This window comes from Trichoplusia ni, chromosome 26 (genome assembly GCF_003590095.1).
Source record: "Trichoplusia ni isolate ovarian cell line Hi5 chromosome 26, tn1, whole genome shotgun sequence".
In the NCBI taxonomy this organism is placed as follows: domain Eukaryota; kingdom Metazoa; phylum Arthropoda; class Insecta; order Lepidoptera; family Noctuidae; genus Trichoplusia; species Trichoplusia ni.
In genome coordinates this window covers 2,977,092-3,103,952 of record NC_039503.1, presented here as the reverse complement: position 1 = coordinate 3,103,952, position 126,861 = coordinate 2,977,092, and the positions used below count along the sequence as shown (strand labels likewise).

The following is a 126,861-nucleotide window of genomic DNA, read 5'->3' as shown; positions in this document are numbered from 1 at the left end:
GAATATGGTAATTGAGATATTACAAAAAATTCGCTCCATAATATCCTGTCGTTTCCGACGCACAAATATTTGAGGTCGGTACAAATAATATTATTAAATTTTAAAAAGAATAATGAACACTTAATTTTTTCCATTTATGAAAACGCAAAATATCACAATTGTCAAAGGCGTTTTTTTTTTGTAAAATAAATAAAATCAACTCCGGGCTTTTTTATTCAAAATAACGTACTACGACACTGTATCACAAGCAGTCGCTCTAATGTACAAATACCTTTACATAAGATCAGTGTCAGCACTCGATAATAAAAGGGCCGATGCACACGACGCGAGAAATTATGTACAAATTTTGGTTTCTTAGGTTTACGCTAAAGTTAGACATTGAAAAGAAACTACTTTTACGTATTTTATAGCGGTAGGTCGGAACGAGTTTCGTGAATTTTTAGGACTCGTAACTTAACGATAAAATCCGTAAAAGTAGTTTCATTTCAATCCTACAAATTGTTATACATTGCTGGCAATTATACATCACTTTAAGTACTCGACCTGCACCACTACACAATGTATTGCAACTTCGTGGTATTCCTCGCATCGTCTAAATGTGCCCTTAGCGGCCATCTTCTTTCTATTCTCAGTAATGTCAAAACTAGTTTGAATCGTAAGCGTGTTAACCTGTTTTTCCTTAAGGAAAAATTGAACACCAAGACAACTATATAGTTTTGAGTCAAAAGTTTCGTGACTGTTAAAACCTTTTCAATCCGGCTTTGAGATATTTAAACTGCGCAATCCTGTAGAAAATGTATCAAACGTTAAAAAAAATACCATACATACAATGGATGCTGCTCTTAATCTGCATCGGACCACCTCCCTGGAAGAGGAAAGGGTTGAATTCTAAAGAAACTGCAGGGATAGGCAGTGGTTGGTCACCACGCCAAAGCCACTGTCGGGTTCGACAAGCAATTGTGTGATCCACGAATGTTTGTCCTGAGTCTGAGTGTCTTTGTGCATGTGACTTGTATGTTTATAAACCCCCCGCGACACAAGGATTAAATTCTAATACAAAAGTTTGGTTCTACGAATATTTCTAGACTAAAATTCATATTTGACAGTAGTTAAGGGTAGTGAAAAGCGAAAGAGTATGACAAACAGACTTACTAAGGGGAGTCTTACCCAGGAGGTCAGATAGGCAGTCGATATGTGCATCCGGTTAGACTGGAAACTGATACTAACATAGTTTGAAAACGGAGACACAGATCATATTGTAAGCTGCCACAGACCTTCAGAATACATGATAAACACACTTAATAAATAAAAAACACCCATTTCATAATTTATTGTTTTATTATTAAAAACACACATTCTATAAACTTGTTAAATACAAATATTTATAAACGCGTAGAATGGAAGAATTTGAACATTCAGTCAATGACCCCGTGAGCTTAGCAAGTAAAGTTAGTCTACATACTATTTGTTTTTTTAGCTCTATTTTTTATTATTTAGCTATCAGACTTACATTTTACATTTAAGGCCGATTTTTCAATCGCCAGATAACTTTTATTCCTCAGATAAAAGTTATCTGACGATTGAAAAATCGGGCCTTAAACTTACAAAATAATTTGAGTATAATTAGATCCTAGATTCTAGTTTATTTTATTTATTTATTTATTAAAAAATAGAAAATAGAAAATTACATAAAAAATCGCCAAACTGCAAAGCAGTTTGTTGGCGATAATAGCGCTCTTCATTATACATTTTTCTTTATTGTGTTTTTATAGTTTACAATGAGTGTAGATGCATTTATTATTCTTATATATAAACAATAATCACATACAAATAATATTATAAACGCGAAAGTTTGAGTGTATGGATGTTTGCCCCTCTTTCACGCAAAAAAACATGTAACGGTTTTAAACGAAACTTGGTACATAGATAGTTTATAACCAGAATTAACACAGATAATAGTTTTTATCTTGATTTTCTGTTTACTTGGAATAATTCATGATTTGTAGCGGGCGAACCCGCGGGCGAACCCGCGGGCAACACCTAGTACACTTATGCATCTACGATTTTATTTCATCTTCTAAATATTATAAGCTACTAAAATAATGCTATTAGTCCGTCAGGTAAATGTATTAAAGATTCGGTAAAACATATAATTTTATTTAATTTCAATCAATAAAAATTACGAGGATAAAAGTTCAGAAATGATGAAAGCTTTAGAGAGGAACCAAAACGTTACTTGTCAGTAAAAATTGTACTGATAAGTGACGTCCCAAAAGATTTCAACATACTGTTTAAGATTACTTCTTTTTTTGTTGTCGGTATAAAATAAAAGAATTGCACACGATATTATTTGGGTTTCTATCCGACAGCCTCATTAGATTTATTTAGTGAAACAAACAATCTAAAATAAGTCTAGCCTATTCTAAATTAAGTCCTAGTTAGGCCAGACAATGCTTTCGATCCAGGGCGTATAGTTAGCCACTCTGGTGTAGATCCCCGGCTCCCCGACGAAGCCACACGCTCTGCCGAATGACGTCACGCCGACGATAGTGTACATACAATGGATCTTTTTGCTCTTAATCAGGATTGGACCGCCACTGTCACCCTGGAATAGAAAATATAATATGAGTTAACCAACAACTACACCATCATCATTTCTCTGCCCTTATCCCAATTATTATTTGGGGTCGGCGCAACATGTCTTCTCCTTCCATACCTTTCTATCTGACGTCATCTCACAAGAAACACTCTTTGCAGCCATATCGTCTTTGAAATGAAACTACTTTTACGGATTTTATCGCGGTTTAATTTAAGATTTTTTTCCCGACCTGCAAAGGTTTCGAAACGTCGGGAAAGTAGTTTCATTTCAATGTCTAACATTCGCGTAAACCTAAGATACCACTAGCCATATCGTCTTTCACACAATCCATCCATCGTTTCCTTGGTCGTCCTCTTCCCCTATATCCATCTACATCCATGCTTAACGCCTTCCTCACCACATGACTCTCATTCCTCCACATAACATGGCCATACCATGACAGCCGGTTATAAGTAACCTACAACTACAGTGTAAGCGAAATTAATCTTTGTGGCAGAGAGATAGTTATAACACTTCTTCAGCTTCAACAACCATCGGGTGGCCAGCTCGTTCAGCAGAGTGAGTTTGATACGTGGAGGCTCATTGATTATTGTAAACAAAAATCTTAAATTTAAAGAACGCAAAGACATTGTAGGCCTATCTGTTGAGCGAGTTGCAGAGATGGCATGTATTGAGCTTGAGCAGTTCCTCATATTGAGTGTGTACAGGCCCCCATGTGCTTTATATGACACATTTGAAAAAATACTTGAAGAAGCGTTGTTAAAAATTTCCAGTGTTAATAAAACGGTTGTTGTCTGTGGAGACTTTAACATTAACCTATTAGAAAACAATTCTATTGTGAATAATTTTTTAACTTTATTTAGATCTTATAATTTACATAGGACATTCCTTGAGCCAACGAGAATAACTGCCAGTAGTGCAACTTGTATAGATAACATTTTTACAAATTTTAAACCATCTTTTAAATCAATTATTAATGCACTCGAGTCTGATCACTGCGGCCAGTTAGTCTCATATCCTACAAAGATTGTTGAAATTCAGCGCAAAACTATAAAATATATTCCAGTGTCTAAATATCGTTTAGAATGTTTTAATATGAATTTAATTGAAAAATTGTCTGGTTTGCCCTTCCACGATAACCCAGATCAAGCTTACTCTATTCTTTTTAACTTAGTAAATTCAGAATTTAGGAAGGTTTTTACCTCAAGATCGCTTTCGGTATGTGATCGGTTTACATTCAGTGATTGGGCAACACCAGGGATTTTTAAAAGCAGACTTAGATTATATGAATTGTATGAGGAAAAAAAACACAACCATAGTGAAAATTTTAAGAAATATGTAAAAACTATTCAAAGACTTTTAAAAAAGCTTGCGTCTTCGCAAAATCCTTGTACATTAAAAATAAAATTTCGTCTTCTGGAAATAAAATAAAAACTACTTGGAATATAATAAACTCAGAAACCGGGAGAACTTCTGTGAAACAAACAGACTTTCACCTTAAAATTAATGATGTTGATATAAGGGCGGATATGGAGGTGGCAACAGAGTTTGAAAATTTCTTTACAAATATTCCAATTGCAACAACTAGGACCTTGTTGTCGTCTCCAACCGCCGCATTATCGATACTCAAGGAATGTGTAGAGGAATGTGGCACGGGATTTGAATTTACAACTGTTAGTAGCAAAGATGTTTTTGAGTCATTTCGACAAATAGAAGTAAAAAAGACTGCTGATCTCTGGGGAATGTCTGTACATATTGTGTCTTCAATAATTAAATCCATCTCCCCTCATCTGGCAGTAGTGTTCAACTCTTGTGTCACTTCCGGTGTTTTTCCAAATTTAATGAAGTTGAGTAAGGTGGTTCCACTCTTTAAATCAGGTAGTACAACCGATCCCACAAACTTTCGGCCTATCTCAATTTTGCCCACTCTGAGCAAAATTTTTGAGAAGTTAATTTTAAATCAAATGTTAGTTCATTTTAATAAACACCGCTTGTTTCATACGAAACAATTTGGTTTTACTAAGGGTCGGTCTACTACAGATGCAGGTGTGGAATTACTAAAAAATATATTCGAGGCTTGGGAGAATTCACAGGATGCTCTGGGCGTGTTTTGTGACTTGTCCAAAGCCTTTGATTGTGTATGTCATGAAACGCTTATTAACAAATTGCACCATTATGGTATTAAAAAAAATGCTCTTAGTCTTTTAAGATCTTATTTAGAAAATAGAATTCAGAGAGTGGATGTGAACGGTAAAAGATCTGAAGGTGCTGTGGTTACAATGGGTGTTCCGCAGGGTTCAATTCTAGGACCATTTTTATTTCTTATTTACATAAACGATTTACCTTTTCATGTAAGGGAAAATCACAAAATTTTGTTATTTGCAGATGACACCTCACTTGTGTTTAAAATTAAACGTCAACTTCTAAATTTCGATGAAGTGAACAATGCACTTTCGAAGGTTGTCCATTGGTTTAATGTAAATAATCTACTTTTGAGTTCGGCTAAAACCAAATTGATAAAATTTTCAACGCCTAATGTGAGGCAACTAGATACCAATGTTCAACTAAACGGAGTAGAGTTGGACCCTGTTGAGTCAACTGTTTTTCTTGGCATAACTGTTGATGCCAAATTGCAGTGGGGCCCACATATTGAAAAGTTGTCTGGAAGATTAAGTTCAGCCGCATATGCTGTGAAAAAAATCCGACAGATAACTTATGTGGATACAGCCAGAATAGTTTATTTTAGTTACTTTCATAGCTTAATGACGTACGGCATTCTCCTCTGGGGCAGCTGTACCGATATTAATTCAATATTCGTCTTGCAAAAAAGAGCCATTCGCGCGATTTACGGCTTAGGGCCAAGAGTTTCTCTCCGAGAGAAATTCAAGGAAATAAACATTCTGACTGTAACATCACAGTATATACTTGAAAATTTAATGTATGTTCACAAAAACGAGCCTGAATTTGTAAAAATGTCTGATGTACATTGCTTGAACACTAGAAACAAACATAATTTGGCTGTTCACTCCACTCGTCTCCACAGAATTAGCAACTCGTTCATGGGTCAATGTATACGCTTTTACAATAAACTTCCCATTGACGTTCGTAAATTACCTATTAAGAAGTTTAAAGTATATGTCAAAGCTAAGTTATCCAAAAAAGGATATTACAAGATATCTGACTATCTTACTGATAAAAACGCATGGGATTGAGCTGATCGCTAATAGAGCTGTCTATTGCTGCCCGGTTATCTTCTGCATGCTGACATGTGTTTTGCATTTTGCATATGATACGTTTTAATTAATTGATGACATGTTTTGTGCTTTTGCATATACATTTATACAATTTTTGACATATTTTGTGCTTTTGCATATAATGTTTACCGAATTATTAATTTTATTTTTTTATTTTTCAATCTTTTTTGCTTTTATTTTATTTTATTGTAAGTATAAACTTTATGCAGGTATATGTTAATTGTAGTTTCTCAAACTGGCGATTTGAGTGAGATTATTTGTTTTTTTCCCTTGCTCAGATCGATCTGGTACTTTCTTCAAAAGGCCAGTCCAAAAAATACCGTGCATTGGTTTATACATATCTATTCGCATTGAAATTGTCTGGACTTTAAAAGAGACTGTGACCCCTTGAGTTTGTTTCGACATTTCTTCTCAGGGTAGTCAGATAGGAAATGTCGACTCCAGCGTTCTCAAAAAAAAAATAAGAAGACATGTAAAAGTGATGATATATCCTACTTACAGAATAAATGATTTCATTTCATTTCATTTCACTCAACATACAATCAATCAAGTCACTCACACAAAGACACTTACACTTTTTTTGTAAACTCCTCCCTCATTTAAGAACTTAATCCTTGCGTCGGAGGGAGGAGGGTACTTTCACAAAAACTGAAGTCACATGCTCAAAGAATTTTTGGATCACATTAATGCTTTCCCGATGATCGAACTCAAATCAGTTCGCTCACACTCGAAACTTACTTTGCTATACTGATGCTGCCAATAGATTCTAAAAGGAAGTATTTTACAAAAATACTACTTTTTTTTACCCGTGTGTAATTTATATATTAGATGTGATAAAAATGTAATGGAAAATTTTGAACTCTCGGTCACTGACCCCTACAATTGTAGCTTTACAAACTGGTAGGGTACTTTTAAACTCGAGTCTCATTCAAATTTCTCCTATACACTATTCCTATTGAATTACCTGACAAGTGTCCTTAGAAACCTGCATGTCACCATAACACAGTTGGGATGACTCATCAAAACCTCTTTTCATGAGACGCATCGGTGGATACTTTTGAGAACATTGCTCCGTCGTGAACTTGTTCAAAGTGACCTGGAAGTAAAAAATCGATTTTTATAAAATTTACATTACTGAATTTTTTCATCATTTTACTATTTTGCGCTGTCCTTGCTTAAAACATAATATTGTATAATATGTACTGTATATACATATATTTTAAAAAAGAGTAACTTATGGAGTTTCTCCACAAGAATGACACTTTGGAACCACGCAACTTGAGTCGATATTCAATACGTTATTGCTTCCATGATTTAGTTACAGGTGGTAATTTTAGGTACAATGAACAATTATGGACCCCGTCGGGCACAGCATTATGGTAGGACAGAGGAAGAGCTCTGTTTTATACTTTATTAATTATGTCGCTTATCATTGTAACGTTTTGAAAGTGCTTGGAAAAGCAGTATTCTATGTAAACTCCTTAAACTGACCTTTTGCAGAACTTCTGAGGTGCTTCCTCGGTATTGCGTGAGTCCCCAGCCGCTAGTGACTATCTTATCATCCTTGACAGCGTCTCCCACGTGAAGACAAGCCGGTACCACGAACTGGTCTAATTGGATGCTTAGGAATAGAATAAGGAATCATTACATCTTCTAAAATTTTCTAAATATCCGGTGTCGTAATATTTTGTTTTTTTTTTGTTTTTTTAAGGTAGTCAAATTAAAGTGGCAGTGGGCTAGTCGAACTGAAGACTGGCCGATGGGTAAAAGCCCCCTTTTGCCCTCAGGTGGAGTGATAATCTAGTCAAATATGCAGGGCGGAAATCGCGAAAGATAGAGAAATTATTTACTTGTTTAAAATTTATTCAAAAGATATTTGCCTACTTTTTGTCTGTCTCCATTAGAGCGATGTCATTGTATCTGATGGGCGCCTTGTACTGCGGGTGCGGGATGATGCGCTTTATCTTGTATGTCTTGCTCCTGTCGGCAGCATCCGATCTTCTATAGGCACCTATAAGCGCGTACGTTGCTGGTCCACTGAAAGTCAAAATAAGTGGAACATTCATATAAATAATCGGTCAAGTGGGACTCGATCTCAAAGTATAGAGATTTTCGTATAAATACGCTAAATATAACAAATTAGTTGAGTGAAAAATTAATTTCAAATTTTAACTGTTTTAGCTAACACGGTTCTTGAGATACAGTCAGGAAACGAACAGCGGAGCCTCAAGCAGTTTACTCAACGTTACGAAGATATCCAGTAAAAAAACTGTACTTAGGGGTTTATTCTTGTGTCAGGAGATTAAGATACAGATCTTCAAGTTACATGCACAAATTAAAAACGCAAATGGTTCAATCCTACGCGGGGATCGAACCCGCGAGACGTCGCACACATTTAGTATGTCGTGTCCATGCAGGAACAACTACTAGTATTAAAAGTATCTATACTAATTTTGTAAATAATGGCATCTCAGAAAGTATAGGTATATTTCTATTCTAAATCACCATCATCATCATTTATATCTATCCACTGCTGGACATAGGCCTCTCCATTCGCTCTCCAGCGCGACCGGTTGCCACCTGCATCCAACGAGACCCAACGGCTTTCACCAGGTCCATCTGGCAGGTGGCTGAGTATTTCACAATAGTTCTTACAGATCTCTGGAGGCAGTACAGTGTCCTGCTGTGAGGATGAATCTCTCGCTGATGACGGCGCCTCCACATTGCCATTGGACTGATTCTAAAGTGTCGTATCCGATCATAACCTGAAAATATCATATGTTTTAAGAATATAAACATTCGAATGTCGGAAAACTAAAAGCTAATAAGCTTAAGGACAAAATAATTAACAAAATCGGTTCATCCAGCCCGAAGTTGTGAGGTCACAAATTCATATAATATAAAGAACTTTCAAATTGAGAACATCCTCCTTAGAGAAGTCGGTTAAAGACAGGTTGTGTATTACATCTTTGAATAAGAACACACTGAATTACTTCATCTGATCTCAGGGGTGGGAGAATCATCATGTCTCACCATATGAGGGAACTCATGCTGTGCAGCATCAGTGCCGCCCACGATGAGGTCATCAGCGCTGTGGTGACACTTGCTGCTCCTGCTGAGGCCTCCCAGCAGGTCCACTCCTCGCTCACAAGGGTAGACGTACTTCTCCTGGTATTCGATGCATTCTGGAGACAAATCAAGGTAAAATTAAAATAGAACTCGGTGATAGCTCACATGACAAATCGTCTTTAGTAGAATAGCTAAGTATGAGATGTTGATAATTGATAATCTCCTATTTTCCCATCACCATTTATCTCGTCAAACAAAGGAAAGTCGACGAAGTCAAGTGAAAAGTGGGCGATATGGGGAGCTGTCTATGTAAAATTGACGTTCTAAAAGTGCTGCTATCTAGTAGTATCCTATCTTGAAAAAATGGATTTTGATTTTGAAAAGAACTGTTTACTAACATAAAAATGGCAAATAGTGGTTGCTAAAAAAGGGTAAAGGAAAACCTCGGTACAGGAACCTGAAATCGCCAACCGTATCCATATAGGCTGAGGAAGAGAGAGGCACACCTTCGAATCTTTCAGTGTCTATAAAGCTACATTAGAGAGCCTTACATCAACCATACGAAAAAGGGAACGTATTCTAAACAAAAAGCTGTTCCGCCATTTTTATAGTTTTAAATTGCATTGTCATCGGGTTTGAAGCTACCTAAATTTCAGCCTGCTAGCTTATCGGGAAGTGCCTCAAAATTGGTAAATTTGACTCACTATCGAAAGCCTTCTGTCCAGTCTTCTTGGCAGTAAACTCTAGAGGTAAACCCTCACACGTGCTGTCAGAATCTGAGGACACGTAGTCGTAGACTGGGGGCACGTAATCATCATCAGATGGTTTCGATGCTGGCCTGAAAAATGATAAACTTATGAGTAAAATTTATAGATTTAAGATATCTCGTTCTACCCACGTTTTTAAATGTCACTCCATTCAAATTTTATCAAAATCGGTCTAGCACTTTTATAATTGTAATTGCATAATTATTGGGTTTGTACTTGAAGCTACTCTGAAAATTTTAGCCTGCTATCTTATCGGGAAGTGTCTCAAAATTGACTTACAAAAATCCAACCGGAACGACAAACAAACAATAAAAGTGAGTGTATAAAAACGTGGGAATAATTTACATCTTACTTTTTCGTGGTGGTGGCGACGGGTTTGGGTGGTGGAGTGGATCCCACCACGTTGTCCAGACAACACACTATAGGGTCAGCATTGCTGAACGAACATATCTGTCAAGAATAAAATTAAAAGTTAAGAATCTACTGATGAAACAAAAATGTTTTGTAGACGATCCTTTGCTAATCGTCATTACATCTTAGCCGATTTATTTGTAAAAAATAACCTGCCTATCTCCTTAAAGGACTCAAGCATTAAGGACTTTAATCCTTGTATCACGGGGGGTAACAAAAACAATCAAGTCACATGCACAAAGACACCCAGACTCAGGACAAGCATTCGTGGATCACACAAATCTTTGTCCTACGCGGGGATCGAACCAACACGTCGCGCAGTGGGTTTGGCGTGGTGACCTCAACCACTCTGCTATCCATGCTGTGCTAAATCACGATCAGTGCTATATCACGGTTCTAAGATACAAGATGGTGATAGACAGACTTAGAGACAGCGGTGATTAAGTAATAGGGTTCAAACCTTTTGTTATAGAACCCTAATAAACATGTAATCATTTCCTGTTGTATAATTATTCTAAATGCATAAACCTCGCTGACAATTCCTTAACAAAATATTATTATCTCTAATATATAAAATTCCCGTGTCACGATGTTAGTTACCGTACTCCTCCGAAACGGCTTAACCGATTTTTACCAAATTTTATATGCGTATTCAGTAGACCTACTGGTCTGAGAATAGAACAACATATATTTTTTATACCCCTAAGTGTTAAGGGTTGCTCACACTAAAAATAAATATTTTTTTTTTGACGAAATTTTTTGTTTTTATTCTTTTATAATGTGGCATTAAAAATACATACAACTAGAAATAATTTATTAGGCATAACAACGTTTGCTGGGTCAGCTAGTATAGGTATAGATGACTATATTTATCGCTACTAAACAAAAATGATCCCACGAAACATAAAATCGGGATAAAAACTATCCTATATCTTAATCCTTGTTATAAACTACCTCTGTACCAAGTTTCATCTAAATCCGTTAAGTGGTTTTTGCGTGAAAGAGGAACAAACATCCATACGTAAGTTACGCGTTTATAATATTAAGCAGGAATTCTAGAATACATTGTTATCGGTTCAGTACACAGACCTGTGGGTTTTTCCTGTTTTTAATATCTTGTATTGCAGTCCGACATCGGTTTATGTTCGTACATGTCCCAGTTTTGCCATCTTTGACGCATAATTCACCTGTAAAAAAGATAAAATTAAATAAGCCTTCAATAGTAAAATCTTTCAACCAGCACAACTTTTGAACAACTGGACCGATTCTTATTAAACTAATTAAGAACACTCTAACATAATCCACCTTTAATACAAAATAAACTGAATTGAAATCTGTCAATCCGTTAGGGAGCTATGATGCCACAGACAGACAGGTGAAACTTATAAAACAATATTTAGGGGTTAAGAAAGAGATTACGATAGAAGGCGATTTACATATTCGTCAACCTAACTTGAAAAAAGAGTTGTAAGGCCTTCAAAGTTTAAATGAAACTTTATTTGGGATGGACTGCGGCTTCAAATTTGGCTAAAATATTATTCATTTTAAACAATGAAATATGAGCACTGCGGATTTCTCGGTCTTTTGAGTTTAAAGGGGGGGTCAAGGGGTAAAGATTTAAATGATAAATCTTTAAAACTAGAAAAATAGTAATGTACCTATAATTTTTAAATTTTAATTTTATCTTATGTTAATACTAATGTCTGTATCCTTAAAATAAGTTAAATTAATTATATTTCTTAAATGATAAGTCCTCTCCACTCACATTTATAATTTTTATCTTTGCTTTGCCCGACAGGGTCCACGATTGTTACCTATCAAAAAATGTTTACCACCTAAGCCTACATTGTGGAATGCAATAAAGAATTGAATTGAGGGTAAGAAGCTACATTTTATCCCGGCATTCCCACGGAAACGGGGACCGCCACGCTTTATAAACTGAAATCCACACGGACGGAGTCGCGGGCAACAGCTAGTATTATTTAATAAAATGTACGATTATATATGTAACTTATGAACTAAGGCATTAATACATACTACGAATTAAAACCAATAGTTTAATTGAAACCATTAATATTTGAACAAACGTGATTAATGCTTACTAATTGTTTGTCTCATTAGCAACACCTATTAGTCAGTTATTTAACTTAACGTTCAAGTGTACCATACAAAAAGGTTTGAAAGAAAAATCAGTTGCGCGACAAGCAATTTTGAGACTTGAGGCCTTTTACTTTAGGATTTTTTTACACTAGCCCGCCACACATGCCCGTCATTGCAACTCCTGTAAGCCAGAATCTACAATGAAACCAACGAAAACCACCGAAACACTTAAGTTCGGTGTGTCCCAGGGGGGAACAATTAACTGCCTTGGAACCCGCAACGAAATTAATCAGAAATAGTAAAAAGGAGGAGTTAGAAAAAACCGTGTTCAACCTACAACTCTTTTATTTTACTATTTCAATATTTATTTAAAACTAGCTGTGCCCCGCAGTTTCACCCGCGTGAATACGTTTGAAGACCTCCGTGGTCGAGTGGCGTACGCACCGGTTTCAAGGAGTCGCTAGCTCTGAGGTCCCGGGTTAGATCCCCGGTCGGGTCAATGTAAAAATTCACATTTCTACATTGTCTCGGGTCTGGGTGTTTGTGGTACCTTCGTTGTATCTGAATTCCATAACACAAGTGCTTTAGCAACTTACTTTGGGTTCAGAACAATGTATGTGATGTTGTCCGCATTTATTATTATTATTATAAATACGTAGTAGCCTTTAGGTACTTTATTGAAAGTGTAATGTACCAATATCGATTTAACTCGATTTATTTTATCATTTATCATGAAATTCGGGAGATAGCAATCATCATCATCATCAGCCTATCGCAGTCCACTGCTGGACATAGGCCTCTCCAAGAGCACGCCACTGAGATCGATTTTCGGCTTCTCGCTTCTCGCAGATAGCAATAGAGTTTTTTTAACTAAATCTTATAACGTAAATCTATTTAGTTTGTCAGACAGATTTAAAAATAAAAATGAATACGTATTTTAATTTTATTACATCCTTAAGAAGTAAGGAAAATGACAAGAAATTCATTCTGGTAGTGGGGCTAAAAACAGCGTACTGGTAAGTGACGTCACATAAGATTTAAATCACTGTATCCCCTTCTTTGTTTGTTTACGAGACAAAAGAAAAAAACATATCCAATATTGTTTGGAAATTTATCTGACGAGCTAACTAAACAGTACTTTTTGTCAAATTATACTGATTCTTGGGATCTAGATTATCATTATTTTGAAAAAAAAAACCTTAAGTTATGACGTCATAGTTTATATTAAAATCGATGTACAATTTTTCAAAAACCACGCACTACGATCCTAAGATGACCCATTGATCGAAAGATCAAATAGAAATAAATAAAAAAGTCCTTATCATTCTAGTTTATAACGGGTTATCGTTAAAATAATATTGATGTAATAACAAAAGCAAACGACTTTAAATAAAAAATCTATTGAGCCAAATTTTCTGAAATGATGGTCCAAATGACAGGTATTTTATTTCTATAGTTCATAAATTTCTATACGTAACCTCAAAAACCGAAATCAGATCAGTTAAAAAGTTTTTGAACAACTTTCTTTATCAACAAACATTAATAAAGTTCTACAACAAGATAAAAAAAAACAAAAAAATATTAATATTTGTTACGAACAAACAAACGGAAACAATGTTTTTCTACTACCTTATAGTGTAAAATAAATATCTATAGGTACTAATATATGTATAAAGCTGAAGAGTTTGTTTGTTTGTTTGAACGCGTTAATCTCAGGAACTACTGGTCCAAATTGAAAAAATATTTTTGTGTTGAATAGACCATTCATCGAGGAAGGCTTAAGGAGCGAAGAGACAATGGAAAATGTGAAAAAAACAGGGCTGGTATAAATCATAACTTATATCTTCTACCCACGGGGACGAAGTCGCGGGCAACAGCTAGTATGTAATATAAATATTATAATTCCTTCTTTTGCTGTGCCCTAACAAGGTCCATAATATTGTACCTAGCTTTAAGCCTCTTTAACATCTATTGAAACATTGTGGAATGCAAATAAATATTATGAATAAAACAAAATTATTTAATTAAAAACTTTTTCAAAATACCTTCATAAGCAGCATCACTCAACACGAAAAACAAACAAACACACAATATTAACAACTTAAACATTATTATAATTTAACAAAACATTTATAATTAAACTAATTTGTTGTCACGACCTATCGTTTTGGCAGACGCCACACGACTGGAGACAATTAACCGGTATACGTGAGAAACAAGACCAGTTATAAATTTACGTCCTTTACGGCAAGATGGCGTCAAATGACTCATGTACATTTGCATGTTTATTTGTAAAGCGATTGTGTATCAACAAGTAGTTTTTGGGCTTTTTTAGCATAGCTAAGTCGTCAAACTATTATACAGGGTGGAAGTCAAACGCGAAAAAAAAATGCAATTTTCATGAAAAGACCGATCAAAAATTTTGCTAGGTCTAGAATCTTGTCCAGAACCCCTGGACCACGGGATCGGTATGACGTCCCTTCCACCCTGTATTTCAGAATTAAAAAGTAGTATAATAATAGATTCGGGCGAATAGTCCTTCACAACATTTCGCTGTACCGGATTCGCCCGCTGTTAAATTTGTCTCGGGCGAATCCGTCCCTAAAAAACATGCAAAATTAAAATTATATTAAATAATTATATATTGGGTTAGTAGTCGATTCGGGCGAATCGACTACTAACCCAGGTAGTTGGCAGTTTGGGATTAACGGAGCAATGATTTAACTATCGACGACTTTTATATGCCAATATTTTTTAAACGACTCACTGGCTACTGGTTAAATTGTCATTTAAGCCAAATTTCATTCATTCATCGGCCATTGTAAATAGCAGAATTGGGGCTCTGATGCTCTTTCACGCAAAAATCACTGAATGGATTAAGACGAAACTTGGTACACAGATAGTTTATAACCAGGATTAACACATAGGATAGTTTTTATTCCGATTTTATGTTCCCGTGGGATCATTTTCGATTTGTAACGGGCGGGCCCGGGGGCAACAGCTAGAAATACCGTAAAAAGGTTCACCATTATTAAATTCATAATTTATTAAAGGCCACGGCTGTTCACCGGTTCATTACATCGACATGGGATGCACGAGGTTATAGGTTCAACCAAGGTTAAAGATTTCTTGCAATTTTAAAGTTGTCAGCATTGTTTTTTTTCGTCATATGGTTGACGACTGTTTTCTTTTTTAATGTCCTTAACGACCTCCGTGGTCGATTGGCGTACGCACCGGTTTCAAGGTGTCGCTATTTCTGAGGTCCCGGGTTCGATCCCCGGTCGGATCAATGTAAATAGCACATTTCTACATTTTCTCGGGTCTGGGTGTTTGTGGTACCTTCGTTGTATCTGAATTCCATAACACAAGTGCTTCAGCAACTTACTTTGGGTTCAGAACAATGTAAGTGATGTTGTCCGCATTTATTTATTTATTTAATATCCTTAAAGTAGTTTAATGTATTTAATTAGTATTTTTAGGTTTCCGTACCCAAAGGAATAACGGAACTATATTACTAGGGCTCCGATGTCTGTCCGTTTGTCTTCAAGCTGTATCTCATGAACTGTGATAGCTAGCCAGTTAGAACTTTTGCAGTTGGTGTATTTCGATATGGTATATTATAAAACGCAAACGCCCTGTAATTGATTAGTATAATTAACACTAAGGAAAATTCATTATTTGTTATAAGGATAAATATAATAAGTTTATTTTATTTTATAATTATGTTGTATTTAGTCATACAGGCCAGTCGTGTAATAAACTACACGACAGGCCTGTTGGTCTAGTGGTTAATGACCCTGACTGCTATACCGGAGGTCGTGGGTTCGATTCCCACCCATGTCAGTGCGATGAGCACGATCATTTGTTCTGTGTCTGTGTATTTAGAAACTAGCTGTTGCCCGCGACTTCGTCCGCGTGGGTAGAAGATATAAGTTATGATTTATACCTGCATTATTTTTTTCACATTTTTTATTGTATCTTCGCTCCTATTAGTCGCAGCGTGATGGTTTATAGCCTAAAGCCTTCCTCGATGAATGGTCTATTCAACACAAAAAGAATTTTTCAATTTGGACCAGTAGTTCCTGAGATTAGCGCGTTCAAACAAACAAACAAACAAACTCTTCAGCTTTATATATTAGTATAGTATAGATATAGATATATAAGTATGTTTATCAGTTGTCTAGTACTCATAACATAGTTTGAGACAAGATGACGTTGTGTAAGACTACCTAACCTGCCTAAAGTTCACGAGCTACAGACAATCAAACGAGAGGTATTTAATCAAAAGTGGGAAATTTACAGTTCAGTATTATTATTCTTAATTACAAATATTACTAACTAAAGATAGGTGTTGGAGAAACCCAGACACTCATAAAAGTTGCTAGTGACACACTAAACATTTTCCTCAAATGGATTATCACAAATTTCAGAACAAGTCATCTTTGCTCGCATTTATGTACGCCACTCGACCTCCGTGGTCGAGTTGCGTACGCACCGATTTCAAGCTGTCGCTAGCTCTGAGGTCCCGGGTTCGATCCCCGGTCGTGTCAATGTATTGACATTCCTACATTGTCTCGGGTCTGGGTGTTTGTGGTACCTTCGTTGTGTCTGAACTCCATAACACAAGTGCTTTAGCAACTTACTTTGGGTTCAGAAAAATGTATGTGATGTTGTCCGAATTTATTTATTTCCATGTGTGGGTAACCCTTGTGAATACACAGTGACGTTATGTACTAACACGGCTTTCATTTGTGTTTCACTGTCACACTAATTAAAGCTTCCATAATCCATACTTCTATATCTAAACTAATATATAAAGCTGAAGAGTTTGTTTGTTTGTACGCACTAATCTCAGGAACTACTGGTTCAAATTTGATAAATTATTTTTGTGTTGAATAGACCATTCATCGAGAAAGGTTATAAGGCTATATACCATCACGCTGCGACTAATAGGAGCAAAGATACAATGGAAAATGTGGACAAAAAACAGGGCAGGTATAAATCATAACTTATATCTCTGACCACGCGGACGAAGTCGCGGGCGACAGCTATTAAACAATATTTGTGAATCGCACGCACACATAGCGCCGCGCGTACATATTAAGTTGTGTTGTTTATAACAATTGTGACGACATTTTTAATTGGTATTCTTAGTAAGTTTTAATGGTTATTCCTTATGTTTTACGCATAAGATACCATCTGTTGTCTTTGTGGAGGCGAACTAGGTACTGCATGAATAGTGCGTCGTATAAAATAAATAAATAAATGCGGACAACATCACATACATTGCTCTGAACCCAAAGTAAGTTGCTAAAGCACTTGTGTTATGGAATTCAGATACAACGAAGGTACCACACCCAGACCCGAGACAATGTAGAAATGTGAATTTTTACATTGACCCGGCCGGGGATCGAACCCGGGACCTCAGAGCTAGCGACACCTTGAAACCGGTGCGTACGCCACTCGACCACGGAGGTCGTCAACATAAGTCAATAGGAATTGTTATTTTATTGAAAAATATGTACTTCAAATAGTTAAAAAACGGTTAAGTGCAAGTTTGACTTTTCGTACAGAGACTCTTGTGCAAATGCATCGATAAGAAATTTCATTCGGGGGATTTCACAAACATTTAAGTCACATGCACAAACACACCCAGACTCAGAACAAGCATTCGTGGATCACACAAATGTTTGTCCTATGTGGGGATCGAAACTAGGACACATCGCGAACTGTGGGTTTGGCGTGACGGGCCCGTGGACCCCAACCGTCCTAAATTATAAGTTAACGCGGTTAGGTCGTGATTAAGGACTACGATTGTATCCGAAACTGGCCGGGCGATCCCGATTCACACTCGTGAGTAAAGCGTTGATTTGTTTAATGAATTCTTTACTTATTTTATTTGTATACCTTCAAAATAAATATTATGATTATGTCTTGATTAATTACACAAACATCAATTTACAGTTTCAATAAACAATAATAAAAATACAATATACACAAACATTCCACAACAATTTGAATCATTTAAGAGTGTCATTTTAATGCACCTGTCTTCATCTTCCCTATTCCCTTGCTATGTTGTACCCAGCTCCCAGCCTCCCCGACAGCTGAGCCCCAGTATTCCAGCGCGACTGTCTCTCTGACCTCCACAGTTACTGTGGCACAGTATCACATAGTGAGACTGCGCGACACAACTGTAAAGACATAACGACTGACAAATACCAACGTATGATAGTCGGGCGTAAAGGGCGGCGTGACTGGTAATGATCACCCATCTATGAATCAACCGCAGCAAGAGCCTCATCCTTACAATAATTCTAGACAGGAAAAGTATAAGAATTGATTTTTAGATTTTACAAGCCGTGATTCTAATAATAAGACCCCGCTTTTTATCTGTCTATCTCAAACCTGTATCTCATAAACCTTGAAAAATGGACCGATAGATTTTTCACAGGTGATGTCTGTTGCAGCTAAAACAACAAATAATGAAATTGGAAGTTAAGCATCGTTTGTTAGGGTTATAAATTGGATGTGTGGTCAATTTTGTTCTTTTTTGCAATTTTATTGTTCGTTAACCAATTCCTCATCTTTTTTCCTTGTAGATTTTTTTTTTACAATTATTTAAGTTTGTGTAAAACCCGTTACGTATATTCACGATTAGCTGTTGCCCGCGGCTTCGTCCCCGTGGGTAGAAGATATAAGTTATGATTTAGGTATACCTGCCCGGTTTTTTTCACATTTTCCATTGTATCTTAGCTCCTATTAGTCGCATCGTGATGGTTTATAGTCTAAAGCCTTCCTTGATGACTGGTCTCTTCAACACAAAAAGAATTTTTCAATTTGGACCAGTAGTTCCTGAGATTAGCGCGTTCAAAAAAACAAACAAACAAACAAACTCTTCAGCTTAATATATTAGTATATAGATAACTGACGTTTTTGTTTTTAATTTTCTTATCCATCAAAAATACGTTTTTTTTTATTATTTTAGTGACATTTTATATTCAGTGCATATCAATAAATTATTCGGTAAAACCCGGGTAAGTTATAGTTGTGTTTATGCTTACACAACGCGGGGATCAAACCCGCGACACGTCGCGCTCAGTGGGTTTAACTTGATAACCTCAACCACTATTAACAATCTTAACATTTTTCTATTTGATACTTGTTTTGCTAATTTACGCTGTTTTTGTAGACATTAATTATAATGTAAAATTATACTATAATATTTTATTTTGAAAAGAGTAACTTATGGAGTTTCTTGCCGGTTCTTCTCCATAAGAATGACACTTTGGAACCGTGCAACTAGAGTCAGTAATGTAACGTTTTAAAAGTGCCTGAGATACGGCCTATTTGAAATAAAAACTTTTGATTTTGATTTTGACTAAGCTACCCGTGCAGTCAATTTTGAAACCATGACTAATCAATCCTTGTCTATATGCGGAGAGGTTTTACCCAACTGCCATTACCAGGCTGTTTACCCCGGCTATATAACAAACCAGCATCTCAGTCATAAGGGCCTATAGTCCCACTTATAATGACCCTGAAGATCTTGTCATTAGTAGTCCGTCTGCTAAGACGGGAGGTTGTGCAATAACATTTTAGTAATAGTATTTTAATTAACACAATGTTTAAATTAGTTTTATTGTGTATCGTGATGGTGTTAAGTGACGCTGCACATGAAGGTAGACTTTTTTGTAATTCCCACGTTTTTATACACTCACTTTCTTGTTTGTTTGTCGTTCCGGTTGGATGTTTGTAACTCAATTTTGAGGCACTTCCCGATAAGCTAGCAGGCTGAAATTTTCAGGGTAGCTTCAAACTCGATGACAATTCAATTTATGACTATACTAGCTGTTGCCCGCGACTTCGTCCCCGTGGGTAGAAGAGTTATGATTTAGATATACCTGCCCGGTTTTTTTCACATTTTCCATTGTATCTTAGCTCCTATTAGTCGCAGCGTGACGGTTTATAGCCTAAAGCCTTCCTCGATGAATGGTCTATTCAACACAAAAATATTTTTTCAATTTGGACCAGTAGTTCCTGAGATTAGCGCGTTCAAACAAACAAACACACTCTTCAGCTTTATATATTAGTATAGATTAGTATAGATAAATGGCTGGAACGATTTTGATGAAATTTGATTGAAGTGACAATTAAAACCGTGGGTATTTAGATTTTTTAAATCTATTATTTATGTACGATGAAAATGAGTCGCGTGAACACTAGAGCTGTGCTGACTGAAGCTAGTTAAATGAAGCGATTCTATTGGTTCTTTACATACACATCCCTCGCTAAGCATTCTCCCACATCTCTAGTAGAATTATTCCTTGTAGCGCGGGGGGTTTTCACAAACATTCAATTCACATACACAAAGACATCCAGACTCATGACAAATTAATTTAAAGAATAGGATTTAACATAAGCATTTTTTCGAGAAAAACGAAATTAATGCAAGCGAAAACATGTGCAAAAACGAGTTTATATTAAAATTTCCTTTTATTTTTATTTGTAGGCACAAAGTCATGCCTTAAAACCCGTTTTTTAAAAACTCGTTGTTTTACTTCCGATGCGGTTTTTCAAAACAAGTGTATTCAAACAGGTTTTTAATATTATTGTTTTGTGATTGCAAGATATTGCTATGTTTTTCCTTATATCGTCAGATTGTGATAAAATTAAGTTTATTTATGAGACGTGACTACATGAGCCTGTGGCAGCAAAATTCTGGACAGTTTTTGACATACGTATTTGTCAAAATTGCGGTAAAATAGAACCCTATGATCAAGACCAGTCAACAAGATTTATCTGATGTACTCTAATAGCAAGCTTTTTCTTTAGACTATTAGTCCTTTATTTGTCCTTTAGTCTGCAGGAAAAGCTCTTTTTAAACGTCTTTTGCTTTATGGCATTGAATCCTTGTGCCATTCAAGTCACGTGCACAAAGACACCCGGACTCAGGACAAGCTTTCGTGGATCACACAAATGCTTGTCCTACGCGGGGATCAAACACGTCACGTACAATGTGTTTGGCGTGGTGACCTGAACCACTCGGCTATCCGTCCGGTCTATTTGTCACAAGTAGAATTCACACTTGTCCAGCTTTTTATTATTTGTTTTTTCCCATAGGTGAACTTTGCACGAAAGACGGCAAGGTTGGGAAGTGCACAATACTGCAGTCATGTCGTACGGCGATAGATGATATTAAAAATAGAAAACATCCACAGGTAAGATTGGTTACCATTAGGTATGTGACTTTTTTATCGCCTTAGTAAATATAAATTACTAGCTGTTGCCCGCGACTTCGTCCCCGTGGGTAGAAAATATAAGTGACGATTTATACCTGCCCTGTTTTTTTTTCACATTTTCCATTGTATCTTCTCTCCTATTAGTCGCAGCGTGATGGTTTATAGCCTAAAGCCTTCATCGATGAATGGTCTATTCAACACAAAAAGAATTTTTCAATTTGGTCCAGTAGTTCCTGAGATTAGCGCGTTCAAAAACAAACAAACAAACAAACTCTTCAGCTTTATATATTAGTATAGATTCGCCCTCTACAAACAGTTAGTTACCAACCACTAAAAGAACAGGCTGGCATCCATATTTTATCATCATCAGTCCATCCCAATCCACTCCTGGACATAGGCCTCTTACATCGCTCTCTCATAGACATAGCTCCCTTCTCCAAGACCTACTCTCCGAATATCGACATTCGTTTTTAAATCCATTTTAAACTGCCTTTTATATAAAAGCTTACGATTTCTTTTACAGATATGTTCTTTCGATCTTGCGAATCCAATAGTGTGTTGTATTGATGACGTGGTGGCATCACTGCCTACCCCCCACGCAACTACCCCTGAAAGGTAAGCTACAGTCACTACCCAAGTCTGTTTCTTTTTCTCGTATGGTAGATGTACAACCAGGTATCAGATTTTATGGAATCCTTAGGCTAATGCTATTTGAATGTACTGGATAGCCGAATGGTACAGGTCATCTCGCCAAACCCTGACACTCGATCAGCCAGCAGGCCAAGAAGGAGACGGGCGCGTCGTCCTGCGCACCCGTTTTTATGAGGAGTGAGGGGTGGGCTTTTTACACCCATCCCTTGAGAAGGAGTCCAAAGGACTAGAGCCAGCCAGAGTCGCGCAGAGTATGGGCGAGCGATCCCGTGACTCTGGCTAAAGCAGTAGAAGGGGCCCGGGGTGTTTTTAGTCGGTGGAAGTCCGACATATCCCCACGCCGTGCCCTCGACGTGGGTTGAAGACATTAGCGTTTCACCCCGGAAAAAAAAAAAAAAAAGGTCATCTCGCCAAACCTAATTTGCGCGGTGTGTGTCGGGTTCGATTCGTCTGGATGTCTTGTGTATGTGACTTGAATGTTTGTTAAACCCCATACGATACATAAAAGGTTTTTCATGCAAGGATGAAACTCCTTAATATCCTGAAATAAGATGTTTTTATTTATCGAAATTAAAAAAAGACTACGTTCTACAGCAATTAACGACAACCACTCGGGCTATTATCTATCTTTGCGCCAAATATCATTCAAATCCGTTTACTAGTTTTTGCTGTAAAGAGTAACACAAATCCATACATAGTGACAAACTACTATTTTAATATTAGTATGATTACCTTACATTGCGTAACCTTGATATATTTTCATAAGTTGCAATCATTTTTATTTCTTTCACAGTCCAGCGTCACAACCTGCTTCTGACCCTAAGCCTGAGCATGAGATCGGAGACTCTAAGGTAAAAGCACCTATTACGGAGGTATTTCGCAGCATTTGAAAGTAAGAAACAAAAATAAGCATTTGTAGGTATTTCTAAAGGTGGAAAAAAATTCTAACGTTAAAAGTGGAATTTATATTTTGTATTGCCGTTGAGACTATGATTCTGTTGATGATATTTATTATTTAAAAAAAATATTTAAATCGTCTGGTCGATTTTCCCTAATACGGAGGTACAATTTTGCTCTGATCCTATTACTGCGGTAGACGGCTCCTAATACGGAGGGTCAGAACTTACATTCATTAAAGTTCCGTACAAATAATATTTATTTAATAATATTAATGTGTTAGTAAAAGATTTTCCTTTATTGAAAATTGATTTTATTAAATTGCGTAATCAAATTAATGGTGAATGAATTATTTCCATTATGAGTAACTCTGACAATGACATCTAATATGTATGGGACCCAAATACGGCTAGGCCTATAATAATTAAGGACATCCCTCTATAGAGCTACTGTTGTTGAGATCGCGTTCTGTAGTAAGTATATTTTCATAGTAATTTTGACCTTGATAAGTAGCAGTAAATTACTAACAGTCAGTACAACAACGAAAATCTTGCAAAAATAAAAAAGCGATCGTGACAATGCGACAGAAAGTTAATTGAGAGCTTCAGCATACACAACATTGTTAGTGAGCTCGTCCGGAATATGAACATGAAGATATCTTGGAATGCTCACACGGGAAAGAGCTACGTAAAGTTGCCCGTCTAAAAACAAGATCTACGCCAGCAACTCCTAGGGCCTACCTTGGGCCTTATTAGAAACTGTATTCCCTTAAATTCAAATGGAAAATTGTTAAGAATCAATAGTATTCGAGGGATTAAATCACTTTCCCCGGCACCCACAGTTCTACGGAACAACGTCTATGGATAAAACTGAAAAATAAGGTATAATTATACCAAGTTTCATCGAAATCGAACAATTATTTTTCTCGTGATGCCTGAACATACTGACAGACAAAATAAATTTTAATCACATATTTGGGTTTGGTCACTCGCTGCTGTTTATTTTTTCAATATTTTCAGTGTACAGAATTGACCCTTCTACAGATTTATTAAATTTATAGATAAATGAAAAGAACCGTAATAGGAGATCTTAGAACCCTACACGGAGTTACCTGGAAATAATTACCGCCGTAATAGGAAAACTACTCATGTTTTCGATAATCCTAATTCTGACCCATAAATATTTCGATAAAAAAAGAGTAAAAATGCCTAATCAAACATTAACAGTTTGTTGGCTCAGATTTGTAAAACTCAAGTCAAAATTTATACAAAATAAATGTTTTGTGATAAATCAAAATACACCTTCCCATTTTTGCCTCTTCTAAGAAACTAACATTTTTTACTCGACAGTTTTCATATTTAACTAGATTTCCAATTAAGAACAGATACCACAGAATATGGTTTTTAAGTTATGTGATTAATAATTATTTCAACTAAATTTGAAACTAATTGAATAAGCAAATCAATTGAAAGTTATAAACAATTAAAAATGACCAGTACTTTTCCTATTTCGGAGTCATACCACCGTATTAGGATTAATTATCAAAATTTGTATCGTATTACGGTGGTATTTTATTTTTAAATTTTTTGGTAAAAAATGACTTACAAATATAAAATAAGCTATTTAAATAGTGAGTGTAATAATAAGAAAATGCTATAAATAACAAAAGAACAAACTCGAACGACATCTTAATACGAAAAACTTAGTTTCTAAATATTTGTGTACTTACTTTTGTTGTTCCGCGTTTGTATGGAAACACCTCTCACGTCGATTACATTACAGAGACTGATTGATTTTGTTGTGTTGTCTATGTGCTATAATTGCAAATGTCAGTTAAGTCATTAAGTAAAAGATTTAGAATAAATAGTTCCGGTTTTGGTCCATCTACACTGAATAAAACGGGAATAAAACGCGAAAATAGAAATACCACCGTAATAGGAAGCGATTTTGACTACCGCCGTATTAGGAGCGTTTACCTTAATGGAGGGTGTGAGCCAATCCCTCATTATTTGACCACTAATAAGACTGGCCAGAAGGCATTTGACAGTAAGTGTGTATTACATTTTCTTAAAACGACTACCGTATTTATGAATTTGATCCTTGGGTGTTTTAGAAAATTCTAGTCACATGCACAAAGACACCCAGACTCAGGACAAGCATACGTGAATCACACAAATGCTTTTCTAATGTAGGGATCGACTATGCGACACGTCGTCCTCAGTGGTTCGCGAGGTGACCTCAACCACTCTGCTATCCGTGGCGTCATTGACACATTGACTGGACTGTTGGTCTGCTGGTCAGTGTCCATTTCTTCTTTGGACTATCGTCTAACCATGAAATCTGGGGATCATGAAAAATGATGAAAACCAATTCGTTTTCTGGTAAATTTGTTTTAGAGCCTCCTATTTGTACGGAACCCCTTGTATCGCGAGTCTTACTAGCACTCAACTGGTTTCTCACATCACTCTTCCTGATATAACTTCCAGAATGCATCGAATACCAGGAGAAGTACGTGTTCCCATGTGATCGAGGAGTGGACCTGCTGGGAGGCCTCAGCAGGAGAATTTACTGTCATCATAGCGCTGAAGAACTCATCGTGAGAGGTACTGAGGCCTTTCAGCACCAGTTTCCGCATATGGTAAGCTACTTGTCACATAAAAACGATAATAGTTCCTGTATTAAAGAAATTCAATCCTTATGTCGTGGGATTTATTTATTGAATAGAATAGAACGGTAAAAACCAATTACACTGCTCATATACACATAAAACATAACTTATCAACATCAGTAACTTATATCTAATCGGTACAACATACGAAATTTTAATATCAATTGAAGATACAAGGAAATACAAGAAAAAAATAAAATAATATCATTGAAATGAAACGACTTTTACGGATTTTATCGCGGTTTAATTTTAGATTTTAGTTCCCGACGTTTCGACACCTTTGCAGGTATCATGGTCACGGGCAGACTGAGATGGTGTTCGTCTTGACAGAAGATGTTGCTCGTTCTACCTTCATATTTTTAATTAATTATTTATGGTCCGACCTACGCAGTATGAGCTCACTGCGTCTTGATGTCTTGCAGCGCTGCTCTTGGGTTTAGCCTTGAGTTTTTGTATTATTGGGTCCTAAGTAGGTGATATCTTCCAGCCATCTTCTCTATTGAAATTAGGGTGTTTTTTAATCTCAATAGCCTCACGAAACATCCTTGGTAGGAATTTGGATTCTTTAGCGAGGATCTATGGTTGATCAAATCTAATATAATGGCTGGAGCCTTCAGCATGTTCGGCGACTGCAGACTTCGTTGAGCGGCGGTGTTTGACGTCAGCTATGTGTTCTTTTACGCGGGTCCCTATGCTTCGTTTTAATTAAACCGCGATAAAATCCGTAAAAGTCGTTTCATTTCAATATCTAACATTCGCGTAAACCTTAGAAAAATAATATCAGATAACACAAATTTACAAAAAAAAAAAAAAAAACAATAATAATGAGAATTATAGTACACAGCACTCATACATCCCGCGCACAGAACCTCAAGCATTCTGACAAAAACAATCCTCGGCCACTCGCAAACACGTCACACTTTGGTTTGGAATGAAGGGATGTTGCTCAAACATTCAAGTCAAATGCACAACGATACTCAGACTCAGAACAAACATTCGTTGATCAAGCTAATTTTTGTTCTATGCGAGGATCAAACCTGTGACACGTTGCGCACAGTAGCTTTTACTCGTTAACCTTATACCACTCAGCTGTTAAGAAAAGGAACAAATCAAATTGAATTTTAACTAATCTCATCCTCCATCTTTATTTTTAGTATTTGTTATTATTGTAGGAACAGAAATAACTGTGAAATTTCAATATTTCAACTATCTACCTATTTATTATCTTTGCGTGGGGATGGACATCTGACTCACGGATAGGCTGCCTGCGGTGCTTCAACAATAGGCTTTTAATTTAATCCTTTGGAAATACCGAAAATTTTTCCGAAGACCGTCATTTACTTACCCCATTCAGAAATCCGTAGAACATTACACACTTGTAATTTACCAAATCCATTTGCCTTCCAGGTTCTAATCGGATTCGGTCCCATAGATAATATCCAGTGGCTGTGTGGTGGAGCTATCATCAGTGAACAATATATCCTCACAGCAGCTCATTGTACTTTGGCCAGAGACCTGTAAGCAATTAACTATCATCATTATTTTTATAGTAACTATCGTGAGACTGATTCATTATTAAATGATGTAACGGTTTACTCACGCGTATGTATCGGGGTAGCCCGACTAGTTTCGGACCCAACCGGAGTCCTTAATCATGAGCTGCCGTCTGCTCAGTTAAAAATATCATAAATTTTAGCCAGAAAAATTATAACTATAAAAGCATCAACGCTGAAAACTAAGTACGGTATTGTCATTTTTGGAAAAGTTCAATTTTGAGAGATCAAATCAGAGTAAGCGCTTATGTTTGCGTTTTTTGATCATCAAAATTATTTCGCAATAATCCAACCCGAAAGTTTTTGGTGTCAAAATATTTGTGAAAAATGAAAATCTCCCGCACTAAGGAATTTAATCCTTGTATCGTTGAGGATTTCGCCAACGCTTACTAATCCACCGGCAAAATAGCATTTTTTTTAAATAAACCTTCCATCCATTCAAGTCACATGCGCAAAGACAGACTCAGGACAAGCTATCATGGATCACATGAATGTCTATCCCACGCGAGATGAAACCCAACACACGTCGCGCCCTTAGGAGACCCTAGGCGTGATAACATTATCCACTCTCCTATCTGTGCAAGCAAGAGGCTGAAAGATACAAGACTTATATTATATCAATCTCTCACCACCTGAATTCCCTGATAAGTTTTGTTATTTTCAGGGGACCAGCATCATATGTGCTTGTAGGTGCTCATAGAAAATCGGATGCTGTTGACAGGAGCAAGGTTTACAAGATCAAGCAATTTATACGACACCCGGAGTACAACCCGCCGAGGAAGTATAACGACATCGCTCTGTTGGAGACGGAAAAGACGTAACAAAACTACTCCTAAGTTCACAACTGTTTAAACCAGTTTTCATTTTGTTTTACAACTTTCACACAACGCTATCTAGTCTCAAACTAAGCAAAACTTGTATGATGGTTACTAGACAACATCCTTGGCTTTTTTCCAACTATGTTGGGGTCGGCTTCTAGTCTAACTGGATGAAATTGAGTACCAGTAGTGTGTAGAATACAAGGAGCGACTGCCTATCTGACTTCCTCAACGTGGGCAACACGATATCCCTTAGTTAGACTAGTTGTCAGACTTTCTAGCTTCTATCTACCCGTAAACTATCTAAGATGCATAAATAACAGCGTGGGCCCACAATTTAACGTGCCTCTTGAAACACGCAGTAACTCCTTATAACATAAATGGTTACCCATCCACAGACAAACATATGATCGATCAACTCTTGCGGTTATAACTTAGCCACGAGCTTCTCCGTCAATCAATCCTTAATTTCATGTCATTACTTTCTCTCAGCATCAATCTGGACCAGTTTGTGGTGCCGGCGTGTCTCCACTTGGGTGAGGATATCAATGATGACACAGTCATCGCGACAGGCTGGGGACTCAGGGAGCCGGATAGCACGGACAACTTGCAGAAGGTAGAAAATAGGGTTCTGTATAAATGGGCTGAAAAATAAATAATTTGTTTAGGTTACAAATAAGTTTGTAATACGCACAAATGCATGACCTTACTTTCCTTGTTTGTTTTGTTTCTTTGTCGTTTGGGTTGGATTTTTGTAACAAAATTTTGAGTCTGAAAATTTCAGGGTAACTTCCAACCCGATGACAATGCAATGTACAAGTATAAAAAAGGCTGGAATGATTTTTATAATTTGAATGGAGTGACAATTAAAAGCGTTGGTATTCAGATTTTTTAAAACTATTTTAGTACTTCTTTCAATTACTGCAGCAGAAATTATGTGTGAAATTTCAACTGTCGAGCTATTACAGTTCATAAGGTACCGCCGGGTCACGGACTTAACGACAGGCAGAAGGACGGCCAGCGGAGCCTCAATGGAGGTTTTGTTTTCAAATTTTAGCTTTGGAACCCTTACACTTAACTGCAGCGTTAAGTTTAACATGTATTTTGGAAAACACGTTGACATTTCAACACTCAAAATTTAATTATTTCCTATCTGCTTATCCGGAAAAGAAATGACTAAACAAACGGGGATCGCGGACTCTTTTGAAGGCCAGACAATTACGGGTTAACCACATTTTTTTAAGCATCATCATGATCATAAGCCCACATGCGTCCACTTCTGGACATTATCTAGGACTTTGGAACCGCGCAACTGGTCATTATTGTAAGGTTTTGAAAGTGCCTGGAAAACAGTCGACTAGAAAGAAAAACATTTGATTTTTTGCTTTAGGCCTCCCAAATTACTCGAAATAGAAGTCTATCCTTGACTGCAACATTGCATTTTCTCAAAGCTTTAACCATATTATTAACTGTTTCTTTCAGACATATCTTAAGAAATTCACTGCAGAGCAATGTAATGACACCTATACACCTTGGCGCCTTCTGCCCAAATACTTTGACCCGAGGACACAGCTGTGTTATGCAGACAAAACCTCGAAAAATAATACTTGTATGGTATGTAGCTTATTAATAACTTCACTAGCTGTTGCTCCCCTTAAAATTCTTTTTACTTGTTAAAAAGTAGACTATGTCCTTCCTCAGGTATTTGACCATTTGTGACTTCAATTTCATTACAATCGGACAGATTGACAGACGGAGATACTTTTGCATTTATAAAATTAGTATGGATAGTGTGATTAACACGACTATCTGCACGCATAGAAAAGTGGTTGAGGATACCACGCCAGATCAACTGTGCACGACGTGTCGTGGGTTCGATCCTGCATGTGAATTTCATGTTTTTGAAATACATCAAAGCATTGGAGTTTTACAAGGAGCGACTGCCTATCTGACCTCCTCAACCCAGTTACCTGAGCAATACGATACCTCTTAGTTAGACTGGTTGTCAGGCTGCCAAAGAGGTGCTAATGACAGCTGGGACACACAATACCATGCCTTTCGATACACGGAGGAAGTCCTTATGAGAAAGACGGTCAACAACAGACCGTTTCAAGCTTAGCTTAACCTATAACCAAACAACTTGTGCAGTTGTAGTTTAGCCAAAAGCTCCTCTTAAAGAATCAAAAACACCTCATATCTCAATGAGAAAGCATCTCAGATGCACCCACTAAGTATATTAATTTCCATTATTTGACTGCACGGATAGCCGAGTGGTTGAGGTCAACACGCCAAAACCACTGTACGCGTCGTGTCGCGGGTTCGATCCTCGCGTAGGACAAGTAAGTGTGATCGACAAATGCTTGTACTGAGTCTGGGTGTCTTTGTGCATGTGATTTGTATGTTTGTAAAACCCCCCGCGACACAACGATTAAATTCATTTGTGCGGGAGTCGTTTTCAAAAAAAAAATGTTTTTTCCCAGGGTGACAGCGGAGGCCCGATCCAGATTAAGAACAAAAACGTCCATTGTATGTACACCATCATCGGAGTGTCATCATTCGGGAAACCCTGTAGATTTGTCGAGGAGCCTGCCGTCTACACCAGAGTGTCTGCATATGTATCCTGGATCGAAAATATCGTTTGGCCTAACTAAAGTCACATTTAAATAATAAATACTAGCTTTTGATAGTAACTGTCATAAAATGAGAATATTAAATGATGTAAAAGTTTTCACGCGTCTGCTCATGATTAAGGACTCCGGTTGGGTCCGAAACTAGTGGGGCAATCCCGATAAATACGCGTGAGTAAACCGTTACATCTTTTAATAATAAATACTAGCTGTACAGAGCTATTAAACGGGAAACCTACATGAAATATATTTTTTTAGAAAGACACCGCCTTCAAAAAACAAACTGAAAAGAATAAAATGATCTTTATTGTGCACCTCTATTTCAATTTTGAATTAGCAAAATCATGTATTAACAAATCTATACTAATATCTATACTAATATATAAAGCTGAAGAGTTTCTTTGTTTGTTTGAACGCGCTAATCTCAGGAACTACTGGTAAAAATTGAAAAATTCTTTTTGTGTTGAATAGACCATTCATCGAGGAAGGCTTTAGGCTATAAACCATCACGCTGCGACTAATAGGAGAGAAGATACAATGGAAAATGTGAAAAAAACAGGGCATGTATAAATCATAACTTATATCTTCTACCTACCAGGACGAAGTCGCGGGCAACAGCTAGTAAGAATATAAAATAATATTTTTTTACGTGTACGTATTACTTGTCTTATACTCAATGAAGTCGTTGCTAAACCAATTTTCATGAACAGCAGAACGCTGGTTTATAATATTATACTAGCAGACAAGGCAAACGGTTTGCCGAGTTGTAAAACTAGCAAAAAAAATAGTAACTTAGTATTTTTAATGCCACATTATAAAAAAAAATAAAAACAAACAATTTCGTCTAAAAAATATTTGTTTTATTTTATCAACCCTTATCACTTAGGGATCACTTAGTCGATTCTAAAACCTACTGAATACGCATATAAAATTTGGTAAAAATCGGTTAAGCCGTTTCGGAGGAGTACGGTAACTAACATCGTGACAACGGGAATTTTATATATTGTTTTATATATTGACTAGCTGTTGTCGTCGAATTCGTCCACGTAGTTAGAAGATCTTGAACCATTTTCGCAGAGCCTTCAAAGATTAATGATTTTCCCGGTTTTTTACACATTTTCCATTATATCTTCACTCCTATTAGTCGCAACGTGATGTTATATAATCTATAATATAACATCACGTTATACGTTACACTATAAGCCTTTCTTGATAAATGGTCTATTCAACACAAAAATAATTTTTCAATTTGAACCAGTAGTTCCTGAGATTAGCGCGTTCAAAACAAACAAACAAACTCTTCAGCTTTATATATTAATATAGACATAGAGTATAGATGAGTCACTGTTTGTCACAAAACAGGAAAAATATTTAGGCAAAAATATTAAGGCAAAATATTAATAAGTTAAATTAATTATTACTCATATTGTTTTTGAGAATATTGTATGCTTAATTTAAATAATAGATGCAAAATATAAATACGGTAAGAATATTTTTTGTGTGTTTTTTTGTCCTGGTAAATACGACCATAGGAATTTGAATAAAATTCATGGATTTCGCCGGTACCCAATAAAGACATACCTTTACACGACTGCTTAAGAAGGGGAGTCATGTTTTTGAAACTACATATAACCGAAATTATAGCGGTAGAGGTCACAATGCCAAACTCTATGCTAAGTTTCGCGGGTTCGATCCCCGAGTAAGACAAGCGATAATGTTATCCACGAATGCATGTCCTGAGTTTGGGTGTCTTTGTGCATGTGACTTGAATGTTTGTGAAACCAACTGCGTTTCTTCATCCTTGCTTTTAACCAACTATGTTGGGATCAACTTCCTTTCTAACCGGATTCAGCTAAGTACCAGTGTTTTACAAGGAGCGACTGCCTATCTGACCTCCTCAACCCAATTACCTGGGCAACACGATACCCTTTAGTTAGACTGGTTGTCAGAATTACGTGAACATATGGACCCCTGCGACACAAGTAATAAATTAATTGATGCGGGAGTCGTTATCTTTAAAAAAAATATGCAAAACCTGTCTTGAAATATAAGATGCTTTGTTTATAAATTGTCCTCAGTTGTCTACTGCCAGTCCGAATGGACGGTCGTTAAGTGAATTATTTATGTACGAGAATATTAATTTAAATAATGTTCAAGCTGGTTTTATTGTGCGTTGTTTTCGCGTTGAATGAGGCCGCATATGAAGGTAAACAATGTTTTTTTTAAATGTTTTTAAACACTCACTTTTCTTGTTTGTTTGTCGTTCCGGTTGGATTTTTGTAACTCAATTTTGAGGCACTTCCCGATAAGCTAGCAGGCTGATATTTTCAGGGTTGCTTCAAAACCGATGACAATGCAATTTACAGCTATAACGACGGCTGGACAGATTTTGATAAAATTTGAATGGAAAATCATTTCAAAAACGTGAAATTTTTGATTTTTTAAATTAAATTTTAGTAATAGAAGAAAGGATCGGTCAAGTGCCAGTCAGTGGCGGTTTTCTTATAAATATGCTACAGAAAATGTGACATATAAAAAAAAAATCTATAAAAAAATTTGTGGTCTTGCTATCAACGTTTATGTGATTCAGCATGATGGCAGGCGGGCAGAATCATAATCGAGGTTAAGCAAGGCATGGTACCATTATAAATCATGATGGTTGACACTCTATTTAAATGGGACCCTTATTTTTGCGAGTTCTTTTTATGCTCGACGAAATTTATTAACTTTAGTTTTCGTTATAAAGATACAATTTGTCAAGAACCCGTTTCAAAAACTAGCTGATTGACTAAGATGCGTTTTTTTTCCATATTATTTGAAGCAGGTTTTTTAAATCGATTTTTTTGTTATTTTCCTCAAACATCTATAAATTTGCATCGCATCGTAATCTTTAAAATCAATCGATTTCGTATCAAGCGTAGTTTAACGTGTATTTAAACTTGATACGGTTGGTCTGTAGATGGGTGACCATCTATGTCATGACAAGTTCCTCCGTGTTTCTGAAGGCATGTTAAATTGTGTGTCTCTTCTGGTAATAATACATCTTTGACTGCCGTTATGGGTAGTCAGAAGCTAGAAAATCTGACAACCTGTCTAACTAAGGGGTATCGTGTTGCCCAGGTAACTGGGCTGAGGAGGTCAGATAGGCAGTCGCTTCTTGTAAAACACTGGTACTTAGCTGCATCCTGTTAGACTGGAAGCCGACCCCAACATAGTTGGGAAGATAGATCTTGATGGCGTGCAATTGGGGATTCGCATGACCAGCGGTGGACGAATATGGGCTGATGATAATGGTGATGATGATGATGATGATAATTATGTTTCAGGTGATCTGTGCGTGGCAAATGGATTAACCGGGAAGTGTATAAATGTCAATAACTGTAAGACAGCAATACAAGATATTAAGAATAAGAAGAATCCTGAGGTAAGATACAAAACAAGAATAGAATAGAATAGAATAAATTTATTTGTTTAAACATAGGTAACACATAAAAACTCTTAATAAAATAAAAAAAAGTCTCACTATGTTTCGCCTCACTTGGCCTACAAATATTTGCTTAAAACTATTACAACCATGAATTCAGACATAAACACTTAACTAAAATTAGGCACATTTAACAAAATAATTTAAAGATAATGTAAACAAACACAGACATTTTTTTTTAAATATTTAAGCATATTTAATAATTAAACATATTTAAGATCAATGTAATAAACAAATCAGAATTTGCACTCATTTTGTCATTATTTTCTTAAAATTTTTCATCTAAGAATTCGGTAATAGAATAGTAGGCTTTTTGTATTAGAAAATTGCTAAGTGAACGTTTAAATCTATCTAAACCATTCACATCTTTAATGATTCTAGGAAGTTTGTTATATACTTTGGGTGCCATTTCCACAACTGAACCGATTGTAATGAAATTTGGTTAACCGATAGACTTGAGCCTAGGAAAGGACATAGGCTACTTTCAACTGGAATATGTTGTACAAATAGTTTATATGATGTAAAAATTGATTACTTGACGGTCTGTGACCGTGACTGCTATACCGGAGGTCGTGGGTTCGATTCCCATCACACAAACAAATGTTTGTGTAATGAGCGCGATAATTTGTTCTGGGTCTGGATGTAATTTATCTATATTATGTGCGTATTTAGAAATATATAAGTATGTTTATCAGTTGTCTAGTACTCATAATACAAGCTTTGCTTAGTTTGAGACTAGATAGCGTTGTGTGAAAGTTGAATACAAAATATAAACATTGATATTACTTCATCTTGACGACCTCCGTGGTCGAGTGGCGTACGCACTGTTTTCAAGGTGTCGCTAGCTCTGAGGTCCCGGGTTCGATCCCCGGTCGGGTCAATGAAAAAACTCACATTTCTACATTGTCTCGGGTCTGGGTGTTTGTGGTACCTTCGTTGTATCTGAATTCCATAACACAAGTGCTTTAGCAACTTTAATTGGGTTCAGAAAAAATGTATCTATTCTTCCCAGCTATGTTCGTTTTCCGGAGTGGACCCGATAGTGTGTTGTTTGGATAACGTAGTTAAAACAATACATAACAAGCCAATCTTAACTACTACCAAGAGGTGAGCAATAAGTAATTTAATTACCAAAATATGGTGACACTTCGGCCCAAAACACTCATGAAAATTACGGCCCAGCGACCTAAAATCATGATGATAAACTTTTGACTGCACGGACCGCCGAGTGGGTTCGATTCCTGCGTAGATCAAGCATTTGTGTGATCCACGAATGCTTGTCCTGAGTCTGGGTGTCTTTGGACATGTGACTTGAATGTTTGTAAAACCTCCCGTGACACAAGGATTAAATTCCTTACTGCGGGAGTCGAGGAAAAACGATTTTTTTGGTTTAAATAATCCCGAAAATTTAAAACTGTCATCGAATAATTAAGTTATTTATTATTAAAAAATGTATATTTTTTGCATAAAATGCTTAATTTTAGGCATAAGAAATACTATAAAATAGTTTAGGCTTTTACTAAATCAAAGTTCTGGGCCAAATTACTTGCACCTTATTTTAGTACATTGGGTCATTATACAGGGTGGAAGAGACGTCATACCATTTACGTGGTCCAGGGATTCTGGAAATGATTCATTTCAAACCTTCATCACCCTGTATATATCGACCTAAATTTAGGATGGGCCTTACGAGGCCTGATGGTCTTATTCTATACCGTAATTTCAGACCAGTCTCTAAGCCAGTAGATTCAGAGTACGTGCCTCCAGTGTATGACTATTACTCCACGGACTCTATGGGCGCTTGTGAGGCCATCTCTCTGGACAGGACATCCAAGAAAACTGGGAAGAAAGCTTTTGACAGTAAGTACTTATATAGATAAAAAAACGTTTTGTAGTTTGGTTTACAAGATCTTTTTAAATCTCGTGTTGTAATAAATAAATAATAATAATAAATAAATGCGGACAACATCACATACATTGTTCTGAACCCAATGTAAGTTGCTAAAGCACTTGTGTTATGGAATTCAGATACAACGAAGGTACCACAAACACCCAGACCCGAGACAATGTAGAAATGTGAACTTTTACATTGACCCGACCGGGGATCGAACCCGGGACCTCAGAGCTAGCGACACCTTGAAACCGGTGCGTACGCCACTCGACCACGGAGGTCGTCAAGAAGCAATAGAAATGCATTACACGTATTTTTTTTAACTAGTTGACCATCACGGTTCTGGAGATAAATGAAGATGGACAGACGGAGTCTTAGCTTAGTATTAGCTCTCAAGGGACCTGAAGTTCTAGAAAATCTAGATCTAAGATTTGACCGAAAAACTAATATTACACTGAATTTAATTAAATTAAGAGTTTCATTACAATTGAGTGCTTTTTGTATCAAAGATTAATGATGTGCAAGTGTACGTAATTTACTAAGATATTTTTGAAAAAAAAAAGGCCGGTCTGGCCATTCAAAAGATGTGTGGGTAAAATTTTCAAATTGTAATTTTATCTTGTCCAGAATGCATCGAATACCAGGAGAAGTACGTGTACCCTTGTGAGCGAGGAGTGGACCTGCTGGGAGGCCTCAGCAGGAGCAGCAAGTGTCACCACAGCGCTGATGACCTCATCACGGGAGGAGTTGATGCTGCACAGCACGAGTTCCCTCACATGGTAAGACTTCCAAATAATGATATTAGTTATCTCATATCTATATGAGATAACTAATATGCACAATGCACATTTCTACATTGTCTCGGGTCTGGGTGTTTGTGGTACCTTCGTTGTATCTGAATTCCATAACACAAGTGCTTTAGCAACTTACTTTGGGTTCAGAACAATGTATGTGATGTTGTCCGCATTTATTATTGTTTCTTATTTAATACTAAACTTTTGAGCATGATGATATATCATGCATTTCGACGCGTAGGACAAGCTTGTGTTATCCATGAATGCTTGTCCTGAGTCTGGGTGTCTCATGTATGCGACTTGAATGTTTCTGTATCGTGTCGGGGTACCAAGAATAAATTCTTGAATGAATTGAAATGTTCCATTTGGGTTGCGTTTTCTGGAGGACGCATTTCTTTTTAATTTTGAGAGTCAGTGTAAAATTAAAACCAAGTTTGTGGGGTTGCCACCCATGACTCACGACTGGTATTTTGAAAATATTGTAATCCCTACTAATCCCTACTATCCCTACTAATATTATAAATGCGAAAGTAACTCTGTCTGTCTGTCTCTTCCGCTTTCACGTCTAAACCACTGAACTGTTTTAATGAAATTTGGTACAGAGATAGACTTGACCTTGAGAAAGTTCATAGGATAGTTTTTATCCCGGACTTTTGAAGAGTTATCTGGGAAACGCGATATAACCGACCTCGACGCGGGCGAAGCCGCGGGCGAAAAGCTAGAGACTTATATTTTATTTTATCATCAGGCTTTGATCGGGTTCGTAATCGATGGCGAGCTAGAATGGCTTTGCGGGGCCACCGTCATCAGCGAACGATTTGTCATCACCGCCGCTCACTGCACTAACTACAAGTAAGCAAACCGGCCCACTGTTGGGCATTTTTTTTATTGAGACTAACCCGCCGCACATGCCCGTCATTGCAACTCCTATAAGCAAGGATCTACAATGAAACCAACGAAACCCACCGAAACACTTAAGTTCGGTGTGTCCCGGGGGGAACAATTAACTGCCTTGGAACCCGCAACGAAATTAATCCGAAATAGTAAAAAGGAGGAGTTAGAAAAAATATTTCTACTTCCCTCCATGGCAAGCGGGAGACAAAGGAAGAAATAGCTGTTGGGCATAGGAATGTGTTAACATCGGTCTGTCTTAGCATCACAGCTTCAGTATTTCGGAAGGCAAGTAATAGTTCTGCGCCTGATCTCTGCACAGCCGTGTCGGATTGCCGTGCCATCGCGCTATGAGAGTGCGGGAACAGAGAGTGCTCCTGTGTTTATGCACACACATGTGCACTATAATATGTTCTGCAGTTGGCACATGTCTTGCCAGAATGACCTACATATCAAGACTTCACACATCCCTAACGAAACCAAAATAATTCATCATTGTCCTAGCCTTTTCACAACTATGTCGGGGTCGGCTTCCAGTCTGACTGTATGCAGCTAAGTACCAGGGTTTTACAAGGAGCGACTGCCTATCTGACCTCCTCAACCCAGTTTCCTGGGCAACACGATACCCCTTAGTTAGACTGGTGGTCAGATTTTCCAGCTTTTGACTACTCGTAACGACTGTCAAAGATGTATGAATTACAGCCGGGACCAACAATTTAACATGGCTGAGGAAACTTATAGATGGTCACCCACGGATCGACCGTATCAAGCGCCCTTTAACCTGTGATCGATCCACTTGTTCAGTTGTTGTTTAGCCACGAGCTCCTCCGAAATCTATCTATATCTATACTAATATATAAAGCTGAAGAGTTTGTTTGTTTGAACGCGCTAATCTCAGAAACTACTGGTTCAAATTGAAAAATTATTTTTGTGTTGAATAGACCATTTAGCAAGGTAGGCTATAGGCTATATAACAACACGCTGCGACTGATAAGAGCGAAGATACAATGGAAAATGTGGAAAAAGCGGGTAAAATTCTAACCACATTGACGAAGTCGCGGGCAACAACTAGTAATTGATATGCTTGTTATTTACAGGGGCCCTCCGACGTCTGTACTTATAGGTGCCTTGAGGAGATCTGATGAATTCTACAAAAACAAGATTTACAAGATTGGAGATATCATTCTGCACCCTCGCTACGTGAGGTCTAGCAGATACAACGACATCGCTTTGATCAAGACACAGAAAACGTAAGGCCTAGTGAAATTATAATTGAACTACCAAGACCAAGGTATGATCTAATCCCAGGGCGAAAAATGTCTTTTTGAATTTGTTAAAATTATCACTTGCGGAAAGCGGTGTAAGAAATCGTCGTGAGATAAACTTCTGTTCTGCTTATACAGAAAATCGGACTTGACCAACTATTGGCACTGTTAGAAAGTTGATGGATTACCACTTTGCTTTACAAAAATTATGCCCATTTACCGAAAAATGTCTTAGTCACCTGTCACGGAATCCTCGGACCATTTCAGCTCCAAGGTCAACCTACAAGCCTTATTCATAATCCTTATCAGCTCCTTAATTTAGGTGATCACTGAAAATCAGCGCCGAGTTATGGTCCGCGCCATAGCACGGACAAGGCTGAGTGGTCAGCTACTTGTCGCAGTTGACCTTCCTACTACTATTATAAAAGCGAAAGTTTGTAAGTATGGATGTATGGATGTTTGTTACTCTTTCACGTAAAAACTACTGAATGGATTTGAATGAAACTTTACCACAATATAGCTTATACATCAGAATAACACATAGGCTACAATTTTTGAGGTTTCTAATGTGATGTCGTAAAAAAACACATTTTTTGCGCTTACATTGCAAACGCTGACTGAATCCTACAAGATAGATAGAAGATAGATAGATAGAAGGCAGGTATAAATTATAACTTATATCTTCTAACCACGCGGACGAAGTCGCGGGAAACAGCTAGTTATTTATATTAAAATGTTATTTATAACTTTGTTTGTATAAGTATCTGTGATAAATAAATATTTTTCTATCTTTCTTTTTCTTTCTTCAACGTTTTTATAAGAAACTCTTAAGGTCCCAACTTCGACTCACATTTAACTGTTTCTTATTTTCTTTCAGTATTAAACTGGATCAGTTTGTGGTGCCCGCGTGTCTCCATACCGGTGATGCTGTCAAAGATGACCTCGTCATCGCCACTGGTTGGGGACTGACCGCTGAAGAGGGGAATAATTCTGAAATCTTGCAGAAGGTAATTATAATTTTTAACACTGGCAGACCTGTCCATGAATGCGTGGACGTCAAGTGATGGAGAAATAAGTATCTTTATAAGGGGTGAAGAGCTTGTGGCTAAGCTATAACCGCATGAGTGAAACGCTCTCAGGTTAAGCTATGCTTGATGCGGTTGGTCCGTACATCGGTGACCATCTGTGTCATAACGAGTTCCTCCGTCTTTCGGAAGGCACGTTAAATTGTGGGTCCCGGCTGTTATTCCTACATCTTTGACAGTCGTTACAGGTAGTCAGAAGCTTGAAAAGTCTGACAACCAGTCTAACCAAGGGGTATCGTGTTGCCCAGGTAACTGGGTTGAGGAGGTCAGATAGGCAGTCGCTCCTTGTAAAACACTTGTACTTAGCTGAAACCGGTTAGACTGGTAGCCGACCCCAACATAGTTGGGAAATGGCCAGGACAATGATGACATCTTTATAAGGGGTGTCAATCCGTGACTAAGCTGAATTAAATTTTACTTTTTCCTCAGGGCCCCAATTCTGCTATTTACAATGGCCGATGATTGAATGAAATTTGGCTTAAAATGTCAATTTTCGTATTCTCTTCAGCAATTATTAAAAATAATTGTAAATTCAGTACGGGAGGAAAAACTCAAGTTCAATACAATTATTTTCAATCATCCAATCATTGTATTGGCAAAATGATTAATAGAAAAGGAATAATTTCAAATTTAATCCAATGGCCATTCAGTCATCGACCATTGTAAAATAGCAGACTCGGGGCCCAGATCTTTTGTACGGAACCTTCCATACCGTGTTTCCGACTCACACTTGACCACTTTTACATGCAATTTGTGTTTGTTCAGGTGACTTTAGAAAAGTTCATGCCGGCGCAATGCGCGAAGAAGTACTACCCAGTGCGAGTGAGTTTGGAGAAGGGCTATGACGCAAAGACACAAATGTGCTACGGACACAAAAGTGCTTCGAAGGACACTTGCTTGGTACGTATGCTCAGAAGTCTTCAATAGCCCACTGTTGGGCCAAGGCCTAACATCGTTTAAAAGTTTCTTGTCTGTTGCTATTCTTAGACTTTATTTTTATAATAACTATCGTGAGACTGATTCATTATTAAATGAGGTTTACTCACGCGTATTTTTCGGGATAGCCCGACTAGTTTCGGACCCAACCTTAGTCACTGCCGCCGCGTCAGCTCATGGTTAAGGACTCCGTTTGGGTCCGAAACTAGTCGGGCACCCCCGATAAATACGCATGAGTAAACCGTTACATCATTTAATATTCTTAGACTGATAGGATAGCCGAGTGGTTGAGGTCACCACGCCAAACTCACTGAGCACGACGTGTCGCCGGTTCGATCCTCTCGTAGGACAAGCATTTGTGGAATTCGCTAATGCTTGCCCTGAGTCTAGGTGTCTTTATGCATGTGACACAAGGATTAAATTCCTTAGTGCGTGAGTCGTTGTTATTAAAAAAAGGAAAGGAGCAAGTTAAATGCCACTTTTTAGCAGTCTCTTTATTATTAATTAAAATTCATGCAATGTTTGTGATTACGTTTTATTGTTAATTTTTGTAGAAATTTAAGTACAACGTAAGCACTTTTTGCCTGAAACACAGGTTTTTTACCTAGTTTAGTCTTATTTTAGTTAGTACTCTATATTACTTAACTAGCTGTTGCCCGCGACTTCGTCCGCGTGGTTAGAAAATATAAGTTAGAATTATTGAACGGAAGCCCTCGAAGATGAATAATTTTCCCTGTTTTTTCCACATTTTCCATTGTATCTCGCTCCTATTTGTTGCAGCGTGATGTTATATAGCCTAAAACCTTCCTCGATGAATGGTCTATTAAACTCAAAAATAATTTTTCAATTTGAACCTGTAGTTCCTGAGATTAGCGCGTTCAAACATATAAATTCGTATAGAGTATAGATAAGATTTTATTGTAAATAGCCTTTAAGATATGGAAATAAATGATTTGATTTGAATGTGTTCACCAGGGCGACAGCGGCGGTCCAATCCAGATTAAAAGCAAGAAGATTGAATGTATGTACACCATCGTTGGAGTGACGTCGTTTGGTGGAGTCTGCGGTGTCCGGGAGCCGGGGATCTACACCAGGGTGGCTCACTATGTGTCCTGGATTGAAAATGTTGTTTGGCCTAACTAATAAAGGAATATTAGCCATAGAATAGAGGCGCTTTTTAGGGTGGATCAAAAGTTTTGGGCGTTTTTGGAAAAAATGTAAAGTATTTAATAAAATAATTAATTGTATTAAAGAAGTTAGTTAGTAAACGAAAAAACACTATTTTCTATTCGCCCTTTCAAAGTCTGTCTTACGAGTATATTTGTTGGTGCACTAAAAAGGTTGACAATCTTGGTGTCTTTTTATATAATAATAATAATAATAACCCCCCCGGGGGGATCACCTTGACGTGGTGGGGGGGCTTCCGGATATAAGGTACTGGTCACATGGTCTGAACAACTTACCATAAAATATAACCTATACATGGTACTGGTAGCATGGTTGAAGAACTTACCAAAAAAATATCACCTATCCCAACTAACGATCCCCACAACCCTTTCATCGAATGGAGAAAATATGAATAGTCAGAATAAGAGATATTGTTTGCGGCCGCTGCCCGGGGGTCGCCGGGGCGCATCTGGAGCCGACGCTGGATGCCACAGTATGCGAACCGTAGGCGACGGGGGACTGAACAGGCGGGTTCCCCTCGAACAAAATGCTACAGCCGACCGATCATCATCACCCTCATCGTCCGAACATTCATTATTTTCTAACATCCCATCTCCTTCATCGACACATACCTTATTTAGATCACCTATTTCATCTCCATCATCTATATACTCATCCCGTTCAACAAGGTCAACAGCTGTTGTGCAGGAGGCAATGGCCAACTGTCTTGCACCCACTGTTGGCCCATCTCGTGCGCGCAAAAAGTGGACAGAAAGTATGAACAGATTCATTTGGCGCACATACTTACAAATTACAAAATGTGAGACAACACAAATGAACAATTATCTAGAACCATTACACCAAGCATTTAACGAAATTTATCCCGAAATGCAAGCCACCCGGCAGCGTCTAGGAGACCAAAAAAGGGCTATATTAAGAAGAAAATTGTTGCCACAGCATGTATTAGATGAAATAGTTTCAGAAATTCAGGACCACATACAAACTAATGACTCTCATCATCTTACCATTCATAACCATAGTCAAATAGAATATAGCACACAAACAAATTTCAATAACAAAACCAGGTTAAAGTGGTCGGAGGAGGTCAATGAAGACATAATTAGGTGTTATTTTGAAGTGACCGAATTAGAGATAAATAAGACTGCATACCGAAAAAAGCTATTCGAATTATTCAAAGAAAGACACCCCCACCTGTCTCATGTAACAGAACAGCGGATTGCAGATCAGAGAAGGTTAGTATTCAATAATAAGTCGTATGAAAACAAAATTTTAGAAATAAGAAGAGAAGTAGAAATTAAATTAACAGCAGAGAATCATCAAGCAAGTATAGAACAAAATCTTAATTTAGAACACATGCAACTTATTCAAGATTGCTTGCTAGACAATACACCTGTAATTCCAGAAGATCCTACATCAGTTAGTGTTTACAGTATTAATGATAACAACTTAGCTTACAATAACATAGAGGAATATAGAAGAATAGAAACAGAATTTGATAGGGCCGTTTTACAGTTTAATAATACACACCCTGAGTCTAGACCATTCATTCCGAAACAAAAAACCTCACGAAAATTTGCTCAGATTGTAAATTACTTAAATAATATGATTCTACCTAAGTACTTGAGTCACGACCTAGATTTTAATTCCCTACACACATACATTTACTCAGCAGCCTATTCAGCTGCCACTTGTAATGGAACTAGATTTAAAACACAAGAAAATACAAACAGAAGTAGTGACAGCCGAAAGCCTACCTGGCAAAGAAGGATCGAAAGCAGAATCAAAAAGTATAGACTAGAATTAGGAAGACTCACACAGTATATAGCAGGAAGAAGAAATAGAAAAATCGTAAAAACAGTAGAAGAGATAATGATAAAATATAATACTCATTCAAAACACGAGGAACCGAATACAGAACCACAACATTTCCTTGACACCATTAAACAAAAATTAAATGCAATTTCAAGTAGACTCAGACGATATTTAGCTTGTACTCAACGGAAAAAACAAAATGCAACGTTTGTTAATAATGAAAAACAATTTTATAGAACATTAGGTAACTCTTCGCAAATCAACCCTGAGGTAGCCTCTGAAACACCATCCCCACAACTTCTACAACAGTTTTGGTCTAGGATATGGGAAAATCCAATACAACATAATGCTGATGCCGATTGGCTGCACAATACAGCAAAACACGTGCTGATTAATGAAATGGAGTTCGAAAACATCCCAATCGACACATTTGCACGAGTCATTAACAGCACTCATAATTGGAAAGCCCCTGGTACAGACCACATTCATAATTATTGGTACAAGAAATTTACTTGCACACACCCATTCATTCATAAACACATACGCCATTTCATACAGTCACCGGACATCATGCCTTCATTCATTACACACGGAATTACGTACATGCTACCAAAAAACTCAGATCCAACAGACCCTGCAAATTACAGACCGATCACTTGCTTACAGACTATATACAAAATTATTACTGGATGTATTAGTCAGCTCATTTACAAACACCTTGAGAGCCACAATATCCTTGCAGAACAGCAGAAAGGATGTAAGCAAAATAGTCAAGGCTGTAAAGAACAACTAACAATAGACGCAATAGTTATGAAACAGGCCCAAACTAAGAATAGAAATATTCACACAATGTTCATCGATTATAAAAAAGCCTTCGATTCTGTCCCACATAGCTGGTTAATATATATACTTAAACATTATAAAATTCATCCTAACATTATTTTATTTTTAAATACGAGCATGCTGCAGTGGGAAACTAAACTTAAATTAATAAAGAATAATCCTGTTACCACTGGGCCCATAAAAATACAGAGAGGCATATTTCAGGGTGATGCCTTGAGTCCCTTGTGGTTTTGCATGGCGTTGAATCCATTGTCGGAGCTTCTTAACAGCACTAATATTGGTTTTAAATTAAAGTATAATAATTCTGTACATAGTATTTCTCATCTTCTTTACATGGATGATATTAAATTATTTGCAGCCAGTCATACAGACCTTACAAAACTAGCCGACATAACGCAATTGTTCTCTACAGACATAAAAATGGAATTTGGGGTGGATAAATGTAAAATATTTTCAGTTAATCGGGGTAAGATACAAGCTAATTCATACATATTAGATTCAGGGGAACAAGTAGAGCCAATAGATGAAAACAGTACATATAAATATCTAGGATTTCATCAATCCAAACAAATTCACCAAAAAAATGCAAAGTTAGAATTAACAAATAAATTCAAAAGTAGATTAAATCAAATTTTAAAAAGAAAAGAAAGTTCAGACCGATTACAAGCACAGACACGATCAAGTGGCATCTATAATTCACCAGAACTTAGCCCACAAACACTCTTTTATTCAACAAAAAATTGCATATTATAAATATAAACCCAGCACAGTTCTAGAAAATAATAGATTTAAAATTTATTGGGATCGGACAATAATAACAGATAAAACCGTACATTTTAACAGGCCAGATATCACAGTTTTAGACAAAGTTGAGAAGACTGTATTCCTAATAGATGTAGCAGTGTGCAATACACATAACCTTCTCACTACTTATACTGAAAAAATGTCTATAGCTAGCACACTTGGTCGTGACCCGTGTGTTAGCTTTCCTACCCCTTAGTAAAAAGGGAGATTACTACGGTAAAATTTCGAATAATAATAATAATAATGGATTCTTCATGTCCGTTCTCCCATAGAGCGGAGGTGAATGATCCCTAGTAGATACCCCATCACATATTAGATTAAAATTCTCAACAAGGCCTCTACATGTTGGACCTGTGTCCCCGTGCAAGCCTTTAAAAAGGACCGGGTCTCTTCACATGAAGTGATCCCGTGACTATAAAGAGATACAAATAATAATAATAATAATAAATCTTTATTTCAGAATTTTACATTCCATATTTGACATAAATTGAACACAAAAAGAAAGAGAACCAATAAACAGATATTACAAACTAACTAGAAAAAACAAAAAAATCAAAAATAACTAAACAAATAAAAAAGAAGAACTTTCTTACTATTAATCTTTACATGTACGCTGCAATCTGTAACCATTTGTTGTACATTGCAGTCGTAAACAGTCTTTCAGACAGTTCTTTAATAATACTATTCTTACACGAACCAACCCTCGACATGAATCCAGCGATTCGTTTTCTCTGGATGGCGTTAAGTGTCCAGTCTGGCTTCTGCAAACATGCCCGACGCGCTACAATGCGGCGTAAAGCCCATTAACTGCCTAAAGATGTTATTATACTGGACACGAATACCATCCAGAGACCTCTTCGTGTAACGCGTCCAGAGTTGGCACGTGTAGAAGCTCTGACAATAGGTTCTGAAGAGATGCACCTTTGTCTCAGTATTGGCTTTAAAAAATCTCCTTGCTATCATATTACCCACAACTGATAATGCTCGGCGTTGTCTATCTATATCCGCATCATCTTTTAAGTCAGACGTTAGTATATGTCCAAGGTACCTGAAACTCTCTACTACCTTGACTGGCTGGCCTCCTATCCAGACTGGCGGGACAGTATCCGGACCTCTTCCGGACCTAAATATCAACAATTCTGTCTTCTTTGCGTTATACACCAGGTTATGATCTTTAGCATAGTTCTCACAAATCGCCATAAGTTTCCTTAAGCCCTTAATTGAGGGGCTGAGTAGGACCATATCATCAGCGTAGCTCAAGTTGTTGACATATCTGTTCCCAAGCCTGAGCCCCACCGCCGTCCCACTCAGCTCCTCAATCAAATCGTTCATATAAATATTAAACAGGTCCGGAGAGGTCAAACCACCCTGTCTAACTCCACAGGATAGTTTATAGCTATCTGACCTAGCAGAGCCCCACCTGACGTTGTTCGACTGATTACAATACCAATATTCAATCAGTCCAACAACACCAGGATCGATATTAGACTTAGCTAGTTTCTCCCATAGCAGGTTATGACTAATTGTATCAAAAGCACGGCTTAAATCAAGAAAACATGCGTAGACACTTGTATCCTGTTCCACGTATTGTGATACAACTTGTTTCAGGGAGAAAATAGCCATGTCCGTTGACACTTCCTGACGAAAGCCGAATTGCCCATGATTTAAGTTAAGTGCAGGACTTAACTTTTTGTGCAGCAGACGTTCAAGCACCTTGGCCACAACCGTTGCCAGCGATATTGGCCTATAATTTGACATGTTGGTAGCATCACCAGTTTTATTCTTAATTATAGGCACAACCAAAGTACGAATTAGTTCTTCCGGTAAGTACTGGTGCTGAGAGCAAAGATTGAATAATAAAGCTAAGATGTCAGCAGTATATCTACCCGCGTGTAATAAATGTTCGATACTTAAACCATCGTGCCCTGGGGATTTCCCTCGTTTCATCGCCCTAAGAACTTCAACAACTTCTTCAGCTGTTACCTGAAAGGCTTCCTCCTCACTTGTACAGGAACTTGACTGTGTAACAGATAATACCGGATAAGATATAGTCTGTTTTATATTAAAATGCGTACTAAAGTTATTAGCAATAGATCTCGAATCAGATTCACCGTCTACACTGACCGGTACGCTGGTTTTAGGGTTAAGCTTTTTAACTTCCTTCCAAAACCCAGCAAAATTTTTAGATGAGGCATGTTGTGCTAATATATTCATTTTAATCTTCTCCTGATTATTTTGGACATGTTTTAGAACGGATTTAAATTCTCTTCGTGCTTTACGCATTAGATCATAATAATATCCTGAACGAGGCCTACCATATGCATTCCACTGCAAGAACATTTCCCTAGCCTGAACGTGATACTGTCTAATGTGGTAATTCCAACCAGTTATATGACGTTTCCTTTTATCTTTACATGTGAACGTACGTTTCGCAGCGTTTTGTAAAACCTTAATTATACTACAATAAAGCTTGTCAATTATACTTATATGGTCTATATTTTTACATGTTAATGTATTACTCTGGCATGATAACTTATACTCCTCACATCTATATAGTAATTCTAAATTTTTAGTACAGATCTCACAGTATTTATCACATTGTTCCTTATTCCTAATACCCCATTTATATTTAATATTGCAATCAGGCCCACTATCTACTATCAGTCTTTTACAAATAATACTATTAAATTTTACCTGTATAACTAATGGAAGATGATCTGATAGAAACGCATCATACAAAACATACACGTCACTTACCGATGTTTCTGCCGCTGCAGAGACAAGGCAGTGATCGAGCCATCGACGTGAACCCGACCCATCACTTACATATGTATACGTGCTTATATCTAGTAGCTTAGAGTCTATACAAGTTAACAACTCTTCAGAACAATAGTCCATTAGTTCCTTGTAGAAACGCGTGTCTGGATGCGCGTTAAAGTCCCCTAACACAAACACACTTTCAACATCTACACTTTCAATCACCGCACTTATATTGGCTAGACACTGTGCCATTACCGGAAAATTGTCTTCACAGTCGGTAGGCATATATACACTAAACACAAGAATACACCGGTCATCGCGCTCTAGTTTTACTGCAACTATGCGATCGTTATTACAATGCACAATATCAGCACGCGGGAATATGTTTCTATCCCACAGGAGAGCTACTCCGCCGTACGGCCTCCCTCGCACCATTCCTTGCTCCGTGTTGACGGCAGATATGCCATGGCTACCAAATTGCTTGTGTATTGTGTTTAACAAACCAAGATCGTGTGGAAACAGCCATGTTTCCTGAAGCGCTATTATGTGATGGCTATTGCAGAAATGGGCTACTTCTTGTAAAGATCTTTTAAGTGATCTACAGTTATATGAGATGAGCTTGATGTTCGAAAAATCCATATTAATGTTTATTTATCTCAGCGTTCACCGTTATCCTCTTCCTGGCGGTATGCTTACGTTCCCAAAACTTCCTAAAAACGATGTCTGCCGGCCAAAAACGATCACCATTATCGTTCAAGAACAAGTCAACACTGTTTAAAGGAACGATAACTTTGTATGCATTAAATTCATTGTTTACATTGTTTATTTTGCAAACTTGCACATTAAGGCCAGTTTTATGTTTTATAAATGCTTCTGTCACTAGAAGTGGTTTCCTTATGTACTCTAGATATATATAAGGACATTTTCCTCTCGGCTGCCTTAAAATTAAATTGTTCCAGAGGCTGGGCAGCCCCCCTCCTATTTAAAATTTTACGACGTATATAAATACATATTTAATGAGGGACAGAAAATCCTGGAGTAAGTTATGAACGCTCCCGTTTTTATTATGATTCGTATCTCATTATTATGATTCGAAAGGAATTTTAATATAAATACTCATTCTATTTTTAAGTTTTAATTTAATAATTATATAGGTAATAAAACGCTACAAAAAAATTGAAAAACTGTTTTTATTTTATGATATGTTTTTAATCAGTTTTACCATTCCTTTGATAACAGACATTTTTTTTCTTATGTTTATTACTTCAGGACTTCGGACTGAATGAAACTTTCTTGATTGTTTATCGTTTACGTGAAATAGCTGTTATTTTGGTCCTGTAGTGATTTACGGCCGATTCCAATAACTTATCTATCACCAGTTTTGGCCTACTAAAGATAGAAAATTCTATCTATCATCGGTTTTGATGTTCCAATATAATACTGATGGGTATGACAACTAACCGCCATACGCTATCTATCGTTGGGAGGGTCTATCTCTTAACGCAGATAGATATTTCTATGAAATTGCAACATTATGCGTCCCAATATCCTTTTGATAGCTATCTGTCAGTGATGTCAATACAAGAGATAACCAAATTTGTCAATCCGTCGAATTGCAGGGATATGCAAATATATCGTAAACTATCTTTCAAATACATTCGTAGAAGTGCAGTGTTTCTAGTATGTCCGAGTCTAGTGAAAGTGATTTATCCATGTTAATGGAATTATCTGATTGGGACAGTGATTTTGAAGAAGAATCCCATAAAAATAACAAGACCCGCGTAAACCATATGAACGAATTAAACAGTAGCGAATTCACGTATAGATTTCGCTTAAACAAAACTGCTGTTAGTAATTTATTTTTCTTCTTTAACTTTATTTTAATACTTCTTTATTTTGCTCTAAGTCTAATTTTAACTTTTTATTTGTTAATTCCATGTGTTCTATTTCTAATTCTAATTTCTTCTTTTTAGTAATATAATAATCAGCAATAGCTTGATTCCGTACAGCTCGAGTCCTTATGTCATCATCCAGTAGCCTACGTTTTTCTTTATCTGAAAATAAATATAATTATTACTTAAAAATTGGTTTTATTGCAATAATGTAAATTAGTTTTTCCAGACCATCCCAAATGTACTAAAAACTGTTTAGATTACACATCCATATAAATGTGAATTACCCAAATGCAATATTGCATCAAATATTTGGGTATTTAAGGTCTTATATAAAATATTAGTAACAAACATTTGACCTATACATAGCATGCAAACACTTATTTTAAATAATTATTAATAACTATATTTTGTCGATATATTAATCTATGAGTACTTAGCAGTTAAATATGTTTGTGTTTTATCATATACAATTGCGAACAATTGCTGACAGTAGATACATACTAATATTGTTGCCACTGGGAGATTTAAAAAAGAATTTCTTTGGTTTCGGACTTGTCACAACCAGCTGTTGGATATTCCCTGATGATTCAATCTCATTTTCGACACCACCATCATTCAAAACCTCGGAATCTACCGTCACCTCGGAATCTACCGTCACCTCAGCATCTCCTCCAAATGATACAGTGTAACCCTCACATGTTGCACCTAAAATGGATGCCACTCTGTCCAGTGCATCATCTGGTGGAATGTATTCTGGCTTGCCACCACCTGTCTGCAAGTGTAGATACATTATATTATTAACACAATGTGTTGATTCATTTTTATATACCTAGATGTCATCTATGTATATAAAAATACACAAGAGTAAGGACGAAATGACTACCTTAATTTGGTTCATCCTAATTTTGGTAGATCTTTAACGAGCAGTTTTTTTTAAATTCTCCCATTTCAATTTAAGTTGCTCTGTTCTTCGCGGGTAACTTGATACAGATGCATTGAATGCTCCTGTAATTTTAGTCCAGGCAGCTTCTTTAAGCTGATTATTGGCAGCGTTTGTAGCCTTGCTTGTAATCACCTTATTAGCTTCAATAAGGTCAATTAGCAAGGCCACCTCATCTTTAGCTAAAGGTACACCTTTTGTCTGAAAACCAAACAAATATTAAATACAGTGTTGATCCTAATTATATGTAAAGAAAGACAAAAAAATATTGTTCCGAGGTTTATTTAGTTTGCAAGATAATTTCGTGGGTAATTTACTAAAAAGCCTCCGTCACTTGTATAGGCACGTATATAATAATGTCTGGTAATACTTACAGTGCTCATTATAATGTAAAAAAAACTTGATATCACAACAATAGGAGCGGTAGCGTTGACGGTTGAAAATTTGAAACTTCAAACTTGAATAGTTAAATTGACACTTGACTACGTTTCGTACTTCCGTTTTATGCGCCAAATATTTGTTTGATAAAATAATGACAATGAAACATAACTATGAAGAAAAAATTATTTTAGCATAAAGATATATCCAATGCTTAAATTCGATCAATTTGTATTGTTTTATAGAAAAGTTATATGAAATAATATTTGTTTCGACGTTGCTTTTTTTTGTAGCTTTTGTAGTAACAAAACGTTTGGGAGGGCTGGATAGTTGAGCTTATCTACAGATGTCGATGTCTCGATAGACGTTATCGTCACTTGTGGAACGCAAAATAAGGATAGATAGAAGTCTACTATTTATCGTTCATAACAAGATATCGGTTACTGAGGATACGTTATTGGAATCGGCCATTAAGCAACCGGTGGGATAGCTACGTCACCACGGCGCGTGAGCGAGACCGCACTAGTACGCCGTCGAGCTCACGCACGCTTGGCAACGACGGTCTCACCGGTAGGTTGTCATGGAAAGGAAAATAACAGATCTATCAGAGATAGCAACCTTGACAATATTAATAAAATATTAAAATCCGTCTCTTCATTTTATTTGAACCTCTACAGTCCCATATAAACTTCACTAAGATTCGCTCAGTAGTTTTTATTTATTAAACGTCGGTTGTTGTTGTTAAAATATATTATTTAAATAACTATATTTCGGCGACATTAATGAAGTGATACGCCTAAGCCACACAACATCAAATATGTGTTGTCTCAATTACGTAGCTATATGGGGGTAGTTTACAAGCCAAATTGATCCCACACAGCATTACGACCAGTAATGCTCTCTCGAAGCATTTGAGGAAAAAATCAACCTTATACACGTTTGATATAATTACGAATTCATTACATGTGTATATCAAGTCGTTGTTCGACATAAATTATTATATAGGAAGAATAAAATACAAAAAACTAGAAACGTAGATAATTATTTATTTCAAAGCAAACACACCAAAATACACAATTAAAATATTACATTTTCAAGTAAAAAATCACAAAAAATCTAATTTTGTAACTTCTCCCGACTGTCACACGTTGATATTTGTCAGTCGTTATGTCAGTACAGTTGTGTCGCGCAGTCTTACTATGTGATACTGTGTCACAGTAACTGTGGAGGTCAGAGAGACAGTCGCGATGTAATAGTCTCCCACGACTTGCAGTGGGACAGTTACAGGCTGTTGTTACAACCACGCCTCCCACCCTGATGGGGTTACAGACAGGATCCTGGGGTCCGTGCAGTGGTGGAGAAGGCAGGATATCTGAAGAAACAACATTTAAGTTTTTAGCTTAAGAAAGTCTAGCTTCAGAGTACCGAGTTCCAGTTTGTTTTGATGCATTAATCTCAGAAACGATTCCGATATGAAAAAAGACTTTCGTTGTTAGAGAGTCTATTACTTGAGAAAGACTATAGGATCACGCTGTAATAACTAGCACAACAGTAATAGGCATGACGACTGGGTATAAAAGGAAAAAATCTCATTAGTCCCTCAGTTAGATAATTGAAAGTATGAGACACGTATTTTTTCCTTTTTCAGAAAAACTAGAATTCACAAAGATTAACTGCTTTAAGAGTTTAGGAGAGGGGGCTTGTGACGTAACGATATGGTAAAATTTATACTCAATCTAAAATAAAAAAATACGTATCCATATACAGAAAACTACAAGACGGACACTGCGAAAAAAAATTGTCGTCATCTCTATTAAATGAGCAGCAATCAAAAGCGGGTTGACCCAATATATTTTAAAAGTCTATCTATAACCCTAAATATATTTATTTGAACCGGATTTTTCTATCGCCAGATATCTTTTATTTGACAAAAATATGATTGACGTTGTGACAGATTTTGTGACACATGTCAAACAGCCATATTAATTCCTTAGATAGAAGTCAACTCAATATTGGTTTTAAAGTTAAATAGAGTAAGGTTTATTTGCACTCTAAACTACCATTACAGGTAACTTAACCTAATGCTGTAGATAGGATAAAAAAGGTAAAGTTAAATAAATTAATCAATTTAAAAAATCTAAATACCCTTTTGAAATATCACTCCGTTCAAATTATATCCAAATCGGTTCAGCCTTTTTGTAGTTAAAAATTGCATTATCATCGAGTTTGAAGCTACCCTGAAACTTTCAGTGTGCTAGCTTATCGGGAAGTGCCTCAAAATTGACTTACAAAAATCCAACCGGAACGACAAACAAACAAGAAAAGTGAGTGTATAGAAACGTGGGGAAATCGGTTTTAAATCAAATACCTTTTAAAAACATACCTGATCTTCAACACTATAAGAAGCTTTCGGTACAAAATCTTTGAAAACCTCGTCCAACAATAACAGGTGTTTTTCCTTGTACTTCTTGTTACTGCTCTCCAAACATCGCTTCGATATATCGTACGATACGCACGACCCGGACAAGATAGATAGAATTGGTTGTAACTGAAATATAAATAATGATTATTTATTTTAGACTGGCCTGTTAAACGGAGAGTTCACATTATACACACAACGCCATCTAGTCTCAAACTAAGCAAAGCTTGTATTATGAGTACTAGACAACTGATAAACATACTTATATATTTCTGAATACATACATAATATAGATAAAATACACCCAGACACAGAACAGATGATCGTGCTCATCACACAAACATTTGTCCTGGGTGGGAAACAAACCCACGACCTCCGGTATAGCACTCAGGGCTACTAACCACAAGACCAAAAGGCTGTCAAATATTTACTAGATCCAAGAATCGGCTAACCCTAAGTGATAACATTCTTTAACAATGTTTTCTTACAGCGGAGCGTATTCGAATTATTTTTAGAAAGGCCCTAGAGAAAAGAAAAGCCCTTTATGGAAAGAATGTAGATAGCAATATATAAAATAGTCTTATCTCGAAATGAAACTACTTTTACGGATTTTATCGCGGAGTAATTTTATATTTAAGTTCCCGACGTTTCGACACCTTTGCAGGTACCCGATATGATACCCGTAGAAGTAGTTTTATTTCAATGTCTAACATTCACGTAGACATAAGAAACTACTATAGTCTAACCTCTTCAAAATTGGGTCCCATCCAATAGAACGATGTTTTGATGAAAGCTTCCAGAAGTTTCCTCCGCTCTCGTAATGATGACAGCATATTCTGCAGACGACTCTCTAGCTCTGGAAGAATATTATCAATATTTAAAAACCATGAAAAAAAAAACATCACTTTTCTTGTTTGCTTTTTTTGATTGGATTGTTTTAAGTCAATTTTAAGGCACTTCCAGATAAGCTAGAAGGCAGAAATCGTCAGGGTAGCTTCAACCCGATGACAATGCAATTTAAAACTATAAAAACGGATAAAAAATTGTAATGGAGTGAAATTTAATAACGTGGGTTTTAGAGTTTTGAAATCTGTTCATTTTAATGGTTTTTCGTGAGGATGATTCATTATTAAATAATGCAACAGTTGTTGGGTCCGAAACTAGTCGGGCACTCCCGATACATATAATCTATACTAATATATAAAGCTGAAGAGTTTGTTTGTTTGAACGCGCTAATCTCAGGAACTACTGGTCCAAATTGAAAAATTATTTTTGTGTTGAATAGACCATTTATCAAAGAAGGCTATATGCTATATAACATCACGCTGCGACTAATAGGAGCGAAGATACAATGGAAAATATGGAAAAAACGGGAAAAATTCTAACCACGTGGACGAGGTCGCGGGCAACAGCTAGTATAATTTAATATAATATCGGATTCGGTTACGGACATTTTTTTATTTCGGATATCCGGTTGTTTCGGTTACGGATATGGATATCAATAACAACACTGATATAAACCCTAATAAATCAAAGAGGTTTGAATTACGATGAACCAAATTTAAATAGAAGTTCATTAGTATACATCATTACTTACCATTCCTGCTCGTCACAGCTAGTAGACAGCGCGTGAGCCTGGCGGGGGGCGCCGCGTGAGTCGCCGCCAGGTCCACGCCGCAGACAGAGCCGCCGCGGGAGTTGTACAACATGTTGTGGAGGTGACGGTCGCCTATGTCTGGGTCATGACAAAATCAAGTATTTATTTCAAATAGGCCGTTTTAAAAAAAAACAAGTAATCAGAGTTTGTGTTATGGTAACCATACAACTGATAAACATACTTATATATTTCTAAATACATACATATTAAAGATAAATTACACCCAGACACCAGAACAAATAATCATGCTCATCACACAACATTTGTCCTGGTTGGGAATCGAACCTCCGGTGTTGCAGTCAGGGTCACTAACCACTAGACCAACAGGCCCGTCAAAAAATGCGGACAACAACACATACATTGTTCCGAACCCAAAGTAAGTTGCTAAAGCAGTTGTGTTATGGAATTCAGATACAACGAAGGTACCACAAACACCCAGACCCGAGACAATGTGGAAATGTATGAATTGAAATGAATATCTTGAATCTATAATAAGATCGATCTGTCTTGAATAGATCTGTATATTGAAAGAAATAATATCTACTTAAAAAAGTGTATACGGGACAGCTACAAGTTAAAACAATGGTTAAAATTTACATATGTTTTTTTAACTTTCCTCAATCATTGAAATGAAACTACTTTCACGGATTTTATCACAGTTTAATTTTAGATTTTAGTTGCCGACGTTTCTACACCTTTGCAGGTATCATGGTCACGGTTAGAAAGTAGTTTCATTTCAATGTCTAACATTGGCTTAAACCTAAGAAACCACTTTACTCAATCAGCCATAATCCTGAAAATGATAGTAACTGTCGTGAGAATGATTCATTATTAAATGATGTAACGGTTTACTCACGCGTATTTATCGGGGTAGCCCGACTAGTTTCGAGTCGAACTCGCGATCTAGCCGCGTCTGCTCATGGTGAAGGACTCTGGTTGGATCCGAAACTAGTCGGGCTACCTAAATACGCGTGAGTAAACCGTTACATCATTTAATAATCCTGAGAATACCTAAATTAACTCTGAAAACACAAATTGAAAAGATTAAAAAAGATAACCTCTTTTCTTGTTGTCGGGTTAAAATACACCTTAAAGTGACTTACCAAATAGCCAGTTAATTATTGTCATAGACGCGAGTGTATCTGCAAAAGTCTTCTTCTTGATAATAAACTCCTTAACGCAAGAACTGTCTTGTTCTATAGCTGATCTGAAAGTGATGAAATAACATTAATTATAGTCAAAATCAAGTCACCTTAATATTCCACAACTTTCACACAACGCCATCTAGTCTCAAACTAAGCAAAGCTTGTGCAACGAGTACTGAACAATAGGTATGATGACTGGGTATAAAAAGAAAAAATCTCATTAGTCCCTCAGTTAGATAATTGTAAAGTATGAGACACGTATTTTTTCCTTTTTCAGAAAAACTAGAATTGTCAAAGATTAACTGCTTTAAAGTTTAGGAGAGGGGGCTTGTGACGTAACGATATGGTAAAATTTATACTCAATCGTGACGTCACGCGTAAGTTTCATTCACTGTAATTTGGTAAATTTATGTTTGCGGGACGAATTAAAAAATACGTATCCATTATTATACAAAAAACTACAAGAGGGACACTGACAAAAAAAAATTGTGATCATCCCTATTGTCTAAGCATCTTACTAATATTATAAACGCGAAAGTTTGTATGTATGTATGTTTATTTGTTTCACGCAAAGCCACTGAACTGATTTAGACGAAACTTGGTACACAGGTGGTTTAAAATCTAAATTAACACATCGGATGGTTTTCATCCTAATTTTATGTTCCCGTGGGGTCATTTTCGATTAATCGCGGGCGGGCCTGTGGGTCACAAATAGTACTTATAATTATATTTCTTCGAAATACATACTTAAGCCCACTTGCCAGTGTTGGGATCGAACTTCTCTTTAAATAATCAATGCTTTTGTACCTTTTGCCCAGCAGTGGACAAAAAAATATTGATATAAATTATTATAGATTAACACTTTTGCGCTAGCTCTTGACCAGCAGTGGGCAACAAACTTCCTGATATAAATAAAATACAAGTCATTTGATATTCACCTGAGTATATGCGGTGGTACTTTATCACACATGGCGTGGTACTGCTCTAGTGCCAACGATGGTGCTAATATGAGTCTGTCGTTAACGTCGCCAGATATACCGACTGTAAAAAACGAGTATGTGTATTACAATAGGGTTTTGAACAAAAAAAATCTGTTTAGTCCGTCAGAGAGATTTCCAAAAAATATTGAAAAAATATTTTTTATTTTATTAAATATCGTTAACAAAAAAAAATACGGGGTACAGTGAATTAAAATCTCGTGTGACGTCACTTACCAGTACGCTTTTTACTAGCAAGTGATGTTATTAGCCCCCACTGCCATACATTTTATCATCTTAACTGCTATTAATCTTCGTAACTTTTTAGTTATGTGATATACTGAAAAATATGTATTCAATATTTCTAAATCTATCTGACGGACTATATAAATTTATATTATTAGATTTAGGGCCGATTTTTCAATCGCCAGATAACTTTTATCTGATGAATAAGTTTGACGTTTTGACAGCTTTTGTATAGAAAATATGTCACACGGCCATATTTACTCCTCAGATAAAAGTTATCGGGCGATTGAAAAATCGGGTCTTAGTCAAATATTGACCCTATTGCTACACGTCTTCCAAAAGCATTTAGGAAGCGGTGAAGGGTAGGCAAAACTAGGAACTGTCCTTTTGAATTAAGGAATTTAATAATTGTGTCGCGGCGGGTTTCACAAACATTCAAGTCACATGCACAAAGACACCCAGACTCAGGACAAGCATTCGTGGGTCACACAAATGCTTGTCCTACGACACGTCGCGCACAGTGGGTTTGGCGTGGTGACCTCAACCACTCGACTATCACAAATGTCATCATCTTTGACTTATTAGTTTTATTTTAGATGTCTGTTGCATGGTTTTTGTTGGTAAAAAGAATATCGGTAGGAATTTTTAATACATTTGAAATGAAATGAAATAATTTATCCAGCAAATAGGATAGACGTCATCACTTTTACATGTCATTTTTTTAAGCTGGAGTCGACATTTCCTAGCTGGCTACCCTGAGAAGAAACGTCGAAACAAACTCAGGGGTATATTGGCATATATTTAGATTTTAAATATATTTAGAATTCCGTGCCTAATATAAAAACGGTAATCACAACTGCAATTGTTGAAGCAAGATACAACGTGCATTCCTTCTCCCACAATTAAAATACCTTATTATTAAATGATGTAACGCCGCGTCAGCTCATGATTAAGGACCCCGGTTGGGTCCGAAACTAGTCGGGCTACCCCGATACATACGCGTGAGTAAACCGTTACATCATTTAATAATGAATCATTCTCACGATAGTTACTATCGAAAATAACTTATGTTTCAAATACTCACTATTATCGATATCAAATTGTTTCTCCATCAGATCTCTCAGTCTGACGTGGTCTTCAAGATATTCTATAATGGCTGATTCCTCGCCTAGAGGGGTTACCTGCAAGAGAATATTCAAGTTAAGGTAAATAATCTAAATCTTCTAATATATAAAATTCCCGTGTCACGATGTTAGTTACCGTACTCCTCCGAAACGGCTTCACCGATTTTTACCAAATTTTATATGCGTATTCAGTAGGTCTGAGAATCGACTAACATCTATTTTTCATAAATGATTCCTAATAGTGTTAAGGGTTGCTCACACAAAAATATATATATTTTATTTTTCGGACGATTTTTTTTGTTTCAATTTTTTTTATAATGTGGCATAAAAAAATACATACCACTAAAAATAATTCATTAGGCAAAACAACGTTTGCTGGGTCAGCTAGTACATTTATAAGAACAGTTATCATTTATAAAGGTTTATTATGAATAATTAATAGATTTTAAAATCTAAAAACCCACGTTTTTAAATGTTTTTAATTTTATCAAAATCGTTCCAGCCGTTTTATAGTTTACTAGTGTTATCAGGAGCGACTTTCTCTCTGACCTCCTCAACCCAGTTACCTGGGCAACACGATACCCCTTAGTTAGGCTGGTTGTCAGACTTACAAGCTTCTGACTACCTGTAACGACTGTCAAAGATGTAGGAATAACAGCCGGGACCCACAATTTAACGTGCCTTCCGAAACACGGAAGTTTGAAATGAAATGTAATCTTTTATTCTGCAAATAGGATACTCTATCACTTTTATGTCTTTTTTGAGAACGCTGGAGTCGACATTTCCTATCTGACTACCCTGAGAAGAAATGTCGAAACAAACTCAGGGGTCGCAGTCTCTTTTAAAGTTCAGAAAATTCTTTAAATTTGAATTTTTTATACTTACATTATAATTGACTATATGACTATTATCTGCTATACTCGGCAAGGCCGCGGCCACCCGTTGTATGGCGGCGTCCCTGTACAGCGACTCCCCGCTCTTGATCATGTACCGTCTGGTGCGGCCGTTAGACAGCAGGGCTCTGATAACGCAGGGACGTCGAATCGAATCAGTGAATACTGATATCTGGGGAGCAATTTTATTAAATTAATCCAATTTAATCAAACCACATTCATTCAAACGTCAGTTTGATTCAAGCCAGTTTGAATGAAGCCAGTTTTAATCAAACCACATTCACTCAAACATGGCAGTTTGATTCAAGCCAGTTTTATTCAAGCCAGTTTGTATCAAACCGGTTTGAATGAAGCCAGTTTTAATCAAAGCACATTCATTCAAACAATTTTTAATCATACCAATTATAATCTTTTTACTTTAAATCAATCCCGTTTTAATCGAGCCTGTTTTAATCAATCCACTTTGAGATACGTCAGTTTGATTCAAGCCAGTTTAACTCAATCATCAAGCACTCACTTGCTCGCAGAACTTGACGACGCTGACGTTGCTAGGCAACCGCAGCAGGGTCCTTAGCCCACTGTTGGGCTGCTCAGTGTGGGCTGACAGCCCGGGACACAGCTGCGACAGGCGGAGACCAGTCCGGGGGGGCTTGGAGAGTAGCTCCGAGATTATGGATTTTAGATGGACGTTCTTTGTGTCTAGAAATTAAGAAAGAATTATTCTAGAGTTCAGACTAAGAATTATTTTCCTGGAAAAAAATAGTCTAAAGTCAGGACGAAGAATTTTCACGCAAAAAAAGTACTTTCAACGTAAGTTTGTTTTTAAAAAATGTGGTTTGATAAAGAGGTAACATTTGTGAGTTTGATTTTGAGGTCAATTTTGCAAACTATGATAAAGATTAAGCGAAATCTTAATTAAAATTAATTAAAAATTAACAATGATTTTATAATTCACCATTTATGAATACTAATTTTGTGAATTCTTTCTTTCTTCTTCTATATAAATCTGAATTTACGTTTGTTTGTTACGCTTTCACGCAAAATCACATATTCTTAGAGAGATTAGTATCCTATGCTACTTGCATAGGATACTAATAAAAGTGAAAATTTGACGAAAAAAAGCGGCAAAGTCAAAAAGTCCTGCCTATCTTGAAGTCGCGGGCAAGAGCTAGTTCACGGTAAATTTACTTAAAAACTTACCAATATCATCCATATTGTCTAAGGCATAGAGCTTATTTTTCATTGTTATCAACGACTGGTAGTCAGTACCACCGTGTGGGGTTTCCAATAAGGTTTGTTTCATACTATTAAATATTTCATCCCATTTTGTTTTGTCAAAAACTGAAAAGAAACTTAATTAAATATATGACAAACATAGCTAAAGATATTAGAATAAAAATCAAAAGGAAATTAGTAATACATATTAAATTAATCTGTGAAAATTTCAACAGTTTATGAGATATAGGCTTGTGGCAGACTGACTGACACGGGTGAATAAGGTTCCATTTTCACCTTTTGAATTTGTAATTGAGAACAAACATACAAAATATCACAATTATTATATATCATCTGATTTCATCTCCATAACTTAAAATACAGGTAAAACTCATATCCTTCTTTTTAACACTTGGTTAAATAAATGCGGACAACATCACATACATTGTTCTGAACCCAAAGTAAGTTGCTAAAGCACTTGTGTTATGGAATTCAGATATAACGAAGGTACCACAAACACCCAGACCCGAGACAATGTAGAAATGTGAATTTTTACATTGACCCTACCGGGGATCGAACCCGGGACCTCAGAGTTAGCGACACCTTGAACCACGACCACGGAGGTCGTGAACAAAATGAAAATACTTACGATTCCTTCGTAAATTATCACAATATTGCAATAAAGAATAATTAACATCACATATCAATTGAAAATACATTTTACATATAGCAACACTATCATCTTTGAATTTATCCAAATAATTATCTTTTAACGATGGCAACATTGTTATGATTTTCTTGAGTATAGCAACACTGAAGGAGTCGAGGTTATCAAATACTCTGTTTACCTGTAATTAAATAAAAATAATTAATATTATTATTAAAAAGAAGTTAATTTTTTAACGTTGTAGGGGATAATCTCAGGAACTACTGAACCGAGTTTGGTAATACTTTTACCAATAGAAAGACACGTTATTTGTGAGTGTCTTAGGTTATAATAACCAGAAAACTACTTCAAAACAAAGTATTTTGTTACTAAAGATCATTAAGTTGAGGATATAAAACTAGTCAAGCGCTAGTTGGACTCGCGACTCTCAGGGTACCGTACAAATAGACCAAAGAAAACCCTTTGCAATAATAATTGATCACCCATCAAAATTATAACCGTAGGAATCGTTGCTCAACCTCATCGTTTATGTTCATTATTAGTAGTTATATCAGAAACAAAAATACATCATGTATTTTTTTTACTTTAATCATGGTTCATGAGATACCGCCTGGTAGCACACATACTAACGGATAGTCATAGACTTCCATTTTTATTTTTACTATTTAATTATAAATCCCTAAAAATAAATCTAATATTTCTATACATACTTGCTCTAGAACCTTTTCAGCTGTCCCTTCATTGATAGCCGCTCCGGAATGGGCCAGCCTATTTAATAGGCCAGAGAATAATAGATCAAATTCTCTGCTTAGATCGTGGTCCAATATATATGATATTATTTCTGACATACGCAGTAATATTGTGTTTTGATATGCTTTATCTGAAAATACATATATTAAAATAAGAATTATTTAAGAAAATGACTCCCGTATTAAGGAATTTAATCTTTGTGTCGCGGGAGGTTTCACAAACATTCAAGTCACATGCACAAAGACACCCAGACTCAGGACAAGCATTCGTGGATCACATAAATGATTGTCCTACGCGGGGATCGAACCTTGCGTAGGACAAGCATCATCATCTTAGCCCTTTCCTAACTACATGTATTAAGGTCAGCTTCCAGTCTAACCGGATTCAGCTAAGTACCAGTGTTTTACAAGGAGCGACAGCCTATCTGACCTCCTCAACCCAGTTACCTGGGCAACACGATACCCCTTAGTTAGACTGGCAGTCAGACTTTTCTAGCTTCTGACTACCTGTAACGATTGTCAAAGATGTATGAATAACAGCCGGGACCCACAAATGAACGTGCCTTCCGAAACAGGGAAGAAATCGAATAGATGGACACCCATCTCGGCTTATCGCTGAAACTGCTGGACCGATCTTGCCGAGAATTTTACTTGCAGGTAGCTGATGTAATAAGGAGTAACTTAGTCTACTTTTATTCATTGATTTCCTTTAACTGTTCAATACCGAAAATAAAGCATTTAATAACGAAAACTCAAAAGATTAAAAAAGTCTAAAACCCCACGTTTTTTAATGTCACTATTCAAATTCTATCAAAATTCACCCCGCCCGATTTTATAGTTATAAATTGCATTGTCATCGGGTTTGAAGCTACCCTGAAAATTTCAGTCTGCTAGCTTATCGGGAAGTGAGTCAAAATTGAGTTACAAAACTCCAACCGGAACAACAAACAAACAAGAAAAGTGAGTGTATAAAAACGTGGGAATAAACTGGAAATAATTAACTTTTCTGTCAAATATCGCGGTAAAGCTTGTTTAAGAAAGTCTTACTCTAATATATTTTTCTTTTTCTTTTTTCAACTTTCACACAACGCCATCTAGTCTCAAACTAAGCAAAGCTTGTATTATGAAGTACTATCATCATTGGCCTAGCCTTTTCCCAACTATGTTGGAGTCGGCTTCCAGTCTAACCGGTTTCAGCTAAGTACCAGTGTTTTACAAGGAGCGACTGCCTATGTGACCTCCTCAACCCAGTTACCTGGGCAACACGATACCCCTCAGTTAGACTGGTTGTCAGACTTACAAGCTTCTGACTACCTGTAACGATTGTCAAAGATGTAGGAATATCAGCCGGGACCCACAATTTAACGTGCCTTCCGAAACACGGAGGAACTCCTTATGACACCCATCTACGGACCAACCGCGTCAAGCATAGCTTAATCTGTGATCGTTTCACTTCTGCGGTTATAGCTTAGCCACGAGCTCCTCATTATTATGTAGTATCCTCTGTATTATGAAGTACTAGACAACTGATAAACATACTTATATATTTTTAGATACATACGCACCATCATCATCCCATAGCTCATTATAATATATCAAAGCTCTCTCATAAAACTTCTTTAAGGCTTGCTTGTTCTTGCATGACAACATCTTTTGTGGTCTAAACAGCTGTTGGTTCACATTTTGTGTAACATCATCCAATTTTGTCGTTGATAACGCTGAAATATTATTTTTATTTATAATAGAAAGCTGGGTTTAGAATACACCGTGATTTTTTAGTCGTCTTACAAAAGCAGCCCAGTTCATGTATCCGATGATTGGAACACGTTCATGATAAAAAATAGGTATTTATGAGATTTGAATAAATTTAAAATGCAATTTTTATTCAATATTATGATGCAATTCGTAGTTTTTTAGAAACACAGCTCTGTTGCGAGTGCGGTCCGAGCCTTGTACCTTGTAACTTGTACTAATTATAAACGCAAAAGTTTGTAAGTATTTTACATATTTTTTAATCTTTCACGCAAAAACCATGAACGGATTTAGACGAAACTTGGTACACAGATAGTTTATAACCAGGATTAACACATAGGATGAGAATTATTAGGAGGATTTTTATCCCGGGCAACAGCTAGTATCAAATAGAGTAAGCTTTAAATGCGTTTAATTAGAACCCCGGGATGGTTTTGATTCAGAACAAAACTGATGACCTAGTTTAAAATGTGTTTTATTAAGAAAACTATCTTTTCACCCGCGGCTTCGCCCGCGTCGAGGTCGGTTATACCGCGTTTCCAAGAGAACTCTTCAAAAGTCCGGGAAAAAAACTATCCTATGTTCTATCTCAAGGTCAACTCTATCTCTGTACGAAATTTCATTAAAACAGTTCAGTGGTTTAGACGTGAAAGCGTAACAGACAGACAGACAGAGTAACTTTCGCATTTATAATATTAGTAGGGATTCTAGCAATACCACCACAGTCTAAGACAAAAATAGTCACAGGCTGGTGTTATAAACAGCGCTGTTAATGGCGCCCACCGTGGGACTCACAAGCGTGGTGATCAATGCTCGTTCTCTGTATGAGAGGCCTGCAGTAGGACAGTTACAGGCTGGTGTTGTACATATATACTTACAGTTTAAATCATTGTTCAGTTGTAATATCAGTTTCTGTATAGATATATTCGTGTATAAAGATGAATGGTGTCCATACTTAGAGGATTGTCTCTCTGTAATGAATTAATTAATTGTTGTAAGTCTTCTCATATTTGAATGGAAATAATGACAAAATTTAATAAGGTGCAGTCAATAATATAATAATATCCGGGGACAACTCACACACGGTTATCTGATCCCAAGCTAAGCAGAGCCTGTGTTATGGTAACCAGACAACTGATAAACTTACTTATGTATTTCTAAATACATACATAATTATTAAAAATAAATAACACTCAGACAACAGAACAAATGATCATACTCATCACACAACATTTATCCTTGGCGGGAATCGAACCCACGACCTCCGGTATAGCAGTCAGGGTCACTAACCACTAGACCAACAGGCCCGTCAATGTACTGTCATGTTAGTATGAATCGTATTAAATAATATTAAATCTATTATAAATACCTGCGGCATCTAAAGCCCTCTGAAAACTTATAGTGTTGGTGTCTTTCAGACCAATCGTTCTGTAAGCTGAAATCTTTTCAGTGATCCAAGGCAGTATGTCAACGTCCAGTAACAACCTGAAAGGTTATTTAAATAGTTAATTACGAGTATATTTATTTATTAAACACTAGCTGTTGCCCGCGACTTCGTCCGCGTGGTTAGAAGATATAAGTTATGATTTATATCTGCCCTGTTTTTTCCACATTTTCCATTGTATCTTCGCTCCTATTATTCGCAGCGTGATAGTATATAGCCTAAAACCTTCCTCGATGAATGGTCTATTCAATACAAAAATATTTTTTCAATTCGAACCAGTAGTTCCTGAGATTAGCGCGTTCAAACAAACAAACAAACTCTTCAGTTTTATAAATTAGTATAAGATGAATTGCTGTTCGTTAGTTTCGCTAAAACTTAAGAACTGCTGAACCGATTTGGCTTATTTTGGTTTAAACGGAAGGTTAAAACGGTTTTAAAATCTATATGTATACTAATATATAAAGCTGAAGTTGTGAGTTTGTTTGTTTGAACGCGCTAATCTCAGGAACTACTGGTTCGAATTGAAAAATTATTTTTGTGTTGAATAGAGCATTCATCGAGGAAGGCTTAAGGCTATAAACCGTCACGCTGCGACTAATAGGAGCGAAGATACAATGGAAAATGTGAAAAAGCAGGGCAGGTATAAATCATAACTTATATCTTCTACCCACGGGGACGAAGTCGCGGGCAACAGCTAGTATGAAAATATAGGAAAAAATATTTTTTTTGTTGGTCAGCTGTTAGGTGGTACCTACGTAGCTCACCGGGACAGCTACTAATAAATAGGGAAACCACTTACTCTTTATTTCTCTCTATACACTGTAGGGCTAAATAAGGCAGCTTCCGTCTGTTCGCCTCTCTGCACCACGCTAGCTCATCACCTAGAGACATCCTGTTCACCACCTCTTGGTCATCACTGCACGTGTTTAGGTGATGGAATGATGACCTGATGTTTGGCGATGAGAAAATAATAAATAAATGCGGACAACATCACGTACATTGTTCTGAACCCAAAGTAAGTTGCTAAAGCACTTGTGTTATGGAATTCAGATACAACGAAGGTACCACAAGCACCCAGACCCGAGACAATGTAGAAATGTGAATTTTTACATTGACCCGACCGGGGATCGAACCCGGGACCTCAGAGCTAGCGACACCTTGAAACCGGTGCGTACGTTACTCGACCACGGAAGAGATGAGATTTACTTTATTTGTTTTTTGTCCCCCATAAGGTTATTAAAATTACAGTGAATGAAACTTATACGTGACGTCACGATTGTGTATAAATTTTACGAAATAATTACGTCACAAGCCCCCTCTCTTAAACCTCAAAGCATATCTTTGTAATTTTTTTTGTTCAGAAAATTTAAGATTTCGGATAGTTTTTTATTTGGATATTCAATATTTTTTATAATGAAACCTCATAACGTGTTACATAATATATCTCCTCGCTAACGCTGACGAATCCCTCAAATGTATTGAACTGACAAGTCAGAGTCACGTCACTTGTCGAAGAGGAATGTCATTCACATATATTTGAAGTTTTTCTTAATTATGTTTAATGCGATGTATTATTGTCTGTTTGTATGTTACCTGATCATAAGTCTAGCGGCGGTTTCGACGAGGCAATGTTCTTCGCGTATGTGTGTGGGAAGGCGAGCGAAGCCGGGCTCATGCCATTGTATTGCTTCTATTATCTAAAATTAAAAATATAAGGCATAACTAATTATTGACAGTTCCTTAATCGACTACACCGTTATTTTTTTTTAATCCCGCATTAAGTAATTTAATCCTTGTGTCGCTTTTTCACAAACATTCAAGTCACATGCACAAAGACACCCAGACTCAGGACAAGCATTCGTGGATCACACAAATGCTTGTTATACGCGGGGATCGAACCCGCGACAAGACGCACATTGGGATTGGCGTGGTGATTTCAACCACTCGCCTATCCGTGCACACAGTGTCCGACTAGTGTCGGACCCAACCGGAGTCTTTAATCATGAGCTGACGCGAATCTTCACAAAAATTACTATCAAAATATTTAATAAAGGAATAATAATAGGCATCTATTTAGAAAAACATAAGTATGTTTATCAGTTGTCTAGTACTCATAATACAAGCTCTGCTTAGTTTGAGACTAGATGGCGTTGTGTGACAGTTGTGTAATATTATAATTATAAACTCACAGCTGAAGTAACGAACTCCCTTTTCGGCCACAACTCAGTTCCTCTCAACCAACTGATCCTATCTTGAATAACTTCATCCGGGAAGTAAGAAGCTATCATTTTGTTAAACCATAAACTGTAGTCTGAAACAAATATTAATCGGTAATTTTTAAAGTAGCCCACTTTGCCCACCGCTGGGCAAAAACCATACTTTCGTTAACATGCACAGGCCCAATCACTTTAGCCCAGCAGTGGGATATCTAAACCCTTGCATAATTATCACATATCATAACTTTCTGCCTTACCAAGTTTCCCCTCAGCCTTGTCGAAGTACTCCCTCAACTTGACCTTGAAGTCATCTTCCTTTGCCCACAATGTGGGGAGGCTGTTCTCGACTTGGAGCCGCTCTTGCATCCTCAGGGTGTCCCAGTTTGAGAGGCTCCCAAATAGGTCTATGAGGCCTAAGTAGAAAATAGCAAAATAGGATACAGTATTCATTGGCTACGCGAGCCCGCAGGTCATGAAGAGGCCTGTGCCCAGCAGTGGGACGTATTTTTAGTGGATTTCTTGTATTTTAAATGTCACAAAAACACAATCAGAATTACATTTTTAATTATCATTATTAGTGAATTATTAATAGAATAAACGAAGTCACCAAAGTCTTCATTATTTAAGATACGAATAAAATGCGTAGTACACATATTTGTAATTAAACTTTAAACAGGAATCGAACCCATGCCCACTGGCTTAAGTGCAATACCAGAGATCTAAGGCCTAAGGCCATTCTCATTATGATTCCAAATGGTAACCCATCCAAAAATGATCTGCAACAAGAGCGGCTTAACTTCTAAGATTAAAAATTATTGAATTACCTTCTATAGTAAACTCTTGATCTCTCATTTTAATATCTGAATCTTCATTTATCATTCTGAAACGAAAGAATAAAAATTTTAAGTTTTTTGTTGTTAAATTCTAATTGAAAAGACTTTATAAAATTTACATTCGAAAATTTTCAGCTGTAAAAAAATTAAGCTAGAAGAAAAAATCATAACATTCTTAGATTTATACCCAATCTACCTAATATAATCTATACTAATATATAAAGCTGAAGAGTTTGTTTGTTTGTTTGTTTGAACGCGCTAATCTCAGGAACTACTGGTCCAAATTGAAAAATTCTTTTTGTATTGAATAGACCATTCATCGAGAAAGGCTTTAGGCTATAAACCATCACGCTGCGACTAATAGGAGCAAAGATACAATGGAAAATGTGAAAAAAACAGGGCAGGTATAAATCATAACTTATATCTTCTACCCACGGGGACGAAGTCGCGGGCAACAGCTAGTATCTAATATATAAAATTTCCCTGTCACGATGTTAGTTACCGTACTCTTCCGAAACAGCTCAACCGATTTTTACCAAACTTTATATGCGTCTTCGGTAGATCTGAGAATCGGCTAACATCTATTTTTCATAACCCTAAGTGATAGGGATTGTAAACCCCTAATATTTTGTTTCCACTGTGATCATCGACTGTAAAGGCGACTGCCCACTACACTGTTTCATACCATGACCGTGCTATGAACGTGTTCGGCAAAAAAATATTCTTTGTATTAATAAGTATGCGACCATGCCCACTAGCCCGTGCCGTTACCGACCAGCATCGTCGCCTTTTTAATATAGAGAATATTTTTTTTGCCTGACACGTTCATAGCACGGTCATGGTATGAAACGGTGTAGTGGACACTGTGGGCAGACTCCTTTAGGCGGTACGTAGTTGTCCGAGACAGCTAGTATAATCTATATAATTCAATGACTAATACACAAAGTTTGACAGCACGGATATCCGAGTGCTTGAGGTCATCACGCCAAACTTACTGTGCGCGACGTGTTAGTTCGATCCCCGTAGGACAAGCACTTGTGTGATCCACGAATGCTTGTCCTGAGTCCGGGTGTCTTTGTGCATGTGACTAGAATGTTTGTTAACACCCCGCGATACAAGGAATCAAATTCTTTACTGCGGGAGTCGTTCTTTAAAAAAACAAAAACCAAAGTAATCCCCAATCCCAGCAGTGGGCATAAAAGTCTAAAGACTTACCTGAAGACAAACTGGTTTCTATCCCCACTCCTTAGCACGAGATCTTCGTATACAATATTGGTATACGCATAACCCTCGCTGTTACGTAGGTTAAATTTCATAATTTCTATTGATTCTTTGAAACTGAAATAAATAGTGTATTTAAAAAATGTTTTTTTAGTGTTATGACGAAAAGCCTTTAAAAATATTCTATAAGTAACATAGTAAGGGGTATCGTGTCGCCCAGGTAACTGGGTTGAGGAGGTCAGATAGGCAGTCGCTCCTTGTAAAACACTGGTACTTAGCTGAAACCGATTAGACTGGTAGCCGACCCCAACATAGTTGGGAAAAGGCTAGGCCAATAATGAATATAGTAAGGCCAACGAGACGAGATAAAAAACGTAAACAAGCGGACCGTTACTGAGTTACATTGCGATAGCGAGGGATTATTATCCCTGTCCTTATCACTCGTACGCAGTTATGGCGTGAGTTGGTCGATGACAGCTGTCGTTATGTGTTTCGTGGTACAAGAGAGCAGTCAGTACAGCAGTTGTCAACATTTGGTCCGCCATGTTGTGAACAAGTTCATTCCTTCATTTTTGTCAAAATTCGAACTTTAATATTTTATTCAAATAAAAATGTTATGAACCCCTGAAAATCTGTTTACATTCTTTATCTCGTCTGGTTGGCCTTACTATGGGCGTTGCCTTGCCGGTTCTTCTCCATAAGAATGACACCTTGTAACCGTGCAACTAGAGTCATTATTGTAACATTTTAAAAGTGCCTGAAAAACTATTTGAAATGAAAACTTTTGATTTTGATTTTTAATTCGTCTGAAAGTATTAAAATAATCTACTTATATTATAAACGCGAAAGTTTATATATAATATAGATGTCTGTTCCTCTTTCACGCAAAAACCACTGAACGGATTTCGACGAAACTTGGTACACAGATAGTTTACAACCAAGATTAACACATAGGATAGTTTTTATCCCGATTTCATGTTCCTAAAGAAATCATTTTCGATTTTAAGTGGGAACGCGGGAGACAACTAGTTTAAAATATTTTCTTAAACATTGGCATGAAATAACATTATTCTTTTTAATTCGTCGGATAAAATATAACTTACCCCACCATCCCACTAACGCCATTTATATATACCCTGCAGGCTTCCAAAACGAGAGGGGTCAAACAATTTGGTTCTTTCTTCACGATTCCATACAATTGCTTGGCTACTAATGAGCTCAGATCGAACCTGCGACCCGCGGAGTTTAAACACTTCATTACTTGAGAGCACAGTTCTAGACACGCTTCAGAGTTTACCTGGAATTCGGTCTAGATGTTAGTGTTGTTTTATAGTATTTGGTGTATGATCGTAAGGACTTGGGTTTGTACGATATAGAAGGTGCTATAATGACCTGGTTTAATAAAATTCCTATGACAATACAACTTTATTCGGATACCACACTTTCTTAAATCTTTTAGAATAATCTTTAAACCGTACATCAAGCGTAGACGTATTTTTCAATGCTCCCGCCAGAATCGCCCTTCATGAATAGGTATGATGACTGGGTATAAAAAGAAAAAATCTCATTAGTCCCTCAGTTAGATAATTGAAAAGTATGAGACACGTATTTTTTCCTTTTTCAGAAAAACTAGAATTGACAAAGATTAACTGCTTTAAAGTTTAGGAGAGGGGGCTTGTGACGTAACGATAGAGTAAAATTTATACTCAATCGTGACGTCACGCGTAAGTTTCATTCACTGTAATTTGATAAATTTATGTTTGCGGGACAAATTAAAAAATACGTATCCATTATTACACAAAAAACTACACACTGAAAAAAAAACTGTCATCATCCCTATAATTAGTCAAACGACCTTCTAAAATCATTACATGTAATATCGCGCCTTACTCTGGGGAGAGGGTTATGTAGGGGGAGAATTTTCTAGAAAGGAAAAAGGGTGTTTTTAGAGGAGGGAGTTCATGACAAAGGAGTTTGTTTGGTGGAAAGTTTCGCACTTGAAAGACGGGCTGTAGGCAGCTGGGAGTAGAGTAGATTGAATAATAATAACATTCCACAACTTTCACACATCGCCATCTAGTCTCAAACTAAGCAGAGCTTGTATTATGAGTACTAGACAACTGATAAATCTATATATTTTTAAATACATACATAATATAGATAATTTACATCCAGATACAGAAAAAAATGATCTCGCCCATCACACAAACATTTGTCCTGAGTGGGAATCGAACCCACGACCTCCAGTATAGCAGTCAGGGCCATTAGCCACTAGACCAACAGGCCAGTCATGAATGTTCATTACCTGGTATCCAAATGAATGGATCGGGGGTGGGGTAAGTGAGACACAAAACGAACTATACTCATCATACAATTGTCGTGAATGGGCATCGAACCAACAACCTCTAATTGAGCAGTCAATCCCACCCCCAAGTCATCACCACGCTTGTAAGCCCCACGGTGGGCGCCAGTACCGAAGCTGTTAATAACATCAGCCTGTAACATTCCCACTGCAGGATTCTCATCTATACTAATATATAAAGCTGAAGAGTTTGTACGTTTGTTTGAACGCGCTTATCTCAGGAACTACTGGTTCAAATTGAAAAAATCTTGTTGTGTTCAATAGACCATTCACCGAGGAAGGTTTTAGGCTATAAACCATCACGCTGCGACTAATAGGAGCGAAGATACAATGGAAAATGTTAAAAAAACAGAGCAGGTATAAATCATAACTTATATCTTCTACCCACGGGGCGAAGTCGCGGGCAACAGCTAGTCTAACTATAATTACCTTTGCTAACTGTAGAAATGTATCTAACAGTTCATTTATAGATATTTGTACATCGATTGCACGTCGTTCGGTAGCTGAAAGACAAATAACATTTGAGATGAGAAAAAAAGAGATCTGGTTAGAGCTTATGAGAGAGAGAGAGAGAGAGAGCGTAGCTTAATCTTTTAGTTTAGCCACTAATACCCACACATTTATAATATTAATGTGATTTATACACTCACGTTTTTTAACCGTCTGTCTGTATGTCACGCTAGACCTCATGACTGTCTTAAGTTTCGTTCTCGTAGTAAGAGTTTCTGTGACTTTCAGTATACTGAAAAAAAATCATAGTTTTTAGTAGCTTTCACAAGTAAAATGGTAGATTTCATTTTTAGGTCTCCGTATTCAAAGATTAATGTGGTATGGCAAAGCCTCCGTTATCTGTTTGTCTGTCACCAGTCTGTATTTCATGAAATGTTATAGCTAAGCAGTTGAAATTTGCAGATGACGTATTATCGGATAATGTTTAACGTAAATTGTCATAATATTAACATCTATACTAATATATAAAGCTGAAGAGTTTGTTTGTTTGTTTGTTTGAACGCGCTAATCTCAGGAACTACTGGTCCAAATAGAAAAAATCTTGTGTTGAATAGACCATTCATCGAGGAAGGCTTTAGGCTATAAACCATCACGCTGCGACTAATAGGAGCGAAGATACAATGGAAAATGTTAAAAAAACAGGGCAGGTATTATTCATAACTTATATCTTCTACCCACGGGGACGAAGTCGCGGGCAACAGCTAGTTATAAATATAATATGACTGCACGGATATCTGAGTGGTATAGGTCACCATGCCAAACTAAGCGACGTGTTGGTTCGATCCCCGCTTAGGAAAAGTACGAACCATGAATCCACGAATGCTTGTCCTAAGTCTGGGTGTCTTTGTGCATGTGACTTGGATGTTTATGAGACCCGAACACAAGGATTAAAAACTTTCATACGGGGTCGTTTTGCATTGTCATCGGGTTTGAAGCTACCCTGAAACTTTCAGTCTGCTAGCTTATCGGGAAGTGCCTCAAAATTGACTTACAAAAATCCAACTGAAACGACAAACAAACAAGAAAGGTGAGTGTATACAAACGTGGGAATAATACATACCTTTGTGGTAAACTCTCTTCTCGTAACTTGCTAGAAGTAAACGTATCATTATTTCTCAGATCTCTGAACAATATTGTTAACAACTTGTATCCACAGTTACAAAGATCTAAATTATCAATTTTGGTGTAAAAACTCTGGTATACTAATATATAGAAAAGTTCCGCGAATCTGTAATAAAATGAAAATAACTATAGTGAATACAGGCTGACTAGCTATTTAAATTTAAAAAAGTGTGTCATTTCAATGAGTAAAAATTGTTGAAGAAAATCATTTCATCATCGCCCTAGCCTTTTCCCAACTATATTGGGGTCGGCTACCAGTCTAACCGGTTTCAGCTAAGTACCAGGGTTTTACAAGGAGCGACTGCCTATCAGACCTCCTCAACCCAGTTACCTGGGCAACACGATACCACTTGGTTAGACTGGTTGTCAGACTTACAAGCTTCTGACTACCTGTAACGACTGACAAAGATGTAAGAATAACAGCCGGGACCCACAATTTAACGTGCCTTCCGGAACACGGAGGAACTCCTTATGACAAAGATGGTCACCTATCTACGGACTAACCGCGTCAAGCATAGCTTAACCTGTGATCGTTTCACTTCTGCGGTTACAGCTTAGCCACGAGCTCCTCCTTAGCCACGAAGAAAAGCATTTCTGACAAAAAAAATGTTCGCCGTTGACAACCCTTATCAGTTAAGGTTGTGAAAAATAGATAGTAGCCGATTCTAATATTATAAATGCGAAAGTAACTCTGTCTGTCGGTCTGTCTGTTACGCTTTCACGTTTGAACCACTGAACTGATTTCAATGAAATTTGGTACAGAGATAGAGTTGACCTTAAGAAAGAACATAGAATAGTTTTTATTCCGGACTTTTGAAGAGTTCTCTTGGAAACGCGATATAACCGACCTCGACGCGAGCGAAGCCGCAGGCGAAAAGCTAGTATGCATGTAACATTTCATTAAGATCGGTCAAGCCGTTACTGAGGCCGTTACGGAGGAGTAAGGCAACTAATAGGAATAATTTTAAATTTAATAAAATTGCCATTCATTCATCGGCCATTGTAAAATAGCAGATTCGGCGTTGTTAGAGGCCCTGACACCGTCTCCGTGTCAGACACAAAGTATACATACCTAAGTGTCAGATCTTCAGACAGGCACCCGACCAGCCCCTCCACCAGCATGTCAGACACTTCAGGGTCGTACATACCACCAGCTAACACAATCACCACTTGGTGAGCGGACTGTAGCGAGTCTAATATGGGAGTGGTGTCGAGAGCGCGGCGTTTGCTTGACGAGTTTGTTTGGGGTTTGAATTCCGCTGTAAGTTAATAGATTTTTGAACAAAATAATAATAATAATGTTAAAGTTCTATAAAAAATAAAAAATGTTAACAAGACTTTTATGCCAAAATAAAGGAAAAAAAGGGTCTTGATATATGCGTTCGCGGGTTCAGTACAAATAGGTTAAATTGGTCACCCATCATATTTGTGGTTGTAGCAACTGTCTATCGGCTTATTAAAAACTTCAACTTTTTAGCTATCAGTTCATGAGGTGCAAAACCTGGTGACAGACGGACATACAGCCTTCTTAATAATTGTACCCTTTGAGTTCGTAAAACTAAAAATTAACGAAATTTGTCTTAATTTCTTTTTGAAAAATGAACAAGTTATATCAAAATCTCCGTAACAATGATGAAAAATAAAAAACCAAGCATTTTTCAAAATTAAAAAGATATTAAACTTACCTTGAAAAGCCTTCAAAATGACCCCAAAAGCCTCCTTTCTGACAGCCACAGAGGAATTCTTACAATTCTGGGCAACGATCCCCAACACCTGAGCTTTCAAATCCTCCCCCATGAACCTCAGACCACTCCCCACTATTCTCATAGCTTCAACTTTAAATTCACCTTCTAGCAAATCGCAAAGGAAAATGATCTCAAATATCTCTCGGCAATAAGAGTCATTATCGTGTGCAATCTCTAAGTAATTAGCTATAATAGTCAGGCATTTCGATTTATCGATTTTCGTTGATAAGTCTGTTATGTTTCTGGAATATAAATTTTATATTTTAATGGATAAGGTAGGTTTTTGTGAGTCTGTTACGTTGTAGGGGGTAATCTCAGGATCTACTGAACCGAGTTCGAAAAACTTTTATCCATAGAAAGGCACGTTATTTGTGAGTCATAGGGTATTTATTATCATGGAAAATACACAATTTACCATTCAGTAAATTGTGTGTGTTACACTTTTTGGTACCGATTCGAGTACCAAAATTGAGTAATTTTATACAAAAGAAGTCTTCAACGACTTAAGAAATAAATTAAACAACCCCCGACACTAAAAACTTTTAAATGACTAGACCGATTTTTTATCAAACTTTATCTCGAAACACACACATAATTTACCATCAATTCAAAACAAACTAGAATTAAACTTAAAATCGCTCAATCCATTCGGGAGCTACGATGTCACAGACGGACAGACACGTCAATTATAAACCCCTGTTTGCGACGGAGGTTTAAAATGGCGACACAGGGATTCAATTTCTTACTGCGGAAATCGTTATAATAAAATTAAAAATCTAAAAGCCTTACCTGATTTGTTGATTATCACAGCATTCCCGACAGTATCTTTGGGTATAATATAATATTTTAATATACCCACTAACATTATTTGATTTGGCACTATTCAATATTTGCCAGAACCTTGCCAAGTATTCTTCTTTAGTGCCAGAATCCGCCAGATTTAGTGCCAAACCGCAAACTTCAGATAATTTGTAATTGCCAGACCAAATTTTTGGATCTGTTATCAAGAATATATTTGGCAGTAAATCTGGCAATGGCACTTTATTTTTTAATAGTTTTTCAAATGTTATTAGTAAGGAAAATATTTGTTTTGGGAAATCTGTAATATGAATGTGAAATTCATGTTTAGTTAAAACAATAAAAAATCTATACTAATATATAAAGCTGAAGAGTTTGCTTGTTTATTTGAACGCGCTTATCTCAGGAACTACTGGTTCAAATTGAAAAATTCTTTTTTTATTGAATAGACCATTCATCGAGGAAGGTTTTAGGCTATATACCATCACGCTGCGACTAATAGGAGCGAAGATACAATAGAAAATGTGGAAAAAACAGGGCAGATATAAATCATAACTTATATCTTCTATCCACGCGGACGAAGTCGCGGGCAACAGCTAGTATAAAATTAAATAAAAATATTACCTTTACAATAATCTCTAAAAACATTCCATTTTACATGAACAATATCTCCATATATTTGTAAAATATTATTTAGAACGTTAAGAAGTCTCCTTTGTACATTCTTCCGATGTTTATATTCTAATATAGTTGAGATTAAATATTCTATAGAGACGTCCAAGTGTTCATTTTTGGGTATATCTGTGATATTCCAATTTATAATGGTTGTAAGCTGTAAGTGAGATAAAAAATATTTAAAAAAATTAGTCATTTGAAGTCGGAGGCGCGACATTAATGGTTCCGTATTAATAAGCTACAGAAATAAAATATACGTTAGTGGTTTCTTAGGTTTACGCGAATGTTAGACATTGAAATGAAACTACTTTCATTATCATGGTCACGGGCAGACTCAGTCTGCCCGTGACCATGATACCTGCAAAGGTTTCGAAACGTCGGGAACTAAAATCTAAAATTAAACCGCGATAAAATCCGTAAAAGTAGTTTCATTTCAATAAAATATACGTTCTTAAAAAAAAACCACTACCATCAAATTTGTGACAGCAACCACCATTGCTTAACATCGATCTTTATTTTTAGTATTATTTGTTATAGAGGCATTATAAATACATAATCTGTAAAAATTTCAATTGTCTAACTTTAACAGTTAATGAGATACAGCTTATCAACAGACAAACCTAAGTCCAATTTTATAATTTGGTTAAAGAACCTAGCTTTTGTAAAGAAAATAGATTATATTTGTGCACAAAAGCGTTTAAAATCTAACTATAGTCTTTTCAATACACACTGTATATATTGCCAGTCTAACCGGGTACAGCTAAGTACCAGTGTTTTACAAAGAGCGACTGCCTATCTGACCTCCTCAACCCAGTTACCTGGGCAACACGATACCCCTTGGTTAGACTAGCTGTCAAACTTTCTAGCTTCTGACTACCTGTAGCGACTATCAAAGATGTATGAAATAACAGCCGGGACCCACAGCCTTCCGAAACACACAGAAACTCGTTATTACAAAGACGGTCACCCATCTACGGAAGGACCGCCTCAAGCGTAGCTTAACCTGCGATCAACTTGTGCAGTTATATCTTAGCCACCTTCCCGTATAATGATCTTCTGGTGGTCCTCAATAAAAGGGTTCTGTTTATTTTGTTACGTAACCCTAATATCAGAATACTTACTATATCTAGATGCAGATTATTTAAGACTAATCTATTGTTGTGTGTTCGTGGTGTGTCCGCTATCAGATGTAGCAAGGCTGGTGTCAACTCACTCGCGTGAATCTTGAGGCAATCTGAAGCGTTACATATTGCCTGAAAATAATAATAATATAATAATAACAGTTTATTTTTTTGTAATCTATACTAATATATAACGCTGGAGAGTTTGTTTGTTTGAACGCGCTTGACTAACTGTTGCCCCCGACTTCATTCGCGTGGTTGGAAGATATAAGTTAGGAATTTTTGAACGGAAGCTCTCGAAGATGAATATTTTTCCCCGTTTTTTTCCACATTTTCCAATGATGATGTTATATAGCCTAAAACCTTCCTCGATTAATGGTCTATTGAACACAAAAATAAATTTTCAATTTGAACTAGCAGTTCCTGAGATTAGCGCGTTCAAACAAACAAACAAACTCTTCAGGTTTATATATTAGTATTAGTTTTTTAGATCTATTAAATGATGTAACGGTTTACTCACGCGTATGTATCGGGATCGCCCGACTAGTTTCGGACCCAACCGGAGTCCTTAATCATGAGCTGACTCGGCTTTGATTATTAGATATGATTACACAGTTACATATACTAAGACCAACGAGACGAGATAGAAAACGTAAACAAGCGGACCGTTACTGAGTTACATTGCGATAGCGAGGGATTATTATCCCTGTCCTTATCACTTGTACGCGGTTGTGGCGCGAGTTGGTCGATGACAGCTGTCGTTATGTGTTTCGTGGTACAAGAGAGCAGTCAGTACGGCAGTTGTCAACATGTGCTCCGCCATGTTGTGAACAAGTTCATTCCTTCATTTTTGTCAAAATTCGAACTTTATAACAGTTTATTCAAATAAAAATGTTATGAGCCCCTGAAAATCTGTTTACATTCTTTATCTCGTATCGTTGGCCTTACTATACATACAGGTCGACCTAAAAAAAGCGTGTTAGAAACAAGAAAGAAAATAATAACTTACCTGTGCAACCAACCACTTGACATTCAACACGCCCTCGGTTGTGAGACAAGCAATCGTGATGCTCTTCCAGTCATCGTGCTCGAGAGTGCTCGAGTGCTCGAGTAGTGACGTCAGCGTGCTCAGGCATCCGTGGGTGTCGAGCACGCTGTCTTCAAACTCCGGTGGTTGGTCTTCTTCCAAATCCTGAGAAAAGATTAGGAGCTATTGCATGCTACATATCGAAAATGATCCCACGGGAACATAAAATCGGGATAAAAACTGTTAAGTGAGGTTATAAACTGTCTGTGTACCAAGTTTCGACATAATCCGTTCAGTGGTTTTTGCGTAAAAGAGGAACAAACATGCATACAAAAAAACTTTAACACACAGGATATATAGGAGTTTTATGGTATTTTATAGCGGGCGGGCCTGCGGGCCACAGCTAGTAATTTAACAGTTTATCAGATTTACTGACCGTAAATTATTAAATTTTTGTTTTATCTAGTTTATAGTGTTTATTTTTTATTTGACAGCAGTAATAAGAACACGTTTTAACTAAAAAATCCGTTATAAAAATATTTTGACTCATTCATAATCATCCAAGCTCTTTCCTTAAAAACAGCCAAGGCTTATGTCGCAAGCTAAAACCAATGATTAATCTAGGACAATCTAGGTACTCAAAAAACAAAAAAGGAAGGATGGTAACTATCATAAGAATTATTTATTATTATTATGATGTAACGGTTAACTCACACGTATTTATCGGGACTCGCGATCCCGCCGCGTCTGCTCATGATTAAGGACTCCGGTTGGGTCCGAAACTAGTCGGGCTGCCCCGATACATACGCGTGAGTAAACCCTTTCGTCCCTACTAACATTAAAAATGCGAAAGTAATTCTGTCTGTCGGTCTGTCTGTTACGCTTTCACGTCTAAACCACTGAACTGATTTTAATGAAATTTGGTACAGACATAGAGTTAACTTTGAGATAGAACATAGGATAGTTTTTATTCCGGACTTTTGAAGAGTTCTCTTGGAAACGCGATGTAACCGACTTCGACGCAGGCGAAGCCGCGGGCGAAAAGCTAGTCATTTAATAAAACAATTATTAAAACTAAAATCATACCAAATTGAAACTTTTAGTATGAAATAAAAAGATGTATTCAAGGGAATCTGTATGACAGACAAAACGGTTTTTTTTTTTGTTAAATAAATAAATGCGGACAACATCACATGCATTGTTCTGAACCCAAAGTAAGTTGCTAAAGCACTTGTGTTATGGAATTCAGATACAACGAGGGTACCACAAACACCCAGACCCGAGACAATGTAGAAATGTGAGCTTTTACATTGACCCGACCGGGGATCGAACCCGGGACCTCAGAGGTAGCGACACCTTGAAACCGGTGCGTACGCCACTCGACCACGGAGGTCGTCAAAAATACCTATTTGACTACCTGTCAAAAAGGTAAACTAAGAGCGGACAGAGTATGATTATGATGATCCTCACATCGTCTCCATCATGAGGTATCATGTCATATTGCAGCGGGTTCTCGGTGAGGGTCGTCAGGAACAGGCGGCTTCTCACTGTCCCGCTGAAGGACGAGCTGGTATACACCTCCAACTGTCTCTGAGATGATGTACTGCCCTGGATGGGATCAAATAAGGGTTATGTTGCGGTCTCTTAGATTTACGACAGACAGACATTGAAATAAAACTACTTTGAGACCTGATTCGCACGGGAGCTTTATTAACGCGCGTAAAAAAGGGATCAAATAGAACAAATGCATTTCCAAGTACAGGTTTATACTTCAGCCTTCAGTCTGACAGGTAGTCACCTGTAACGACTGTCAAAGATCGATGAATAACAGCCGGGATTACTATGACGTAGGTATACGTGTGTATGTATTGAGAAATATGTATGATTATCAGAATTTGATGGATAAGAACCGTACATAAAGAGATCCATATAAATGATGTTAAAAGACACAAATTTGCGAAATGGTCGTCCATCATATTCATAACCTCACCAGGCGTTGCTTAACCTCGATATGTTTTTTTTTTCTTTTAGCATCACTAGAAATGTATCAACTATCTAGCTATCACGTTTCATAAGTTTTAGCGGTGAATTATAGGTATCATAGCTTCCGTTTTAACACTAGGCGACGGATCCCTAAAAAATAACGATAACTTAACTCACCCGGTAACTAGAATACGCTTGCAACTCGAAAGGGTACACCGCATCTTTGTCCACGATTTTTGCCCACGCGTGGGCATCGAAGATTCTTGCGTACAGCTTCTTTTTTGGCTTCCGCCTGCATATGGCGGCCGTGAGACAGTTGTAAGCGGAGGTCTGTAACCAACTGAAAATAACTGTTAGTTCACAGGACCTATACTAATTTTATAAAGAGGTAAAATTTGTCAGTTTGTCACATTGCAGGGGGTAATCTCAGGATCTACTGAACCGAGTTTGGAAATTATTTGGCGAGTATCATTTAAAGGTTAACTTAACTTTAAAGTGCTACTTAACATCTTCTAGTTTTATATTCTTACTAGCTGTTGCCCGCGACTTCGTCCGCGTGGGTAGAAGATATAAGTTATGATTTATACCTGCCCAGTATTTTTCACTTTTTCCATTATATCTTAGCTCTTATTAGTCGCAGCGTGATGGTTTATAGATTAAAACCTTCCTCGATGAATGGTCTATTCAACACAAAAAGATTTTTTCAATTCGAACCAGTAGTTCCTGAGATTAGCGTGTTTAAACAAACAAACTCTTCAGCTTTATATATTAGTATAGAGTATAGATAGGACACTTTACTTTGAATGCCACTTATAAGTGACTTATTCTTATATTTAGCCACAGACTATCGCAATAAGAACTTCAATCTTTGTGTAGGGGTAATTTCACAAACATTTAAGTCACATGCACAAAGACACCCAGACTCAGGACAAGCAACCGTGGATCACACAAATGTTTTTCCTACACGGGGATCGAAACCACATCACGACACGTCATACGTCACTCGACTATCCATGCAGGCGATGAATGCTATATGTTGCAAATTAGGAGAGGCCTAAGTCCAGCACAACTGCAATAGGCAGAGGTGATTTAATAGTCAGTTATTGCTCCACAATACGGATAGCCGAGTGGTTGAGGTCACCACGCCAAACTCACTGAGCGCGACGTGTCAGTTCGATCCCCGCGTAGGACAAGCATTTGTGTTATCCACGAATGCTTGTCCTGAGTCTGGGTGTCATTGTGCATGTGACTTGAATGTATATGAAACAGCGACACAAGGATTAAATACCTTACTGCGAGAGTCGTTTAAAAAAAAATATTGAGTACTTACAGACAAGCGTCCCTTAACTCTGGCGATGCGCCTTCAGGACACTTCGTATTGGCACTAATAGTGACACAGTATTTACACGCCTGCTCGGTAAAGTACCATGGCTTGTCAGAGCCGGCACTTTCATTTAAAATACTGCATTCTAATATCTCTGAAGGTAGCTGAAATAAAATAAAATTGAATTAAAATACTTAGCAACAACTGCAAAAGTTGATAAACCATAGATTAAGCTACACTTGAAACGGTCGCTCCGTGGATGGGTGACCATCTATTTCATGAAGTTCCTCCGTGTTTCGGAAGGCACGTTAAATTGTGGGTCCCGGCTGTTATTCCTACATCTTTGACAGTCGTTACAGGCAGTCAGAAGCTTGAATGTTTAACAGCCAGTCTAACTAAGGGGTATCGTGTTGCCTAGGTAAATGGGTTGAGGAGGTCAGATAGGCAGTCGCCCCTTGTAAAACACTGGTACTTAGCTGAATCTGGTTGGACTGGAAGTCGACCACAACATAGTTAGGAAAAGGCTATTTCTTTGGATCTGAGCAACCGTTTGCCTATAGTTAATAATAACAACACTCGCATTTTAAAATTGTCTGGACTTTAAAAGAGACTGCGACCCCTGAGTTTGTTTCGACATTTCTTCTCAGGCTAGTCAGATACGAAATGTCGACTCCAGCGTTCTCAAAAAAGACATGTAAAAGTGATGATAATATATCGTACTCACAAAATAAATGATTTCATTTCATTCTATTTCATTTAATTTCATTTAATACCGTTCAATTTCATGTCGTTTAAAATAAAATGTATATTTGAATATCGAGCCTCGTATATTATAAAATATTATCTGTGGTTGTTCATACTTATAATATTTTTTCATCTATATTGTACACACGTTTTCTCATCAATATATAACTTAACACATGTCATTCAATTTCATTCCTTTTCAATGTTACTCATTGAAAATTATTTAATTTCATTCATATTCATCAAATTCCATCCCCATTCAATTTCATCCAAGTCCAGCCAATTTCATCCCATCCCATCCAATTTCATTCCATCCCACATTTAATAATACCTACCTTATCGAAAACAATCTTCAGTACATTGAAGTTGATAGCTTGACACTTGACTTGCCTCCTGTACCCGTCCGTGTTCGCGGGCATCTTGAACGCAACTCGAGTGCTGAACAAATCGGGGGCCAGCGTCGATATGTACTCCTCGCAGAACTTGCGAGACGAATGCCTGGACAGACGGACTTATTATTAAATAATGACTCCCACATTAAGGTATTTAATCCTTGTGTTGGGATTTCACATAGATTTCACGACCTTCGTGGTCGAGTCGCGTACGGACCGGTTTCAAGGTGTCGCTAGCTCTGAGGTCCCGGATTCGATCCCCGGTCGGGTTACGGTAAAAATTCACATTAACAATAAATAATGAAAAAAAATGCGGACATAATCACATACATTGTTTTGAAATCAAAGTAAGTTGCTAAAGCACTTGTGTTGTGGAATTCAGATACAACGAAGGTACCACAAACACCCAAACCCGAGACAATGTAGAAATGTGAATTTTTACTTTGACCTGACCGGGTATCGAACCCGGGACCTCAGAGCTAGCGACACCTTGAAACCGGTGCGTACGTCACTCGACTAAGGAGGTCTTCAAAATAAATGTTCTCCTAACCTCAATATAGGCAAGAGCACACGGTTACAGACACCCAACGTGTCCCCCATTGTGGACCTCTGATAGGCCTTGGTGAGTATGGCCTTATCTTGTCTCTTAGCCAGGGATGACATGCACGCGTCGATAGCTTGGTCCCACCAGCCCTTAGTGTCATCACCTATAGAAAAATATGTAATTATAAATGTTTCAAATACTATATCATCATCATCATCTCAGCCTATAGCAGTCCACAGCTGGACATAGGTCTCTCCATAATTTCTCCAGCGCGACCGGTTCATTGCCACCTGCATCCAACGGGACCCAGCGGTTTCACCAGGTCTTAAATACTACACACTAAGATAAATAGATCACTTCTGTAAGAAGAAAATTCGATGAAATTGCTATTTTTTATCCTTCGACGGGATTTAAATAAATGAACACTCCATATTAATGTTAAATTTTCAGTCTTTTTCGTGCCAAAAGAGAAAAAAAAACGACTCCCGCATTCAAGTATCGCGGGGGTTTCTTGAACATTCAAGTCACATGCACAAAGACACTCAGACTGACAAACAGGGCCCCGATTCTGCTATTTACAATGGCCGAAGAATTCGAATTTTCGTATTGTCTTAAGCATTTTTCCTACACAATAATTGGAAATTCAGTACGGGACGATACACTCTAAGGCAATACAAATAACTTCAAATTATTGTGTTGGCAAAATGCTTAAGAGAATATCAATAATTTCAAATTGAATCCAATTGCCATTCATTCATCGCTGGTGCTCGCGACCACATAAGTGATTCAATCACAGGTTAAGCTATGCTTGACGCGGTTGGTCCGTAGATGGGAGACCATCTTGGTCATAGCGAGTTCCTCAGTGTTTCGAAAGGCACGTTAAATTGTGGATCCCGACTGTTATTCCTAGATCTTTCACAGTCTTTACAGGTAGTCAGGAGCTTAAAAAGTCTGACAGCCAATCTAACCAAGGGGTATCGTGTTGCCCAGGTAACTGGGTTGAGGAGGTCAGATAGGCAGTCGCTCCTTGTAGAACACTGGTACTTAGCTGAAACCGGTTAGACTGGTAGCCGACCCCAATAAAGTTGGGAAAAGGCTAGGCCGATGATGATGCCATTAATTCATCGGCCATTGCAAATAGCAGAATCGGGGCCCTGTTCCTTACCTCCAGCCAAAGTGATGACTATATCCAGTAGTGTGGGGTCCCCATTAGAGGCCAGTGTATCTAACAAGGCCCGCAGCGGCGGTATGTACTCGCCCTGCATTTCACACAGACGGACAGGCAGGTTCGAGGCGAAGGCACGGTATAGTATACTAGGAGAGATATAAGAAAGGATTAAATAACACAAGTTAAGGGGAAAAATCTTTGTTCAGTGGGACAGTAAAGGCTGAAAACATAAATACAAAAAACTCGAATTGTGAAATGAGAGTCAAGTAACAAAATTTGCAACAAAAAATCTTTATTTTATCGAATTTATAGAAGTATCAACCCATGTTTAAAATCGTTTTTAATTTTTATTATTGGATGTAAATTTCAAGCGGCTAGCTCTCACGGATCAGTAGATGACAACCGGACGAAGGTTTTTTTGTTAAAGTTGGCTAATAGACAAAATTATATTTATTTGAAAAAAAAGTGATTCTTGGAATAAAAATTTTACTGATTGCATTTTTGGCTTCAGTATCGATCACTAATCACCCCCTGATAGTTATTTTGGAAATATATTTCATTTACAGAATTGACCTCTCTACAGATTTATTATAAGTATAGATATTCACACACATTCATAGAATTGAAAAATCAGTCATTTGAAGAATCGGTCATTTATAGAATCGGTCTTTATAGAATCAGTCATTTAAAGAATTGTACATTTCAAGAATTGGTCAATTATAGACCATGTAGTCATTTCGCGAATCAGTCATTCTTAGACTAAACCATAAAGAGGTTATAAATCCTTGTATCGCTGGGGGTTTCACTAACATTCAAGGCACATGCCTCAGAAAAAATGCATGTCCTACACGAGACTCGAAGCCGCGACACGTGTCACCCAGTGAGTTTGACGTGATAGCCTATACCACTTGGTTATCAATATTTCATAAAACGACATAGCACTCACCTATACTGGTCCCCTGCCGGCAAAGTGCTAACAATCTTGGTCTTATCTTCAAGGCTAGCTCCCTCGGTAGTCAGCAGAGTGACTGCCCACCTGACAGGTAAGGCATCCAAACCGACACTCTTAGGTAGACGCAGTAAGTTTAGCAAGATAGACTGTTTTTGGTCTAGATTACTTGATATTTCGAATGAAGGCCATAACTGAAAAAAAGCCTGAATTAAAAAAAATACAGATTAAAAATATATATATATCCAGGGACAAGTCACATACGGTTATCTGATCCCAAGCTAAGCAGAGCTTGTGTTATGGTAACCAGATAACTGATAAACATACTTATATATTTCTAAATACATACATAATATAGATAAATTACACCCAGACACAAAACAAACAACACAACGGGCCTGTTGGTCTAGTGGTTAGTGACCCTGACTGCTACACCGGAGGTCGTGGGTTCGATTCCCACCCAGGACAAATGTTGTGTGATGAGCATGATCATTTGTTCTGTGACTGGGTGTAATTTATCTATAATATGTATGTATTTAGAAATATATAAGTATGTTTATCAGTTATCTGGTTACCATAACACAAGCTCTGCTTAGCTTGGGATCAGATAACCGTGTGTGAGTTGTCCCCGGATATATTATATTATAAATGATCGTGCTCATCACACAAACATTTGTTCTGGGTGGGAATCGAACCCACGACCTCCGGTACAGCAGTCAGGGTCACTCACCACTAGACCAACAGGCCAGTAAATACTAAAAATAGTCATTTTTAAATGTCACTCAATTCAAACTTTATCAGCATCGGTCCAGCCGCTTTAATAGTTGTAAATTGCATTGTCATTTCAGGTTTGAAGCTACCCTGAAAATTTCAGCCTGCTAGCTTATCGGGAAGTGAGTCAAAATTGAGTTGCAAAAATCCAACCGGAACGACAAACAAACAAACAAGAAAATGAGTGTATAAAAACGTGGGAAAGTAGTGGTTTTTTTGGTCATTAATCATGAAAGAAAGAGAGGTTTAGAAGAGGAAAGGAGATGACTTGTAGAGAAGTAAAACTGTGTATAAAGCAAAAAATACGAAAGTATTTGAGGACAGGAACCCCCTTATTTTTAGTATTTTAATTAACAGGGGTTGTAGTAAAGATAAACTATCTTAAAAACAATGGGAAACCTTAAAGGAAAGAAATCCTATGATATCTAGATTTTTAAAAACATCCAATATTCATGAATTCTCAAACTACCAGTTACAGATAACGGGTTTGCCAAAGACACAAATGCTTGTCTCATACGGGGATCGAACCCGCACCACCCCACGCAACATGGTCATTATTCATTTGGACCATACCGTGAAAGATATATTTTTTTTAAACGGTTTTTTTTTTTGTAGACAACTCCCGCACTAAGGAATTTAATCCTTGTATCGCGGGGGGTTCAAAAACATACAATTCACATGCACAAAGACACTCAGACTCAGGACAAGCATTGGTGGATCACAAAAACGCTTGTCCTACGCGGGGATCGAACCCGCAACATGACGCGCATAGTGGGTTTGGCGTGATGACCTCAACCACTCGGCTATCCGTACAGTCAGAAATTATTGTTGGAAAAAGATAGGAAACCATAGGCAAGTCTACCATGTTTGGCAGTCTAGATAATCACTTACTTATTTTTAACCCGACTCCGTCAGAAGAAGGATAATGATCTTATAGCAATAATCTACATCTAAGAAATAGGCAAAAGCTATTATCTATACTAAGCTATATACTAATATATAAAGCTGAAGAGTTTGTTTGTTTGAACGCACTAATCTCAGGAACTACTGGTTCGAATTGATAAAATCTTTTTGTGTTGAATAGACCATTGATTGAGGAAGGTTTAAGGCTATAAACCATCACGCTGCGACTAATGAGAGCGAAGATGACAATGGAAAATGTGGAAAAAACGGGGAAAATTCTAACCACGCGGACGAAGTCGCGGGCAACAGCTAGTAAGATATAATTAAATAAATAATACTCACTTTCTCCACCAACTCCAGAACATTATCAAAATATTCTTCCTCATAATATTTTGTAAAATACTCAACAATTTCACTTAGAATCGACCACTGATCGGTCTTCAAAACAAAGGGCTTCTCAACGAGCTTTCTAAAATACACATTTATATATCGTCTTACAAAATCCAAATACTCATTCAAAATTTTCTCAAAATCCGACTTTAAAAGCGACTTTTCTGACAAGGCAAGCAAGTCGGATAGGAATATTCGTCCCCATTTAATTTCTGTATTGGTTAAATTTGCTATTAATAATAAAGTCCAATTTTTAGCTTCTTTTATAGAAAAATTAATTAAATCCGTCATAATTATTAAGGCTTGTATTTTATCCGACGTTTCTTGTGAGAATTCAGTAAATAGAGATTTTTCTTGAATTAATTCAGTTATTTTATTTAGATCTAGTTTTTCAGACCATTTTTCGAAACTGATTTGTAGTTGAGTTTGATTTAATAATGTTTTGTAAATGATTAAGCATTCTGTGATATCCTTTTTTAATAGGATAATCGTTTTTGAGTCTAGATTTTCTATTAGATTGTAAATGCATTGGGAGGTTTTCTGAAAAGAAAGTTAATATTTAATCTCTAACGTTTTTTATTATGACAAGTTTGGACTGCTGGGCAAAGGCCTCTTCTTCTATTTCACACTTTCGTGAGACGCGAATGACCAGTTGGCTATGAACAAATTTATGTCAGATTGTCATTGTCATGTTTTAAACTCATGATCTTATACACGGTGATTTTTTAGTCGTCTTACAAAAGGAGCCCAGTTCATGTATCCGACGTAAAATACCCCTAGGCGCGATTATTTTTTTTATTATCATCAACTAAGATAATAAGTACGAAGAAAAATTAAACAAGAGAAATCTGAAATATACTCTTAAAAATGATAAAAACGCCGCCGCCCGCGCCCCTCACCATTGTTACAAGGCTCGGACCGCGCTCGCAACAGAGCTGTGTTTCTAAAACTACGAATTGCATCATAATATTGAATAAAAATTGCATTTTAAATTTATTAAAATCTCATAAATAAATACATGAACTGGGCTGCTTTTGTAAGACGACTAAAAAATCAGGGTGTATAGATTTTATAAATGTAAGATATTATAATGGTTTAATGAATTACAAGTATTTCTTTAAGCGCCTCTCGCATTAGGCGTTTTATTGGGGGGTTTCACAAACATACAACTCACATGCACCAAGACACGCAGACTCAGGACAAGCATTCGTGTATCAACCAAATGCTTGTCCTGCGCGGGGATCGAACCCACGACACGTCGCGCATAGTGGCGTGATGACCTCAACCACTCGGCTATCCTTGCGGTCATTTTCAATAAAAACAATAAAATTAGTTTACACTACTTATGCAATTAAAAATATCGTTATATTTTGAAGAAACGGAATAGAATTGGTTAACAAAACTTACCTCTGGCGCCATTTCATACAACTCCATACAATATTCTTTCAAAAACACCAAAATTGGGGCCTTATTATAACCATCACCATTTTCATTCATCAACTCATTTAAAAACATGTCATTATTAAAACTGACAATATATTTTCTTAATTCAGAATTAACTTCAAAAATAACATTAAAATGTGCTAATAAAGCGAAAATATTTAAAAATTGAGACATAGAAATTTCAACATTCATTTTTTTACAAAACTCAAGAATCCCGTCTACAAAGAAATCTAGATTGTATTTCTTTATACCTATAATCTGTTTTATGAACACTAAAATTATTATAATTGTATCAATATTATTTTTATTTGATATATACTTTTCAATGATACTTAAAACAGTATTCTTAATTTTTTCTTCATTGAATAAATCGATTTTTTCTATAAAAATTTTTGTTGCCATATCAAATATTTCTAAATCTCTCATATAAGACGTAGCTATTAAAATCTTTGGTAAATGGTCTATGGCTAGAACGTTGTTGTCTTTGAAAGTAGATAGAAAGGCTTTAGTTATGTCTAGACTTAATTCTATAGTTGAGTCTGAAAATAATAGAAACACATTATTTATTAAGATATAAAGTGTATACATTTTTTTATTTGAGATGGTCTTTCAATAAGTAGGGTTTATAGATCAAACTCCGTTAGACAGATTTCCAAAAAATATTGAATAATAATTTTTCATTTTATAACATTATTAAAAAGTAAGGGAGATCATCATTGGCTTAGCCTTTTCCCAACTATGTTGGGGTCGGCTTCCAGTCTAACCGGTTTCAGCTGAGTACCAGTGTTTTACAAGGAGCGACTGCCTATCTGACCTCCTCAACCCAGTTACCTGGGCAACACGATACCCCTTAGTTAGACTGGTTGTCAGACATACAAGCTTCTGACTACCTGTAACGACTGTCAAAGATGTAGGAATAACAGCCGGGACCCACAATTTAACGTGCCTTCCGAAACACGGAGGAACTCGTTATGACAAAGATGGTCACCCAAAAACAGTTTTGTTTGGTAGTGGGGGCTAGTGACATCGCTTGCTAGTGAAAAGCGTACTGGAAAGTGACGTCACACGAGATTTTATATCAACTGTAACCCCTTCATCTTTTGTTTACAAGATAAAATAAAAAATATTTATCCAATATTTTTTTTTGATTACAGATTAATATAATTAGATTTAGTCAAATACCCTATTATCTATTTAACTTATTTATTTCAGGGTTAAGGGTAAAAAGGCCTACTACTAAAGATACTCAGTCTGTCTGTAAATTACAATTGCAAACTGCATGCAGCAGAGATGAGAATGTTAAGAGGAATGTGTGAAGTTACAAGAGCGGATAGAGTAAGAAATGAGTATGTAAGGGTAAGTTTGAAAGTGGCACCGGTTACAGAGAAACTACGTGGTAACCGGCTGTCATGGTATGGGCATCTTATGCGGAGGAATGAAAATCATGTGGTAAGGAAGGCGTTAAGCATGGATGTGGATGGATATAGGGGAAGAGGACGACCAAAGAAACGATGGATGGATTGTGTGAAAGACGATATGGCTGTAAAGAGTGTTTCTTGTGAGATGACGGCCGATAGGAAGGTATGGAAGAAGATGACATGTTGCGCCGACCACAAATAAAATAATTGGGATAAGGGCAGGGGAATGATGATGACTCAGTCTGTCTGTAGTTTTGTGATAATAATTAGTCAAAATACCCTATCGTGAGCTAAAATAAAACTACTTTCAATATAAATACAACTTACCATCATCGGTACTCATTAAGAACATGACATGTTCTGCGACTGCATTGACAAGTTGTGACGTCATTTCCGCAGCGGGGTCGTGTGTTAGCAGCAGTTCTAGACAGTCTGACAACTTCCGTCTGATTGTAGGGCATTGTTCTTGTGTTATAAGCTGTTGGATAGAGGATAGTCTTAATGTAAATAGTTATAATTTTCTTATATCTACCTAATATATAAAATTCCCGTGTCACGATGTTAGTTACCGTACTCCTCCGAAACGGCTTAACCGATTTTAACCAAATTTGATATTTGTGTTCAGTAGGTCTGAGAATAGAACAACATCAATTTTTCATACCGCTAAGTGTTAAGGGTTGCTCACGCCAAAATTATTTTTTTGGCGAATTTTTTTGATTTTATTTTTTATAATGTGGCATTAAAAATACCTACAAATCATCACCCACCTTCATTAAAGTCTGAACGCAAGCCACAGTGTTACACATGAGCAGAGCGGGATAGACAGCTATATCCGTCTCGCTCTCACCACGTTTAGATCTAAACAAAGCGTGGACAACGCGAACAGTCGCCTCTTGGAGATCGGAGTCTGCACGATCATATACTGCAAAATCAAAATAATATCATCATCGGCCTAGCCTTTCCCCAACTATGTTGGGGTCGGCTTCCAGTCTAACCGGTTTCAGCTGAGTACCAGTGTTTTACAAGGACAAAACATAATAATATTAAAATCAAAATATATAGAAATGTGTGTTTTTATACCCTCACTTTTCTTGTTTGTTTGTCGTTCCGGTTGGATTTTTGTAACTCAATTTTGAGGCACTTCCCGATAAGCTAGCAGGCTGAAATTTTCAGGGTAGCTTCAAACGGTTAGACCGATGTTGATAATTTGAATGGAGTGACATTTAAAAAACGTGGGTTTTTAGATTTTTTAAGCTTTTAATATTCCTGATTTATTTCGTTGCGGGTTCCAAGGCAGTTAATTGTTCCCCCTGGGACACACCGAACTTAAGTGTTTCGGTGGTGTTCGTCGGTTTTATTGTAGATCTTTTTTTTGTTTAGGCGGGGGAATCCTCGTGGGCACCCACTCCCTCGGGGGAGGAAACGTGTAGTGTCAGACTCTTACTGACTAAACCTGAACCGCCGTGCTACGTCATCCGCGTTTTTGTGTCGGTGTATGGCAATGCGTTGCAATCCTTTTTTGTAGATCCTGACACATGCCAGTCATTGCAACTCTACAGGAGTTGCAATGACGGGCATGTGTGGCGGGCTAGTCCCAATTTATATAAATACTTACAGTTAGCCGAGAGGATGACTAGTAACGAATAGAGTGGTTCTCTCTCCTCCCAGAGTAGGCACAGCTGCAGAACCCGCTGTAGGTCTATCTGTGACAATAATAATTGTATTGCATATATTATGTCATAATGTAATCATCAATCAAATGCAAGAAAACTTATGAAATAAGTAAAAAAAAAATACAAATATTCAAGTTTGAAAAAAATGAAAATTGTATGACTATCACAAAGACACCCAGACACAAATACTTGTTCTACGCGGGGATCGAACCCGCGAAACGTCTTGCAAAGTGAATTAGGTGTGGTGACCACAACCACTCGGCTATCCGTGCGTTTGTTACTACTTCACGCAGAAACTAAAAAACTGATTTAGACGAAACTTGGTACACAGATAGATTATAATCAGTATTAAGACATGGGGTAATTTTTATCCAGATTTTATGTTCCCGTGGGATCATTTTCGATTTACAGCCGGCGGTCCTGCGGGCAACAGCTAGTATAATATAATTACCTTATACACTATCGCTTCGACAATATTTGGTATGTTCAATGTGACTTTATTTCTTAATTTTAAAATATAAACATCTTCTGAAAAATTCTCGTTTCGCACCATGTCTCCATATTTACCTGAAAAGGAGTAATAATCAAATTATTAAGTGGCCTGTTGGTTTAGTGCTTAGTGGCCCTGACTGCTATACTGAAGTTGTGAAGTCGATTCCCATTCAAGACAAATGTTTGTTACGAGCACGATCATTTGTTCTGTGTCTGAGTGTAATTTATCTATATTATGTATGTATTTAGAAATATATAAAATTATCGTGTCACGATGTACGTAACTGAACTACTCCGAAACAGCTCGACCGATTGTCATGAAATTTTACTTGCATGGGTAGGTCTGAGATAACATCTATTTTTTATACCACCATTTTTTATGCCCTAGGGGTCAGCTAATAAGTATATAAGTATGTTTATCAGTTGTCTAGTACTCATAATACAAGCTCTGCTTAGTCTGCCACTAGATGGCGTTGTGTGAAAGTTGTGGAATATTATATTATTGAATGGCAATAAAAATAAGGTGCTTTCGTTGTATGCAGGTAGTAATGAACCAGTCGCGCTGGAGAACGTATGGAGAGGCCTATGTCCAGCAGTGGGCAGCTATAGGCTGAGATGATGATGATGATGATGAATAAAAATAAGTACTTACCTAAGAACAATGATACATCTTTGTGAAATATTCTTGAATCTTTACTGCTTAAAGTGTTATTCGATTTTAGCTTAAGTATCTGATTCATTATCTGAAAAAAGCAAAGATAATATTGAATGGGTATAAAAAAACATGAACCTGAAGATAAAAATCTTCTTGTCAGGTTAATAATTGAAAAATATTGACTAATTAATAACGGACATTGCATTCGTGATGACTTAAGTACACGTACACACTACTATTATAAATGAGGTAGTGTGTGTGTATGTGTTTGTTACCTCTTCACTCTGAAACGGCTTAACCGATTTCGATGAAATTTTATATAGAGATAGCTGACACATTGGATTAACACATAAGTTGAGCTTTTATCCAGCTTCTTCAACATTTTGTCATGTATAACTGTAATACAGGCGAGCGAAGTCGCAAGCAACAGCTAGTTATAGCATATTGTTGAACATAACAACATATTTTTATTAGTCGGTTAAAAAGATTTAGTAACTTACCACAGACAGCTGTTTCTTATCCAAATTACTGTTTTCTTTTCGTATCATTTCATCTAGTTTTGTTAACGCTTTCGATAATACTTTAAAATCCGCATCTTCGCGAGAAAAAATAACCTAGAAAAAAATAGAACCCATTTTGAAAAAAAAAATTGGCAATTATTTATCCAAAATACATTGGTAATGTATAAAATATGATATCAAAATTAATACTAAAGATAAAACAACTATGTTGGGGTCGGCGCCCAGTCCAACCAGATTCATCTAAGTACCAGTGTTCTACAAGGAGCGACTGCCTATCTGACCTCCTCAACCCAGTTACCTGGGCAACACGATACCCCTTGGTTAGACTGGTTGTCAGACTTTCCAGCTTTTGACTACTCGTAACGACTGTCAAAGATGTATGAATAACAGCCGGGACCCACAATTTAACGTGCCTTCCGAAACACGGAGGAACTCGTTATGACAATAAGTCACCCATCCACAGACTGCCCGTATCAAGCGTAGCTTAACCTTAGTCTCTACTCACTTGCAATGTAGATAGGTTGTCTCTTGAGCTGTCTCCTGGATACAGAATAGATACAAGTTTGCTAAAGACTGTGTCTTCCTCAAATTTCTCAACGAATATTATCTGGAACAAGAATAGGGATGATGACAATTGTTTTTGCAGTGTCCGTCTTGTAGTTTTTTGTATAATAATGGATACGTATTTTTTAATTTATCCACAAACATAAATTGACCAAATTACAGTGAATGAAACTTACGCGTGACGTCACGATTGAGTATAAAATTTCATTAAAATCAGTTTAGTGGTTTAGACGTGAAAGCGTAACAGACAGACAGACAGAGTTACTTTCGCATTTTTAATATTAGTAGGGATACTTAACTATACTATTACATATTATATTGCTTTTTTATTTTATTTGTTCTTCTTTAAAAGGTATTTTTGGCGGTAAAAGAATTTCACAACAACGGATCATTCAAATGTATGTGAATGACATGAATTTTTTTGACAAGTGTCGTGACTTCTTGACATGAATGGTTAGACCTACCTCATCATCCCCAGGTCCTCGTAGCAGATCCTCAGCAGCGGCTACATGCAGCAGCGAGGGTCTGAAGGCGGTACACCAATCTGCAGTGTGGTACTCTGGCTTGTGAAGACTTAGAAGTACTGATAGTAAGGAGAATATAGCCTGAGAGTCAGTCTGAATCTAGAAAGAAGAATAAGGAAAACCGGTTAGGAACTTGTCGGTCTCGCTATAGTCAAAGTCAAATTCTTTATTTCAATTAGACCAGTATATGGCACTTTTGAACGTCAAATAATATCCTAAGGATATATGTATAGGCTAATATAAGCTTTGCTTAGTTTGAGACTAGATGGCGTTGTGTTAAAGTTGTGGAATATATTATTACTTTTTTTTTGTCTAGCCCATTGTATCCCACTGCTGGGCAAAGGAATCCCCAAATCCTGCCACGATTCTCTGTCCTGGGCATCATGGAATATTATTATTGTTATTAAATTTGCAAAAAAATCAACTGTCCAGCTATCATGAGATACAGCCTGGTGATAGAGGGACGAACAGCGCTTTAGGGTTCCGATTTTAGCCCTGGGGACCCCTAAAAATCCATCATTCTATACCCACCTTCTCTCTTCCCAAGGTCGCCAACTCATCAACCACATGACTCAAGACCTCGTCAAATATAAGCACTGCTTTAGCTAAGTCTGGGCCTGTGGTGTTGTCTAAGAGGATTCTCCAAATATCTAGGTATTTGCCTAGGTTGTCTTGCAAGCACAGATTCAGGAGTAGGAGTAAGGCAGCCTGAAAGAAGATTGCAAAAAATGAAAGAAAAATATGTTGCCCATTTCAAAATAAATCGTATTAATTATTGACAACAATAATGACTGGCTTGTTGGTCTAGTGGTTAGTAGCCCTGACTGCTATACCGGAGGTCGTGGGTTCGATTCCCACCCAGGACAAAGGTTTGTGCGACGATCATTTGTTCTATTTCTGGGTGTTGTTTATCTATATTATGAATGTATTTAGAAATATATAAGTATGTTTATCAGTTGTCTAGTACTCATAATACAAGCTCTGCTTAGTTTGAGTCTAAGTGGCGTTGTGTGAAAGTTGTGGAATATTATTAATATTACATTTTAGTCAAAGTGATTTTTTTCTAGTATACGCTTCGCTAGTATCGATCTCAGTGGCGTGCACTTGGAGAGGCCTATGTCCAGCAGTGGACTGCGATAGGCTGATGATGATGATGATGATACGCTTCGCTTAAAAAAAACGTAAGATTTCATTAATAGTGACTCTAAGTAAATAATAAGAATGTTTATACCTTTCTAGTTTCATCTGAAGCATTTAAAATACCATTAACAATAATATCCCTCTTTTTACTTGACGGTAGATTGTCGTAAAACATTATTGCAGCTAGCAACATCGTCTCGCTGTTGTCTATGCCCGCTTCTATGCACCATGATACCTGGTAAAATCAATTTCATTATTAAAATAATTAATTGAATTACTCATAGATTAGTTAAAAAAAATATAGTACAAAATAAATTAGGATACATAAAATTAATATGACCATTAATTAAAGGAAGATTATATACATATACGCAATACATAATATTAAAATATATCATAATCTATCTATACTAATATATAAAGCTGAAGAGTTTGTTTGTTCGTTTGAACGCGCTGATCTCAAGAACTACTGTTCCAAAATAAAAAATTCTTTTTGTGTTGAATAGACCATTCATCGAGGAAGGTTTTAAGCTATAAACCATCACGCTGCGACTAATAGCAACAATGGAAAATGTGGAAAAAAACAGGGCAGATAATCATAACTTATATCTTCTCACCACGCGGACGAAGTCGCGGGCAACAGCTAGTATATAATATATTATTTTACTTAATAAATATCACTTTCCTCCTCTCTCCTGCCTTTGCTGTGCCCTTCAGGGTCCATAATGAGCAGTGAACCTAGTTATAATTTACCACCTATGTAACATTATGGTATGCAATAAAGATTAGAAGGTCAATTTAAACATTGTTATTATCCCATGTTTTTATACACTCACATTCTTGTTTTTTTGCCGTTCCGGTTGGATTTTTCCCTATAAGCTAGCAGGCTGAAATTTTGAGGGTAGCTTCAAACCCATGACAATGATTTTGATAAAATTTTAATAATAATAATAATAAACCCCTCGGGGCTAGTCGTTCTCTCTCTCCATGGGAATAACGCAAGACCAGAGGGCATATTAGTATGCTTTTTCAAACCTTGAGATATAAATAAAAAATGTATCTGAAGGTCTATGTAGGAGCATACATCCGCAGGGCAGCTTGTGGCGAGCTGTTTGTGAGTAGCGACACAACGGAACCTGAATGCCCCAGGGGGTCACTCTTTATGGGGACTCCCAGCTCTTTCTTGCCTTAACTGGCTGGCTAGAGAGGGGTCGCTAGAGCTATATGCTCGGGGGTGGAAGTGTCTAATGGCGTAATAACGAGGAAACCCGCTCCGGGTCTGTAGCCCGCGATGGTGAAATCGGTGTCGCACCTCTCTACACCCCTAGCCGCTCGCACTGGTGTTGCCCACCTGCTGTCAATCGTGACGGTATCATAGGGGGCCCATCTAGTGAGCGGCGAGTCACCGCCTGCCAATTTATTTACATTACCATGTGTAGAGAGGCAGGTGTCATAGTTTTCTGGAAAATCCAACTAACTGGTCCACATAACTTATCATAATATAATAGCCTAATTGTTCATACACACATTCTTGCAATAGTTTTGTATCTACTTTGGATTCTTCATGTCCGTTCTCCCATAGAGCGGAGGTGAATGATCCCTAGTAGATACCCCATCACATATTAGATTAAAATTCTCAACAAGGCCTCTACATGTTGGACCTGTGTCCCCGTGCAAGCCTTTAAAAAGGACCGGGTCTCTTCACATGAAGTGATCCCGTGACTATAAAGAGATACAAATAATAATAATAAATCTTTATTGCATTAATTGTGGTTACATTAAAAGGTCTTAATATAAGTTTATAGCTCTGCACAATTTACCTACAATTTACATAAAATGTTAGCTTATGAATTTTAGATATAAAACAACATTAAAATAATAGGCAGTAATGTAATAGGTAGTAATGGAGCGACATATAAAAACGTGGGTATTTAGATTATTTCAATCTATTAATTTAAAACTATTACTTAACAGTAATTCTTTACTTATAGTCAGTTAAAAGAAAACCCTCGTTAACTGTCTCAGTACTGGCATAAATGTGTTTTAACCTTACAGACATAAAACTTTCCCAGCGCTGGGCAAACCATACCCACTGCGTGGGCAAAAAACAAAATCAACTCACAGTATTAGCCTCTTCATAAGACAGTTTCTTCACTCTCAAAAGGTATTCTAGATCGATCCCACTAAGATTGGGCAACTGATCCCGTAGACATTGGGCGTGGACTATGATACGTATGGCGCTGTGTTTCAGTACGGCCGATTGGGAGTGGGCGTGGGGTAACACTTCCGATTTTAGTATACCCTGAGGAAAGATACAGGTATATGTTAATTTTGTTGATGTGTCTGTCTGTCTATTAGAAGTTTAATTAAAACTTGCAAGGTGTTAGAGACAAATCTTTTTTTTTAATTGAATTATAAAAAAGGTGGTTAATTTATTCTATTAATGCTATTGCCTTATTCATATATTTTAAGTGAATGAGCAACTGTCAAAGAAAAATAAGTTTTTGTATGCATTTCTAACTTTAATTTTCTCTTTTCTAACTGAAGCCTTTCATTTTCTACGATTTTTTTAAACAAATATATTTTATGTCAATTTGAAAGAATAACATACCTCTTTATCAGCAACATCGGGTAATATAACCTTATAAATATTAGTTAACGCCTCCATAGCGCTTTTCGTCTCGATCTGCCACAAGTACAGCCTCAACACTTTATCCTCTGCCAACCTCTCTTTAAACAGGACGGCGTGATGTTTGAATATTGATAGGAGTACTGAAAATTATTACAATATTTACAAGTTAAATGATGTAACGGTTTACTCACGCGTATGTATCGGGGTAGCCCGACTAGTTTCGGACCCAACCGGGGACCTTAATCATGAGATGACGCGACAGGCGAGCGTGTCGACTTGCTAGTGTAACGTCGCGTCTGTGGCCTATGGTATCGGGGTGCCCCGATAAATACGCGTGAGTAAACCGTTACATCATTTAATAATGAATCAGTCTCACGATAGTTACTATCAAAACATGAGGGATTCGTTCTTTACTACAATTGTATGCCCCTCTAAACGACGAGTACGCACAATTGATTTTATTGTACGATGCGCAAAGCGATCCCCACTCTTCCGCCGAGCGCTCAAGATCCGTGCCGGTAATTATACCACCCGACGGATCAAACGGACCGAAGAGAAAGTCCAAATTCAGTGAGATAAAAGCATTTCTTAAATTTTTATTCCCACGTATTTTCATACACTCACTTGTCTTGTTTGTTTGTCGTTCCGGTTGGATTTTTACAACTCAATTTTGAGGCACTTCCCGATAAGCTAGCAGGATGAAATTTTCAGGGTAGCTTCAAATCCGATGATAATGCAATTTACAACTATAAAAACTGCTAGAGCGATTCTGATAAAATTTCAATGGAGTGACATTTAAAAACGTGGGTTTTTTATATTTATCTATTAAATCTATTATTATAAATAATCTCCAAGTTCTTACCATCCAGACACTTGGGTATCCTGATGCTCTCTCTAGATATCTGATCATAGAATATGTTTAACTGAACCACCTGTATCTCATTACCGAAGTACTCGAACAAACCGTTCACACCCTGTAGCACTGAATTCACTAGTGTGTCCTGAAAATAATGAACTTATTATAGTTATGACCGGTGGAGGTCTCACGGTAATAGGGTATTTGACTTAAATCTTATAACCCTGTTGGTCTAGTGGTTAGTGACCCTGACTGCTATACCAGAGAAAATACCGGCGAAAACTCGAAATAGGAAGAGGTCTTTGCCCAACAGTGGGACGTATATAGCCTAACATTATTTATCGTTAATACTCACTGTCTTGTTATTAGGTTGCAACATACTGAGGTATATTCTCCAGATCCTGTCGTAATGATTTTGAACCATTTCGGGATGATACCTGCATATAGTGCCTGAAATAATAACACATATCTAGAAAATATTACTTTTTACATAAGGATAACAAGATATCATTAAACATTTAGCCTTAAAACTTTTAAAAAGCTCGACCGATTTTGATCAAATATGTCAAAGAAAACTCGCACATGATTCACTCTTTAAACAAACTAAATTTGAAATCGCTCAATCGTTTCGGGAGCTATGATGCCACAAACGGATAGACAGACAGATAGATAAAGGGGCAGACAGATGGACAGACAGGCAGGCTGACAGACATTCGTATAGACAGACAGTTATTCGTACAGACAGACAGACGGAAAAACAGACACGACAAACTTATAACACCCCTCTTTTTGCGTCGGAGCTTAAAATGCGATGACTCAAGAACACTCACCAACAAGATGTGCTAAAGGCGCTTTACACGTCTTAGCCTGTTCCAACTCGACCAGAAGCCTGGTCACCACCTGTTCGTCGACCTCGACATCCGTCCGCTTAACCACGGAGATCAGACAGATGATTGCCTCTTTACGAACTTGAGGGTCGAAGGGCAACATGCAGAGCTGAAATGTTAAATTGTATCTATTTATTTATTCACTAGCTTTTGCCCGCGGGACCGCCCGCTATAAATATAATAATAATATAATATATCCGGGGACAACTCACACACGGTTATCTGATCCCAAGCTAAGCAGAGCTTGTGTTATGGTAACCAGACAACTGATAAACTTCCTTATATATTTCTAAATACATACATATTATAGATAAATTACACCCAGAGACCAGAACAAATGATCGTGATCATCACACAAACATATGTCCTGGGTGGGAATCGAACCCACGACCTCCGGTATGCAGTCAGGGTCACTCACCACTAGACCAACAGGCCAGTCGGAAATGATAGCATGGAAATATAAAATCGCATTAAAAACAAACCTATAAACTACACAGATAGTTTATAAACATAGGTTAGGCAAAGTTTTTTCAAAATCCGTTCAGTGGTTTTTGAGTGAAAGAGGAACAGATATCGAAAAATACAAAATTTCGCGTTCATAATAATGTTTCATCTATGGTAACAAGTAGAAAATATGAACATAATATACAAGAATCCAATCAACAACACCTCTGAATAATAGCATTTAAAAACATATTTATTTTTTTAATAGTTCATATTTTTGATGTCAAATATTTCGTAAAAATTCTTGGAGCGACGCCAAAGAAACTTACTCTTAAAAGATGTTTACATTATATAATTGAACACATAAGTGTTATCTCAAATCTGACAATTTAACAAATTAGTGTAAAGTTTTAATAAAAATGCTGTTTAGAAGATACATAGTGATGGTACTGTAAGTAATATCTAAAATAATTAACAAGATACCATTAATAAAATAAAAAGCCCTCGACAATAACCAGTGCCAGCGCTAGGGGGGGGCGTGATGGGCTGATGGCCCAGGGCGACAAATTCTGGGGGGCGCCAAGGTCTGAAGTTGGAGTCTCTTGCCTTTCCTGGCGCAAACCCTCAGAACTGTGCTCTACGCTAGAGGTGGAATACCTTCACCGCCAAACGTAACGCTAAAGGAGAGATGAAATTCTTAATATAATTTTACTTGGGAGCAGCAAAAAGCTAACACTTGATATTGCTTCCCTCAAGTGGACGCCTCAATATTTTCACCCGGGGTGTCAGTGGCCCTTACGCCGGCACTGCTCTCACTTGACTACAAACTTGCATATTCCATTTTCCCATCACCAACATTCTCATCTAACAAACTCTCTTGATTACTTAATCAAGAGAGTGACTGCATCAATATTATATTACCAGTGCTCTTTCGTTTGAGTTTCCACTCATTTCTGGTACTTAACTGTATGCAGTTAAGTACCAGTGTTTACAAGGAGCAACTACCCAATGTTACCAAGGCAACATGATACCCCTTAGTGAGAGTGGGTGACAGACTTTCTAGCATCTGACTAGCCGTGACCAATGTCCTGCGTCAATGGATCAAAGTCAGAAGTTACAGTTCTTTATTATAATGTCTTCTGAAACACAGTGGAACTTTTTGTGACATAGATGGTCAATCATGGAACAAAGTCAAACATACATAGACCTTTGTTCGCTCAACTTGTGCAGTTGTAAATAAGCTAAGAGCACTAATTGTAAGAAACATACCTCAATGATATTAGTGTAATAATTTTCTATAACATCCCAATAGTTCTCCACAAGTTTGGACAATATCTTGAAGGAATCTGACACATTCTTGAACCAATCCTCAAGCTTCCACTTCAAAGATATTGCTTCAAATAGATGCACTGGTTTGAATAGTAGAGTCTGTGCCAGCCATTCTGTAACAAATACATATTGATATACCCCCTGGTGTCGGAGTGTACCCCGCCCGTAGTCCTCTGACGTGACGCAACACACGCTTGAAACATTCTCAGGTGTGTCCTTCCTTACTATATCTACAATTATTGTATTTAGACAAGCATTCTTTCTTTGTAAAATGCACTTGAATTTGAAATAGCATAGCTGAATTTGAAAACTATAGTTTTAAAAGAGTAAATTATATTTTCTTGCTGGTTTTTCTCCATAGGAATGACATTATGTATGTTTTAAAAGTACCTGAGAATAGCTTTTGATTTTGGTTTTGACTTATCTAAATTTTTTTAAGACCTTTAAGAATATTTACTTAGTGGTTAATACAAAAAGAAGAATATTTTTCACATACCTATTTCAAATGGCGCCAAATCTTCAGATATTAATATTGTAGCTGTCCGCAGAGCTCTGCCATAGTCCTTAGGATCAGGCTCATCCGGGTACCAAGTTACTGTATCTCGCCAATTCTGCATTGTTACCTGAAAATAATTATTAATGTTTTTGATTACTACAATAAAAATAAAATTAAAAATATCAATGAACAGGAAGTAAGAGGTAAAAACAATGAAAGGAGTGGATGGAAGCCTTTGCCCAGCAGTGGGGTAGTTGATTAAGTCAGATAGAGTATTAGAAATAATATAAAAATGAAAGTTTCTTTTTTATTTTGAGGGGGATTTTGCATGGTATAATAACACACAATTATCTCAGAATAGACTACATTTTTAATCGTAAATTAATTAGTAATGTGAGGTCGAACTAAGAATACTAAGGTCATTAAGTTCTTATAAGACTGGCCATTTTTTTTGTATTTACAGAACTTACAGACATGAGTATTTAAAACAACGTGTAAAACATATATAAGACTGGAAACTCAAATACAAATAAACGAAAATTATCGGTGTAAGTACTCAGCATTATAGAAATGAGGTAATTTTGAAAAGAGTTCAGATAAGAAAATACTTGAAACATTTAATATACTTACAAATTCACTTGAATTGTGTGTTTGCAGTTATATATCCCAATTATTATTTAATTCATTTGAACACCTTAATGATTATTTGGTTTTATTAACAGTTTGCAAACGAAATCTGTCTATTTTCAAAAAATGTAAACAAGTTGATACAAGTTTCAAGTGAAGTCCTGATGACAGTTACAGGACCGGGTTCACAAAATGTGCAACACTGCAAGTTTTAAATACCACATTTGAAAAAAAACTGTTGTTAAACATACAAACACACGCAATAAAGATTTTTTATATTAATCAGAAGAAAATTAATTTTATTATGTACACAAGAATTATTTCAAAGTCTACGAAACTATTTCAAAATTTTCTTTCGTGAAATAGTGAACGTAGCATAAAACGAAACGCAACTGTCGACAAACCAAAAATTATAACCCTACCGAATTGAAACGCACAACTTTCAATGCATTTCCTTTGGTTCCAATAACAATGCAATCAGTTTGGCTATATTCTGACATTACAAAATAATCGATCTATTAGCTGAAATAAATATCTTTAGATTAGGATACTACAAATTAATAAACGTGAATATTCATCCACACATTCAAGCTGGCATCGCGACGTGTAATTTTATTTGGAATCCAATATTATTCACCATTGCTTCATCGTGCGACAGTGAATAGGTTAGAATTACAAAATATTTTTATTTATTTCGACTTATTATTTAATATGTGTCCATATGTTTTGGTGTTGTATATTTATAGGATAGAACAACTAACTTTTGTAGATCAAAGTTTGTTTAACAAGATTGTAAAATAATTGTTTAAAGATACAAAATTAAGTGAATTTTGAGTCCATTTTATCTTCTTTTCAAATTATTATTCGTTTACATTCTATGTATATATCATGTGTATAATAAAGTATACCTAGAACTAACTGAGACCCCCTCTAACCATTTAAAGTAGTTATTCCTGTTGATTTGGTTCCAAAATCTTATTTGCATGGAAGAAACCGGCAAGGAACTTAATTTTTTGGTGTATTAGCTAAAAATGTTGCTAACTCGATTCTCTATGTATTTCGAATTTAGCCCTCTAACACTCATTTTCATAGTTACATGATTACGTAAATAAATTTTTATAATTCTTCTAAATTTCTATAATTACAGATGCATTGCATTTTACTAGCGAATCCGACAGTCAGTTTCCTCCATAATGTTAAAGTATTCCCTATACAAAACAAATAATGATATTTCAAATTAAATACACATGGTATATATATATATTTTAATTATTCTTTCTTCTGATGGTAATATTAAGTCCTAAAGGTTGTGTATCTAAAACAATAATGGCTTAACACAACGCTTAAAACAAACACTAAATTAGGTTCAGCCTTTGCACATGCTCAATAAAATACACACATACAGGAGAATTATATTTAAATTTTATATATCTGACATATACAAACACAATATGCACTATTCTCAAATTAATAACCTTTTTCACACTAATTAACAACAGAACATCAGTATAATATGAAGGCATACAATTTAATATATATACCATCATTGTTTATAACAAATTATTCATCATTGAATGACTTTAGTGGTCATAACTTAGTAAATACAACCTTCATATAAGTGGTCGCAGACGAGGATAAAATGTAAAATACTATACCACAGAAGAGAATGGAATGATGTCATGATTAGAATTAGTATTAATAAATAAATAAAATGCGGACAACATCACATACATTTTTCTGAACCCAAAGTAAGTTGCTAAAGCCCTTGTGTTATGGAATTCAGATACAACGAAGGTACCACAAACACCCAGACCCGAGACAATGTAGAAATGTGAATTTTTACATTGACCCGACCGGGGATCGAACCCGGGAGCTCAGAGCTAGCGACACCTTGAAACCGGTGCGTACGCCACTCGACCACGGAGGTCGTCAAATGCTGTCATATAAGGCTCTACACAGACAGACTGCATTTCAACTGCAATCCAACTTTGCAAATTTGCAGTTTGAATGCAGTTGACACAACTGCAAACCAACCATACGGTCCAACTGCAGTCGGCAGGCAGTCATGTGACGGTTGCTGTAACGGTTGGTTTGCAGTCGTGTCAGCTGCATCTGAACTGCAAATTTGCAGTTGAAATGCAGTCGGTCTATCTAGAGCCTTAACAAATAGTTGTACCTACTTCTATGTTCATGTGAAATTAGAAAAAATAATTCATGTTTCTAAACTAAAAGTAGCCTAAGAGCCTTACACTATTACATCAGTTTCCTGCCAATAAAAGTCGTGTAAAATATGTTGTATCTATATTTTGTTAAAACGGTTATTTCAATATGATAAACATACACAATCAATTTTATAAATATTTTAGCTGCATCCAGTTACACTGGAAGACGACAAACATAGTTGGGTAAAAGCTAGGTTATTAAATGATGTAACGGTTTACTCACGCGTATTTATCGGGGTAGCCCGACTAGTTTCGGGCCCAACTAGTTTCGGACCCAACCGCAGTCATTTATCGTGAGCTGATGCGGCGGGCTCGCAAGTTGAACGACTCGCAGTCCCGCCTCGGGCTAAGCCGATAAATATCATTTAATTCCTTTACGCTGTTACGCTTTCACGTTTAAAACATTGAACTGATTGTAAAAAATTGGTACAGGGATAGAGTTGACCTTGAGAAAGAACATAGGATAGTTTTTATCCCGGACTTTTGAAGAGTTCTCTTGAAAACCCGATATAACCGACCTTGACGCCGGCGAAGCCGCGGGCGAAAAGCTAGTAATGAATAATTCTCATGATAGTTACTATCAAAAGGCTAGGTTCCGTTGAACACCACAATTTGTTTAATTAATATCATACGTTTGTTTCCAGTAACAACCACGGCGGCGGGCTGCGTCGTATCTCAGGCATGTCGACGCACTTCGCGCCGAAGGGGGGCAGCTCGAGCCCCCGCGAGTCGCCGGGGCCCCGCGAGCCGGCGGGCCCCGGCGGGGGCGCCGCCATACCGGGCGTCGTCAAGAGATACAACGACATAGCCAAGAGTCCGGAGGACAAGCGCGAGTATAGGTTTGTAGCTCTTATTGTTATGAGTTAAGGTTGGTTATTGTATAGCTTTAGTAGGAAATTTTCGGAACTCCCTCTTCAAATAAAATATCATTGTTACAATGTTAAAGTAATAATTAATATGATAATGGTATCGTAATACCTTAAAAACCTTATTCCCTGTCTATGGGAGCGATGAGAACTCTGTGTTCAAGATCTTATGACCACTGCATTAAGATCCATTATTGTAACATTTATTTATTTTGCCGAAGAGTTATAGTTAAAGAAAATCTTATTGTCACAGTATTAAAGTCCATTTTTGCATATATTGTTCCAGAGGATTAGAATTAAAGAATCGTCTGAAGGTGCTTCTGGTTAGCGACGGTGCTACAGACAAGTCTGCTGCCGCCCTCGACGTTAACGTTGGTGAGTTCCAATTGAATTTCAATTAATTGGATATTTGGAAAAATAAAACTATAGCACTGGTAGTCGAGTGGTTCAGGTCGCCACGCTGAACTTAATGAGCGCGACGTGTCGCGGGTTCGATCCCGTGTAGGACAAGCATTTTTGTGCATGTAACTTGAATGCTTGTTAAACACTCCGCGACATAAGGATTGAATTCCTTAATAAAAGAGGCGGTTTATAAAAAAAAGAGAGAAATATATAAAAAGTTTTCATTGCTGCACCTAATATACCGATTGTAATGAAATTTAGTTCGCAGATAGTCTAAAACCATATTATGAGATATTCCAGGGCTACTTCTTAACTAGTAATAAGGTCAGTAAAAGGGCTATCGGGGGTCAAGTACAAACGAAACTTTATCTGAAATGGACTACGGCTTTTAAACTTAGCTTAAATATTTCTTATTAAAAAATATAATTTTAAGGGGGTATTGAGAGGGAGAAGCAAAAGAAGCGTCGGTCGTCCGGGAGCAAGATGGGTCGATGTCATTATAAAGGTCTCGGGTCGAGTCTGGATGAGGCTAGCACAGGACCGTAGAAATTGGCACGAAAAAGGGGAGGCCTATGCCCAGCAGTGGGAGGATAAAGGCTGTGGATGATGATGATGATGATGATGATGATGATGATGATGATGATTGAAAGGGGGTTATGGGCTACATTATATCCCGGCATTCCCACGGAACGCCGTTAAAAGTAGTCCACGCGGACAGAGTCTCGGGCAACAGCTAGTGATGTTATTCTCTTGTTCCAGGTTACCTGAGTGACCCGGACGACTTGCCGGGACTCGCGCACTTCTGTGAACACATGCTGTTCCTGGGGACCAAGAAGTATCCAGAGGTAACGTTGTAGGGATAGCCGGTTGAGCTGTGACGCGGGTTCGAACCCCGTAGGACAAGCGTTTGTGTGATCCACGAATGCTTGTCCTGAGTCTGGGTGTCTTTGTGCATGTGACTTGTATGTTTGTGGAACCCCCCGCGATATAAGGATTAAATTCCTTACTTCAGGGTCGTGGATTTAAAAATGTCGTGTTTGCAGAGTGGACTAATTAAATTCAAATAAATTTTATTTTAGTTTCAAAAATTGGTAACATAATTATGTAAAAGAGTTCAGTGGCGTTTTGCCTTCGTAGCGCACAATATTATGACAAACATTGTATTGTAGTGTTGAAGTCCATTTATTATATCCATTTATTGACGACCTCCGTGGTCGAGTGGCGTACGCATTGGTTTCAAGGTGTCGCTATCTCTGAGGTCAATGTGAAAATTCACATTTCTACATTGTCTCGGGTCTGGGTGTTTGTGGTACATTTGTTGTATCTGAATTCCATAACACAAGTGCTTTAGCAACTTACTTTGGGTTCAGAACAATGTGTGTGATGTTGTCCGCATTTATTTATTTATATTTATACTTAGTCTATTCAATTCTAATCTAATTCATTATATTAGTGAATAAAATAAAATAAAATTTCAAATTTTAATTAATTTTTCCATTAATTTAGTAGATTAAGGGCCGATTTTTCAATCGCCAGATAACTTTTATCTGATGAATAAGTTTGACGTTTTGACAGCTTTTGTATAGAAAATATGTCAAACGGTCATATTTACTCCTCAGATAAAAGTTATCTGACGATTGAAAAATCGGCTTTAAAAGATGCAACGGTTTACTCACGCGTATTCATCGGGATTGCGATCCCGCCGCATCAGCTCATGATTAAGGACTCCGGTTGGGTCCTAAACTAGTCGGGCTACCCCGATACATACGCGCGAGTAAACCGTTACATCATTCAATAATAAATCATTCTTACGCTAGTTACTATTTAATTCAATTTAATTGAATTAACAGGAGAACGAATACAACAAGTTTCTATCCGAACACGGCGGCGGTTCAAACGCGAGCACCTCCTCAGACCACACCACTTACTACTTCGACGTACTGCCCGAGCATCTACCGAAAGCATTGGACATGTGAGTATGCAATAAACGACCTTATTTGTACCAGAAATAGGGGCTAAAGTTCGTTAATAGAAATATTTTTTAACGATCGATCGGAAATTATCTCAAGGGTACTTAAAATCGGAATCAAACCTAATAACTCCACAAGTTTATCGATCGCAGGTTAAGCTGCGCTCACTTCAACTAAACTTCAGCTTTATAAAGCTGAAGAGTTTGTTTGTTTGTTTGAACGCGCTAATCTCAGGAACTACTGGTTGAAATTGAAAAATTCTTTTTGTGTTGAATAGACCATTTATCAAGGAAGGCTATAGGCTATATAACATCGCGCTGCGACTAAAAGGAACGAAGATACAATGGAAAATGTGAAAAAAACCGGGCAGGTATACCTAAATCATAACTTATATCTTCTACCCACGGGGACGAAGTCGCGGGCAATAGCTAGTATTAGTATAGATGAGGTATGAAAATTGTTACCGTTGCCGTCGGGGAGTTTATGACTATACAATTCTTATATACTTATGTATTCCCCTCACGTCGTCCACAGTTTCGCCCAGTTCTTCATCACGCCCCTGTTCACGGAGTCGGCGACCGGGCGCGAGCTGTCCGCCGTCAACTCGGAGCACGAGAAGAACATCTCCAGCGACACGTGGCGCCTGGACCAGCTCAACAAGAGCACAGCCTCGCCTGAACATCCCTTCCACAAGTTTGGCACAGGTAATACTAGTACAACTATTACAGTCTAATAAGTCAAGTATTTCTTATTAATTGCACACTTTTTTTCTTTCTTTTTTTTTTAAACGACTCCCGCAATATGGTTTTTAATCCTTGTGTCCGCGACACAAACATACACACAACATTCAGACTCAGAACAAGCATTCGTAGATCACATAAATGCTTGTACAACGCGAGCGTGCATGGGACTTGAGTAATAAATAAATACTTAGACCTTTGTTTAGTCCAAGCTACCGCATTGGGTTAAGTAACCTGTAATGGTAGATCAGTGTGATAATTAAATAAATAAATAAATAAATAATAATATGATTAATTTCTCTACCTTTCAAACAACGCGATATATTCTAAGCAAAGCTTGTATTATGGGTACTAGAAATATTAAATTCCTTGAACATTTTAAATATATATCTTTGTCCCTGTACAGGCAACAGGGAGACCTTGGAGACGATACCTAAGTCCAAAGGTATAGATGTGCGCATGAGGCTGCTGGAGTTCCACAAGAAGTGGTACTCGTCCAACATCATGACCCTGGTCGTGTTGGGGAAAGGTGAGTTACAGATAATCTATACATATGTAACACTAGCTGTTGCCCGCGACTTCGTCCGCGTGGTTAGAAGATATAAGTTAGGATTTTTTGAACGGAAGCCCTCAAAGATGAATAATTTTCCCTGTTTTTGCGACATTTTCCATTGTATCATCGCTCCTATTAGTCGCAGCGTGATGTTTTATATAACTTAAAACCTTCCTCGATTAATGGAATTTTTCAATTTGAACCAGTAGTTCCTGAGATTAGCGCGTTCAAACAAACAAACAAACTCTTCAGCTTTATATATAAGTATAGATAACTGTTTTTGTTCATTCAGGCACGTGAACAATATGAATACCTTACATACATCAAAATTGCATTTCTTTTTGTCTGTCTATCTAAGGATCTAAACAGACGGACCGTGTTTCAACTTTGGATTGCCGTTGAAATGCGTTCCGTCTGTTTAGACCCTTATTGTTCCTGCTAATCTCTGAAATGGTCCACTTGCTCGTAGAGTCCCTAGACGAGCTGGAGGCCATGGTGGTCCCGCTGTTCTCGGCGGTGGAGGACCGCGGCGCGGAGTCCCCGAGCTGGCCGGTGCACCCGTTCCCGCCCGCGCTGCGCCGCAAGCGCGCCTACTGCATGCCCATCAAGGACCTCAGGTCCCTCTCCATCGACTTCCCCATACCCGACACCAGGAAACACTACAAGAGTGGGGTGAGTTTCATTAAACTAAAATACCTTATACATAAAGATTTTCTTAGACAAGGATCGAACCTGCGACACGTTTCGCTCAGTGGGATTGGTGTGGTGACTTAACAGAAAAACGACCGAATTTTATACCTGTTTAATTCAATAACTGTATGTAATGAAGACTGATGAATTGTATGTTATTAAATGATGTAACGGTTTACTAACGCGTATTTATCAGGGTAGCCCGACTAGTTTCGGATCCAACCAGAGTCCTTCATCATGAGCAGACGCGGCTAGATCGCGAGTTCGACTCGAAACTAGTCGGGCACCCCCGATAAATACGCGTGAGTAAACCGTTACATCATTTAATAATGAATCATTCTCACGATAGTTACTATCAAAAGAATTGTATGTTTGCGAAACCCCCTGTGATACAAGGATTCAATTCCTAACTGTGAGAATCATAGGATATAATTGTCAACAAAAATCTCTTAAGTCCGTCACACAGATTTCTTTTCGCGTGAGGTTTCAAATCATTCAAGTCACAAGCACAAAGACACCCAGACTCAGGACAAGCAGTCATGGATCACACAAATACTTGTCCTACGGAGATCGAATCCGCGACACGTGGTGACATATACCACGACGCATTCACGACCTGATAAATACGCGTGACTAAACCGTTGCATCATTTAATAATCAATCATTCTAATAATCGATACTATAACGTTACTATGAAAATACAAGTAATTAATAATAATTATGTATAATGTTATTTCATTCCTCCCAGCCCGGACACTATCTCTCACACCTTCTCGGACACGAGGGTCCCGGCAGTCTGCTGTCCGTGCTTAAGGAGAGGGGCTGGTGTAACAGGTAAGGGTTGCTTTATTATTTAGGGTTCCGTATGTAAAGGGTATTTATTTTCCCACGTTTTTATACACTCACTTTCTTTTTTGTTTGTCGTTTCGTTTGGAATTTTGTAACTCGACTTTGAGGCACTTCCTGATAAGCTAGCAGGCTGAAATTTTCAGGGTGGCTTCAAACCCGATGTCAATGCACCTCGATTGATGTTCGAACCCGATGTCACGACGACCTCCGTGGTCGAGTGGCATACGCACCGGTTTCAAGGTGTCGCTAGCTCTGAGGTCCCGGGTTCGATCCCCGGTCGGGTCAATGTAAAAATTCACATTTCTACATTGTCTCGGGTCTGGGTGTTTGTGGTACCTTCGTTGTATCTGAATTCCATAACACAAGTGCTTTAGCAACTTACTTTGGGTTCAGAACAATGTATGTGATGTTGTCCACATTTATTTATTTATTATTTAATGCAATTTACAAATATAAAAACTGTTTTCTAATCTCTGTTAATATGTTACCTTAATACAACCAATTGCATTAACCCCGTACGCTCTGCAGCTTAGTGGGCGGCACTCGTATCGGCGCGCGCGGGTTCGGTTTCTTCGGAGTGCAGGTGGACCTCACCGAGGAGGGAGTGGGCCATGTCGACGATATAGTTAAACTTGTGTTTCAGGTAATTATATAAAATATATACATATATAATTGTTAGGGTACTTAAAATTAGATCAACAATCTTGGTTGGTTATTCTGTCTAAAAATACTCTAATAAAAATGAAAAAGATAACCAAATTCACTGAGCAGACCCGGACAGACTTTCACACAACGCCATCTAGTATCCAAACTAAGCAAAGCTTGTATTATGAGTACTAGACAAGTGACAAACATACTTATATATTTCTAAATTTATACATACATAATATAGATAAATTAGGAGGAGCTCGTGGCTAAGGTATAACCGCATAAGTGAATCGATCACAGGTTAAGCTATGCTTGACGCGGTTGGTCCGTAGATGGGTGACCATCTTTGTCATAGCGAGTTCCTCCGTGTTTCGGAAGGCACGTTAAATTCTGGGTCCCGGCTGATATTCCTACATCTTTGACAGTCGTTACAGGTAGTCAGAAACTTGAAAGTCTGACAACCAGTCCAACGAAATGGTATCGTGTTGCCCAGGTAACTGGGTTGAGGAGGTCAGATAGGCAGTCGCTCCTTGTAAAACACTGGTACTTAGCTGAAACCGGTTAGACTAGTAGCCGACCCCAACATAGTTGGGAAAAGGCTAAGCCAATGATGATAATATAGATAAGTTACACCCGGACACAGAACAAATGATCGTGCTCATCACACAAACATTTGTCCTGGGTGGGAATCGACCTCACAACTCCTGTATAGCAGTCAAGGCCACTTCCCTCTAGACCAACAGGCCTATATGATGGAATACCTTATTGTAACACATTTTCCCAAGTTTTATACACTCAGTTTTCTTGTTTGTTTGTCGTTCCGGTTGGATTTTTGCAACTCAATTTTGAGGCACTTCCCGATAAGCTAGCAGACTGAAATTTTCAGAGTGGCTTCCAACCCGATGACAATGCAATTATTAAATATAAAAAAAAACTAGAAGGATTTTGATAAAATTTCTACGGATTGACAATTAAGAAGTGGGATTTTTTTTAAATCTATTAATTCTTGTACCAGTACATAGCGATGCTGCGAGCTGAGGGTCCGAAGAAGTGGGTGTGGGAGGAGCAGCGCGACCTCATGGCGCTGGAGTTCATGTTCAAAGATGCACAGGAACCGAGGAGTCTGGTCGTCGGACATGTGCATCTGTTGCAGGTGAGACAACACGAAAGATATATATTATGTTTTTCAACTTTCTTCAACTTCAAAAAAGCCGGCGTTGTATGTTTTTTATGTTTGCTCCCCTTACAATTTGTTAAAAAAAATATTAAATGATAAATATATAATCGTCTGAAAATTTGAACTGCTTGGCCAAACTTGATAAAATTTTATGGGACCAATAGAAAGCTATATCAAATTAATTAAAAAAAAAACTACAAAATCGGTACGTTCAATTCGAAGATCTGAAGTAACAAGCTTAAAAAAACGAAGGATTTGCGAATCTCCCCCTTTTTGCAGTCATTGTATATTCTAGTCTTACTAGTCCACTTATAAAGATTTATAACTAAACCACTGAAAAACTTAAGCTCGGTGTGTCTCAAGGTTAAAAAAATAACTGCTTTAACTTAGAACCCGCAATTCTATGAATATATTACCATTATCATTCCCAGGAGTTTCCTATGGAGGATGTATTGAGCGCGTACTACCTGATGACGGAGTGGAAACCAGAACTGATCGACTACCTGCTAACTCTGCTGACCCCGGAAAACGTTCGCATCGGTATTGTTGCCAAGTGAGTGTATAGAAAGATATAATATTATATTTAACTAGCTGTTGCCCGCGACTTCGTCCCCGTGGGTAGAAGATATAAGTTATGATTTATAGCTGCCCTGTTTTTTTCACATTTTCCATTGTATCTTCGCTCCTATTAGTCGCAGCGTGATGGTTTGTAACCTAAAGCCTTCCTCGTTGAATGGTCTTTTCAACACAAAAATATTTTTTCAATTTGGACCCGTAGTTCCTGAGATTAGCGCGTTAAAACAAACAAACAAACTCTTCCGCTTTATATATTAGTAGTGTTTCTCAAGGTATTGATGGTTTAACTGGTCTGGCATGACCCTAACTGCTATACTGGTGGTCTCGGGTTCAAATCCCACTCAGAACAAATGTTTGTGTTGTGAGCACGATTATTTGTTCTGTGTCTGGGTGTAAATTACGTATCTATAATATGTGTGCACAAAGACACCCAGACTCAGGACAAGCATTCGTTGATCACACAAATGCTTGTCCTACGGGGATCGAACCAACACGTCGCGTAGTGGGTTTGGCGTGATGACCTCAACCACTCTGATATCGTATTATTAATATTAATAATTATTTTTTAGGGGTTGCTCCGACAAGTGTACGATGACGGAACCATGGTACGGAACCAAATATCTGCAGGAGGATATAGAAGTTGACAAAATTAATGTGAGTGTTAACCTTTTTCTAATTTGACACTCTTGTTGAGGAGATCAGATAGGCAGTCGCTCCTTGTAAAACACTGGTACTTAGCTGAAACCGGTTAGACAGGAAGCCGACCCCAACATAGTTGGGAATAGGCTAGGATGATGATGAATGCCGCCACCCATGCCTATAATAGCAACTCCTGTAAACCAAGATCAAAATTATTAGATTTTAAAGAACCCACGTTTTTAATTGTCACTCTATTCATTCAAATCTGTCCACCTGTTTTTATTATTATCAGGTTTGAAGCTAGTCTGAAAATTTCAGCCTGCTAGCTTATCGGGAAGTGCCTCAAAATTGACTTACAAAAATCCAACCGAAACGACAAACAAACAAGAAAAGTCAGTGTATAAAAACGTGGGAATGCCATTAAGAGGCATTATCTTAGGTATACTAAAACGTATTTATGCTCTCAGCTGGGCACAACCCATACCCATATGTTTTGTTGGACATTGCATCAGATTTAATTTTCTTATCATGTACCTGTTTAATAAATAAATAAATAAATAATAATAAATACTAAAAATTATTTAACCAACTCAAAAATATACTTAAAAAAAAGTATTTTTTTATATATCTCCCCAGGAATGGAAATCAGTGACCCCCACACCGGAGTTACACTTGCCCCCGGTGAACGAGTTCATCCCCTCTCGCCTCACCCTCGATACCTCGGAGGACGTTACCACGGACGCTATTGCCCCGGTCATCGCCAAGGTAAGTCCCGGACAGAGTGGAACTTACCCCTAGTGATGTTAAGTGAACCATGGAACCATTTACTTGCATTTTTCCACGGATAAATTCCAATCATTGCTGAAGTAATTTTGGAAAATGTTAATGGACTTCAAATAAAAGGAAGATTATAAAGTCGGTACTATTTAGGCTTAAATGCCTAAAGTGGAAAAACGTCTAGATGGAATTTCTTGCCAGTTCTTCTCCATAAGAATGACACTTTGTAACCGCGCAAATAGAGTCATCATTGTAACGTTCTGACAGAGCCTGGAACGGCCTACTTGAAATAAAAAACTTTTAATTTTGATTCTATACAATATATGCATTATTTCTAGGATACACCACTGATGCGGCTCTGGTTCAAGAAAGACAAAGAGTTCAGTTTGCCGAAAGCTGTCATGACCTTCGATATTGTCAGGTAAGGATTGGGTAGTTAGACTAAAAAAATATCTAATTAGTATATCAGATAAATTTCCAAATAAAACTAGGTGATTTTTAGTTTATGGCGTAGAAAATTAAGAATGCAAGGTTTGCCGATTGGTAAAGCCGCACATTGTATTTGGCGTGGTGACCACGCCAGACACAATGTGCGCGACGTGTCCCGGGATCACATAATTTTTTCTCCTACGCGGGGTTCGAACCCGAGACACTTCGCGCGCAGTGGGTTAAAAAAACAAAATAGGTTAAACACCCAGACTCAGGACAAGTATTCGTGGATCACACAAATGCTTGTCCTACCCGGGGATCGACCCCGCGACACATTGCGCAGTGGTTTGGCGTGGTGACCTCAACCACTCGGCTATCCGTGCAGTCACTTATGTGGCGGTAATGAAAATCTTAGTTTAGTTTATAAGAGAAACGAAAAGAAGATAATAAAGCTAAGACGACCTCCGTGGTCGAGTGACGTACGCACCGTCTTCAAGGTGACGCTAGCTCTGAGGTCCCGGGTTCGATCCCCGGTCGGGTCAATGTAAAAGTTCACATTTCTACATTGTCTCGGGTCTGGGTATTTGTGGTACCTTCGTTGTATCTGAATTCCATAACACAAGTGCTTTAGCAACTTACTTTGGGTTCAGAACAATGTATGAGATGTTGTCCGCATTTATTTATTTCTAGCTTTTTGCCCGCGTCGAGGTCGGTTATATCGCGTTTCCAAGAGAACTCTTCAAAAGTCCGGGAGAAAAACTATCCTATGTTCTTTCTCAAGGTCAACTCTATCTCTGTACAAAATTTCATTAAAATCAGTTCAATGGTTTAGACGTGAAAACGTAACAGACAGACAATCAGAGAGAGTTACTTTCATATTTATAATATTAGTAAGGATTTATTTATTTAAGTTGTCTCGTCCCGCAGTCCGCTGGCCTACTCCGACCCCCTCAGCTGCAACCTGACCTCAGTGTGGGTGCTGCTGCTGCGGGACAGCCTGCAGCAGTTCGCGTACGCGGCGGAGCTGGCCGGCCTGCGCTGGAGCATCGGCAACGCCAAGCATGGCATCAGCGTGAGTATGCTGGGGACAAGGTCTATACACGGTGGAAGGGACGTCATACCGATCCCGTGGTCCGGGGTTCTCCACATGATTCTAGACCCTTTTATTTTGGTTAGGCGAGAGAATCCTTATAGACAGCCACTCCCTCGGGGGAGGAAATGGGTAGTGTCAGAGTTTTACTGACTAAACCGGAACCGCCGTGCTACGTCATCCGCGTTTTTGTGTCGGTGTATGGCAATGCGTTGCAATCCTTCATACACCGACCGCGGGCGTGATTCCAGACCCTGCGTTGGAATTTTTCATCGGTCTTTGATGAATCGGTTTATTTATTGCTCATGATTGAATGATTAATTATTACTTTAACTATTTTAATTTATACAACATGTGCAGAAGATGTATAGAGCCACATCATCAGTCAAGCGATAACTATTTATTTACTAGCTATCGTCTAACTGTAGTCGAAGAGACTATACAGACAAATATTCATTTGTTGTTGCAATTTTTCACATTTTTACAAGGGCTATAAGATGCCATTATAAATAGTTAAATACAAATATAATGTCAATTTTAATATATCTGCACAGAATAGTGAAAATCCAGTTGTTAAGGAAATATACATATTGGGTATGTTGCCAACCCATCCATTCCCCCAGACGCATACATGTATCACACCTAACAGTCACAGGGTATTTTGTTACCCACCCATCCAATTCCCATTCTTAACCTAACCTGCCTGCGTGTAACATGCATAATACTATATTTCACATACTTTGATGGCCACCCATCCAATTCCCGGCCCTACTACCTATACGACATCTAACCTGCCTAAATTTAAAATGCATAACACATGTACTGTGATAGTACATGTGTCATACTTCAATACCCACTCATCCAATTCCTTATATCACTTAACCCGCCTGCATCTAACGCATATTACCCTACATTGTCATATCACAACTTACATTACCCACCCATCTAATTCCCAACCTTACCTTATATCACTTAACTTGCCTGCATTTAACAAATATCACACTACATTATCATAATTATCTCAATTTAAATTACCCACCCATCCAAATCCCAGCCTAAAAAAATCCCACTTAACCAGTAACCACCCACATTTATCAAAACCCATCTGTGACTTTATACCGCCAACCCATCCACTTCGCGACCTGGCTATCATATTGACTGCAGCGCGGTTTTAAGGTGACCATAGACGGCTACGATGACAAGCAGAGCGTGCTACTGGATAAGATCATAGACAAGATGGTGAACTTCAAGGCTGACCCCAAGAGGTTTCATATCATGATGGAAAACCATGTCAGAGCTATCAAGAACTTTGAAGCTGAACAGCCTTATCAGGTAAGGGATAGCATAATCTATACTTATATACTAATATATAAAGCTGGAGAGTTTGTTTGTTTGTTTGAACGCGTTAATCTCAGGAAAATTGAAAATTTGTGTTGAATAGACCATTCATCGAGGAAGGTTTTAGGCTATAAACCATCACGCTGCGACTAATAGGAGCGAAGATACAATGGAAAATGTGGAAAAACCAGGGAAAATTATTCATCTTCGAAGGCTTCCGTTCCAAAATTCCTAACTCATATCTTCTAACCACGCGGACGAAGTAGCGGGCAACAGCTAGTCTTAAGATATATAGGATAAGATATATCGGATGGCCGAGTGGTTGAGGTCACCACGCCAAACACACTGTGCCCGACGTGTCGCTGGTCCGATCCCCGCGCAGGACAAACATTTGTGTGATCCACGAATCCACAACCAACACAATCGGTTCATGTAGTACGAACCTTTAAAGAAAAAACATAAAAAAAAACAGTCAAATTAACAACACTCCTTTTCGAAAGCGGTTGATAGGGAATTTTTTTTTGCTAAAATGTTATGAAGTTAATACTAATATTTATATTGCAGCACGCCGTATACCAACAAGCACTCTGCCTATCGGACGTTGTGTGGACCAGATGTCAACTGCTGGAGGCGGCTAAAGGTAAACCATTATTGGACTTACATATCCCACAGCTGGGCAAACATCTCCCCCATCACTTCCCATTATCTGTTTAATATTCTTCCAAATGAAGGTACTCGATGACGCAGTATAGTTTTCTGGGATAACTTAGCTCAAGACTCAAGCCTCCATTCCTCACAAGTAAGGATTCAACCCCCCTCTCAATAACAACTCACCCCCTACATTTAGGTTGAATCCCACAGCAACAGACTTATTGCTTAAGGGTTCAGCCTCTAGCCTTGCCCAATTTAAGGGTCTAATATAGTTTATATTTTAAAACATAACCTTGATTTTTAGTCTTAGGACCTTAAGACCTTGAGTCTTAGTGGACTCCATTGTCTGTGTGTCAGTCCGTCACGCACCAGGCACCACCTGTCACCAGGAATTTATATATTAATTAACAATGGCTGTCCAAACAACCAATTACAGCAATTTAACTATCACAAAGTGTGATGTGATGAGTCATTCACTCGTGTGATGACACAGATATAGTAAGGCCGACGAGATATAGAATGTAAACAAGTTTTCAGGGATTCAAAACATTTTTATTTGAATATAGTATTATAAAGTTCGAATTTTGACAAAAATGAACCAATGAACTTGTTCACAACATGGCGGACCAAATATTGATAACTGCCGTACTGACTGCTTTCTTGTACCACGAAACACATAACGACAGCTGTCATCGACCAACTGACGCCATAACTGCGTACGAGTGATAAGGACAGGGATAATAATCCCTCGCTATCGCAATGTCTCTCAGTAACGGTCCGCTTGTTTACGTTTTTTATCTCGTCTCTTTGGCCTTACAATAAATCGTTTATTCCTGTGGCCACAAATATTCGTAAAAGAAGACTTAATTTCATAGGTGACCAATTATTTCGTTCTTTTTAGCTTTGATACGGAATCTTCAGTCTCGCGTCAGCCATGTCAGCCAGTCATTCACATTAAAATATTTTTTTACTATAATATCATAATATTAACATTCTTGTCGCAGGCATGACACCGGAAGCCCTGGACGACTTCGCCTCCAAGCTGATCAGGAAGGTGCACGTGGAAGGCTTCATGTTTGGTAACCTCAGCCGCGAGAGGGCGCTCGAGATAGCAGACAGCGTCGAGAAGAAGTGAGTGAGCGTTGTCATCATCATCATCATTATCATCAATATAATCTCACTAACGTCTAATTGCCATCATCATCTTAAATGAAATCTATATCTATACTTCTATACTAATATATAAAGCTGAAGAGTTTGTTTGTTTGTTTGTTTGAACGCGTTAATCTCAGGAACTACTGGTTCCAATTGAAACATTATTTTTGTGTTGAATAGACCATTCATTGAGGAAGGCTTTAGGCTATAAACCATCACTAGCTGTTGCCCGCGACTTCGTCCCCGTGGGTAGAAGATATAAGTTATGAACTTATAATTTATACCTGCCCTGTTTTTTTCACATTTTTCATTTTATCTTCGCTCCTGTTAGTCACAGCGTGATGGTTTGTAGCCTAAAGGCTTCCACGATAAATAGTCTAATCAACACAAAAAGATTTTTTAGAGTATTTCCTTAGATTAGCGCGTTCAAACAAACAAACTCTTCAGCTTTATATATTAGTATAGAAGTATAGATATAGCTAGCATGAAATCCATGCTCAATGCTATACCTGGTGCCCAGCAGTGGGGCTTATATAGGCTGGTATTATATTAATTTCGGAATTATATTCTATTATTTTGTGAACAGATTACCAAAAGATGGGACCCCCCTGTTTGCGCAGCAACTTTTATTGCACAGAGAAATTGAAATTGAGAAAGGTAAGTCATTAAGGTTCTGTACTCAATGGGCAAGACGACAATTTTTGAAAATGTGTTTTTGAATATTCTTAAGTATCTACTGCTACTAAAAACTATAATATTTCTGCAATTCAAAAACTAATTATTGGAAAAAATAAAATTTAATGAAACGTCTATTTATTCGCGCCAAAACGCAGTCACTGGCGTTGACATTGCTGTGACGTCAACCCTCAGCAAACTTGTAAACATTAGAGATCAATGTATAGAATGAATGCATTGGGAACTCTGCTCGAGGATATGGCCGTCAACGGGTCCGTCGGCGATTAAATAAAATTAAAGTTTAACGTCCGTTCGTAGAGTTTGATTTTCATGTTTGGACCCCGGTGCAGGCGCGTGGCACGTGCGCGAGGTGAGCAACAGCGTGCACCGCTCGTCGTGCGCGTCGCTGTACTACTCGTGCGGCGTGCGACACACGCGCGCCAACGTCGCGCTCGAGCTGCTCGCGCACACGCTCTCCGAGCCCTGCTTCAACCAGCTCAGGACCAAGGTACGGTACCACGGACCTGTTGGTCTAGGGGTTAGCAGTGCCGGCGTTAGAGGGGGGCGTGATGGGGCGATGGCCCAGGGCGACACATTCTGGGGGGCGCCAAGGTCTGAAGTTGGAGTCTCTTGCCTCTCCTGGCGCAAACCCTCAGAACTGTGCTCTACGCTGGAGGTGGAATACTTCCACCGCCAAACGTAATGCTGAAGGAAAGATGAAATTCTTAATATAATTTTACTTGGGATCAGCAAAAAACTAACACTTGATATTGATACTTTTATGTTATCTTTTATGTCTTTTACTTGACACTAGATATATACACACACTACAATAGGGATGATGACAATTTTTTTTTTGCAGTGTCCGTCTTGTAGTTTTTTGTATAATAATGGATACGTATTTTTTTATTTGTCCCGCAAACATATATTGACCAAATTACAGTGAAGGAAACTTACGCGTGACGTCACGATTGAGTATAAATTTTACTCTATCGTTACGTCACAAGCCCCCTCTCTTAAACTTTAAAGCAGTTAATCTTTCGCAATTTTGCAATCAATTCTAGTTTTTCTGAAAAAGAAAAAAAATACGTGTCTCATACTTTCAATTATCTAACTGAGGGACTAATGAGATTTTTTCTTCTTATACCCAGTCGTCATCCCTATTATAAATATATAATTTCTCAATATACAATAGACCTTGTTTCAACAGGAACAACTCGGCTATATAGTCTTCAGCGGTGTTCGTCGCTCGAACGGCGTCCAAGGGTTCAGAGTGATCGTGCAGAGCGACCGGCATCCAGAATACCTCGAAGACAGGATAGAGAGCTTCCTGAGGGGGGCGCTGGTGAGTACGTGATGATGAGGTCTTCCCAGGGTCGAGGATACTGTGATAAACGAGAGAGTTTGTATGTATGGATGTTTGTTCCTCTTTCACGCAAAAATTAGTGAACGGATTTTGTTGAAACTTGGTATGCAGATACTTTATAACCAGGACTGAGAAATGGAATAGTTTTTTTCCTGATTTCATGTTTCCGTGGAATAATTTTCGATATGTAAGGGGGGCCCGCGGTTTACAGCTAGTTATATTAAAAAATGTGAATGTTTCTCTGTCTGTTTGTCTCACTTTCAAGCCTAAACTACTGAACCGATTGTAATGAAATTTGGTACACCTATAGTTAGAGCTTTGAGAAAGGATAAAGCCCTACTTAACACCTAAAAGAGTGGTTTTATATTGGTAATGGGGGTCCTCAAAATATTGACCTCACAATCTTACACTAGGTTTACTAAAACCGAAACACAATCAACACGTTCTTTCGAAGACAGTTTCTTTAAAGAAAAAGCCGTTAATCCAGCATCCGTCTCCAGGAATACCTCGAGAAGATGACAGACGAGGAGTTCCTGAAGCACCGAGCTGCCTTAGCCGCCCAGAAGTTGGAGAAACCCAAGAGGATGTCGAGCAAGGCGTCACAGATGTGGGGAGAGATCACCATGCAGGTACGGGCCCAGTGTTGGGCAAAGAGTAAAATGACCGGTTGGTCTAGTGGTTAGTGATCCTGACTGCTGTACTAGAGGTCGTGAGTTCGAGTTTTTGAGTTGAGCACGATCTAATAACTATTTTTCGTACATACTTTGCTATTTTTAACTCCGATTTAAAAAAAAAGTGTTGTTGAAATATTGACGTGTATCTCTGAGGCATCATAACTACCGACCGGATGGAGCCGGATATAGCCGAATTTAATTTGTTTTTTTTTTAAACATAAATTGTGTGGTTGTTGAAATGAAACTTACGGATTTTATCGCGGTTTCATTTTTGATTTTAGTTCCCGACGTTTCGACACCTTTGCACGTATCATGGTTACGTTCCTATCAGTGGTTGTGTTCCTAAACATGTTTAATAAAAATCGCGCGAGCATTTCTAAAGTTGTCGAGGTGATAGTTTTTGCTATTGGGTCGTTTTAATGTTTAATCTTATTTTATTAATGTGTCGTGTACACAGGTATACAACTTCGACCGGCCTCGCGTCGAGGTAGAACAGCTCAACACCATAACCAAAGCTGAACTTATAGACTTTTATAAGGTAAGTTTATATCTATGGAAATTATATTCAAGTAGTCATACAATTATTATTTTCAATAAATTACCTAAAACTGAGTTTTTAGACAAGAGATCTTGAGTGGGGGTTTTCTAGGAATAAATTCGCGAGGTTCCAAGAGACAATTATCAAGGGGGGGGGGGTGTAGAGATGAGTTCTTATGAGGGGTTTCCAAGGTATTTGTTCCTAAAAGATGAGTCCTAAAGTAGGTGGGGATCGGAGTATGAGTTTACGATGAAAGAGTTTTCAAAGTGGCTATGTTTGGAGGATGATTCAAGAAGATGGGCTCTCGGGTGGGGGTTGCCGAAAGAAGAGTTCTTAAGGGAGGTGGGGAGGTTGAATTAGGGAGTTCAAGAGAAAATTCACAAAGGATGGGTGATGGGTTCCGCCCTCGGAACCCATCTCACTCATACTCCTCAATGGGAGTGGGGGTCGGCGAGAGAGAGAGTCGCACCAAAGAAATAAGATCCATGTAGGCGACAGGGAGAGGGTTGCCCGGTATGCGTGCGGAACCGAACTGTGCTTTTACCCAAGCACACCCCCCGCGAGTCCTTTATTACCCTATGTAGGCCGGGCAAACACTAGCCTATCTAAAGTTCGCGTCGTCAACAATCAGTCAGGTGCCTGATATAAAATCGTTTGCACAGAAACACATAAGCGCGGACTCAGCCGACAGACAGAAGATATCCGTGTACGTGATATCGATGGCGGAGGGTGGCGCCGGGCGGGAGAGCGGCAGCACGGCGGAGAGCTGTCCCCAGGACAGGACGGAGGAGAAGCAGGAACCCAAGGACAGCAGACAGGTAGGCGATGATCCTTGTGTCGCGGGTTACACAAACATACAAGTCACATTATAAATGCATACATTGTTCTGAACCCAAAGTAAGTTGCTGAAGCACTTGTACCACAAATACCCAGAACCGAGACAATGTAGAAATGTAAATTTTTACATTGACCCGACCGGGGCTCGAACCCGGGACCTCAGAGCTAGCGACACCTTGCAACATTATTGAATGATGTAACGGTTTACTCACGCGTATATATCGGGGCAGCACGACTACATCATCTAATAATGAATCTCCGTGGTCGAGTGGCCTACATACCGGTTTCAGTGTGTAAAGTAGTAGTTTGAGACTAGATGGCGTTGTGTGAAAGTTGTGGAATCCTTCTTATATGTCATTATAAACGCGACAGTTTGTATTTATGGATGTGTGTTCCTGTTTTACACAAAAACCACTTAAAAGATTTAGTCGAAACTTGTTACACATATAGTTTACTAGCTTTTCGCCCGCGGCTTCGCCCGCGTCGAGGTCGGTTATATCGCGTTTCCAAGAGAACTCTTCAAAAGTCCGGGATGAAAACTATCCTATGTTCTTTCTCAAGGTTAACACTGTCTCTGTACCAAATTTTATTAAAATCAGTTCAGTCGTTTAGACGTGAAAACGTAACAGACAGACAGAGTTACTTTCGCATTTATAATATTATAGTAAGGATTATTAACTACTAATATTCTTCTTTATTTTACAGCCCACGAAAATCATCGACCTAGTAGACTTCAAATGCCATCGCAGCCTCTATCCGCAACCGACACCTCACGTTAACATACCGCGGAAAGGCGCTCATTGCAAACTTTGAATATTAAACACCATCTTAACATATATAGGAAATATAGTTGTAAAATATAACCTTAATTAAGGTTGTAATACTTGTGAAAAAGTAGTTTATTCCCGGTTTGGACTTGAGCGGTATTTGCTACCGGCTGCGGTAGGTAATACCTTAGTATATGCGGTATAGGCAGTACCGTATTATCCATAAGGCACTTTAGGCCAGTGCCTAGGGGCCCACTATGACCAAGGCCCACCACCAAAGTAGGCATCTAAAAAAGCTCTCGATAAATTTTTCACCGAATGAAAATAACTTGAACCAAGGAGGCCCCCACTCCTTTGTTGCCTCAGGGCCTCTCGGGGCCCCTGGGTGCCTAGATCTAGCCCTGGGTATAGGTATTTAGTAAACTGGTTATGTCAAACCGCGCTAGTTGATTCACATTGTTAAGACGGCCCTATGCGTTAGAATAACTTCTAAAATGAATTCTATCTTCGTGGGTATATTAAATCGCGTGGTATATAAAGTCTTATATCGCAGTAATTGATAGTTAATATATAATATCAATAAAACTGGGTGGACAGATAAAGAGTTTTTATTAAAATTTGGACGTTTAACAAGACAAAATATAAAGATTATACAAAAATTCTCGACCATTTCATAAAACAATTGTGTTTAAGCATTTATTATGTGAGAAAATATTCATGCAACGCCCTAAAAACACTATTTCCTATTCACCCTGTTTTACGATACCCAGCCGATATGCGGCAATATTATTATAAACATCTAAAATGAACTTTGTCTTGAAGA

The 126,861-nt window shown here is 37.6% G+C and overlaps 7 protein-coding genes across 8 annotated transcripts; 3 read left to right on the top strand and 4 right to left on the bottom strand.

Moving 5' to 3' along the window:
- Window positions 1-2,143: 2,143 nt before the first annotated feature.
- Window positions 2,144-14,442, bottom strand: LOC113505545 (serine protease snake-like). Its single transcript, XM_026888317.1, has 10 exons — window positions 14,246-14,442; window positions 11,190-11,287; window positions 10,042-10,139; window positions 9,627-9,760; window positions 8,887-9,038; window positions 8,509-8,618; window positions 7,738-7,890; window positions 7,345-7,474; window positions 6,818-6,949; window positions 2,144-2,605 (listed from the first exon to the last, which is right to left on the bottom strand). The coding sequence occupies exons 1-10, from the start codon at window positions 14,307-14,309 to the stop codon at window positions 2,435-2,437; spliced, it is 1,242 nt and encodes a 413-aa protein (XP_026744118.1). The 5' UTR covers window positions 14,310-14,442; the 3' UTR covers window positions 2,144-2,434.
- A 5,333-nt stretch (window positions 14,443-19,775) lies between these two features.
- Window positions 19,776-30,715, top strand: LOC113505717 (serine protease snake-like). The gene is made up of 10 exons (XM_026888525.1): window positions 19,776-19,882; window positions 21,324-21,421; window positions 21,966-22,057; window positions 22,887-22,944; window positions 25,470-25,628; window positions 27,066-27,175; window positions 27,876-28,028; window positions 28,522-28,645; window positions 29,512-29,643; window positions 30,510-30,715. Exons 1-10 carry the CDS (start codon window positions 19,825-19,827, stop codon window positions 30,678-30,680), a joined length of 1,155 nt encoding a protein of 384 aa, XP_026744326.1. The 5' UTR covers window positions 19,776-19,824; the 3' UTR covers window positions 30,681-30,715.
- Window positions 30,716-32,664: 1,949 nt separating this feature from the next.
- On the top strand, window positions 32,665-42,220 carry LOC113505544 (serine protease snake-like). Its single transcript, XM_026888315.1, has 10 exons — window positions 32,665-32,862; window positions 33,983-34,080; window positions 35,153-35,247; window positions 35,867-36,000; window positions 36,659-36,810; window positions 37,574-37,677; window positions 38,814-38,966; window positions 39,859-39,988; window positions 40,832-40,966; window positions 41,978-42,220. The coding sequence occupies exons 1-10, from the start codon at window positions 32,805-32,807 to the stop codon at window positions 42,143-42,145; spliced, it is 1,227 nt and encodes a 408-aa protein (XP_026744116.1). The 5' UTR covers window positions 32,665-32,804; the 3' UTR covers window positions 42,146-42,220.
- Window positions 42,221-50,290: 8,070 nt separating this feature from the next.
- Window positions 50,291-52,114, bottom strand: LOC113505678 (the record flags this gene model as incomplete). Its single annotated transcript, XM_026888479.1, has 3 exons — window positions 51,188-52,114; window positions 50,806-51,076; window positions 50,291-50,463 (listed from the first exon to the last, which is right to left on the bottom strand). Coding segments are annotated over exons 1-3 (459 nt in total), but the record flags the coding sequence as incomplete, so codon positions are not given.
- Window positions 52,115-52,678: 564 nt separating this feature from the next.
- LOC113505497 lies at window positions 52,679-90,281 on the bottom strand. 2 transcript variants are annotated; one of them, XM_026888236.1, is made up of 40 exons: window positions 90,116-90,281; window positions 88,661-89,248; window positions 86,642-86,850; window positions 85,693-85,841; window positions 84,534-84,690; window positions 83,927-84,089; window positions 82,854-83,011; window positions 81,701-81,863; window positions 81,011-81,148; window positions 79,523-79,705; window positions 78,514-78,645; window positions 77,342-77,549; window positions 76,709-77,018; window positions 75,860-76,161; window positions 75,247-75,433; window positions 74,113-74,280; window positions 73,193-73,284; window positions 72,972-73,045; window positions 71,284-71,477; window positions 70,175-70,297; window positions 68,951-69,006; window positions 68,384-68,539; window positions 68,100-68,221; window positions 67,504-67,607; window positions 66,710-66,856; window positions 65,836-65,951; window positions 65,345-65,437; window positions 64,280-64,432; window positions 62,676-62,845; window positions 61,948-62,146; window positions 61,284-61,424; window positions 60,601-60,782; window positions 60,076-60,255; window positions 59,151-59,247; window positions 57,782-57,884; window positions 56,802-56,905; window positions 55,639-55,776; window positions 54,788-54,897; window positions 54,006-54,170; window positions 52,679-52,994 (listed from the first exon to the last, which is right to left on the bottom strand). In XM_026888236.1, exons 1-40 carry the CDS (start codon window positions 90,221-90,223, stop codon window positions 52,917-52,919), a joined length of 6,420 nt encoding a protein of 2,139 aa, XP_026744037.1. In that variant the 5' UTR covers window positions 90,224-90,281; the 3' UTR covers window positions 52,679-52,916. The 2 variants fall into 2 exon arrangements, with proteins under 2 accessions (XP_026744037.1, XP_026744038.1); XM_026888237.1 differs by having other exon boundaries at window positions 86,642-86,838.
- LOC113505716 lies at window positions 90,231-104,602 on the bottom strand. The gene is made up of 20 exons (XM_026888524.1): window positions 104,413-104,602; window positions 103,783-103,909; window positions 103,227-103,399; window positions 101,457-101,622; window positions 100,982-101,076; window positions 100,633-100,771; window positions 99,750-99,910; window positions 99,261-99,440; window positions 97,230-97,373; window positions 96,530-96,706; window positions 95,939-96,097; window positions 95,416-95,517; window positions 94,890-95,003; window positions 94,387-94,477; window positions 93,694-93,809; window positions 93,185-93,272; window positions 92,337-92,491; window positions 91,897-92,047; window positions 90,281-90,690; window positions 90,231-90,236 (listed from the first exon to the last, which is right to left on the bottom strand). The coding sequence occupies exons 2-20, from the start codon at window positions 103,901-103,903 to the stop codon at window positions 90,231-90,233; spliced, it is 2,748 nt and encodes a 915-aa protein (XP_026744325.1). The 5' UTR covers window positions 103,904-103,909; window positions 104,413-104,602.
- A 228-nt stretch (window positions 104,603-104,830) lies between these two features.
- LOC113505516 (insulin-degrading enzyme) lies at window positions 104,831-126,327 on the top strand. Its single transcript, XM_026888263.1, has 26 exons — window positions 104,831-105,074; window positions 107,276-107,470; window positions 107,784-107,872; window positions 108,659-108,744; window positions 109,750-109,871; window positions 110,404-110,573; window positions 111,016-111,138; window positions 111,632-111,834; window positions 112,601-112,686; window positions 113,230-113,344; window positions 114,365-114,502; window positions 114,958-115,079; window positions 115,672-115,756; window positions 116,378-116,506; window positions 116,857-116,939; window positions 117,875-118,019; window positions 119,214-119,369; window positions 119,940-120,015; window positions 121,031-121,157; window positions 121,768-121,838; window positions 122,207-122,364; window positions 123,067-123,201; window positions 123,723-123,851; window positions 124,354-124,434; window positions 125,097-125,252; window positions 125,977-126,327. The coding sequence occupies exons 2-26, from the start codon at window positions 107,313-107,315 to the stop codon at window positions 126,082-126,084; spliced, it is 3,051 nt and encodes a 1,016-aa protein (XP_026744064.1). The 5' UTR covers window positions 104,831-105,074; window positions 107,276-107,312; the 3' UTR covers window positions 126,085-126,327.
- Window positions 126,328-126,861: the final 534 nt, after the last annotated feature.

Excerpts from the sequence above, each read along its gene's own strand:
- LOC113505716 (XM_026888524.1), bottom strand. The coding sequence starts at position 103,903 with ATGCAGAATTGGCGAGATACAGTAACTTGGTACCCGGATGAGCCTGAT. Across the intron at positions 95,004-95,415 it reads ACAACCTATCTACATTGCAA|GTTATTTTTTCTCGCGAAGA; the intron begins GTGAGTAGAGAC and ends ATTTTTTTCTAG. Across the intron at positions 90,691-91,896 it reads CTTAATGAGTACCGATGATG|ACTCAACTATAGAATTAAGT; the intron begins GTAAGTTGTATT and ends TATTATTTTCAG.
- LOC113505545 (XM_026888317.1), bottom strand. The coding sequence starts at position 14,309 with ATGTTTAAGTTGTTAATATTGTGTGTTTGTTTGTTTTTCGTGTTGAGT. Across the intron at positions 10,140-11,189 it reads AAAACAGGAAAAACCCACAG|ATATGTTCGTTCAGCAATGC; the intron begins GTCTGTGTACTG and ends TATTCTTGACAG. Across the intron at positions 7,891-8,508 it reads TGTACTGCCTCCAGAGATCT|TGGACCAGCAACGTACGCGC; the intron begins GTAAGAACTATT and ends TTTGACTTTCAG.
- LOC113505516 (XM_026888263.1), top strand. The coding sequence starts at position 107,313 with ATGTCGACGCACTTCGCGCCGAAGGGGGGCAGCTCGAGCCCCCGCGAG. Across the intron at positions 112,687-113,229 it reads GAGAGGGGCTGGTGTAACAG|CTTAGTGGGCGGCACTCGTA; the intron begins GTAAGGGTTGCT and ends TACGCTCTGCAG. Across the intron at positions 115,080-115,671 it reads CGCATCGGTATTGTTGCCAA|GGGTTGCTCCGACAAGTGTA; the intron begins GTGAGTGTATAG and ends ATTATTTTTTAG.
- LOC113505717 (XM_026888525.1), top strand. The coding sequence starts at position 19,825 with ATGTTTAAATTAGTTTTATTGTGTATCGTGATGGTGTTAAGTGACGCT. Across the intron at positions 22,945-25,469 it reads ATGAGATCGGAGACTCTAAG|CTTCCAGAATGCATCGAATA; the intron begins GTAAAAGCACCT and ends TTCCTGATATAA. Across the intron at positions 27,176-27,875 it reads TGTACTTTGGCCAGAGACCT|GGGACCAGCATCATATGTGC; the intron begins GTAAGCAATTAA and ends TGTTATTTTCAG.
- LOC113505497 (XM_026888236.1), bottom strand. The coding sequence starts at position 90,223 with ATGTTTTTAAATGAGTTGATGAATGAAAATGGTGATGGTTATAATAAG. Across the intron at positions 60,783-61,283 it reads AGACAATATGGATGATATTG|ACACAAAGAACGTCCATCTA; the intron begins GTAAGTTTTTAA and ends CTTAATTTCTAG. Across the intron at positions 54,171-54,787 it reads TGGGACCCAATTTTGAAGAG|TTACAACCAATTCTATCTAT; the intron begins GTTAGACTATAG and ends TTTATATTTCAG.
- LOC113505544 (XM_026888315.1), top strand. The coding sequence starts at position 32,805 with ATGTTCAAGCTGGTTTTATTGTGCGTTGTTTTCGCGTTGAATGAGGCC. Across the intron at positions 32,863-33,982 it reads GAATGAGGCCGCATATGAAG|GTGATCTGTGCGTGGCAAAT; the intron begins GTAAACAATGTT and ends ATTATGTTTCAG. Across the intron at positions 34,081-35,152 it reads AGAATAAGAAGAATCCTGAG|CTATGTTCGTTTTCCGGAGT; the intron begins GTAAGATACAAA and ends TATTCTTCCCAG.